Consider the following 119,936-nt stretch of genomic DNA (forward strand, 5'->3'; position numbering starts at 1 on the left):
TTCTTATAAACCTCTAGTTTAGGACAATCCCAAAAATAAAATGTGGTAAAAGTCTCTGATTAAGCCACATCTTCCTCATCTTCAACAGGGATGATAACATTTACTGTCACAGTCGATTACTATTTGTATTTTAAAAAATATACCAAAGCTTTGAGCCAAAACATCAAAAACTTATAACTACATTGCATTTGTTTCAGATAAAAACAAAATATAAAGCATGATGTAGATCGTTGCATTAAAGCCTGTATCCTCAAAAAGCATCAAGCTGAGAGAATCAATGCAAAGTAAAATTTATCAGTAAACTGATGTTGATGGAAACAGGAGTCAAAGAGGAGATGAACCACAGGAGACAATTAACCACGACACTGACACTGATGGGCATTTCGTGATGGTGATATGACGAAGGCAGTGATCAATGGTGTGTGACCTCCGACTCATTAGTGCTCCAACACATTATGGGCATTAAAAATAGAACGCAGACAGATTTCTGACGTCTCCTCATTATGAATGGTGAGAAGAGACGTACAGATTTTACGGTCTCCTCCAGTCATGAGGATAAAAACTGTTTAAAGAAAGATCACAATTGCGTTTTTGTTATTTCAGTCTCAGCTAAGTGTTATAGAAATGTGACTTCTGCCACTTCCTCAGTGCAGCAGTGATAGCATTACATTGTTTTCTGCCAGGAAGAGAGCGTGAAGCAGCCACAGCTCTCTTCGCTGAGAGGTGAAGGGTGAATTATGGTAATTAAGTGTTAGCAACGGGGATGATTAGGGTGGAAGGATGATGCTCCTTTCTTGGAAAAAGGCATCAAGTGAGCTCGTGGAGTCTCTTTCTTGTAGATGATCCTTTGGGCCAGTAGTTTTTCCTCTAATTGAAGGACTGTGACTGAACCCAACAGTTACGTTATTTTAATTTCTTTGCTGAAAGATTCAGATGATCGATCACTCAAGATCTGATCAGTGTTATCAAACCAACAAAAGGGTTGAATTAACATCACTAGCCTATAGAAATTCGGGTCTGAAAAGTGAAGCCAATGTGGAAGTCCCTTAAACCTGCATTCTTTATAATGGCCAGCAGGGGGCGACTCTACTTGCTGCAAAAAAAGAAGTCAGATCCCTTTTGAAAGCCTTAAATATTCTACTGTATAGAGAGGAAACAAAAGTATGTATTCTTGTAGGCCAAACCAGAAGTTAGCATCTCCATTGAGTCTACAGAGAATTCACCAATGGGTTTTTTTGCATTGGATTTTGGATCATGGCAGAAAATGAGCTCTGTGGCAAACACACATTTCTGAATCTTTGGAGTTTTGTTCAGCAGGATAATCTTCACAAATAAACACCACTTAATGATGTTTGAAGCGTTAATGCAGCCGACAGAAGTAAAAAGCTGTGGAAAAAAGCTGTTATGCTAGCAAAATACTCCACGGTCACATTACTTAAATGTCACAGCAGTTATGCTTCAGGTACTCTCCGACAAGCTAACCAGCTGTTTGGCAAGCTGGAGAACCCGTAGCCTAATAAATTGTTTATGAACCTAATCTACAATCTACAAGAGTTTGCAAGAGCACTGAAAAACATGACTAGAGGCTGTGAGGTGGACAAGTGAGAGAGTTCCCGTCCGTTTCCCGCGAGATGACGTTTAATATCTCCGATAACCACTGTAGTCTCATTTAGCCACTTTTTAGCAATTGCCTTTTTAGGGACACGTAAAAACTTAAAAATTCACAGAATTTGTGGTGGTATTTACTAACATATTTTATGTAGTACAACAAAACGCGAGCACCTCTTCAGCTTTTGTTAACCACAGACCTTATTTCAGACATCTAACCACCAACCCATTCAAAATCATTTACTTCCTGGATTAAGAACTCACTCATGTGGCGCCCTATATGTTCTGTCCATACTTCTATACTGTTGAAGGTAAATACTGGTGGAGACATTTAATTTGACATCGTAGACATATGTTGTCAATGTTGGAAAAAAATTATCCTAACTGAAAGAGATGTCAAGCTTGCACAAATCTAGCCGAAGAACACGGGGTTACCAAGGTTACTTGCTGTCATGACAGCAGGTTGACAGTTCCTGCTCCGGTAATGGGACTTAGTGACACAGGACTCAGGGGAGAACAAAGATCTCTATGCAAAAATAGAACGTGTGAACAGAGATACCTGGCAGCCTCGTATCTGAAACCCGGTCATTATCGTCCTCTTCGCTTAATAGTGTTGTGACTTAAATTACCTGCTTAACCTGAGAAAAGAGCAGTCATGGGAAAGCCCACATGGGAATTCACTGAACACATGTTTGGTTGTCATATGTCCTCATTTTCACACCTGAAATCACAAGGCTTTTCACATGGCTCATCCCACTTTGCTACAGTGTAGCGTTTCTGTCCACACAAAACCATAAATAAATGGAATCAACAGCAGATGGAACCATGATGGCCAATTTATTGTTTCCACATCAATGTTTGCCTGCTGGTGGTTTTACATTTGCAGAGTTTTGTTTGGGTAATTTGTATGATAAGTCTTGATTTCTGCAACTAGTCCAATATCGATTTGGAAGACGACACATTAATCAAGTATTGTGCAGCTCAGTTATGCATTAGGCTAAAAATATCAGATTCAGAAACATTATGACAACTTTAGTTCCCGACATGAGCAAGGACAACAGGACCACATTTACTGTGTAAGAGAAGAGTGTAGGACCTACAGCAGACTTTTTTTCTAAAAGAAAAAACCTGACGTAACAAAAACTAGAATAGCCACCTTGCAGCTGTATGCCTCCACCATCCAGTTATGTTACAATTGACATTCATGTCTCTCCCGACTCGCATTGTATATGAAGTCTATGAGAGAATTTAATAAAAGGTATAAATAGAATACTTCATCCAAAAACTGACCATTTGTTGTGTTGCCTTGAATTCTTGAATTCATATGCCTCTACTGTGAACAAAGAATCCGAAAACTGAAAACATTTTTGATGAATGTAAGTAAATGGGGGCCACAACTGCAAAGCTATGTCAAAACATCTGTTTACAACCACAAATCCTGTTCTTGTGTATGTAGTCGTATGAGCACTACTTTCCATTCTATGTTGTCATGTTCTACCAGACTTATGTACTGTAAGTCCAAACCATAACCATGTAGTTTTGTTGCCTAAACATAGTAGTTCTGTTTCACAATGTTTTTTTGTGGGGGGGTTTTTGTGTGTGTTTTGCACAGTTTCATCTGTGCAAGTCATGACGAGTAGCATGCCTACGCAATCTTGAAGCAGTTTATGCAGAACTTATAAAGTTAAGATATAAATATTATAAGAGTTATGGCCAAAAAGTTGTTCCAAAGAAATTGGCAGAAATACATTTGAAGAAATTCCCTCATGGTGTTCCTGAGATATTGCCTTCTACTGAATGGTATTGAAGCATGAAAAAGGCATCCAGTCTAGAATAAAGGAATGTCTGCTCTTATAAAATGATATTGATTTATCAGGCGACACAATAAAGCTTGCGCAGTCTGCATCTTGTACATATTCTCTGAATGGAACAAGAAAAAAATTACAGATTTGTATTCATACACACCTCCGACTGACTATGTAGATGTCTCTCATTTTTGTTCCTTTGTGAAGCTCTTTAGTTTGAAACCAAGTCAGGTAGGTGAACAGTAATAAGAAAAGAAAGGAAGGAAAAATTAATCATTACTAAATGACAAGTATCGTAATTGGAGGAGTGTAAGTGCTGGCAGCATGTGCAGTGAGCAGCACATACAGTAGAATAAAACTTATGTACACAGTGTTGTGAGACACAGGCAGAGACATCAGATAAGGAATCTGTGTCTGTCTGAGTAACACTTGTCAACACTTTTTCATCAGTGTGGAAAACACACTCGCTGACAGCCATGGGAGGGGCTTTACATGTGCAGGTATAAAAGAGCAGGTCAACACACAGCATGATCAAAACATCAACAACTTTATAGAGTTTAATAAATGTTTCGGAGTGCATCATTTTTATTGATCCAACTATACCTCTGTTTAACTATTTGTTTTTGTCTCTCATGTACCTCAGTCTACATTTAATTTAGTTTTGAAAACTATTCTTGTGAAATAACAATCCTTGCATCAAAAGATTGTGGGCATTGTAGTATTATTTATGTTCTTAATCCAGAAGCATTGAGACTGTGATTGGGCACAACAATTGCAAGTGCAATTAAGGTGTTAAAGCTGGATATATAGGTTTGTCTACTTGCTTACTCTTGTCAGGCTAACCTGAGATAAAATATATATTTTTTTTTTACCTATAACTGTCAGGTCAGTCTCTATAGCAGCATCCATGAAGGGATGATGATGTCCAGCTTTCACATAATGCTGAGCAAATCGGTCTTACCCAATTTTTCTGCCACAATATGCCTTAAACATTTAACCATCAATGTCTTGCCAGCCGACCTGTTCTCACTCTAAACTCATCACATAAAGATGCTTGATCAGGACTCGCTGGCGTCACTTTTGGGTACTCCTCCCTGTCAAACTATGAATTAAATTAAATCCAATTTTATTTATGTAGCCCAGAATCACAAATGACAGATTTGCCTCAAAGGGCTTTACATTCCACTATGGTCGCAGTTTTAAACACAGGGAACATCTGATTAACATTGTGTATCCAAACAAAACTACACACCGGCAGCCGTCTGCTTGGTGCTAAAGAAATGTCTGTATCTTGTCACAGGTACTTTACTCAGTTCAGAGACCTCTGCCTGATTTAAAACGGTTGGACACAAGCATGACCTTTCCTCTGACGAGTAGCTCCAATTGTTTGGGTTTACCAGACAATAACAGCTAGCCTCCAAGGTCGATCTGTTGCATTTTTCTCTTTCTATCTGTGTTCTGTGCAGACAGAAAAGCACTTCTTGGTTCATGCATATTCAATTAGTAATCCAAAGTACACTTAGGTTTAGGAGCCATATTCAGTAATATTTTGACGGGCTTGACCCCTAACATTAGCAATCTGTTAAAAATATATATACCAAGGCTGAGGGAAGGTCAAGGCTTTGATACTTTACTGTGATACACAGTTGATTGTTAATGCCACTTCACCTCGCTTCCAACTTAAAGCGTCCGGAGTCTACTTTCTCATTTGTCCAGCATCAGCAATTTCCACAACACTTGGTGAAAGTCATGTGTATTTGTTTGACTCATACATCCACATGTCCTCCCTACCAAGCCCCCAGAAAAAGCCCTAGCCATTTTGACATAGTGGCTAAACCAGACTTACAGCTTCAAGATCTGTCATGAGATGACATGGGAGCCAAAAATACCTTTTCTCATAGACTCTTTAAATCAGCACATGATTCTTTTTGAGGTACGTGTGTGCCTTGTGCTGATGGCTGTGACAAAACATTTGTATTTAACAGAACATTCAAGCACATATACAAAGTAAATTATGCAGTTTATTATACAGCATGAATTATCAATATTAATTTAATTAACTGAAGAGTTTGGCACTTATCTTTTTTAAACCCAATGTATGATCAACATTGTATTATTTAAGCTTTTAATGATGAAGACCTTCGTCAGAGCAGGTTTTAAACGTGGAAACAACATTCAGCAAACTGTCATTTGGACATTCTTAATTAACATCACAGGACAACCTTAACACAGAGGGTGTCTTATTTCAGACAACAGCCTGAAAGCTCAGTCTGAGTATTATTTAAGGTACGATCTGTGTCTAATGATTCATATGTTCCTCCCTCCTTTAAGTTTCATTAATTTAAGGAGGTGGATTACACAAATAACAGGACAGTGTAACTCTAGTCGACTGCACATCCTGTTCAATTTATTCGTGGCTTTTCACACAGTTTGCGAAGGACAGTTGCGGTTGTGAGAAGAAACTTCAACTAACAATCCATTGAAACTCCAATGACAGCAGAGTGGGTGCACCACAAAAAACATGGCAGGGAGTTGCACTGAAAAAGTTTGAAAAAGATTGTTGGAGAGAGAGGGTGGGTGACATTCACTGGCTGTTGAGGTTTTCAGTGCATTTGCTGTCACCACAGTGAGGCAGCAGCTCAGTGAACATCAATTTAACTTCAAGTTGAGGATTATTGACCACAGAGCCATAACTCCCTGTCTGCTCTTTGTTTGGTGTTTTAACACAGTCAGGTATTGTGTTCATTTATAATAACCTCCTGCTCTCCCCCCCTCCTCTCTCTCTCTCTCTCTCTCTCTTAGTACAGGTCTCTGAAGAATATTGTTTGATTAATTTTCGTTTCCCCACCACCAGCTTCCCTCATCCCTGTGTAAATGTGCAACTGCTCTTTACAGGCAGAGATTTTAACACACAAAGCAGAATGAGAAATTATCATCTGTTATATTTCCTCCTGTTATTTGCATGATAAAATCCATTTGCAGTAACCCCGCTAATTAGACGCAAGGCCCTTCTTAGATCAAATTGCACCATAAGGCGGTATATGTTGGTCCTTGCCCATAGTATGCACCAAAATGAGCTGCAAAATATGTCAAAAACATTGGCAAATACTGAGCCATTGTCTGTAATATAATTTATCTCTTGAGCTTGCAAAGACACCATTCGGTTTGGACTGAAATCAAGTTTGGTTTTGCGCATCATTTCATAGATAAAACTTAAAAGAAAATAATCATGGACTGCTGGATGGAAAATGTAGAAATGCATCAACACAAAAACAATCTGTACACAGCGTCTGTCTGCACAGCTGATATACGCTGCTGAATGTCTGACAAACTAATTAACGAGTGAAAAACACAAACATATTGGCAAATGTAAAAACTGCATTTTTCCAATGGAAATGTGCTTGGAGCACTGTTGGAGACATGGATGATAACATAGTTTGAGCTACTGCTACAACGACCGTCTTAAATTGATGATAGAAAATTATTATTTTACTTTTACTAAGTTATAGTTTTACTTTGACACATCTATTATTCAGGATATTATTCACCTACAACAACACCTATCTAACATAGTTTTGACACTGAATGGTTGAATGGATGTTATTAAATATGACTGTAATATTTAACTTTGTGAAAAATGTCATGCAACACAAGGTTGTGAAACAGAACTACCTGGTTAAGTTTAGGCAACAAATCTACATGGTTAATGTTAGTACAGGATGTGGAATATGACGTATGTATGAACAGAAGTTAATCAAAAACTTGAAGCAGCTACAAGATACTTTCATGTTGTGTTGAATTTGTCTGCACCTGTGGACAACAGTGAGCCTGAGTCCATGTGCACCAGACTGCCAAGAGAAAACCCCTCATTTTACTGCACCAGGGTCTGACAGTCTGCCAAGCTAAGTCCTGATTCTGTTTCTCCCATGCCTCCTTTTCTCCTTTGGAGCTCTGACTGCAGGTAAAAGACATCAGTAAAGTCTGATGTGGGTCTGTCCATGGCGGGCTGGTAGCTGCCAGAGTTCCCTCTGGTGGCTGAGCCAAAATTCGGAACCAGAATTAAAATTAACTTTATAGAAATAGCCAATATTTTTGGTCTTGTTTGCCTATGTAGGTCATATAGAGGCAGCATTGCTGAATTGATACTATTTCATAACCATTCAAAAGTTTCTTGTAGTTGCTTTGGGTTCCACAGGGGACACGCAGAGCGCTCTCCTGGCTCCTGTGGCTCAACACACATCAATATGGGGTGGAAAAACCTCCTGGCTCACAATTACATGCGTTAATCAATTATTTATAATTAATTGCTTTTCATAGGTATAACTACAAACAGTGAATGAGAACAGCCTGATTAGCTTGTATAGTATAATATGTATTTAGCTCAAAGCAAAAAAAAAGAAAAAGAAACGAATCAACAACCCATCATAAACTAACCAAGTTCCCCAAAATAACCGCTGTGCTGGGTCAGTATGCCATCGGCCAGACTTTAGATTTCATCATGACACAGAAAAGCTCAGGGCAAACACAGAAGGACAGGCAGACGACAAAGCTAGACCTATTGATGTGGCAAGATGAAGGGGCTGGGGGACCGACTATATTTAGCTTCATTGAGATGGTAATGGTTAGAACATGAGAGGACTTTTGTGCGTGTGTCTGGGTGTGTGTTAATGATGAGCTGTACAGAAACCACCATTTGAATTTCTGGGCTTTACATTGAGAAAGTGTTTTTGATCATAGAAACAGGAATAATTACAAGTGGGTTTTCGGCGGAATCAATAGTCATCTCTGTGTAATAACACAGCATGGAAATAGCAGCACTGTTGCTTTCTTTCCTGGCCTTGATCAGCGCCCAGAGGAAATGTGATGAAACACATTTACCCTGCAGCATGATTTCTCTGCCTGTCTCTCTCTCTCTCTCTGTCTGTCTCACCCTCCTCTATCTCTCCAGCTGTCTTGCCCTCTCTCTCTCCGTCGACCCAACCCAGATTTCTGCATTCGACTGTTGTCTTCCTCCTACTTGTTTCCTAGCAACTGAACTGACAAGCCCCCTATTCTCAGCCCCATGAATCTGTCGACATAACCCTAGATTTTATGGAATAAGCTATATAAATCATTGTTCCCCACGGGGGGCTGAATTATGATCGTTGTCTTCAGAAAAATGACTCAGTCTACAACCTTATTGTTAACCTGCTTTCATGCCATATTGCGAGTTTAGAGCGGTCGGAGCAACAGTTGGGCAGTGAATGTTGCGTTTGTTATCATCATAACAAAACAAACATTATCACTGACATTTATATGGCTGTCTGAGAAGCTCAATTAATTTCAGTGACTTTGATTTGGAAAGATACAGAGGAGTGTTTTAAGACTTTGTGAAATCAGCTGCAGACAGCTGTCTTTTTCCTCTTCATGTGCTGAATCTGCTGTGATTAACTTATTGACTTGGAGGAGAATTAGCTGTACACTGACCAGACGAAAAGTCTTCACTCAGCTTTTGAGGCCCAAGAAGTCGAACAGCAGCTAAAAACACTGCAGTGTAGCCCTAATAATGATAGATAGATAGATAGATAGATAGATAGATAGATAGATAGATAGATAGATAGATAGATAGATAGATAGATAGATAGATAGATAGATAGATAGATAGATAGATAGATAGATAGATAGATAGATAGATAGATAGATAGATAGATAGATAGATAGACTGACTTTATTCATCCCAAACTGGGAAATGACGGGGGGGTTTTTACAGGGGGGGGTTGCATTTACATTTTATAAAAACGTATAAAAGTCTACTATCGAATGTTTGTCCTACTAAAAAATAAGACAGCTTTTGAATATCTGGGTTTGTTTACATTAGGATCACAGGTCGTAAGCTTTATTGTGCTACATCACACCAGAGATCTCTGCAAAACATTTAGTCTTTAAATGGTGAATCAAGTTCTGAAAGACATAATTAAACAGTTAATGGAGGAATTAATTGTGCAAAGAGAATTGAATGTCATGGCAGGTTTAGCAGGGGGTTTTAATGTACCTTCACATTGTGCAGGTGGATGACATTTCTGGCTAATATTTAACATTTAATAAAAAGCCAATGACAACTTTGTATATCAGTCTGACACTTTTTTATATGTGCACTTACACTTCTGTCACATTATGCACCCCAACGTCTGTCTAATGCAGCACAATCTTTTCCATGAATAAAATCAAATATGTTGAGAAATATTATTGTTGAGCAATTGTCTCCATCTAGTGAGGAAAATAAGTACTGCATAATTTAAGGGACAGAAAATTAATTGATGTTATTGTTCTATTTGTATATTTGGAGTTCAAAGGTGTGCTTGTAATTTGACAAATAGAACGTACGGGGGATGTCTAACAATGTATGCTATCATCTGAGAACTGTGTGGTTATTTTTCTCTATATTGTTTAATAAACTATTAGCATTAGGAAGATATACATGGTTGTGAACCACGTGAAAGGCATTTACTGTCACAACAACTGCCTCATTTGTTTTTATTTCTCAGTCGCCTGCCTGTGTGTCCCTCTCCTGCCATTTTTCACTTCCTTCAGGCCCATAATGCATTTATCAGCTTTCCAGACCTGCTGTTTTTCATCCGTCCACCAGATGCCCTCTGGTCTCCTACATCCACCTGCAACTGGTTCCTCATCACCTCCATAGTATTTATCCCAGCCCATCTCGATATGCTCCTGACATTTGTCTAGAAGCACGTTTGAGTTTCTGAATTATTCTAAGTCGATTTGGTTCCATAAAAGCAATTCATTTAGTTTCCTGGCATTAGTTGACTTGAACTTGAACTATAGAGACACAGCGCCATGTGCCATACTCTGAAGGCCACGTCCAACAGACAGAAAAACTGACAGTGCTGCAATACACAACCGTTTCTTGCTCAAACTATTAGATCTAAGCAGATCATATAATTATTTGAGCACTCTATGTCTATGCACTGCATGCGTAAGTTATCGTTAAGTATACTGAGGTTCAGGATCACAGTTTTCTCCATTGTAACTGCTGATGTCTTATGTCTTTATACATCTGTATCCAGTGCAGTATTTCGGTTCGTCAGAATTTAAAAAACTATTGTTAGTGCATTTCACCACACAGCAGCTTTAAGGCATTTTTCTGTTGTTTGCTAATAGACAGTATTGTCAAAGAGGCTCCTTCATTCAATACAAAGTCAATGGAGAGCGATGGATTGTTTTCCGCTCCAGTGGGGGCGGGGCTTAAGTGCCCTCTGTCTCAATGTTAAATTTGCTTTATGGAATTGAATCCTGGCTTATTTATTTATAAAGCCTGGCTTATTTGATAAACTTGCTTTGTGGTACAGGTTCCTGCCGTTTGGGTTTAATTTACTGTCCAGTCTGCCATCCTGCAGCCAATTTATAAGCCTGTTCTCAGTGGTAGTTGATTAGGAGGATGAAGTTGACATACCTATATATTGCAACAACTTCTTGTCTGATAGTTAGGTATACTGTAAATTGACATAAAAAGAAGTGAGCATACCCTGAATATCTGTGTATAATACACCACTGCCTGTTCCTGGCCATTGTCTTAAGTAAATTCTCCTTCACTCTACCTGCTTGCCCTGTGTTTGTTTCTCTCTCTTCTCCATTTCCTATATTCACTAATCATAATATTTACTTTTTCAGCCACCTTAGGCAATGTAAGCATTTTCTCTGAGGGTGCAATTGTCAAGCTTAAGAAGAGCTGAAGCTGAAAGTAGCACCTTATAATTCGGCTTTCTTGTTCAGCGAAAAAAACACATCTATGTGACTTGGGGACTGTTTGTATTACACAGGATATATGAGCAGTGGGTTGGAGACCTTTCTTGGTCCCAACATTTCAGGAAACCTGGTGCAAAAACAAAAAAACAAAACATTAAATCCTGATGATGGAAATCCATCATAATATACAGTGAAAAGGCATGAATAAAGATTTCTCAGTGACTGATTGGTACTGCAGCTATTAACTTTTTAAATTAAACCATCCATTAGTCCATATATCTATCTGGCTCAAAATCAGAGTGAATGAAAAGGGTGTTAATATTCAAACTGGCAGCACGACAGATCGATACTGTCAACAGGAAGCTGTAAATTTATCACAGAGGTGTGCAAGGGCCTGCTAGTCATAAACAGGAGTCTGGTAGGCTGGGTGGATACTATACTCTGATTACTAAACTGTCTCAACAGCTGCAGATTGGGTATGCTTGATTTTTTCACTCCACACGACAATGTTTCTCCACATCATTACCTAATGGCTTCTTAAGTGGCAGCTGCTCGAGTCTGGAGAGCATACTGTGCAGACAAGCTAGACTGAAGCTGCAGTGAATCACAAAGACCGTGGATTATGAATGGCCTCCGGTGGGCAAAACAACGCTAATCTAACACACACAGGATCAAATTTAAACTTTGGCTTGAGATGAATAAAATGGAGGAATGATTCATCAGTTTTCTGTGTCTGCAGCCTCAGCCACTGCCTCTCTTTATGCTTCAGCATGCAGGACGAGTTCCAATCCACCTAATTAAACCCAAACAGAGCTTTAAATACATGAGGTGTAATTTTCTTGTCCATTGCACCTCTGCATGAATAACTCAAGACAATCAGTTTCATTTATTCCGTTTCTTCTGTGAATCCCTCCGGATGTATTTTGACGTCCTTGTCTACACATTTACCACTGAGTCTTCAAATAACATTATGACATAAACAAAGTTTACTTTACTAAAGATTAAAACACCATCCACTTGTATCATGAATGCATGCATGAGCGTGTCTGAGCAGTGGGCAGTTTCTCAGCAGCTCCACTAGGGGTCAGAGACACAACGCTGAAGTCGCAGCTTGATATTGATGTTGACTCAGTTTGCTTACCCAGCATCCTTCTCCCCATTTGTCAGAACTACTCCCGTTCTGGAGCAACATAAGTCACAGAGCTGCAACATTTGGGCTCCCTGTGGTTTTGAACGGGGGGTGAGTGTGATGAATTTCTCACACACACAGGCGTGGCTCTGGCTTGTTTCTCTGCATACGAGTCTCCAACGAGGACTAATATGTGGATTTTGATGCTGGCCACGTACTTCACAACCCATCAACGAATTGTTATCCCAAAATGGTTTCTCTACAGCAAAGACCCCCCGCTAAATCCATTTGGCTTGAAAGCATTGCTGTCTGAAAGAAATCCTGTTGCACAACAAAGGTATTATTTGCTCCAACAAGACAACAGCATTGAACTCTCAGAGCACAGCCCAATCACCTTTGATATTTCAATCTGAAGCTTTGGATCAACAGATGGGACTGAATTCAAGGTCTGTGAAGGGAGCACATTCATCCTCCTCCTCCTCTGCGTGTCAGGACTTCAGGGTCCAAAGGAGAAGGTGACAGCTTGGCTAGTTTCAGTATGTATGCACACAAAACATTAACACACAATCTCTCCATAAATACACAGCTATGAAAGTAAGGAAAGCATTTTAAGTCAGTAATAAATAAATAGCTAGATAGATAAATCATTTATTATAACAATGTCAAAAATAAATATGTTTATGAAATAAATCTGAAAATAATTACAATAACTAAATCAATTTTCAACATTTTCAAAATACTATTTTTATTTATTTCAGGAGATGTAGATTCTTTTTTTGTACATTTTATTTCCATTTCTTATGGTTATTCAAATGAATGAGCTCCCGGTCTCACTAATCCAGACAAAAGCAACTAGTAAACCTCGTCCTGCGTTTAAACTCGCAGCAGCAGCAGTCTGGGATCAGACCCTCGTGGTGGGTCTTGCGCTGGCTGAATTCCAGTTGCTACCTACGCTACACAATGTGGCGTGTGGTGTCCCCTCTGTGGAGCAGTCTCAGTGGCAGGACTGAAGACATGGGCAAGCTAGTTGCTCTAGTCTGAATCTGTGAAATAACCACGAACCAGGAAATGGAAATAAAAAAATAAATGGAATGTGTTTTTAAAGGAAATAAATATGGCATCATAAAATAAAAAGGTCCCCCTAGTTTAAAAAAATGTGGCGTGATAAAAAAAAGCCCAATCAAATAAAAAAATGTGTGAAATTATGAAATAAAAATGAATAAAAGTAGTCTTTTGAAAAGTGTATATTTATGTATATATTTATTGATGTATTTATAATTTATTTCATATCCATATTTATAGATTTAATAGGAATATTTATTTATTAATTAATATTTTTATGTATGTATGTATTCATATATTCCACTTTCAAGTGAAGTTAGCTTTAAGGGTTTTTTCTTTGGCATAATAAAAAGAACAATGGAGGACTGTTGCCACATTTCAGAAGATACTACAAACTAAATCCTGACATGATTACGGTTTTAAATTAAATAACTTTACCAAATACATTTTTAAGAATTCTGTGTTTTTTGGTTTCTTGTTGAAAAATGCATGTTTTAACAGGAATATATGTTTCTGCAAGAGATGATTTGGTTGGATTAGGGTTTATACTATGCAATTCTGGCCACTACTAAAGACAATCTCCAACAAAAATTAAGGCCCAATTTACAGCACAAAGCAGGAAGAGGATAGTGACTGACTTAGTTCTATACTTATGAAGGTAATAAAATATACAACACAACTCATCAGCAGCACATTACAGCTGAACTCCTTCAAACCTTTCATAATAAAAGCCCTAGACATATACACAGCATCACTGCTAACCAGAGAGCATTTTGCTAAAAGACGTAAGGCACAGATATTTCTGTAATAGATGATTTGGTTGGATTTCTTATTTATAACTTGACATTTTGCAACCTGGCAATCAAGACCCAAATATCCGTCATCATGTCCGCTGAAATCCTGTTCCTATTTTACATGGAGGTTAAAGGTGTCACTTCTCTAGCCAAACACATGACGGTGCTTCATTTGTCTGTGTGTATGTGTGCACTTTAGGCAGGTCACTTTGCTTCCTGTGCCAAATGGTTTCATATCAGTGCAGAGTGGGAGGTCAACACAAAGTGCTGCTTTTCCTAGAAGAAGAAGCTGTAAAGTGAACCTGCAGCTCAGAAAAATGCATCTCTCCAGCAAATATATCTTTCTTCAAGTAAATCAAGTTAAAGCTATTATCTAACACAAAGACATTTCTATTATGACAGGGACTGATAGAAGATGCTTCTAGGTCAATAAACAATAGATTTCTTAATGAATTGTTCAGATAACTCGGAGTAACTCGGATCTAGCATTGTGTTCCTCAGGCAGCTTTCTGTTTTATCTTCCAGAAATATAGTCAAGACAGCTGTGCTTCATAGAGCTCGTTCACTTACTTAAAAATAAATTTAAAATGACACATAAAATTCCATCCAGCACAGAGCCTGAAACATTATTTCAAGATATTGCTTGCAGCAAGTGAGTTATCAGCACATCTATGGTCTTATTAATTATTAAACAGTTAATAAATGCTCTGCATTTGCAAGTGCACAAGCCTGGAAACCATACGCATTTTGACTGAGAGAGAGAGCTGTACAACATGTTTATGTTTTTGGTGTGTGCCCGTCTAAATATGAATGTGCAATAGTAAATAAGGAAGCAGCCGGCCGTCATGTGGTGTTGAATGGGAGGACCGGAGGCAATATTTCATAGAGAGGTCCCTCGGGAGATGTTGCTGGTGTCAGCAAAGCGGGGCACAAGCCCAGAGATGTATGGTAGTAGCATTTAGGGCTGTAATACTGAAAGAATGGGGAGCAGGGAATGAGGGCACGCAGATGCTCCTCTGGGTTGAATCAAATATAGGCCATGTGAAGGTGTTGAGCTCTGAACTAACATCTCTATAGAATCTCTAAAGTGATCTTGGTACTTTGGCTTTTGGCCACAGTGAAATAGTTCAACATCGACAAGAAGAATCATTTTGTGCACATACTAATGATTCCCAGATTACTGACTTTGGTCATACCCTGACTCTGGCACCACCATAGAGTTTATACTTTTAAGACACATTTTTCAAAACTCATGTCATGTCCCTCTAAGGATGAAATGTCACCATTTTTGTCAAGTTCATTGCTGTAAAAAGTAGACATTGATTGTATTCTGGCCACTACTGAAGACAATCTCTCACAAAAATGAAGGTCCAATTTACAGCACAAAGCAGGAAGAGGACAGTGACTGACTTAGTTCTATACTTATGAAGGTAATAAAATAATAACAACACAACTCATCAGCAGCACATTACAGCTGAACTCCTTCAAACCTTTCACAAAAAAAGCCCTAGACATATACACAGCATTGCTGCTAACCAGAGAGCATTCTGCTAAGAGGCAACTCAATAAAATAGCTTATAGCTTTACGCATGTGGCAGAAATGGTAGATGATGAAACAACCAGACTTACTGGTGCAAAGGAGGCAAAGTAGACGAAAAGTTAGAGTAATTAAATACTTAATAATATTGCTGTTGTTTAAGTTGGCCTTTATCTAAGCAATGAGATCAGGTTTCCAGTTCAATTTGGAGTTCATATGGTTGTTTCTTGCTTTAATAGCCAAGCTTATAGGGGTAACCATGTAACTAACCCCTGGATTCCAGCGGGCGCAGCAATATGAGCAATATGGTAGCCAGAGCTGATTGCAGCCACAGCAATATACTGCTAACTAATGCTAGCAGCCAGAAAACAAACGCAACAAAAACAAGGAAGCCAGGAGTAATATGTATGCAATGTCTTTCCAATTTAATTTAGGATTCATATTAGATCGGGTTGCCCTCTGTGTTAGATGGTAAATGGACTGCATTTATATAGTGCTTTTCTAGTCTTTGCAAACACTCAAAGTTCTTTACACTACAGACAGCACTTAACTTTTTATCTGGTATCATTTTTATCTTTTTATCTAGTATCATTATCAGAAGTTTTAATTTGTCAAATATTTTGGTTTCTGTTCAAATACCTGCAAAACTAATCACATTCCCATTAGCATCAAGTGTACTTTGTGTTTAGTGCTAATTAACAGATGCTGGCATGCTGACACACTAAACTAAGAAGGTGATCATGATCATTATACCTGCTATTTATTGTCAGTGTTGGCTTACTGATATGATCATTTTGGGTTCAAAGCACAACTGGTGATTTGCCTTTATTGAAAGTGACAAAAGAGATTGACAGGTTCATGGGGACAGAGAGGGGGAGGGGTGGCACGCTACAAATGTCCCCTGCCAGAATGGAATCAGGGAAACTGTGATAATATAATAATAAAAATATATGGTCCCTAAAACCATTTTAAACACTAATTAATTGCATCAATCTTTGCAGCAGATTTAATCATATAAACCAGATAAAAAAATGTAATAATAATAAGAGCAGTAAAATTAATAAATGTTAATAATTGGGGGCTTGGAAAACACTCACAAATGAGAAAGCAACATGAAGTCTAACACACACACACACACACACACACACACACACACACACACACACACACACACACAAATTCAGTCATAAAAGTTTCATACCACTTCCCTCTGTATCTGCCTCTGCTGCGCTCCTAAACTCTTTCCCATCCTTTCACTGTCTTCATTTCAAACCCCAGAGCAACATTTAGTCAAACTCCCAAACCATCATCTACTGACAGATTACACATCTTGGTAACTCGTGATCTCTCTCCATCTCTGTGATGGTCATCGACAGTGTCAGTCTGCAGTTTTCCCGTCCAAACACAGGAAGACAGACAGAGAGAGAAAGAGAAGAAAGGAACAGCGATGGGCGGGGGGTGAGAGTGAGACTGAACACAGCAGTGTATCATTTTATCACTTAATGAAAAGCTCTCCACCCTTAAAGCAGCACAAACAAATACATCCTTGTCACAAAACAAATATGCCAGCCCGAATTAAATGAAAATATTATTCTAGAGTGTGTGAGTGAACAAACATCAAGTTTCTTTTCCCCTGACACATATTATCTCTCAATAGCACCGCCTTCTCCATTCTGCATATTGTTTGACAGACACATGGTTTTGTGGCTTGGAAAATGGCTTTTCAGCATGTTGTCATTAATAATTCACTTATGACAAACAGCTTTGACATTTACACTGCACTGGGTGTCTGTCTGACACTGACAGGGAGACAATAATGAAGGAGAAGGAGACAGATACAAGGAGAGACAGATTCTCTCTCAGTTGTACTGATGAAATTAGAAAGGGTCAGACCTAATAAAGTGTCAAACCTTTGGCCTCACGCAGGAAGAGATATATGAACAAACCTTTCCTTATTTTTGTCTGTTACCACAATTTATTTTTATTTTGTCTGTACCCATTGATTTCTGGAAGTGGACTTTTACAAAGAGTAGAGAAAACATCGTTTGTCTAACACAAGGAAAAATTTGTGGAACATAAAGAAATGCATCATTTTCTAAAAAACAAATTTAGATTATTGCATATAAAAGATCTGAATACATGTGCTTGTAACTTCAGTATTGATGCTCTGTAAAATAAAGTTTACTTTGTTTTAGTTTATTTACCAGAACATTGATTTCACTACAGCTGAAGTTCTTCTTGTTACAGCCTTTGTTTTGGAAGCATCTCTCCAATTCCTGGGTATGCACCAGAGTATTTGAAACAGAACATTTAGACAAATAGAAGAGAAATTTAAGAGAATATTGCTGCATGAGGCTCACTCAGCAGTAAAACTGATGGAAGAAGCTAAGCTTAAGCTGAAGATGACCTTTTTAAAAATCATTCTTTGAACTCTGTCCGTTCTCAAGTGAGAAACTGCAGCTGGAACCCAAAGGTGTAGTCAAGTTACTTTCGCAAATCTTGTGAATGAAAAAACAGGTGTTCATAACATTTAGATTGCATGCCTTACTGCCCATTTATACCTGTTTGAACCATCAATCACACACTCCCTCAGTTTTCGTGAGAAAACGTGTGAATGAGCCGGTGGCAGACTTGCCGACTGACTAGGTGACAGACTTAGTTAATCCCTGAATATTCCCTCCTGAATATCTGCCTGACTCACAGCTCTACAGGTCGACAACTAACCGATGTGTGAGGCTCTGCGAGGGCAGCAGAGTGCAGCTCTATCAGAGCTAATGCTCTGTAGGCAGACAAACACTGAGAGAAGCAGACAGATTCTGACACTGTTTTCCTCACTAGATTATTGGCTCTTTACTCTGAAGAACAGGCTACAAAACGCTGACTTTTATCAACAATAGACTGATATGAAAGCAACAAATTGCATGGATCAAACTGTGCAGATATTTGTCTGAAGTAAGGTGCTGTAAACTGCTGCATGTATTATTATAATTAACATTATTAACTGGACACATGGAAAATGTTATGCATTTGTAGAGTTTATGCTCTCTTCACACACACATTCATACAGTGATGGCAGAGGCCACCATGCAGGGTGCTAACCTGCTCATCTGAATCGGTTTGGGGTTCAGTGTCTTGCTCAAGGAAGCCCGGGCATTAAATCCATTAAAACCATCCCTTTAAGAGAATGCCGCTCTACCTCCACTCTACCTCCTGAGCCATGCCACCCCTCATGCAACATTAATGCATATTCTGCACTGTTCACACATTTAGTCAGATCACTACTCAGGCTGAACATCAGCTATCATCTAACCAAATTGATAACAAAATTACGTTGACACCAGTGCTTTCATAAAATGCTGAGTCTTTCTAACAAGAGTCTGCAGCAAGGTAATAGCTTTGTGAGACTTCACTTTAACACTGTGGTGCTTTGAGATAAAAGGTAACTAATCCAGCTTAGCATGCAAAATGTGCATTGAACACAAAATACAACTAAAGCCGATAGGAAGGTCATTAGCTCTGCAAATTACTGTGCATAAACTGAATAAAATTAAAGGCAACTATTGTGCTCACTTTCAGGTTCTTACTTGTATTTGGGGTTTCTATTAGAACATGTTTACATGCTTTGATGTTCAAAAGACCAGATAGTTCTCATACTGCCTGTCTGAATATACCTGACTTTATCCTCTGCTTAAAACGCTCTCCATTTTAGTGTCTGTCTCTTTAAGCCTTTCCTGAAAAAGCCCAGTCTGCTCTGATTGGTTGAAGTTTACGGGTCTACTGCATCTGCAATCTAAGCTTGTCTGCACCATTATTGCAGCCAAGGAATGACTATAACTGTTTGGCATAGTTTCTGAATAATGGATCTGTGAATTTATTTATTGATTGAGCTTTTTTAAACATTCACAGTATTTAATACAGAACCTAGACCTGCCTTTTAATGAGAAAGGAAAAAGGAAATCTCACTCTTTACAATATGAGACCTTTAAAATACCTAATGATGGCACTATATGAAAAATGTAGGGATCACCAGAGTGGCTGCATTTCATCCTGAAGACATCACATCAGTCCATCAATAACCAAGCATTGCGGTGTTTCAGTAGCCTGGCTAATGCCAGACTATATCACAAATGAGATCTAGTCTGGAAATCAGCTATTCATTTTTCCATAGAGGAGGCATGGTTTACGATCCTCCAGAGCTGTTTATTGGGTGCTACGAATGTCTATCATAAGCGTCTGTAGGTAGCTCTTAGTCAATCGTATCAGTTATACCAGATGACGTATGTAGAGCAACTGAAATTGATGTTTACATAGCCAGACTAGCCCATCTCTACTTTGAGACTAAAATGCTCAATTCTGCTTCTGCAACTTTTCTCTGCAGCATGTTCTGGTTATGGCTGCTCTGTAGTCTACCGGCAGTGTTGGTGTGTGTGTGTCTGTGAGAGAGTGTTGCTTGCTGCTTTGATTCTCCAGTTCTCGCTTTTCTGCAAGATTTTTTATTTTTACTTTTATGTCAGAAGCAAGGCTAAAATATCCTTTTTCGTGGTGAAACAGGAGTGTAAAGTCAAACATTGTTCTTCTTTTAAAATAAACTTTGGCTCTAAAACTATCTAGAACTGTCTACAGCTAGACCAAAAGAGAGTTTCGTGTCTCCTGCAGCCATGTTGGATCCGTAAGAAAACTACAAAACTACAAGCTTCCGTCTGTTGAGTAGTACGCATCATCGTCTTGCAGTCCCTCCCCGTTTTGTGATTGGATCCCTAAAACAGGGCTAAGAAACGGCCTTAGATACCAGACTGTCAGCAGGTTCGAAATGAAATCGAGCGCGCAAGGCAGTATGGGTATACCCAGGCTAGTGTTTCAGTATAAAGTAGTCAGACATTGCTATTCCTGGAGCCATGCCACTCACAAAAAGCAAAGTAATTTGCTTATGGCTCTGCAACACTCACAATCCTTCATGTAGACTTAAACTAAAAGGGAACCCGAACCCCGTTGTTTGTAAGGGTGAAAAATAATGAGGCCTATGCTTGGTGTCTAAAGAATGAAAAACACTGACACTGCTGCAAACAGGCAATTTTCCAACTGCAGCTGTGAGCAATGAAGCCGGGCAGACGCTTTATGGATGGCCTGTGGCATAGCCAGTATGCTCCAATCAGGTTGTGATCAGAAGAAATGAGGATCACACACTGTTTCCAAGTCCGCAAACACCCCTGCCGGGAATATAGCCAACCACGGACGGGACGCACAGCCCTGCACAGATAACAACTGATAACACAATGCACACACAAACACACAGTGGCTACAGCAATGATTATGTGCTGGTGTCTTCATCTTTCATCTGTAAACACCAAGGCCTGCAACATTTTCAGAATACATCACCTGTGAAGTATTACATGAATTGTCGATTTGACATCCCGCTATATGTCTTCAGCGTGCACATTTTTATCTATGTACGTTTGTGTGTTGTGTCAGCATGGCAGCCATACAACAACACGCAGACACAATTCCTGTGTTAGTGCAAAGTAATCCCTTTGGGGACCAATGTGAACATATGACTGATTCAACTCATAAAGCTGGTGTCACGTTCCCTTTAAAATGCAAAATGTTAAACTGATGTGAGGCGAACATATCTGAGCGGGGATGGTTTAAGTCATAGGAATCCGATTTCTTTGCCCTGCCAAGTCAAATCCATTTTATTTTTATAACCCAATGTCACAAATCACAACATTGCCTCAAGGGGCTTTAAATGGATGCAATGGATCAATCAAATGCAATGATAATGACTTCTTTGGAAAAGGTCCCTATGTTTTAATGACAGTCCTCTAGCTGAATGTCTTATGAAAAAGAATGCTTTTTTTTTCTTTGGTCTCATTTTTTACATCGCCATGGTACATTGGAATATAAAATCTGTTTACTGACCCTAATAAATTATTTTAGAAGTAAAACAATTAAAAAGATTTTGAACAGATGAGATGTTGACTCTGTATTGACCTTTGTCTTTGTAAAGAGAAAAAAAAGTGCCTTTTACTTTTTTTTTAAATCTCATTTCATAACTTGATGAAAACAATTTAGTTATTACAAGAGGTGTCATGATTTTGATCCTAAATCTAAAATCAATTGACTTCGACTTTCAAAATCAAAATTAGGATCAGCAACTTCCCTTTTTTTCTCTTTTTCTTCCAAAAAACCCCCCAAAACCAAACAAAATGCCAAGCGTTGTGTTTAAAAGAAGAATTTGAAAATGTAAATGATAGTTAGCAGGGCATGACATTAATGGTAACTGTGCTTATATAGGGATTTCCTAATCTTTGCGACCACTCAAAGTGCTTTACACTACAGACAGTAGTCATACACTGTGCCACCTGCCACCATCCAAAATCATTCACACACCAACAAAAGCAGCTTCGGGACCAATTTGGGGTTCAGTATCTTGCCCAAGGATACTCCGACACGTAGGCTGCCATGGTCAGAGATTGAACCACTGACCTTCCGATCAATGTGTGACCGATCTACCACAAATGATCTGGTGATTGTTGCAAATCATGACTCAAGACTTGTCTAACAACGCCGAAGCCTTCAGTGCTGAAAGCAAAATGTTGAAATCGCAAATAAATGATCATGACCTTAAAGGACCCCTCCACTGAAAAATATGTTTTTCTCATACTTGTGTCCCCTAAAATGCCTGTCCTTGACCATACTGACTTGTATCTGTGAAAGGTTTTTCACCAGAGAGATCTTTAGAGTTCTTCCACTGGCCAAACTGTTGGCATTTGAAGATGTCAAACATGTAGTTTGTTTGCTCTGGTCCAAATCAGTCAATGAGTTTGTAAATTAGGAGCAACTCCACTCCATTTATTAGTCAAATGTGTCTGGGACAAGAACAAGAATTAAATACAGGAATAAGTTCACTTGTTTTGGACTAGTGCATATTTCTTTGTTGTGTTGGCTTAGGAGCCACGTTGCTCCTAAGCCAACAAACTGTACAGTTTGGGCACTCTGCTCCATCCCAGATCCCATACAAAGCACACCTGGCAACAGCAGCGATTTAGCTTAAACTTGCAGAGTACACCTAAAAGTGGGTCGGAACACGTCCCCACCAAAAACAAACTACTCCATAGTAGAATCATGTATTAGGAGAATCGTGACAGCCCTACTAATCACTGTCCAAATGAATGGCCCAGAGACCGCTATTGTATCATCACAGCACTCAGCCTCTTCAGTCTCATTCATCCTGCATGAGTTTACTGTAAATTTGTACCGGCAGAGCTGAGTGTGTAACAGCCCTCAAACAGACATTGTGACAATGCTGCCAGAAAATTGGAAATTAAAGCAAACCCAGAAACTTATTTTCTCCCAGTAAAAACTACACACCATCTACATACCAAGAAATCAATAAAAAAAATACATACTTAATGCTAAAACGCATACTTACTTATTTCTATTTTTATATCTATTTCTTTTACAGAAGCAAGTGTAACAAAAGCAATTTCCCCCGGGCATCAATAAAGTATTTCTGATTCTGATTCTGAAAATGACTACTAGTTGTTCTCAGAATTAAAAATCCATACTCCATTAAAAATCATCCTGGGTACAGTCTCATCTGAAACTGGTGCTCTGGGGAGATAGTCTTGCTGCTCTCTCGGAAATCTGCTCTGGCTCAGTTTCTTAGCTTAATGAGTCATGGATTCAGCATATGCTGCCATTAGTTTAACAACTCTAACTGCCTTGAACTCCCACACAGCCAGCAGCTCTTCTTTCACTGCTTCTCTCTTTACTTCAGTGACATAATTTTTTGGAAAACAGAGCTTCTGTCCTGCAAATCGCCGTGTTGTGTCTCCATGCAAGCTGTAGACACTACTGATATTAAGGGTCTGTGTTGGGGTCTGAATAATTTTGCTACAACTCCAGGAATTCTAACCAGGCTGACCAGTTTCGTATTGTGCAGAAAAAAATGTGTAGTGGTTAGCACTCTTGCCTCACAGCAAGAGGGTCGCAGGTTGGGGCGGCTCTCTGTTGGTAGAGCGTCTGTCTTCTTATTGGAAGGTTGGTGGTTCGATCCCCGACCATGGCAGCCTACATGTCGAAGTATTCTTGAGCAAGATACTGAACCCCAAATTGCTCCCGATGCTGCGTTCATTGGTGTGTGTGAATGAATTGAATGAAGTGGCAGGTGGCACCAGTGTACCCTTGTAGCCTCGGCCACCAGTATGAATGTGTGTGTGAATGGATGAATGAGCGTAGTGTGTAGTGTAAAGCGATTTGGATAAAAGCGCTATATAAATGCACTCCATTTACCATTCAACTCCGTGCTGCAGGTCTTCTGTGTGGAGTTTGCATCTTGTCAGCATGAGTTCTCACCAGGTACTCCAGCTTCCTCCCACAGTCCAAAAACATGCACTTAGGTTTAATTGGTGACTCTTAATTGTCCGTAGGTGTGAATGAGAGCGTGAATGGTTGTCTATCTCTATGTGTCAGCCCTGTGATAGTCTGGTGTTCTGTCCACGGTGTACCCCACCCCTCGCACAATGTCAGCTGGGATCGGCTCCAGCCCCCCGTGACCCGAGTGCGGATATACGATTAAGGATAATAAATGAATTAATGAAATTTGTAAAGCTCTATTTTAAATTCTAGTCCTGCTACCAATGTTTCCAACAGTAATTTTTAAAATAGTGTGCAAAACATCAAAAACATTTTTGGTATATACCCTCATAAATGAACACAAAAACAAACACAGCACACAGCAGAGACCCAAACATTTCAGTGCTCTCCTCTAGTTGTGACCAAGGTCAGCTCATGATGCCGTTAAAATGCCAGATAGATTTAGTCTGATTAGTGTCATTAAGGCCACGATAGCGCCAACTCTAATTACGGTTATTTCATCAAGCACTTCCGAAAGGATGTTTTTAACCAGACCGCCATGTGTCAAATGCTACAAACACACACACACACACACACACACAACACAAACACACAAACACCCACACACACACACACACACACACACACACACACACACACACGCATCAACAAGTACAAACACACTTCGCCACAAGCATATCAGGATACCAGAACTGGAGCTTAATTGCTTCATTTACAAAGCAGTGTTTGCTGTTTCAACATGTCTTTCAAGTTGAGCTCTGGATGTGACATGCAATCTTTCAGAAGCTCCTCATCAGAAACACATAAAAACAAGACTAAAGATAGTCAGTGGCTCACACAGGCTGGATTGCTTATTAACAGCCATAACACAAGGGTTCAGACAACCTGATGGTTTTGTTTCTTCAGACAAACCAAACAGGGGGGCTAAAACGTGGAGTCTTCCTGAAACAAGTGCCATGTGAAACGCTGATAATTTGGCCCCGGGGTGTGCAAAAGAGAAAGTCATGTCATGACCAATTTGGACTGACAATCTCTTGGGAGTGTGAAAGCATTTTCTGATAGCATTGTGGGTAATTTGGCATAAAGATGACACTACAGGGGCGTCCCAGTGGCTCACACTGGTAGAGCGCTTACCATTAAGGCTGAGTCCTTGCTGCGGCGGAGCCGGGTTCAAATCCGGCCTGAGCTCCCTTTGCCGCATGTCCTCCTCTCTGTCACCCCCTTTCTATCTATCTATCACTTCCAATAAAACATGAAAGTGCCAAAAAAATAATCTTTAAAAAAAAAAAAATGACACTACAAAAACAACATAAAGGATTCAAGGGTTCTTTAACACCTTACTCGTTTGGTCCTAACATTCGGACCAATGAGTTTGATCCGAACCACAACTGTAGGTGTTACAAACGGTTTTGAGAACAGCAAATAGAGGTGGTCTCAGTGCAGATTAGGAATGTACCCGAATCTGAATACATTCTTTTGAAAAGTACAAATAATGTGACAGGAACCACTATTTCTTCTATCTGAAGTTGCTTGTTATTATTCAGAGGGCAAAAAAAGACAACAATTACATCGCCTACGAATGTTAGGTAATACAATATTTGCCCAATTTAAAGTGATTGGTATAAATTATGCCTATAGGTCTTCTATCTGAATACAATGGTAGATTATTTTGTTGGTTGAACAAATACAGTTACAGATAATTAATTCTCTGTACACCTCTACTCCACATCAAATTAAAACAATGCAACAAAATGAACCGTGCTAACACAAGGGAAGAGAAGGAGACAAAATGTTTAACTGACATTTATAAATTACTTAGTTGAGTTTATTAAAAAAAATCAGAAAGAATTTAACACCTTTATTAGTATTTAGATCTTTAGTGCGCTTGCATGACAACAATATGAAAACAGACAGTTTTCTGGACACCTCGTCATGAATAAAAGTGTGGATCGAGGGCAAATTTTAACACAATGGTGGTGCTATATGACAGGTCATAGGGTCACTATATTTTTAGAAGTAGTTCACTGGGAACAACAAACATCCATCCAAAACTTTGTGGCAGTGCTTTCTGACCAGCAGTTGAGATAACTTGCTACAGGCCAAATGACACGAGGGACAAACAGTGATGGTGATGGCCTGATTCATGTTAGCATGCTTGAGCTTTGCTGACAGTTGCGCAAAAGCTCACATGAGCTTTCTTTTGCATGACACAATACTCTGGCTTGGTCCGAAAACAGACTAATTTCCTCTGAAAAACAGAAGCAGGTGCACATTTTGGCTCAGGTGCAACATCTATTTTTCCATCCTCTTGTCAGGTGGCTGTGGGTTTGTCGCTAAGTGGCCGTGAGAGGTGGATGTTCATGGTTTTAACGTAACCTGACTCACTCTGGTCATTGTTCAGATGAATTGTAGGTCTGTCATGTAGTATCATAATAATTATATCAGGCAGGGGAGAGAATAGTTATCTGGTCCGTGACCGAGCATCTCTACAGGCCTGGTGATCCGGTAATCAACCACATCAATACCACTGTCACATGAGCTTAAATATCAAATGCAAATTAAAGCAGGAAGGGTTCTTACTCCACAAAATAATGACTCCTCTTATTGCAACTTCACATTTGTCTCTGCCCCCCTCATCTCTTCTTCTGCATTCATTGTACACCATCCATCTCCTCTCCTCCCCGCATCTATCCTCCCACTTTCCCTCTGCCGTGACGCCAGCCAAGCCTCTGTCTCTTCAGCTATAGACATAACTCAGTACGGGATGTGGCATCCGTTACCTGTGGTGAGGCAGGAGGGAGGGCACAGAGGGTGCCAACACCACTAGAGGTGAAGCCCCAGCTTCAGCAGGGAAACAGAGGGTGGTGTCAGCGCTATAATCAGCTAGAAATTCCACAGCGCCGCAGGGCAGGAAACCAGCAAACACACACACAAACACACACAGGCACTTCAGCATTCACACACATGCATGGATGTTGTTTGAGCATGTGAATGAGCATAAAGTACACAGTATGAGTAGTATGATGATAATGAGTGTTATAATAAACATTTTGATGCACAGCTAAGGCAAAAGTTTGGGTCACATTAAAATGAATAGGACATTTTGGGAATTGCTTTCTGGCAGAGAGAAGATCGTTACCACTTTTTTTTTTGTTCTTTTTAAGATTATTTTTTGCCATTTTATATTAGATAGCCCAGCTGATAATAGACAAGAAAGGGTAGAGACAGAAGGGACATCAGGCAGCGAATGGCTGCAGGCTGCAATTGAACCCAGGCTGTTCCCAGTGACTCAGTGCATGGGAACCGCTCCACCAGGTGAGCTGCCAGCCCCACACCGCTCATGACTGTACAGTAATTATGAAGCCATTAGCCTGCCATAGTTTAGCGAAAAAAGACTGAAAGCAGGTAATAATAAATACCTGCCAGCACATCCAAAGCTCAGTAATCAACAGGTTACATCTTGTTTGTTTAATTCATACAAAAACATAGGTGTAAAAATTGCAATTTGCTGTTTTACAGAGGGGTTATGAACCTGACTGTTTCTTGGCTGGAAACACTTTCTGGAATCAATGGCTCGCAACTGAAATAAACCCCAGTTGTGTCTAAACTTAAATTTTATTTTTCATGCATTAAAGAAACTAGATGCGTAAAATAAGTAACTGAAAACTATCCTTTTCCAAGGTGAAGGTTTTCAAAAACTCACTTACTGTGATTTATAAATAAATAAGTCATTCCACTGTGCAGTGGAATTCATCCTTTATCTTCACCAAATTTGTTCCTGCGACCTACCAGCACCTGATCACCAATACTGGCTGTGCACGGGGAGATTTTTTCTATTATATACTCTGTTTTCCCTATCTACACATCTGTACTGAAAACTGAGTATCTGAATTGTGACGTCAGACTGTGCACCGCTACTTGTTTACACAGTAATGTACAGTACCTTTTCCACTATATTGCGGAGCAGAGGCTTCGGAATGTCACTACAGACATCACTATCACATAATCCAACACCCTTGCTGCCAACGTCACCAGTTTTAGACAAACCTGGTTTGACCTCTAGTTGGTAGGACAACTTCAAGAACAAAGTGGATTTTCAGGCTTCTGATTGGCCGACATCTTTTTTCCTGCATTTTCATCTGATTCATCAAGATTTTTGTAGTACCTACAAAGCCCTAAATAGCCTCGCCCTACCATACTATACAGACCTCCCCCAACATCACTCCCCTACTCGCCACCTCAGATCATCCGACACCAACCTTCTGAACCCCGTCACCAGGATCAAGACTCACTCAATTAATTTAAAAATCAACTCATAACCCATCTTTTCAAGATATAACAATACCAACAATATCTGACTCCCACTGCTTTACCTATCCTGCCATAAACTCTATTTTCTGTTTTTTGTTTTCTGTTTCTGTATATTTGATCATGAATTCCATGTAAATCGACTTTGAGTATCTTTAAAAGCGCGATTTAAGTCTGGACTAGGTCTGTATGTGGTAAAAGCTCAGGATAATTTAGCAGCTAAGAGAAGCGAGAGAATCAGGGTTCTGTATTCACATTGTACTCACTCCCACTCCTTTCGTCGTGCCTGTGGTGTGCTTTGGATCTTATGAGCTTGGTGGGCTTTGACGATGTCCTTCTGCTCGATCAGGCCGCCTCGTCGTCTCTTCATCACATTGGGACTGACCGCCAAATCTCCATCCACCCCGAGCATTCCCCCTCCAACATCATAGGTCGAGGCCACATCAAGAGAGAGGCCGAGGCGGTTCGGATGTAAAGGGGGAGCATGGCCTGACATGGTTGGGAGGTAGAGGGTGTCGTAGCTGGTTGAGACACTTTGGGGCTCCAGGAGGGAGCGGGACTGAGACAGCAGGCTCGACCCTTCAGCCAACCCTGACCGATGCTTCTGCCAGCTCTCACAGTCCGTTGGGGACGAGTGAGAGACGCGGTGCCTCGGGGTGCTGCTACCACACATGGTCCCAATGTCCAGACCACCGCCCGGACACACCGGCCCTGATGGGGCTCTAGGTAGCCCCAAATCATTGTGGTCCCCTGTCAGAGACTGAGAGCTGACCGAACAGGAGCCCAGTTCCAGCATGGTGGGAAAGCTGCCTGGGATCTCAGCATAGTGCTGCAGGAAGAAGAGGGAGTGGAGAGGAAAAACAGGGAAAGACAAAGTGAGAAACACAGAATATTAATGTACAAACTGTAAATGGCAGTGTGGTAGGAACAGTTTTCTGAATATTTTATTCAGTGCAATTAACAAAGGCAGTACAGGTGAATAGATAATGTGCTAATATGACTTGACAGGAGAAGAAAGAGTATGAAAACGAAGGTATGAGCTGAAGTTAGGGACCATCTGAAAAGTGCATGTAAAAGGCCAAAAGAGATTGTTGTAGTTTTTTGAATCATTAACCAACCTCACATTCATGCAGGCTTCCTCTTATTAGATGCACAACCTCTCTCTCCGTTGCAGGACGGAGAGATACAAAAGATCCTTCGCTCCTACAGCCATCAGGCTTTCTCATTCTTCCAGAGATTCTACCAGACTAACTGAAGTTAAAATAAATTATCCAAAATGACCCATTGCAACAACTCGAATTTCATCCTGATCTATTTCCACCCAAAACATAAATTTGCACAGCATTTAGTTGAACTTTAATATATTTTGAAGATGCAGTACAAATACAAATGTGGCTCTACAAGCAGGGTTTTTTCTAATGACACACAAAAAACACACCTTATCCTTTAAATTAAAACATCCAGTAGTAGCTCTGCATTACACCCCTTGTGCAGATGTGAAGGAGCAACATCATTCCTTCTTGCAGGGGCAGCCAGCTTGTGCCTGGGTGTTGGATTATAACTCCATCAGTGAAAAGCCTGAAGAGATCCAGCGTCTGGATGAATAGGAATTTGTTCAAGCTAACCCTCCGAGGCAATTTGCCAAAAGCCCAACACCTCTCACCGTCTTTAGTCAGATTAAAATATTACCAGTCCTCTGAGCATCAGAACCAATTAGAAAAGCTCTAACACAAACCCTCATAACAAATAACCACATAATGCAACGGTGCTCTGCTTAATGGTGCAATTACAAAAAAGAGGGATAGTAATTTTATCAGCCTTTATCTTCTAGGAACAATCAGGACTTGATTTTGAGTACATGCTAAGAAAGACATGCACACAGTTCATCTTATTGCCTGACATGCTGCAAAAACCTCAGTGTTACTGCAGCTCCTCTTCTAGCTTTATCGACCCCTCACCATTTTAGTTAGCCGAATGATAGATTTCTGGTTTTACAGCCCCGCAGAGAGAAATGGGTCTAAATAACTTGTGCGGTGACGATATTGAGCAGTAAAAGAAAAGAGGATGTCGTCTAGTTGTATAGAGCAGATAAGATGAACAGATGAAAGGTATTCAACTGTCTTGTGCATCTGCTTTAAAATACATCAGACTGCTTAAGCACCCTGAGAGCCATTAATTAAGCTGCTGTCAATAAGTGGACACACTGCGTTGAATAAGGCACTAATGAGCAGAGGCTCTCTAATGTTGATGATGGTATTCCTTGTGAAAAAAACCTTCAGGAGGTCTCCACTAACACCTCCACGTCATGTCAATGTCAACATTTTTGCACAAACTAAAATTAAAATTCTGCTTGATTTGCTAATATCTCGCGTATACTGATGATGATAAAGCCCCAGGAATAGAGGCTGATATGAGAGATTTTAATTCTTTGGACTTGAGAACACAAATACAACCAGCATCAATTTGATTTATTAAACTGATGAAGCAGAAAGTGACATAAATTTTAGGGGGAAAAGCAAATGACATGAATGAAAAAATGTGGCAGAATTTCTGCAAATTAATCTTCAAACATGAATCTTTTCCTGAGGCGAGGGAGCCTGGCTCAGCTCATTAGAGCTAATAGAAATGGGCCGACTATACTGGAATAAATGTTGTTCAGCTGAACTATGATTTACAAAGTCCAACATTAAAATTACAGTCTCGCTTTTACCATTTTTAATTTATTATTTTGGTTTTACGGCAAACAACTTTACACTTTTTTAACCACTCTTATCATCTTCAAAGCTAAATACACCAATAGTGGAAAAGGTATTCAGATCCCTTGTAAAAGTAGTAATACTACACTGCAGAATTAATCCACTACAAATAAAAGTCCTATATTCAAAATTTATTTCAGTAAAATTACAAAACGACCAGCATCAAAATACACTATAAGTATCAAAAGTATTTTTTGAAAAGTATCATCATTGCAGAATTGTTATTCCAGAAATATGATTGGATTGTTATTATTGATGCATATATGTATATAAGTATAGTTTTCATTTTCTCTAGGTAGGGCTGATTTTAACTACTTAATATACTGTTATAAGGTAGAATTAAGAAAAAAGGTCTAATCAAGTTTAATGTTATGATTAGATTTAACAATTAGAATATAAAAATGTAAATTATCATGTTTTCATGTTCAATCTTGACCTTGACAAAAGCTGTCTGCAAACTGTAGTGGGGTAAAAAGCAAATTATTTGCCTCAAAATTTAGTGGAGTAGAAGTATAAAGTTACATTAAATGGAAATACTAAAGTTAAATGAAGGTAGCTCAAAATTACAACGTTAGATTTCACCACTGAAACAAACCAGGAAAGCGCCAGAGCACAACGTTCATGACGTCACAATGTAAAAACGAAGCCGCATGAGCCCTGCTGTCAGCTTTTCAGTTTTGGCTTTTCCAGAAGTTTGTCCAATTCAATGCATCAACCCTTTTTCAGCAAAGGTTAAAAAAACACCTTGACCAAGTGTAGTAACATGATTTTACTTTTTTTGCAGAGATGTTTCTAATTTTGCAGTGTGCATTCAGCATTTATATGCAATCTTTTGTGTTTACTGTTTTTTGTCATTTCTGTGTTTTTATCTGTGTTCTTTGTAATTTCTTTGTATGTTTTATATGTTCTTTGTTTGTGATTTATGTGTGTTGTGTGTGTTTTTAGGTGTTTTTTGTGTGGGTGTTTTGTGTTTTTGTAAAAAAATAAATAAATAAAATGAATGTTTTTGGTGTGTTTTTTGTAATTTTGTGTTTTTTGTTGTCGTTGTGTTTTTATGTGTTTTTTGTGTTCAAAATGTTGATCCAGTAAGTCAAAATGAAAAAATAATCAGGTCATATTGGTGAGGTTGTGCTGAAAACAATGATACCAACAGGTCACGGTAAAGATTTTTAAGTGGTTTGTACAGGCAGGATGAAAAGGATCCAAAACCGACAAAACAGCCCCAAACTCCAACAGTTAAGTTAAGCTAGCAGCTCTGTACTAATAGCACACAAATAAAGTTAGCTAGCTAGCGGCTAAAGAGCCAGATACTTCCCTCAGGAGTTTGTAGAGACAAAAAACGGAGCATAAACGAGATTATCAGACTTACATTTGTCAGGTAACATAAAACCTCCATATGAAGTATAATGTTGGTCAGAGTCGAAGCAGTTAGCGACAAGGCAATAAATGTAACGTTAGCTCACGTTAGCTGTTGTGTTTATTAAGGCCGTGCTGCCCCCTGGTGGTCAAAACGATAATGCAGTCATGTAAGTGTAACAGCAGGATTCAAAAGGAAAAAAACTAGTCACCTTTGCCAGAAACGTTAAGTATTTTCTTTTCCAGTTGTATGATTCTACATTATAATTATTGTAAACAATTTAATAAGCATCTCCAGATATGCAATCAAGCCTTGTAGTGCCCTCACTTAGGCCACCTGTGTTTTTTTTCTAACAATTTTATACACATTTTTGGCTATGAAATGTTTTTAATTTTGGAAGTTCCACCTCAGTATAAGTATAATATACTGCGTAGCCAAAATACAAACCCATAAGGACAAAAATGTCCACCTCGAAACCCATCAAAACCACTAATTTAATTTTCTACTTTTTTTTATTATTATTTTATTTTTTATTGAACAATTGAAAACACAAACTCTCAACAAGGATAGTCATAGTAATAATACAAATGAAAATTGTGTACAGTACAAGTGCAAAAAAGAGATTAGGGGATTCAAGAAACAAAGACGCATATTATCAGGCATTTAGAATAAATTTAAAAAAGCTAAAATTCAGAACATCAGGAGACGGGCAAAGTCCAGACTTAATTTAATGGCATATTTGCTTTTTACCTTTTTAAGGGATAAGAAAAATAATTTAAATTCATTAATAAAACCAGAGAAGGAAGACTTAGAATTTCTCCACTTTGCACAATGAATATGATATTCACCCAAAAGTATTATTATGTTTATGGGCTCTGGAACAGATAAGTCTAAATGATCCATATAAAAAAATATGATCTAATTCAAATGGTGGCACATTATTAATTTTTAAAGAAATCCAATTTTTTATGTCACACCAAAAACATTTTGTGATAGGGCATAAGAAAAATAGATGTTCCAGAGTTTCATTTTCACTATTACAAAATGAACATTGATCCACCTCAAAACTAAATCTTTCTTTGAGAAGTTCTGCCACAGTATACATTTTATTTATAATTTAATTTTCATATGTTTGTCCTGTGGGGGAAGATATAAGATTATTTTCTTGATTTATACTAGGGTTACTGCTGTTGTATTATGTGTTTGATGCTATGCATTAAGATATTTTTTCATTCCTTAATTTATTTTATAGAAAATAATTCATTTCTGTGTGCCTTTTCATTAAAAACAAAATAATGGCATTAAAACATACTTACATTCAAATGACTAAGATTCTGGGGGGAAAAAATGATATTTGGTGATCAGGACTGAAGTTGGGGGGAAAGTTTAACTTTGTGAAAATTGAAAATAACATTAATACATCATATTTCTATAGCAGTGTTTGGGGAGAGGACATTTCAGATTTGAAAAGAGCTTTCCCCAACTATTTCTTGGGCAAATTTAATATATTATAGTGAAAGTAATTAGGGAGGAAATGGAAACACTCAGACAATGGTGGTTACTTGTACAACAGGCAACATGCCAAGATGACGAAGTAGAGTCGTTTTTGTACAACAGTGCTGCAGGAGTCCAATAGTCTTTCTCACAACTCCATCAAAATACATATATTATTTTTACACTGGGCAAATAATCAAATTAATTAAAACGGTGCAACTGGACATGTAATTTTGACATGTCCAGTTGCATGTTGATGAAAAAGGTCATGTTGATGAAAAAGGGACTAAAATCTAATTTCTTAGTGATTGGAATGCCCCACCCTGCCAGAAATCAATCAATCATAAATAATTTCTTTACAGGTTTCCTTTCTTCTTCAAATAATAATATGATGTTTCTAGCTTCTCATGATTGACAATATCCATTACCTTTGACACCTTGAATTCCCCACTCTCTGCGGAGTTAATGGTATATAATGGCAACGCTGCTGCTCTGGAGACCAGAGAGCATTAAGACTTTAGGTAAAGTGGCTTTAATTGTAGCTGCTTAATGATTACGAGCTGACAGAAAACACCTGGTGCTGCAAAGTCCTGCCCCCTTTCTTCACTTCACAGAGTTCTGCTAAATGACATTCATAGAGTGAGACTATAAAGATATGAATATGTACTGTATATTCCACTGTCCATACAGTTGTCCATTGTGTGCTTCCTGGCAAGGGGAGCTCTGTCTGAGAAATGGCCTGGGAACGTCCATTGATCCGGTGCTTACTGAATCCATTTTGCAAATTATGTTTTCAAACTGGCTGAGAAAGAATGCCAACACAATTTAGCTGATATATATAGGGGTGTTGGAGTACAGACAACTGTAACTCGGTATAATACTCGGAGAAAAGTTGCAGGAAAATACAACATAGACAAAACAGATTGACTCAGAAAGGTGCCATATTCATGATAAATAGTAATAAAATAGGCTGGTACAGACATATAAACGCCAAAACCCTTTTATGCTTTTAGACAAATATGGTTAGTAAAGGCTTGGATGACAAATAGGTCTCTTCCAGTAGATGAAAGCTACTAAAATGGACACAGACATTTGATGTTGGCAAGAATGTATATATGACAACACACACTGATTGACTATTGCCACAAGCACAAAGCTGCTCTTTCAGTCACTTCAGATCTTATCAGCAAATACAAAGTGCACTTGGCTCATCTACAGTGATATTTACGTAAAGGCCATTTAGAGTGTACATACCATATGTGGCAGGCAGAATATTCAATACTGACGCACTTAAGTGATGCGTTTATGGCCATCTACCATCTGCGAGAGAGATTGCTACAGTGAGATAAAAAAAAAGGGGGAATCGACAGATGGAAGTATTTTAAACAATGTGTAGTCTTTTACCCACCACAGTCTATATTTAATTCAACATCTTGGAAAAATGCACACAGATAATCAGTTTTTAGAGAAAGCTGCTGGAGCAAAATTACCTTGTAATCCTAAATGATGTATTCTGAATATTTACGTTGATGATTTTGTGCCCTCAAGCTCTGTAGTCCCGCTCAATGTTTGCTTTTTGGAGGCCAAGTGATTTATTGCCTGTTTGTGGAGGAAACAATCAGTCTGTGGAATTTTCCAGTGGCTGAAATGTTTTTTTACTGACTTTATAGACTTTGCTACTTTCCCCAAAAACCAAAGAATAAAATGTCTGTTACTAAGGACCACTCTATCTCTCTGTGTGTAAATGTGTGTGTCCCTCCTCGCTGTATGTCTGTGTGTGTGTGTGGCGTGTGCTGTCGGCACAGCATCCAATCACATTCAATCCACGTTATTTTGATCTGAGAGCAACCATCCAATCAAAGTGCAGGACAACCAATGAAGAAGAACTGTCAAAAAATGGCGCCAGTTGGCAAATATGATACCAGAGATAGTAGTATAAAAACTACGAAGTGGTCAACAAAAAAACAAAAAACGACTTGCAGTATGAGACACAACAACTTCCAACTTCGTCCGACATTTGAAGTTGCGCAAAGAACGGTAAGCTTTGAATGAACGCTAACGCTAGCTTCTTGGCTAAGTAACTTTGCTAGCAGCAATGCTAAATTAGTGAGAGAGAAAAAAACACAGACAATATGAGATGAGACAATACAGGACAGAAACTGCTGTGGAGCTAGTTATAGTGCAATATGCTCTTATGCACTTAGTTGTTTTTTTACAAAAGGGTGTGAAGAATGTTCTTGTAAAAAAAAAAAGTTTTGATGAATAAATACAGATTTTAAAGCATACATGATCCAAGTAAATATTATTACTTTGCTGTTAAAAGAACTTGAAACTCAAACTGTAGGACTTGGGACTTGACTTGAGACTTGTCGGTCTTGACTTGGGACTTGGCTCAGGACTTGAGGGCAAAGACTTGAGACTTACTTGTGACTTGCAAAACAATGACTTGGTCTCTGTTACCTACTATGATACTGCGTATAAACTCAACACTGACTTCTGGTTTCATAATGGAAACAAATAGTGATCTCTTGGGTCAAAGTCCACATAGTCCTCCCTCTGTGGACTTGTTGCTCCTTATACAACATCACTTGACTTTTGCCTTTGCTCCCATCATAATTACTACAGCCAATAGAGGTAACTGCCAACAATAAATTAGATAAATAAACATGGGTTGTAATAAGCTGCCTGCATACAGTTGGAAGAAGTTAGCAGAAAGATTTCTGCCAGAAAAGGCCTTTCTGTCACAACAGTGTCTCCTGTGTGCTGCTATCACAGACGACATGTACGGATATTTTTTGGGTGAGGAAGGTATTTTCAAATACGGTTTCTTTAATATTTACAGGAGAAAAGCTATAGAAAATGCCTTGTGACCAGGAATAAGAATAAAGAAAAGGAGGTAATTTGTATTATTAGATAAAGATGAAGGCAGATTTTTAAGAATACCACTCCACTCCCTCATGCAGCCATTGGCAGAACCATTAGTACAGCCAGACCCTTACCACCAGTCAAACACAGACCTTCACCACAGAGCTCTGAAAAACACCCACACAGCAAACCAATGACTAAAACATCAACACTCAGCTGCTTCCTCTGCACTCTATTGTGGTTTTTCCACACAATTATCAAAAGCTACAATACTGCCAAGAAAGTTGACTGTGGTTAGATTTAATTTTCCCCATTAGCTTTTAAGAGGTTGGTTGTTGATTAGCCTTAGTCACTGAGCTCTCAGACTGCAATTATCAGACATTATTCACACAGCTGTGTGGTGGCTTTCCAGTTACTTAGTTCAGATACAAGCAGACAACAGACTGAATCTTTACGAAAAACTGAACCGAAATGTTAGAGGGACCAAATTGTCTTGATGCTCTTTGTTGCACAGCCAGGTGTCTGCACGGTGACTAATGAAGAGTGAAGAAAGGCTCAGGCAGGCGAGGAGCCTTGTCACACCTGCTGCCCCCAGCGGCCCACACAACGTCATATCTCTCCACATCCTCCCCTCAACCTGCTGATGAGTCAGGGAGTGTTCTGTCACCTGAATCTAGTCTGATGGGTGACGCGTTTGAAAGGAAACCTGACGTTAAATTTGAACCCGCTCATATTTGTAGCGAGGAAGAGGAAGTGATGTAACTGCAATGTAAAAAAATCTTGAGGACAGATTAAAAGATCCTAAAAGAGAATGAAGGAAATTAATTTCATGTTTTAAATATCTTAATTTCATCAAAGGCTAAAATAATCAAGTTGCTGACTTTTATTCTAGTGACATCTTCTATTTCCATTGAAGTATTTTCTTAATGTTATTATTTGTTAATAATAATTATTATTAATAATAATAATATTACTTTATATGTTAGTACCTTAAGTTACAAAGTGATTTACAATTGACAAGACTTTTTAAAATTAAAATCCAAAACAATACTTTCCGAATTAATAATGATTATCATATTGTTGTTGTTGTTGTTGTTGTTGTTGTTGTTGTTGTTGTTGTTATTAAAACATTCTAATAAATTAAAAAATAATAAAAGAAGAAGAAGAAGATTTTTTTTTAATTATTATTATTATTATTATTATTATTATTATTATTATTATTATGTGTTATTTTTATTACTTTATTTATTAAGTACATACCAAATGAAAAGTTACAAAGTTATTTATTTTAAATACAATAAATTAAGATCCAACAACATTAATTAATTCAATAGTTATAAATATGGGTTAATTTTTACAAGCTTTTGTGGTGCATCTACACTTTGAATTTAAACACACTGTAAGACCTTTAGGAGTTCTCCAAGACAATGCTGCAGGAACAGAGGGCGTAGAACAATAATCTGTACACACACACACACACACACACACACACACACACACACAACTAGTGTGTCAGAGTTAAAGTATTCAATCATCTTCGGTCACTGCGTGCTGCTGGTTGTCTGGCAGCTTTGTTTGCCGTGTAGAAACAGAAGAACAGAGACTAAATGAACTGAACAGACAGGTCAGTCAACAGTGAGCAACACTGACTACTACATACTGTAGTAGCTTAGACACAAAATGAATGTGCTCGTATCTGGAGCTCAATGAGAAGTCTAATTTTCTCGAGCTCGGCCAGCCTCTAATTTAGAGCAGTGACTCTCTCATAATACAGCCGCTGCACATTACTGCTCTGTATTATACAGAGTGCACGAGGCGGTGCCAACATCTACATATTAAATTTACAACTTTCTATTAAACACCATGGTGCATTTCAGATAGCAAAGCAAATATGCAAATGTATAGAGAGTGGTTGTATTTGAAACTTTTCTGAATGGAACATCAAGATTCAGGAAACAAAGAAATAAAAGCGAAGATATTTCTACAACACAGAACACGCAAATACTACCACTGTAATTAATCAATTATAATGATGGTATGATCAGTGTCATTCATTTTGTGGGTATTTTGTCATAAATTGGTCAATAATTTAAATAGAAGCGCCTTCTGCGCGTTACATTTGTGTAAACTTGTTTTTGTTGGCTCTAGAGGGAGCTTTGTGGAGTCTCACATGATGTCACTTGAGTCAGTGTTGGCTGGAGCTGAACAAACTGTCACTGAAAAAAACTGCATTGTGGGCAATAGGGGCCGTAGGTTTTGGTAAGGAATAAGAATGTGGAGAATATTAAAAAAAATCTGGTTCTGCTACATCAAAAACTCTTGAATCGGCAATATAACAGGTACAAAGTTAAATTGGTTGAGTGCTCTTTCAGGGATCAGCAGAGTTTTGCAATTTATCCTGAGGGATGAGAGATTGATTGGAAGGAGCGAAAATCCCAGCTTGTTTGATCAGGGAGTCATGGCTGGAGGATTATCTGGACTTGCTTAACATGGAGGAAGCTGCCAGTCTGCAAAAAGACTGCATGAGGGCTATTGTCAGGAGAACCTGGAGCTGAGGCTTGCATGCATCTGGCTATGTGCATATATATGCTTATGTACATTATGCCATTAACTGGAGACTGGTGTTTGTTTCCTGTTGTCTGCAAATAGTGTTTTAAACCTAATCGCATTACAGCATTAATGTGTTTAAAACAGCGATCATGATGTTTAACATAGCAATCAGTGCACAGGAAATGTATGAAAAATAAATAGATCAAACAAGATAAATAAGGCAATTAAAATGTATGTAAAAAGACAGGTGAAATAGTAACATATATTTATTTTTAAAAGGGTAAGGAAGGGCAAAGTCCTGGTTAAGTGCAGTTTAGAAGATAATCAAAGTAACAGTTCACAGTAGTTTTACTGTTTGAAGGAATTAGAATTTTTCATAATTTATAAATATCATTTTTATTATCCTCTTTTTTTATTTAATTATATATTGAAATGATTGTGGTGTGGCAGGATCTGTACCAGGAAGTATCTGTAGAATCAGAATTGTGGGCCCAAACATCTCAACAACACGGCAACTCTTAATTCAGAATGTTTTTGACGCATATTTATCTATCTATAAAAGCTAGAAGCATCTGTGTGTGTCTAGAGCATATCTCTCTGACCATTAGTCAGACTGACCTAAGATTTCATATGTGGCTTGTGCATGGCACGAAGGTGTGAATCCTTGATTTTGAAGATTTTCTAATTAATTTTTCAAAATATCATTATTTACGTAGGACGTGTTGCGGCATTGCACTGTTTCCGATCGAACGCCTTTTAGGGGAGCTCCTCCCCATTGTGTGATAGGCCTACAACTGGTCAGTAACACAATTGACTCTGGATTTCCACCCTGACTCATCTCATCTGTAAGTCTATTTAGCCTACCTATCTTTAGGAGTTTTAAAGTGCGCTACAAGGTTCGATTTTCCAATAATATTCAAATAGTTTCCAATGAATATCAATGTTCAATGTGTATGTGGTGGATGGTGTGCGTACCTTATGAAAAGTAAGTGTTTTATGGAGTTGCAGAAATTGTAGTGGTCTGCATGTAATGTGCAAATTCTGTTATTCGCGATTAGCATGCTAAGCAGAGATTTTGCTTTATTCACTTCTTATGTTGCATCTCCCACTAGAATACATACTTCCTACGGGTGCCGCTAGAGGGAAAATCAGGGCATCACCAAAGTCATGATACATTGTTTGGGAACCTTAGGTAGTATATAATTATTGGACGGTTGTTAAGATACTACAGTCTGGACCAAAGTGGTGGATTGATTGATAGCCTGACACTGCTATTGCTAGGTAGCAAGGAAATAACATAATGTTGTACGGTACTTATTTGAATCATCCTCTCTGACTATCAAACAAACTGAAACTGATGGATACATTTTTTCCAGTTGAGTAAATGCATCCCCCACCGAGATAATAATAACTGGTGAAGGATATGAGGATAATAACTCAACCAGCAAAACTTTTACACTGCACCTCACCAGCTCCGTCTATTCCACCCACAGCTACATCTATTCATGCCTCTATATCATTACTTTCTCTCCTCAAATGTATTTAATGACATGGTTACTTTTTTCTAACACAACCGACACATTACCCATGCAGCTGTAACACCTTCTGCAGACTTGTTAATACAAATACTATGCACATTTTTGCTCATGTATGCTGTGAATTCCCTCTTATTTCACTTTTTGACATTTTATATCATCTGCAAGGTGCATGCTCTTTATGTATTTATATCACATGCACTTTTTTCCATTTCATCTGTTACACTTATTTTTCATATTGTGCAATCTCTGTTTGCTTTTATTTTGCATATCCTGCATATGTGCTTTGAGTTTTCATTCAATACTCCCATTGTGCAATGTGACGCTGTACTTGACATTAATCATGCATCCATTTACTTTAATTCTATTTTAATCCATGATTCTTTGCTGTATCCTTCAACTGTGACACTCTGCAGCCACAACAACCCAATTTCCCTGCCGGGTTTATTAAAGTTTCATATTATCATTATGTAAGTGTTGTGCCAATGAACACTGAATGACCGCAGTATGAATAGATCAATTAGTCAGAAGCCTTAGTAACAGACACTCGACAGTGATTATACTGAGTAACTCAACCTGTGGATTCGTGTTTTTTTTTTAATGCTCAGTCAGACCTTAAAAGGAACATTATCAAACAAGAAAGTATCACTTTGAATTTTTAAGTTTGAATTTGTCAGATACAGTCTCACAAACACACACACACTTGGTGCTCGTGTCCTTCAATAGTTTATAAGGCAGTCGGGCTTTCAGTCTTTAACTGCAGCCAGGTTAACCATGACAGACGCTTCTCAAAGGGACCCTACTGCTGCGATGACCTTCCAAGAGAGACTATTACATAAGACCAGAGACACCACACATCAGTAATGATCAACACCACTAATAGGACCACTACACTGTTACGGTGGGTGCAATCATTGGAAGGTAAGGTATCCTCATGAGGAAAACCTGGAAAGTAAGAAACTATCATTCGGTGGAATATGATGCAGTTCCTCAGCCCTGTGCAGTTATTTTATTTTCACCATAAAGTTTTAATGATTTTTAGATGTTTGACAGGTTTCTGACTTGGTACTAATGTCCAATTCAACAGCTGCCATACAAAAAAGAAATATGTTTCACTACACAGCATGATTTTTCTTATATTTGTGTTTTTTTAGTTCAACAGACAGTCTCATTTCTGTGCAGGGCAAATTGAATAATATATTGACATAAATAACAAACATTAAATCTAATGGGATCCTAACACAGAAGTAATTGAATTCTGTGGGAAGGAACTGTCAGAGCATAAAATTGTAAACAAAAAAAAGGCTTTTAGGGCAAAATGTCTAAACAATGACATTACAGCATTGCATCCAAATATATATGATATTAGGAAGAATGTCTTGTATGTGCACATTATTGCTGTGCAGTATTGTTTTCCACAGGGAACACAAAGCAATAAGGCCACTGACATTTCAATCTTTGCAAAATGTCTCCACAAGGGGAACAACATTGTATTTGAAACATGGTCCCATTCTACACAAAACATATAAATGAATGATCTCTGATTTAACCTGCTCTAAGATACAGGAAATGGTTTAGTATATACTGTAAATATATGTTTGTCTTGTTATTGCACACCTGGAAACAGTTGTAAGTAAGTATCTGTTGCATTCATAACTCAGATCCAGTGGCCCTTGTGGGAAGCCACTGTATAACAGTACTGAAATATTTAACTGTAAACTGCCACAACGTGCACTGACAGCAGAGGTGGCACCAAGTCATTATGGTGCAAGTCACAAGTAGGTCTCAAGTGTCTGTAGTCATGTCCCAAGTCAAGTCCAGGGTTCCAAACTTTGAGTTTTGAGTCCTGGAATAGTCCTAATGCATTCTTCACCAAACAGAACACCATTCTAACAACAGAGTTATAATATATTGAATGTATAAAAATTATGAATGCTCTCTAAAATTTGAATTAATTTGATCTTCTCTTGCAGCATGATTTGATTAAAATAAAGTGGATCAGAGGAATACAGTGTTGACTTACTGGACATGAATAGTGTTAACGTTTGTTGATTAAGGAAATTAAGGTATATGAATTGATTGAATGTAAAATAGTCTAAAATCATCACGTGTGACTCAAGTCTATCATGTGACTTTTGTAACTTCTGACAGTATTCAGGACACATTTTGTTTGACAGATCCTACATTTCTGGAAAGAAAAAAACACATTGCTGTTGCAGATAGTTAAGATGAAGTTAAGATGAAGCAAACTATGGGGCAAGGTCTGCTCAATTCTAGATGGCAGCAGCGACTGAATCCCAGAAAATGCATGAAATAAATGCATTTTCTAATACGATTGGCCTGGACATGATATTATCAATATTAAAAAAGATGCCTTTGTGAACAAACAGATGGCACACCTAAAGGCTTAACACATAAAAACAAACGTGTTGAAATCTGAACAAACCAGTTCTCAGTCACTGCCGGTCTGCAGACACATTGTAAATAGAAACCAATGATTACACATATAGGCATTTTAGCTATGTTGTTATTAATTCACTGACTAATTTGTTTGTTTTCAGTGCATCATGTCGAGGATATTCTTTACCTGCATGTACTTAACAGGAGTTTAACAGAAAGACTGGCAGCATGTGGCAGCTAACCATGAATCTGGTGTGCATCTTGAAGCTATAAAAGATATGAGTAATCGTCTCGGTAAACGATGATTCACAATTATTCAGCATTGTGAATATGCATTGTGGGTGGTACAAGAAACGTACAGCTTGTTTCAGTTCAAGAGGTACAGTCAGTCAGGTTCTGCTTAATGCTGAATAGAGGCACTAATTTATACACCATGAAAAGCAATTTGCACCCCTTTCAAGGAGAGTGATGTTATTCAACCAGGACAATCAGAGTACTTGACAGGAAAAGATTAACAAAAGACAATAACAGGAAAATAAAGGCAAACTAGATTGGGGGTGTTAAGTGATAAATGTTAATGTGATGGAATAATTAACAAGACACTCTGGTGATGATGCAGGACTGATCCAAACAACGGTCTTTTCAGCCTCATTCAGAAGCACATCGTTTGATCAATGCTTGATCACCTGCCTATTGAACCACTGAGAGGCAACTGGCTGTTGAAGGAGACAGCATGAGTGCAATTTAAAGGTTTAAAAAGAGAGAGATGTGAAGTGATAAAGTCAACTGGCAATGGAGTGTTTGCCTCCAGCAGCCTGTCATCTATAACACAAACACTGATTATTCAAACTGCCTCTTCCTTTATTGTCAAAGCCCCATGACTTCAGAAAACAGGCTGTTGTTGTTGTTCTACTGCTGATGGGTTAGTTTATCCAAATACATCACCACGGGCTTTTCTCAAGAAGATAATAAAATGCTGGATTAAGTCCAAGAAAGTCACAGGAATACGAGGGTAAAGACAAACAGCAAAAATTACATATGTAAGATCGTTTTATAATCTAAAACCTCATCAGCAATTTGTTAGATATACGCTTCCTTTTCTATTATTTGTGGCAAATGCAGTCTCGATTTTCTCATCTTTAATTATTTCCTCCCTCCTTGAGGTAATGATCGCTACTTTCCCCGACATCTGAGACTAACTAGGGAGAGATTTCTTCTGCTGCACTTGAAATTTGTATCATTATCTGGTCTAGAGCCACTTAGTAATTTGCAGAAACTAATTCAAGTCTGTCTCCATGTGGCCCTTACACTGAAACCTGCTCTGAGCAACACACTGAATATGAAGATTTGAATCTTTTTGTTTAATTATGAGTCCAACTACTCAGGTTCCTGTCTCATCCTGTTGCACTGGAAAAAGTGAAGATAAATAAGTGGTCTGTTCCTTATTGCACATTGCTTATTTCATCATGTTTTGAAGGCTACGTATAAGGTGAAAAACAGCTTTCTGTCAGGAATGAAGATTTAGTGAGAAACATGCATCTGCCCTCCACAGTCTCTGAGGAGTCTGATTTTAAAGGCAAAAAGTATCTCTGAAGACTTGCAGCATCGAAAAAACATGTTTTTATATCAGCAAAACTGCAGACTGTTGTGTTTAAGCTAAAGCTTACAATCATTAATCTATTTCATTGATCAGTGTTATCAATGAGGACTTCTCATTGTAGATTTCAGATACTATAAGCTCATCACATTGTTTACAACTAACACCTGTTTGAAAATATGAAGGAGGCAGGATTTCTTACCTAAAAAGAGAGAACTCCTTTCCATGTCGTTCACCTTTCCACAGAAAATGAAAATGTGGCAGCAGATAAGAAAACGTCCACCGTACTACCCCCCTGCCAGTGCTGAGAGGGAGAGAGAGAGAAAGAGAGGGAGAGAGAGAGAAGAGAGAGAGAGAGAAAGAGAGAGAGACAGAGAGAGAGAGAGAGAGAGACGTGCCAAGTTATTTACCAGGGGGATCTGATGGATTTGAGCAGTTGCCAGTGGCCCCTTTTATTGAAAGAAACCCACTGTTTTATCACATATTCTACATCTAAATGTGATTTTATGTAACCATAATTTATGAGAATATCATTGTTCTCATAAACAGCACAGGTAACCTACTTGTTGCCTGCATGGTCAAACAAGCAGCCATAACCTGGAAACCTGGATGTTATGGCTTTGTGCTTATGACAGGCTGCACTGCAGGTTTATATGTTTATGACTCACCTGTTAAACAGTGAGCACACATCCTATCACCCAACTATTTCTCCCCTGTTTTTTTATTTATTTTTTTACAATGTGCGCTCCATTTGTTGCCATAGGGATCTGTAAACCCGAGCCCCAATAAAAACCAGTCGAATAAGAAAAATGAAGTAATAATCTTGTGATGAAAAATGACTCAAATGAACAAGACTCGGGGTTAGTGGGCTATGGTGATTTTTTTAATGAATGGAGCGTTCAAGGCGACGCGCGCGCATGTGTGTGCGCGCGCGTGCACGGGAATGCGTGTGATACATACTCTGGCCGCTGGGTGGCAGTAAGCGCATATAAATTGCAATGTAATCTCTGGGACCATTAATTATTTTGTTAGAAAATAGAGATAATCTCTCTCTTGTTTTGTTCATGTATATATATTTTCTTATGTATCAATTCATTGTGTACTTGTGCCTAATTCTTTGATTTATTACCCCCTGGCGTATATATTTATTTCCTGAACATAAGAATTTGCTGAATAAAAAAATATGAATAAAGTTATGATGAGGGTCTATTTGAGAGAACATGGTCCATCTTCTTATTATATCTACCACCATCCTTTCAGCCCATTTAGAAAGAGCAGATATGTTTTAGACTATAATCCCAGTAGCCTTCCAATAAATTGGAATTCCCTTTTTCTTTCTTTTTTATTCGAAGACAGGAGGAAGATCATGGTGGTCATGTAGATTTAATTGAAAGATGAAGTTACAGTCATGGGACTTGCAAGTTTTTTGTTTTGTTTTAGTGTTAGTTTTAATTGTATCCCTCTATTGTATTGTATTTGTTATTGCTGTAAATTGTTAAAATAAATTTGCAATGGCAAAAAAGCAAAACAATAAAAATCCATGCATTAATAAAGTTATACATCTTTCTTCATATCTGCTTTGAGGGGGGAAAAATGTAGTCCTAAAACAAATCCTAAAATAAATGTACCAATAAGTTATGTTATGTGGGGTGGCTGTCATGTAAGTATTTTGTGTATATTATATATATGTATCTATGTATGTATGTATAATTGTATTGTGTTTTTAGGGTTTATCAGTGTAAACTGTATCCTGTAACTCCTGTGACCACTGGATTTATAAAGTCTTATCTTATAGGCAGATTGCCAATATGCACTTTATTTATTTTTAATACTAAAATGTATAATGAAACCCATATAACTAGCCTACAAAACTAACGAAATTAACTTTTTAATAGTCTATTATGATATTTGTGTGAGCTGGGTGGGGCTTTTCGAACGTTTGACGTGGACCAAGTCTCGCGATATTTCGGCCTCCCAGTTACCTCCCCGTCTTGGATACTCCAGTTTCACTGTTAGGAAACATCAACATAGTAACCCGGGAAAGGCGACCTCATAGGCGGGTAGACACCTTTCTTTCTAGGGATCTCACAGCTGACCTGGGTATCTGGTTTCCTGGACTAACACTAAGGCGACAACAACAATGGGTGCATGTCGCTAGAAAAAGTTGCTAGCTTAGTTGGCACAACTGCTAGCTAACATTGGTTTGCTAACGTTAGCCGGCTAACGCTAACGTTAGCAAACAGACAGCTGAACGAAACTGAAAAAGAAGTCCGGAAAAAGTTGAGATTGTTTTATCATGAGGACATCGGAATGAATGTGGACATCTAGAAACGTCGCATCCTTTGCCTAAAGGTATGTGTCATGTATCTAAAGAGGTGTTCAGCTAAGTTAACTCATGACTTTCCTGTCAGCTAGCGTTAACGTCAACTCTCCCGAGTTAGCGGCTCCGACTATTCCCTGGACCGAAGACATCTCCAAATAAGTCATCTTGAAGTTGTGATGTTATAGTAATTTGCAGAGTTGTTTTTTGGACGTACAGCGAGTGTACTAGAAACCTAAACATGGTTGTTGAAAAGTTGACGTTGTTTTAATAACATTAAGGCTTTTAGAAAATAGTAAAACCTGTGAGCTGTGAGTTCACACCTCAAAGTAGATTAATGATGGATTGTGTTGTCCGATTGGACGGGGGCGACTAATTCCCGGACAGTGTTTCAGTCGCAGCCTTGACACCGGTCAGTTTTGTACTGTGGCGAGGGGAGAGAAATGGTAATTTACTTGCTGTTTCATTTAGTATTTTTATTATATTAAACAATACTGGGGCTACAGTTAAGACCCATTTGGCTAACAGCCTATGGAAATGTCCCGATGTACTATCAGCTTTACCCAGTTCAGTCTCTCAACTCAACAATGTTGGAAATGTGAAGCCGCTGAATAGAAGCTACACTTCTCTGTGACCTATCCGCGAAGTCAAAAGGGCGATGTCAGGTGGATGGATAGTAATACAAACATGATTTACTTCGAAGTGAGGGGGATTAAGTTAAAGGCAATACAAACCATGTAAAGTCAAAGATGGCACGTTGTTTCTTACTCGTCCAATGGGCGAGCTCTGCTAAGCAGTCTTTAGCACATTTATGACAGTAGTGGTCGGAAGCTATACTGCATCAGTCCACGTCCCATACACGGCTGTTTTGAATCCACCCATAGGTGGCCCACTGTCAATACTAAGGGAGCAACGCTTCGGTTGGCAAGCGAAGAAGAAAATATGCGCCATCTTGGATTTTACATTGGTAAAATTGGTTGTATATTCCAAGTGGAAAACGCGTACCCTCAGAAAAAAATATGTTTTTGTCCCTTTAAACTCACCCAACATGGTTAATTCTTGCCCTGATAGGGTGCTGGTGGGTTCACCTCCCACCCGACGACTTCCAAATTTAACAATATTTTTGTTACCGATCTAATATAACTCAAAAATCCTGAAATGACTGGTTTCACCCCGACAGCAATACAGGACCATATATATAGCGCCATAGATATACAGCGCTGAAGTCCTTCAGCAAGCTTGCCGTTTGTATCCATTTTTGGTTGTAAACTCGAGTGAATGAATTGGCAAACGTCTGTAGTTAGTTTCTATCACAAACGTTACTTACTGACGTTAATGTAGCTTCAGATAGAGACATGTTTTATTTAGTTTGCTTCTTTAATGCTGGCGTGTGCACTTTTCAGCTCAAGTCACATCCTTTGCCAAACTAGCTCACGTCAGCTTATTTCGACAGTCAGTCAAACTTTTGTTTTGCGAATGAATTTACCAACGTTACATACAGTTTATACTTTTTTTTTAGCCTCTCAGCTCTCCAAGCATAAGTTTGAGATTCAGTCCCACCTGGTTTCCTAAAAGAGGAAAGAAACACAGTACTATGTTAGTCTGATTTAGTAAATTTAATTTAAATCAGACTGAGTTTAAATGTATGGCAACATATTAAATTGGATAGAGAGTTGTTAGTTAGAAAGATGGATGAATTTGGTTTTCTTCCTGGTTGCTCTCTCGCCTTGTGTTTGCCTCAGGGCTGAGTCACGTGATTGTTATGAGTAAAGTGCATGACTTCTGAAGAACTCCTTATGACTCAAAGGGTGTTAAATATGAGTGCAAAACACCATCATGACCTAACTAACTATGCTAGACCTTCTTATGAATCCATGGTACAGTGGATTCATGTGTATTAATCAGTTGATTAATGTGCCAAAGTTGTAAAGAGATTAATGCACTGTTGTCGCAGGAAGAGGGTTCACTAATCAGAAAAAAACATGTTACAAATAATTTTGTCATTAACTTTATGGAAGTAGTACCTCGCTAGCACCAGACACCTGTACTCTTCTAGCTTAACAGGTGTTTAAAGTAAACATCACATGGCTGACATGTGACAAACCCTACCACATGGAAATCTTTTAAGGAATGTGCTATTGTAGAACCGGTTTTAAATGGCAGGGTGACATTAATCCTCTGTCAGCAAGCTGTCATAATAGTTACATGATTAACGATAACAAGGCTATCCACATACTATTTATAATGTATTATACTTTGTTCACATTCTAGGCATGGATAATAGCTTGCTCTATTGGCTGTTGCCTTGAATACTTATTTCTGTCAGACTCATTTCCTTATTTGAATGCTTGATGCATTTTGTTTCTGTATGTTATTACTTCCTTTGTCTCCAGACTGTATATGATATGTTGTAAAAGAGAAAAAGGATTTATATACTGTAATTAATATTACTTTTCCGTTCACTCAGTATTGGTTTTCATTTCCTCTGTCTAATCTTGGCTTCAGGTGAGTGAGAGAGATGAGGAGCAGCAGGAGGACTGAAGTGTCTCTTAAAAGCTCTGCTCAGCAGCTTACTGATCACAATATTGGCACAGGTGTGTAAATACAAAAAATGCACTTTAGTTGTATTGGTGTTCTTTATTTGAAATTATTAGTGAATTTAGTTATTATTTAGATGTGTCATATGAGATTTCTACATGGCCAGAAGTTCTCTATCACCTGTCATGAATTTTATTCTCTTCCTCTTCGTCAGAACTGACAACTGCATGGAAAAGTTTATCTCAGTCCAAAGCTGCTGTAAGTACACATGGCATAGTTTCCTGCTGAATGACTTTGTTTGTTTTTTAGCCTCTCAGAAAAAAAAATCCCTTTCATAAAAGATACAGTCTGCAACATCTCATAATGATTAAGATGATTCTCTTTTAGCCCAAGGTGACTGAAATGTGTATTCTCTCTCTGTAGTTGCGGCACATAGAAAACCGTCTAGAGGCAGCTCCAGGGACAGGAGTTCTCCTGGAGTCTGTCATGGACCCCCCCAAGAAGAAATCCTCAAGGACGGTGCGCTGCAGGGGTAAGTTATTTCATAATGCTGTTAGTATAACTTAAATTCTACATTTAAGCTATAAATGTTTGAACATTGGCGTCTCCATTGCAGATGGACAACAAGCTGATGACAATGGCGGGTCTTCAAAGCGCAGGGGACGAAGTCAGCAAAGTCCAGAAAAGAGTAGCTCGCGCAGCCCGCTGAGAAATGCCACACAGGACAGCAATGTCCGCAGGAACAACAGCGTGGAGTTCAGGGAACCGCTGGCCTCCTACAGGTACAAATATGGCATTAGAATACATTCATATAAAACCCTTAGCCACGTCTCGAGGGAAGTTGCTATATTTGGACTAAGCTAAAACTATACATAAAATCATAAAGTCGTTATTGATCATTCATACCAGAACAATTTTAATGTTAACAATTTAAGTGTGTGTGTGTGTGTGTGTGTGTGTGTGTGTGTGTGTGTGTGTGTGTGCGCGTGTGTGTGTCCATCCTCTGTAGAGTAACAACAGAAAAAAGATTGTTTTTCCTCCACCTGTGCTGCGATATTTTCATTGTATTTATCCGTCAGCTCAGTGTTTTAACTTGATACATCAGAAGAGCTCTTTCACCTACATAACAGTCAATCCCAAACACTCTCTACTCTTCAAGACTTCAGTTCAGAGACCATATGTTCTTGACATCTCCTCTGTGTAGATCGTTGCTGAATGGCTCAGGTACTTCAGCAGCTCCAGGCTCTGTTGTCTGCAGCGATACTGCAAAACCTTAAGTTTTGTCTCTATTGACATCCAGAATTACAGTATTTCAAGTGAAAATGTGTTCTTGGTGTCAGTCAGTGAGGGCAGTGTAAGTGTACTAGAGTTTAAAAATTCCACATTCTCTTTTCATTGCGTTGATAGATTAATAATAAATAGTTTTCATCAGAGTACTAATGTTGAGGGAATTTTTCAATCCATCTTTCTATACCCTTTGACCAGCCATACATGTGATCTTCTGTACACTCAGTGAGTGGTAAATTAAGAGTAAATCTTGATCCCCTTCCTGATCCCATGTAATCTGGTTTGTTTCCAGAGAGGCCACCCCTCCACCACATCCCTCCTCTCAGCTGGAGGCCTACAGTTTGCAGTCAGTGCCAGGGTCTTCGCACCCATCCTCTCCGCCTCCCTCAGATCCTTTGCTCAGCCAGTTGGTCTACCAGAGGGACACCAGGGAAAAACAGACAGACAGGGACCTGGACAGCACACACTCCTCAGCTCTGGAGAGCACAGAGGTCCGCTACCTCAATGACCAGCCAGCCCTGGACACCCTGAGGACTACTGGAAACCAATCACATCTCACAGGTGTAAGAGTCCCTGCATGGGAGGGTGAGGAAAGCACTCCAAAAGCACAACCTGGCATGGATAGCCAAGAGCCAAGCTTGTGTCTCACTCAAACTCCAGGCTCCATACGCCAAGGGGAGAGCACTCCCTCCACCAGCCCTGGCTCAGCGTCCCAGCGGTTGGAGAATCTCAGGCGACATCAGCCTGATGATAAGCTGGAGAAGCTCAAAGAGCGTATTCGAAGGCAGAGACAACATCTGGAGGAGGCTGCAGAGAGAGAGAAGCTGCTTGGTTATTTGGAACAGCCTGTTGTGGCAGCTGTGGGGAGTAGCAATGCTGGTACTAGCAACATGCCCACAGCCAAAATACGGAAAGTAGCAGCTGCACCGCCTGCACCTATATACAAAGGTACCTCCAGTGTAGGATATATCCCTTGTTCTTGTGTCTCATTGACCGTTTTCTTTTTTTTATAAAGAGCTAATGATAAGTGCATAGCTTGATGTTTTTGATGCAACTTTCATCTTCAATCCTGTTACTCTCAGGTTTCAACAGTACTGAGACAAAGATCCGGACTCCCGATGGGAAAGTTTGGAAGGAGGAGGAGTTTCATAACCTCAGCAGAGAAATCTACAGAGACCTGTCACGACAGCTTGCTGGTAGGCTGACACAAATGTTTAGGGGTTAAGTTGAAGGGCAGAAATTTTTTATTTTTGTTTGTGCTGGTTTGTTGTTATTTCTCTTCCTGAATGTTTTAGCAAATTTCCTTAAGATGGTACTAAATTATCTAGATCATTATTCAATCATTGCAAAACTCATGTCTCATACCTTTGTTGAACAACCTGTGTAAAATAGTATAGAAATGATTGCACATAAATGCATCGCATTGACTTGTATTGGTCTGTCAGAAGCACTAGAAATATTGTCATCTCAGCTGTCTAGTGGAATGCTAAATAAACAAACCTGACTTATGCTCATAGTCTTGATTTATACCATAAATAGGTTTATGCCATGGACACAGGGCTTGTTTTGAAGCCATCTTTAAGTTTAATTGAGAAATATTTGTTACTTATTCTCTGCTTGTGTCTACTTTGTACAGAGAGCACACAATCCAGACATCAGCAGCAGAGGGAACAGAGAGCAGACAGGTCCAAAGAGAGGAGGCCTCCCAAACCAGTCAGGAAGGTCCACAGAGCTGCATCTTCCTCCGATCTAAATGCAAAACCAGGTATAAGAATCCTCTTTTATGTGAAAGTGCGAACCCACCATCTGATCTATTTTTAATTATTGACAGTTTGAAAGCTTAGTATGTGGAGTAATCTTTCAGGATCTCATCATTGGTCAATGCTTTATAGTCCAAAACCAAGAGCCCAAGTGCTAACGTTCTTCACATACGACCTAAATGCCCAATAATCATGAATCCTTTCACTTAAATCTAAAAGGGATATTGTAATAAATGCCTCAAACAGACCAGTGTTTAGACTACAGTATTCAGTCTATTTGTTTCATGTACTTAGTTGTCCCCCACCAGGCCTGTGTGGTCCTGTACACGAACCAGAGACATTGCTGGCTTCTCAAGCTGTGTTAAGACTCTAATCCTTGAAGAAATGTTCAGTATGTGTGACATGCAGTTTGTGTAGCATACAGACACCTACATAGAAGAATCATAGCCACATACTGCTGCAACCTGTGCACAGTAGACCTTTGACAGCTGGGAAAACTCCCCCTACCCAGTCACAAAGATACAAAGACACACATTTAAACAATATTGCAAGCTATCTTCGTCTCTGTGTCTGTTTGGAACTGAACACAAGGAAATATATTGTTGTGTTTATATAATGATGTCAGTTTTGCATTATCCTCCCAATGAATGATTCTGTTATTGCAAAAAAACAGCTGGATTATACAGTACAGTACTAAAACATTTAATCTGAAAATCATGAAAGCTGATGATAAAGTATCCCTCTTATGAGCTCTAGCTCCCATTCACTCTGTGCCTGGTTTCTATTTGTCTTTATTCCAACTTTTGTGTTGTCTCAAAAGTCTGGCTGGTCTCTGTTTCGTGCTGGCACAGCACTATAAATAGCCCTCTGAAATCTGTGTCCAGTTCCAGTTCGCTCATTGACCCAGTACAAACAGCTGCTTGGTTAGTGGATGTACCGCTTCATTACCAGGAACTGCAGCAGTCAAAGTGAAAAGAGCTCGAGAGAAGATTAGTCCACTTAAAGAGACATTGCTGTTTTTGCAAAAACTCACTGAGCCCCACAAATGCAATTCTAGGCACACTCGTTGTACTGGGCTGGTGGCAGAAATCTGAGAAGCAGAAATTGGCAGTGATAGCTGTGTGAAATATAAACAAACTAGGTATCTGCCAGATAGTTATCAGGGGCAAGAAGGAAAATGTACATGGGGGGATTTGGGCAAAATGCAAAAAGTAGTTCCTTTGTTTCATCAAGCCATTTCAAAAACTTTTTTTTTCATATCACTATATTTATGTTAAGTGGCCATTCATAAAGGTAATTCTAAAACAATGCATCTTGTCTATCGAATGCTTTTTTCATGTGTCTCTTCTGTTCTTTATGTCCAAGTTAGTCTGCTTTAGTGGTGTCTTGTCTGCATTTACAGTATGTGCTAACACATGCAGTCATGTTCCACAAGGTCAACATCAACTATATTGAATTTCATTGTTCTTCACTAGCAGCAACTTATGTGATTTTGTTCTGTTTCACTGCAGTGATTAGCCCTGCATCATGGCGGGAGGGCCAAAAGCTTGTAAAGATGGTACTTGGTCCAGTTCCCAAGCTGCCCAGGGAAGAGGACAGACCCCAGCCAGCTGACAGACTGAGCAGAACAGGTGGGACCTATTACCCTTCTATACATGCCACTACACCCCTATCGTATTGTACTATGTTAGCTCATTTCATGATACCAACAGCCAACCCTTCTTGCCTATAACACAGTCCCCTCTACTCTAACCAGGGCTGTCTCCAGTGGTCTTGCTCAGCTTGTCAAACATCATTAACTAGTGTGCCCAAGAGGTAGAAAGAAAGTGGAAGGGACAAAGATAGAAAAGTTGATTAGCTTTCTAGTCAGGTTTGAAGAGCCACTCAAAATGTGTTAGCTTGATGTCAAACATGTCCTCTCTGCATTAATTATGTCCAGTGGCATGCAGGACAAGACTTTATCACCACAGTGTGAATGAGGTTTTACTTTCGACTGTCTAGCTTCCACCTCCCCCTTTTCCAGGCATATCGTGTCCTCATTTTACTTCCATCTGTTTCCTCATGCTGCTGTTGAACTTTGACCTCAAATTGAACTTGCATTTCTGCACTGGGTGCTATCAGCTGCAATGGAATAGATTGGTGTAATTGGTAGATGTTATAAAAATAAATATCTTTAGTTTGCTGTAAAGATAAAGGTTTTGCATGTCTGGGGCCCACAGTTTAACTGACAACAGAGCCTGTTATCAATAAATAAAGAGTTTTTGGCTGCTGGATTTGAATCCATTGCTGTCTGTATCTGTACTGGTTACCGCTGACCGGAAGGAATAGAGATTGACTGGCTGTTCTGGTTGGGTGCACAATTAGACATGGCCTGATTTCCAGAGGTTGCTCCCTGTGCGTGTAGGCAGAATGTACTGTGGGGAATGGCAGAGTGGGGCAGGGTGAAGCTCGCTGCAGCCATGCTCTGGGGAATGAACTGTCTGGATTAGATACTGTAAAGTCGAGATGGGAATTTTCAATTTGGCCCAGATTAGAGTTGCTATGGCAAGCCTGCCCCCAAACCTCATTTTGTATTCTGTCTGGGTCTAGTGCTTTAGCTTTGGAGTGTTTTAAATCTGCTGCAGTCAGTCGTTGAAGCATCCAGTGTTTTGTGGTTGCTTAATCATAAACAAAAAATATGGCTGGCACGGCCATATGTTTTGGTCTGAGATTCTTGTACTAGTACAACATCTAGTAGTTCTGAATGTCATATAACATTTTTCATAATAAATGGTAAATGGACCTGCACTTATATAGCGCTTTTCTAGTCACTTTGCGACCACTCATTCGCTTAACACTACAGACTGTGCTCATTCACCCTTTCACACACACATTAATACTGGTGGCAGAGGCTACCCTAAACGGTGCCACCTGCCACCATTGGGAATTTATTCACACACCGATGAACGCAACATCGTGAGCAATTTGGGGTTCAGCATCTTGCTCAAGGATAATTCAACATGTAGGCTGCGACAGTCAGGGATCGAACCACCAACCCACTCTACCAACTGTGCCACAGACAAAATATATTTCCAAAGACTAGTCTGACTTCACAATGACAGTTCACCGTCTTTGACAGGAGTGTTGTTGAGAAACTTCCTGTTTCCACAGAACAATTTCACTTCAGTATGATACTAAACCACTGCAGAGTGTTTTACAGAATAAATCTGCTGCAATCACTTGTTGAATCATCCAGTGTTTTGTGATTGCTTAATCATAAACAGAAAATATGGCTGACACACCCATATGTTTTGGTCTGAGAACCTTGAACTAGTACAACATCTAGTGGTTCTGAATGCCATATAACATTTTAATAATAAAGAATATATTTCCAAAAGCCAGTCTGACTTCACAATGACAGTTCACTGGCTTTGAAAAAGAGTGTTGTTGAGAAACTTCCTGTTTCCACAGAACAATTTCACTTCAGTATGATACTATACTTTATAGAACATGTCAACGAGACATGTATAACATAACATAGAGCGACAAAGCCTTAAAATATTATAGGCCCAGCCATAGTAAAGTTTGAAACTATTTGTTGGGTCACTATACATGTGTATGTTAGTAAGTTGATTATGAGTTCCCAATTGTAACATTTACCTTTCTGTAAATGTCCACCAGCTTCCCATCACCGTTCCAGTTCAAACCCACGCTCGGAATCAAACCCACGACCTCGCCCAAACAGCACAGAGAGGCCCCGCAGTGGATTTAAATCCAAAAGCCACTCCACAACCACATCTACCCCCTCATCTGCAGATCGGGACAAGACCCCAGTGGGTGTAACCACGGACCTGTTGTCAGCAGACATCCAGGGGATACTTGATGACCTTCAGCTGGAGTGCAAAGCAGCTGAGAGAGAGGAGAGGGCCCGGCAACGGTCCCGGGGTGGGAGCAGTGGTAGGAGAGGAAGAGGGGGATCAGGGTCACGAACAAGGACTCCAGTCTCTGCTTGGGGAACTACTGCGGCAACAGGTAGCTCCTCAAGAGGCTGCCGCAGCGCCAGCCCCACCGCACACCGACCAGAGACTGCTGACACGAGGCACAAAAAGAGACACTATGATGCCGACACTGTTCGCCAGTACATTTCCAGGCAACAAGAGGAGAGAAAGAGGCGTCAAGCAGAAGAGAAGAGGGCACTAAGAGAGGAGGCAGACCGGAGAAACCAGAGGTTGCAGGAGCTCTACAGGAAGCAAAGAGAAGCAGCTAAAACTGTGGCCCTTTCCAGCGAGGTGCCTGTGGCCCCTGTACAAAAGCGACTACAGGAAACGTACAACAAACTGCTCCTGGAGGAAGCCCAGCTGGGCGAGGAGGCCATACAGACACAACCTGCTGCTCCTTCTAGTCAAATGGTATTGTACATACATATGAAACATGGTTACCTTATTTAAATATAGAAGCAATGTTGTGTTGAATGAGTTACTGAAATAAGTTGTTGTAATCACATGTAGAAGAACAAATTAATTATATTGATGTGTGTTCTGCCACAGAGACCGATGTACCAGCCCTCAGGGGAGTCGGACAAAGAGAACAAAAGACTAGAGGCACCACAGAGCCCCTCGAGCAGTGACAGGTCTTTGAATGATCAGCCACCTCCTCCGCTATCCAGGTACACACATGCGCACACAAACCTGTCTGCTCACCTCCATCATGTTCCAGAATAACAAATACTCCGGGTTATTGACAGAGATAAACAACAAACAACTCTTTGCACAGTACACATATTGTGTTATCTACTGGAAATAATGTTTGGGCAATAAATGTTAGGCAATCACCTGACTGAACCAAACAGAGAAAGTGTTTGTTTTCAGATAGTTGTTTTTTATGAACACCCCTCCCAAGTGCCCCAGAAGCCTTATTGCAATGTTTTTAAGTATGAGATTAAACAAGAGCACATTTACATTTCATGAATCACTGCCTTTTTTTTCAAAGCTTGAAAGAACATTTCAGATAATTGACTGATGAGGGTGTGTAATGATTTTACTTGTGAAACGGGTATAATCATCTTTCTCTGCGTGTATTTAATGATTATACTAATTCTGATGACTAGTTTTCCATCCAGTTACAGTGTTATGCTCTATCATTTTCATTAAGTTCTGTGCATACCAAGCTGTTAAATAAATTTATTCAATGGATTAAACTAAAGCTGCAAAACTATTAGTGTAAAGTGTTTTTGCAGGTGAGAGCAGACCTGTAAGTCAAGAAAAAAAAGTAACCAGAATACCCAGAATGGCTGTAAATGTCTTGTCTGCGGACATTCTGGTTATTCACAATTAAATGTGCAGCATGTTATTTTCTGCTGCTATGGGTCTCTCAACCAAAACAATAACAAAAGACAGAGAAATACAGTCATTACAGTAGCTCCTGGTCAGGATTCCTCGAGTGTTCATTGTTCAGAAGGTTTTTACTGGGAGCCGAATTATTTGAAGCCTCTCCGAAACAAACAGATCAGATGATTAAAACTGGTAAAACACTGAGTAAAGCAGTTTCACTTAATAAATGGTTTCTTCTTTGCTGTTTTGCTTGTCAACAAAGGGGCTGCTAGCCATTGTTTGCTCAGCCTGTTTACTTAAGATCCAGACATACAGGATGGTTACACCAAGAGATGAATTATACGCAGAGGTCTCCTCCCCTTTAAAGAATTGGACACAATGATTAAACCTGACAAAAACACTGAATAAAGTTAAAAATGTCTATTTCTCCAATGCTGTTCAACACCTTAATTGAGAACCTTGAGGCAAGCTGCTGTTAAGTTTGCTCAGCTAGATCCTCTGATAATTTAAGATCAAGACATCCGATTACTAAAATCCTTCATCCGGTTAAAATACATTGTTAAAAAAGTAAAGTACTCAACTCAACAAATAGTATAACATAGGTCTAGTGGGTTTTTGACATTTAATGCTGAAATTTTGCATATTATACTTTTAAACAAAAGTTCTTTCATTTACTTTCCTCAGTAGCAAGCATGAAGAATACTCTTGCAGATAATAAATTTGATCATCACAGTTTTAAAGCAAGCTGTTTGCACCTCTTTCCTTCTCTCCTTTTTAACTTTTCTGTTTTTTGTTGCTTTCCCTATTGCAGGAATGATCTGGACATTGGAGTTGCCTCCTTACTGCAGCCTGACCGCCTGAGACCAGCTGTTCGACCTGCGACGGGTCCCAGCAGCAGTTCGTTAGCCCCTTTTGGTGACCATCTCCTCTCTCAGCTTCTCAGGCTGGAGACTGCAGTGGTAACTAGTGAAGCCAGGCACACCCAGCGGCCAGCCACATCACCTTCCAACAGGCCGCGGTCAAAGATGTCCCGAATTGAGGCCCTCAAGGCCACAGCTGCGTCCCTCTCCAACCGTATAGAGAGTGAGGCACGGAAGCTTGCTGGGGAGGGGATCAACTACGGTACAGAAACTTCAATGGATGTGGATACTATTAGGCCTTCTCAAACTAATCGCGAGGATGGATGCTGGGGAGAAACAGCTGCCACAGAAAATGATGATGTAGCATTGAGGATCCAGAGGATTTTGACGAGCACAGGTCACAGTTCATACAATGGCACATCTCTTCCAGGAGCAGGCAATCTACATGCCCTCAGGGGACAGAAAGAAAAGAAGGCTACACACACCAATTTGACTAATCCTGATGTATCAGGGCCCTTTCTCAACAGTTATACACATGAAAGGAGGAGGCTGGTAAATGGCTTGGAAAAGGTAGAGCGACTGGAAAAAATGGAAACAAATCGGACAGATCTCCATGACTCAAGTGCTGGGTCCATAAGTGAGGGTCCTCTTTCTGAGGATGAGGCAAGTCCTCCTCACCCCTCCTACAATCGTGTCCCTCGACCGGCAGATCGCCTGGAGGCAGTGGACTTCTGTGCGGGTCAAAGAAAGGATTACCATCGGTTGTCAGAGTTCCAGAGGGAGGCAGCGAGGTGCTCAGCCCTCAGCTCACCCTTTGCACAGCATGATGGCAGCAAAGCAGCCTGGGAAGAGCTGAACAAAGGAAGCCCTCTCAGCGTGATCAACATTTTTACAAAAAACCTTCATGACCATGTGAAAGGTTAGTTCACAAATGAGTAAATCTGTAATCATGAAGATGGTCCAACAAAAATGATTGCCAGATGACCCAAGGCCATTAAAAAGTTATATAAGGCCAGTAAATACAATCCGCCTGTTGCCCAGTTGGGCCAGTGCTTTGAAAAAGTAAAAAAGAAAATCATTAAGTTTTTTCCAGACACTGTTTGATTAGCGACCTTGATACGTCTGCTCTTCTCGCCGAGACTTTGCTCTGCTTTGCCTGTGTCTGTCTCCAAATCTAGCAGTGGCTGGTTTGTACCATGAAGATGTGAGTGATGACAAAGTAGATTGCAGGATGTTTCTTGGTCAGCCAAGCTTAGACAAATGCTATCGTCCTGTGCGTCTCAGGTGGTCCAGATTCAGCGTCTGATGTTCCTGCATCAAACCAGCTCACACTCACATCTCCTTGGTTGAACTAAAGACTAACTAAAGTTGGGCATTCCCATTGATTCTGACTTTCATGGTGGAAGCATTGAAACAAAATTAAACATTTTTATTTATCAATTTCAGAAAGTTGTTAAAAACGTCCCAATTTGGTGCAACTTAAAATGACTATTCAGTCTGATAAGAGCTACATAGAACGTTTGTTATAGTAAAATGTAGTGTTCATAGTAACAATGTGCACAGCATACAGCTAAAGGCAACATCCTAATTTTTTTTCTCTGTTCTGTCTTTACCTTGTTGTGTAGGGAGTGAGAGGAACTCCCCCTCTGCCCATTCTTTGCACTCTGGAAATGGCCATGTAGATGCAGCTGTCTATGAAGACGACTTTGTGTCATCCCATAGTAGTGGAGCCAGTGGCCAGTTAAAGAGAGGATCTAATTCACGCAGGTAAGGACAAAAACAGTGTGTGGAATGTTGTTTTTAAAGTGACCACTGGAGGGCAGTCATGTCACACAAATGGAAAGCCTTTGCAGCTGTTTCAGACAAGAACCCCTTTTTATTCATACATTTATTTTTCCTTTCAGGTTTTTTTTAGAATGAGGAATAAGCAGTACAGCTCAACAATGTTGTTACCCCATATTCACTCTACATAATGTTTTTGTCTTGTGTCACAGATCTTGAATTTTATCTGAAAGTAACTAGTCCTATGTCCTTTTCCCCTCTGTCAGCGTGAACAATCATTTTGAAGAGTTGATGAGGAGATCTCCTTATGACAAAAGTACAGGAGGCATCAGTCCCCACCATTCATCCTTTCACTCATCTATTCACTCACCGCATCTTTCCTCTGGTTCAACATCTGGCTCCTCACCCTTCTCTAAGCACTCTGCCAGAAAAAGAGGTGAGAATGAATACTTTTGTTTGGTTTCATGGATGATTATATAATGTTGACAAATGCTGGGTTAACTGCGTTAACAAATCTGCTGCACAATATAACAACTCCATTCCTCTGCAGGCACAGCATCAGACCAGAGTGATGCCACTCTGGTAGAAGAGCAGAGGAGCTCCATCTCACCTCCCTCAGAAGCATTATCCTCTGACTCCAGGAAGAAGGGCTCAGACAAAAGCTCTGCCCACAGCCAGGCCAGGAGTGTCCACTCTAATGACACTGTAGGGGAAACTTCAGGGCTTTCTCATCAAAGGTAACAACTTTTCAGACTAGAATAAAGGGAAGGTTAGTTCCTTTTGGTTTAGTTGAATGCTATAAAACTTTCCACCTGCAAGGTTCCACTGTTCACTCTATTTTTTATAGCACCTCCAAGATATCAAATTGAAGAGAGGTGAATGAATGGTAAACTGTGTTCCCACAGATTTGAATTACCAACATATCCAGTTGTCTCTGGTATTTCCTTCCTTCCTGGTTTTGTGTAACCTTCGGTATAACACTGTTTTCTGGGAAGAGTGATTGCGCTATTGGCCTACAGTGGGATATGTTTATGCTGCTCTGGATAATGTAGGTTGCAGATATTTCTATTGGGCTCACAGCATGATTGTATTTCTTTATATTTCCTGGTTCTTTTGTTTTCACAGGATACAGATTAATATTTTAATTATCCAGCGAAGCCCCTTTGTATTTTCAAGCTAAACTAAAATGTAATTAAATAATCTAAGTGCACTCGGGGCTGAATGGGATCTTTCAGCATTTGGTCATCTTAGTTGTTGCTGTCCCAACCACTCAAAAACTTCCACTTGGTTTATACTTTAAGCAGCCAGAGGTTAATTTATCTGGGCATGACTAATTCCTGAACATTACTTGCAGAGCCCCAGTTAAGGCTGCCAGTCCAAACAGTCTTGTGGCTTGCTGTAGTGTTGAAGACCTGAGGGTTTAAGCAGCCGTATAGTGCCCAGCAACAGGACCAGGCCGCAGTTCCACCCAAGACAGAAAACAGTGGCTATTTTGTTTTGGGGGCCTGCAGGGTGGTTGGTCGGGTCAGCCAGCTTCACCACAGCTTGGGCCTGCAGCCAAAGGAAAGGAGAGACGTTTTTTTTTTTTTTCTTTTAATCTCAGTGCCCAGTAGTGACATCTGAGCCCTCTAATGGTACTCTAAAGCCCAGGTGGCAGATTCCTGCCACTCGGTGGAGCCTGTGTGTGTCTTACAAGATAAAAGCAAGACATTCAGGCAGGATTGTGTCCTTCTTAACACCTTTTACAAAGCAGCTACTTGTTTATATTTGGTGGTGACTTAGTGTTCATTGCTGTGTTATATTTTCTAATTACTGCACATGTGTCATTATAGGTCTCAATAAGTTATGTGAGCTTTTGGCAGAAGGCATTCACTTTTGTTTCTGTTATGGCATCCTCATTGCTCATCATAATGTTGTATGAGGTTATTTGAATTGAGTCTGATTGTTATCCTTAGAGACAAAATGTACCTTAGTCTGCAACCATTGATGTGAAAGCAGAGTGTATCATGATCTCTGTAGACATCGTCTTTGGCCTCTGATCATCTCTGAGCAGCACAATATAGCCATTCATAGTGTGGGCCTCTCACAGCAGGGTTCTGCTGCCTCAGTCAGTTCTAGGGTTTGCTGCATGAGGGGCCCCCTCTGTCTTTATCATTTGGTTTTACCCTCTTTGCAAAGCTTATAACATTGTGTGTGATTTAAAACCCTATTTTAGAAAGTTTTTTAGGAAGCAATAAAATGTGTTGTACTGAATCTATATGTTTTTAAAACCATCCTGAAATGTGATACATTTAAGTCTGGTACCCATCAATGTGAATGCTAAAAACATATCCACTTTAGATATGTTGTCTGGTTTCGCAAAAGTAAGCGATCTTTGATGAACTTTCTTGAAATTTCTTTCTTTCTTTTTCTAATTGAATTTCTAGTTTGGGACTTGACAGTAGGAGGTCTACAGCAGCCAGACCCAAACAAGCATCTCCATCTGGCTCTCCACACCCTGGTTCTCCTATAGGAGCAGGCTCTCCCAGTGAGCCTGTGAGAAGTGGCTCTCTGGGGGCAAATACCCCAAACACGGCCACCACAGCTCGCAGTGGCAGGGCAGAGACCAAGACCACAGGTAAATAACACGAACAATATAATATCAAAACAAACACACCAATGTTTTGTGAAGCAGGACCTACATGATTGGTTTAATGGTTTAAGAAATTTGCTTTTAGCTTGGCCCTGCATAAAAAAGTGTACCAAGTCTTACCTTTAGCTGACATCACAAATGTTAAGATGAAGAAGAAAAGATCTGACGGTTGCAAAGATGTTCTCCTTAAACCTATTTGTGAATCATGTTATTCTCAAGTGCCACATTCCACCATCATCCCCTTTTATTAATGTCTCTCTCACCCCATCCTCCCCCTCTTTCTCCCAGGTGAACTACAATATTCGCCTGCTGTCTTGCAGCAACGTATGGCAGCAGAGCTCCAGTACCTGGAATCCATTGAGGAGTCGGTCCGACAGCTGGGGGATGTGGAGAGGGTGATGGGTGTGTCCATGGCTCAGCAGGAGAGTGTGTCATTGGCGCAGATGCTCAAGGTGAGGAAGGGGTTTTTGTCAATGAGAGTAACAAAACGGTGTAGAGTCGAGGTTTTCACAGCTTTGAAAGACAATTTAAACTCACACTTCTCTTTTTAGTTGACACAGTAATGATTTTATCTTTTTTTGTATAGCTTAATCACTCACTGATTCTTAGACAGCACATACTCTAAGCTGCACCTTTATGTATAAGTTGCAATATCTGTACTTTATCGTTTACAATACAAATGTTAATTACAAATGGTTAAGAATTCTCAATGATTTTATTTATCGGGGACTTAATTTAATTTCTCCTGCATAACATTTACATGATAAATACTTTTAAGAGCTTTTTTGGCCTCCATACATTTCAGTGAGTTACTGCCTCACTAATGTCTTTATTGATGCGCTGTATTGACCTGCTCTCTGAACTTTGACCCTGCAGGCCAGGCAGCAAAGCCACGCACGTGACCTCTACGAGCTGAAGATCAAGGCTGAGAGGGAAGCCTTGGAGACACAGCTACAGCTGGAGGAAAACAGGCAGAGAGTGGCCAGGGTATAACTACACACACACACACACACACACAGATCATCCGTCATCAGTTTAGTCTCACTAACAATATATATCTCCATTTGTAGATGATGGCTTTCTTACCTTTTGAATTCTAATTTATGAGGGCTTTTATTTTTCTGTGTATGATGTTCATTCTGTTCATCTTCTTTTTCTAGGCTCATATAGAACTGAAGGAAAACTTGGCTGCAAATCAAAAGGAGACCTTGGAGGGCCTCCAGGAGGCGACTACTAAGATGATGAGTCAACAAGCTGAGACAGCACGGTACACAGCCGAAACTGCCCGAAACATCAAAGAGGTTAGCAATCTCTGTCTGGAAAACAGCCTTGTCTACATTTTATAACAAAAGCTGATTGATTGTTGAGTTTCAGTAAAGAAATAACGACACAGGCATAGAAGAAAAAGTATAATGTCCAATATTAGACTCATTAAATCACATTTGGTCTGTTTGTTGTGTTCTTGTCTGTCAGATGACAGAATTGGCACGGTCGCAGATAGCAGGAGCTCTGGTTGTCCCTCCTGATGCTTCTGATTCCTCCACTGTGGACGAGAAAGAACAGCAGAGCTCCTTTTCAAAGCAACGACAGGACAAAACTGACTCTGACAGGTAAACTCAAAACATCTTTAGTGAAAGAACTGGGTTTCTGATTTTCTCTGCATTCTCTTTTTCCTTGTAAATTTGACTGTTTCCAGAATGGACTATATCATATCACTAATTGAGGATGATCTAGAAAATGCCTCCTGTCATCAGTTGAAACATTAAGTATTTACCACTGATGCCTTAACTGAGCACCTGTTCTAAATATTTAAGTCTCTTCTGCATGCTTTCTTACAGCTTCCCTAGCGAGGTGTCAAGCAGAAGAGCCCGGCCGGAGGAACCGCTGTCTTCGCTGAACAGCCTCAGTCACTCTGATTCACTGTCCTTCAAAAGACCCAACCTCAGGTACCAGCCAGGCCTCTCGTGCAGTAGTTTTACTGCTTTCGTTTCAATTTGTGGAGAAATCTAAAGAGACGCCATGTCTGAACTTTGTCTCTTTTTTCAGTGGAGCTGATTCTAGCAGCCACCATAGCCCCTCGCATGCATCGTCAGACCACAGAGATAAAAAAGAAGGAGCAGAGAAGAAATGGAGGAAGGGCGGAGCCGAAGAGAGGGGAGCAGGCAGCAGCTCCATAGAGGAGGAAGTTCTGACCGCAGCAAATGATTCCCTCTGCAGTGACAGCATCCCTTCAGTAGTGGATGACAAAGGTATTGGGTGGCAAGCCAGGCTCTTAGTTATCATGTTTTTCCATGTGTACACAAACCATTATTTCCCTTGCATTCATTCAACTGTCAGGGGCTGCTGTGTCACCATTACTGAAATACTTATTACCATAATTTAATCTGTATTCAAGCTAAAACTGTGTGTACAGCCAGTGCCACCTAAAAGTTACACTCACACTGAGCTCTTATTTTTTTGGCCGTTCCAGGAGACAGTACGTCAGTGGCAACAGAGTACTCGCTCAAGTTTGATGAGTCCATGACGGAGGATGAGATAGAAGAGCGCTCCTTCCGCTCTCTGCTGCCATCTGAGGCGCACCGCCGTGGAACTATGGAGAAGAAGTCCCGCCATCATGACGAATCAGAGGACGATGGAGCAAATCACAACACAACATTGGTTTCAGGGTCACACAACATCTTAAAGGTGAGAGGGCAGCGCAGTCTTAACCACTATTAAAATGTGTGAGAAATGTTTTTGACAATGAAAGGTGGATGTGACTACTCTTTGACTTTTTTTTTGCCTGAATGTACCTTGGTGAGCATGTGCTTTGTGTCTTTCTTTTGTCCTCTCATACATAATTACTTCTCCTGTTTTTTCACCTTTGCACTCCTGCAGTCTCAGGATGCAAACATGGCCTTTTCTGGTGGACAGGACAGCTTTTCCCAGTTCACCATGGACATGGTGCGTCAGTACATGAAGGACGAGGAGGTAAGACTGCAGCACCAGAGTTCTCTGCTGCATCTTCGTCAGAAAGCTCTCAAAGAGAAGACCAGAACTGAGCTGGCCTGGCTCGAACACCAGAAAAAGAGGCTGAGGGACAAGGGGGAAGATGACAAGATGCCACCCATCAGGAAAAAGCAGAGGGGCCTTCTGATAAAACTACAGCAGGAACAGGTACATAATATTCTTTTAAATCTCTTTTAAAAACTCACTTTTATCAATTGGCCTTCTCTTAATTTCCTTTTATTACTGTTGTATGATTACCTTGTTGTGATTGGTGATTTTGAATTTTACATTTTACATTTTACATTTTTTGTTGTGGTTACATTTTACATTTTTTAATGTAATTTCTTCTTGTTGTTTTATTTTGTTGTTGTCAGTAAATTGTATTTGATATGTTTTATTTCTGTTGTACAGCACCTTGTAACTTGCTTTTGAAAGGTGCTATATAAATAAAGTTATTATTATTATTATAAAATGACATTAAGTAACAATTGAGCTTTGGAGTATACTGTGATCTTAACCATTACTAACTTACAAACTTACTCACATTCCCAGGCTGAGATCAAGCGACTTCAGGAGGCCAACAAAGCAGCCAGGAAGGAGAGGCAGCTGTTGCTGAAGCAGCAGGAGGAGATTGAGCGGATGAGAAACTCTACACTCCGACTGAAGGAGCGTCTCAAGTGTGCCGGGGGCGAAGCACCACCTGTAAGTAGTGCAACAGACACAAATCAGTAGTATATAGAACCCAGAAGTGCATAACAAGTTCTTTGCTTGATATATAATTTTATTATTGTAGGAGTGGGGTCACATTTATGTTTCACACATCACATATTTCCTATCTTCTTATTTCATATTTTACCCTGAGGTTATAAGGCAACCATTGGGAGCTTAGTTTAAATGTTTAAAGAAAGGGAAAAAAAGAAAATTAGGGGAATAACAAAATTAAAAACAAACAAAAAAATGATAAAAAAAATATAAGCGAAAATATCTAAGATAAATAAAATGATTTTTATCATTATACAGACACAGACAGTAATAAACAATATCCAGATCATAGCAGCATAATTATGTTAACTGAAGGAAGTGCATCTTATAATAACATTTTAGATAAAATGTCTAAAGTACTTGGGCAGTTTTATAGATGTCCTACCATTTATTACATGATTGCTTTTTGGAAATTTTCGGACTTCTTTGGCAAACTTTGGCTCCCAAGCCTGTAGTATTCAATTTAAAAGTAGTATTTTCTGCACATTATTTGTATCCAAAATGTGAAACTTTTCTGCAGTTTTCTTTTTGAAGTTTACAATTTCAAAACTAGAAGATGATAACAACTGTACATTTGTTTTATAAATTGAACCCTTTTAATATGCTTAAATATGTTAATTTAATGTTATGCTAGATTAATCATTTCTTAAAAAGAGAGTCTACATTTTTTTTCCCCTTATCATTAGTACAAAATGGCATAATTATTTACTTGACACCTCCTGGGGAATTACAGTAAAATATTTATAAAATTGCTGCCCTTTAAAACAAAGCTATATGCCCTATATTCTAATTGCTATAGAATTCTCATCAAGAAAAAACTAAAAAGTGCCAAAGATGTAAAAGTTTTACTTGAGTTTTCCGAGATTTTTTTGTAGCTATTTCACCACCACAAACAGTTTATTTTAGTTTGTCCATCTTCATTTTTTTGTGCATTGACTTACAATAGTAAATGCATTGTATACTATAAAAATCAACCTTATTTTGCAAACATACTGTCTGTATTCAAGGTAATTCCAGAGGTTTCTGTGGTATATCATCACAATGCAACCAAGCAAATACATCCATGGTTAGATGGAAGTAATTTCCTTAAAACTCTTTGCTCACAACTAAAAGGGAGATTAATAGTAATATAAGTTATATTTACTTTGATTTTTATATATCACAGATTTTATTTTTCTTCTTTTTGTTCTACCAGCTCCTCTGTAATGTCAGTTCCTTAAAAAATAAAACTGCCACTAGCTTGAAATTACAGTCTGCTCCTGTGCTAACCCTACATATAAGATATCAGCAGAATCATGACAAAACACACAAGTTTTAGGACCAAACTGCTATATTGGCTAAAAACGCACAGTCACGCATAATTACATGTGTGTGTGCGCTCGCGCATTTTCACATGAACATATAAGGTGGCTTCTACATACTACTAGAGGAACAGATTGATTTGAAAGTTTTCATTTCAGTATTGTTTTCTTCTACAGAAGTCGAATCTTAATGGAATCAAGAAATGAAAAAACCTACTTATAACTGTTGAACATGCTGCCATGTTCCTCTTACACTATTTGGTGTCACTAATACTTGGCCTGTCTGCATGTCCATTTATCCATCCTCCAGGAGACTCCTGTGTCAGAGACCCCCCTGTCCGAGACCGCCTCCCCCAACATGAGACATGCAGAAGATATCCGCAGCCCCTCCCCTTCGCTCTCCATCTCTGGAAGTGAGACCAGCAGCATCATGCAGAAGCTCAAGAAGATGCGCTCTCACATGGATGAGAAGTAAAGACTTTAATTTTTATATAATGGTTGCACTCTTGCTGCTTACTGAAAATGTTACATGTTTATTATCACTTACCAGCGTTTTTTAACAGTGCTTACTCTAGAATTTCCCCGCTGCCTTTTCACTTGAGGTTTGCTTCTTTTGTGATCATCAATCTACCGTTTTTTGTTATTTTTTGTTGTTTTGTTTTAGCCCACGTTTTCCTTTAACACACAGTGTGTGATACAGGCTATAACAATTCACTTCCATAACACAACCACATAGTTTACACTTGATCAGAGGTTGAGTTTTTATAAAAATTGGTGAAGCTAGTCAGAAATCTTCTTATTCCATACACACGATCTTTACTTTTACTAGCAACTAAAGCAATGAAAACTACTCAGTGCATGCCATCTTTTCCCTGCTGTCTAAAAAAACTGTGTGTCTGTGTGAATGCTGTGGATGTGAAGATAAGCATGCTCCATGTTGTTCTCCCACTATAGTATTAGAGAGTAGAGCGTATCCACACTCTCAATTTCAACTCCCCCCTTCCCTTCAGATTTGCACAACCTATAAAAGTAATTTGTAGGAGGATTTACACTAAGAGTTATCCGTTTCAGTCTCACAAGTTTTAAACTAATAACGGCAGACATTAAATAATTGTAACACTGGAATCTTGATAAAGCAATTTCAGTTGCAGAGGCACAGGTTTTTTTTTCCAGAAATTTCAAACCTCTGTTGTGCATTCCATCATTTTTATTACTCCCACCTCCTCTTGTGTTGACAAGTAACTACATGTACTTGGAGTTACTCTACATCCTCCAAGGTTTTAGACTTGGCCGACAGCTTTGGTCAGGTGATTGTAGAGCGGCTCATGACCGGGCAGCTTCAACAAGTGGGTTAATTGTTCTGGGATTTAGGATTAATAACTTGGCTATAAATCACAGGCCTTCCTTGATAACACAATTTTAGGTCTGGATTTGTTTAAATGTATACTAGCAGCACCATTTTGATACAATTTGAAATTAAGAAACACCTCAATTAGGTTAAATCATTATAAAATGTTACTTTTAAGAAGATATCTGATCATTAGTTTACTGGCTTGCTTGCTATTTTAATAAACTATCAAATGTTTTTTCACTCTGTCACTCTCTATAACCACTGTCCTGCTGTTGATCAAAGCCAAAGCAAATGTATGCTACACATTAATCTTGACATAACACACTAACAAAGTTGTAATCACTTCATCTAAGGTTTGGCAGTGATCTTATCCCCAACAAACCCTCCGCACTCGATGCCCATAATTTAGCTAAAATGTTTATGGTCTCCCAAACATTTATAAGTAGCCATATTCCAACATGAACCTGACAGACTGACAACTTGCAATAAAACCACATTTGCTCATATCACTCTTCTCTCTCCCTTCCTCTCTACTTGTCTGTTCCCTCTACATCTCCTGTGTTTTAATGTTTTTCCTCCTCCCACATTGTGTGTTGTTTGTTTTTTCCATACCCACGTTTGTGTGACTCTTTTGACTCTTTGTCTGTTGCGTGCTTGTGTGTTGTAGACACTGTTCTCCTGTCCACTACTTCTTCTCTGTGTTCACGGCCCACCACTGGGCCTCCCTCAGTGTCTGTCTTCCCAACCTCCACCCTAAATTCCAGCTCTTTATCTACAACCAGTTGGTCAGGTACTGTACAGTGCTCTCTACCTCTTCCCCAGCACTTCCCCACGTAGCCCTGCCCTGCCTCACCTCTCCCCACCCCATGGAACATGCTTGTGTTCATCCACTGGCACTGGGACCTTGTAGGGGTGGGACGGTGAATGAATACTGACTGAATGTGCTGGTTTGTTTTTTAGGTTGGAGTTTGTCTGGCAAAGAGTTTGAGTGAAAGCTTGAAAAGTGCCCAGGGAAGGCTGCCTGATAAAACAATCTAACCTTTTGACACTTCACTTTAAATATAATATCATTTTTATGCCAAATTTGCCATTACTCTGTGCATTAAATATTCTGGTTGCAGAGTGATTTTAAACAAAGTGGCTTCACTGGGAATATTAAGTTGATATAGATTTTTAGATATAGATTTTTATATAGATATAGGTTTTGTGAATGTTAAAGGTTATGTTTATTTTAATGGGAGCCTTCCTTGTTGTATGGGAATCTCAGACTAAATTCTGGGATTTCACTGATTTCTGTGGTGTTAAATATGTGACTCTCCCCCTCTTTCTTTCTTGCCTCTTTGGAATGAATGTTGCAGTGCATCTCTCTTCAAAGTCCTTAATGTTGTGGCTGCTGGCTGGTCAGCTCCAGCCTAGCCGTTGATACAAACTGTTCCGAGATTAAACCCCACTATGACATGGAAGCAAAGTACTTTTGCAGAGACCAGACCAGAGATAGAGTGGTCTATCTCTTTAATGATCCCTGTAAATCTTAACTAGCCCTCTTTATTAGGTAACTGTTGCATAGTATTGGATAATAAGTACAGATGGTCATTGGCTGTAATAGAGTTTGGGAAGGCACTAAAAGAACCCCCCAGTCTGGATCGTCAGTATCTGGCCTGTCATCAGTATACATTAGGTCAAGAGAAAGGCCTCTAAATTAGATTAAGGCTAAATAATACTGCACTGTAATGGCACCCTAAGCTGTGGGGGACCACATTACACAACAGCTTTACCTGACTGCACTTTATTCTGATCTACAGATATATCTGTGTATAAGAGACTCTGTGCAAGTTGGATTTAGAATTACACATTCTGTTGTCTTTGCTAGAACAAAGAGACACTGTGTCTTGTTATCATCATTGGTGTACTAAAGAGTAGGGATGTTCCTAATGATTAATTCCTCTGATCTTTAATCAGAAGTTTATACTTAGACAAGTTTAATAGTCAAAAAGTAAGAAAACAATAAATAAAAACATCAAAATTGAGCACAATTTAATGTAAAAGTTTAAAAATGGTCAGAAAGAAAATCCTGTTTGTATATAAAGAGCCATTTAAAATTGTCGATGATGCTTTTAAATAACCAAATCATATTTAAAATGCTGCTGAAATGTGCTGCCCTTTGCATCATGCATTATGAACATTACACATTATTCTACAAAACATGACCACAACGTACTGATTGAAAGTTATTGAAAACATAATTTAGGAAAATAAATCTTTTGGCATTATACCTGATTATTAACATTAGTAGCTTGTTTTTTTTATAAAGCAACATTGACAAGGAAGACATTACATTTCAATATGTAATTTAAAAAGCTTAATGAATAATAATCATTTCAATAATACGTTTAACCGACTTGTATTTCTGGTTTGCATTTAGGGGTGGTAGCAAAGTTTTGTCAACTAGGTTACCACTGGCTTGAATCCCTACTGAATTAAACTTTTTTTGAAGATTCTTTTCTATTTTGTGAAACTGCTACATATGTTTGAGGTATGTGTGACTGCACCCAATCAGCATTCAACCCCTGGGTCTCAGTCTGATGCATGAATCTGACATCTTCACTGTTATTTTCCTCCTGCTCTCCTTTTCTCCTGAGTGTCATCACTTTATGCCTGTGTATTTGATGGGTGCTTGTACACTTCTTTATTTGGATGATTACTCCAGGGAAAGTAATAAATAAAGCATGTATTGGGTGTGTGTGTGAGTGTGTTCGCTTCTCTGAGGTTTGAGGTGAGTTTTCAATGATAAGTGAATGTCCAGGTGATTTGGGTCTGCTTGCTTTGGTCATGTTTAACATTCCTTATGCTAAATGTCTTTGTCAAATTTCTCTTCTCTCCTTCTTAAATGCCACCTTACCTTATCCCTCATCTTCCTTTCTCTTCCCTCTATATTCCATTTCCTCACATTTCTTCTCACCATCATCTCTTTCCCTACTCCTTCCTCATTTTCCCATTCTTCTTTCTCTTCGTTCTTACCATACCCTTCCCCAGGTTTCTGACAAAGCGGGAGCAGCAGCTGATGCAGAGGCGTCACCATGCCGAGGAGCTGCTGCAGTGGAAACAGCGTCTGGACCAGGAGGAGGCGGAGGTCCGTAGGATGGAAAAGGAGGCGCTGGCTGTATGGGACAGACAAACACCTCGGGACAAGGCAGAGATTCAGGGAAAGGAGGTCTCTGACTTTAGTCCCAGCCCCAGTCACCATCGAAGCTCAGAGCCTAGGACTGATAGTGAGAAAGGTGAAGCAACAGGAATGACTAAGAAGTGAAATAATCAATATACTGGATGTTTTGTATGTACTGTATACAAATATATATTTTACCACAGCTGTAAGGTGCTGAAGAAGCTCGAAACATATACCTTTTTTGTCAAAAGAAAATGCGAAATGACTTCATGTTTATTTGTTTTACATGTTTTCAGAGTATGTGAGTGAGGGTGAATGTTCCTCAGCGACACCTGAGTCCAGTATACACACAGAGGGACCGGGGTCCCAGCAACCGGGAAGCCCTACTTCAGTACGACCTGCATCAGTCCCAAACACACCTCTGGCCTCCGTGCAGAGCAGTCCTGCAAATTACAGCCAGGACTTCACGTCAGCTTCCCGCTCGCTGAGCAGACAAGTACGTTGTGTTCTTGTCTTTTCTTGTTGTATTTCATTTATTAGTTCCATCTCTTTAGTGGTTTAAATGTAGTTGCTCGCCTCACTTTTAGAGGCTGTTAGAGTTATTTGTAGTCTTTCACTGATCTAAAATACACAAAGCTTTATTTTGTGTGAGTAACCACACATCTGTTAGTTTATCGTGCATTTAAAATATTAATCCGGGCATGCTTCTATTAGTGCATCTGACTGTGTTGTTATATCCTGAAGTAATATTCTCTTCCGCTCCTCCTCCTCCCATTTAGTCTCTCCAGTCTCCGCTGAAAAGCAGCCACAGCCCTGCTGCCTCTCCTTCAGATGGCAGCAGCAAAACCAAGATGCAGCTTCGCTCCTCCTCCCGGACCGCCAACCAGGCCCCCACTCAGCCCGCTGAATCCCCCATGCCCACACAGACTGGTGAGTTCCACAAAAACTCACATATACTGGATGTGTAATATTTTTTGGGGTGTATTATAGTTCCTGGTAGTTCTCAGAGAAGACGGAAGGGGTACAGTCCAGAGAGTGGATGTAATGCAGCTATATTGCTGGCGCTGTATAGTCAGGCATAATGTGATGCTGCCAGGAATACATTATGCAAGCACTTCCCTGATACCTAACCTGCTTAGCTGTGTGATAGGAGGAAAGAACACTTTGCATTGGACTTAGTTACTGCACCAGCAAAGATAGTTCTGAAAGGCCAGTTTTGTTGCTGAATGTGTTGTGTTCATTTTTAGGCCACTGTTTAAACCTTTAATCTTTGTAATACTGTTTGTCCATTGTGTACAAGCCAAAGCAACATGCACAAAAATGAACCTTTCTAAGTAAAGAAAATGTACACTAATCTCCAAAGAATTGGGTTTGAGTTCGAGTGGCCACAATGTTGGATTACCTTTGCTAATCAGAGATCTGGCACTTGTTTCACATTCTAACTGTGATTTATCATCAAAATTTGCCTTCAGAACCCATTTCAGACCAGAGTGACATAGAGAGCCGTATCAAGGCCCTGAAGGAAGAACTCAGAAAGCGAAAGTTTATGGCCTACCAGCTGAAAAAAGAGCAGAAGAAGAGGAACAAGGAGCGCCTGAAGGCACAGGAGGCCAGCCTACTGAAGCAGCTGGAGGTAAATATGTATGATTGTGTGTTTGGTTGTGTGATTGAATGTTCAAAAAACCTTGGATGAAGGCATGAGATTATGTGAAAATATCCAGATAATCAAGCTCAAACATGCTAGAAATGGCACTCAAACATACCGGAATTACTTTAATTTACATTTTGTTAAGACAGCAATATTTTTATTAAATGGTGGTCACAGAGATGAGACTTCAAATCGAAGGGAGTCTGCAGGGCAGACACCTTTCTCCAGCAGGTTCTGCAGGTCTCACTTTTCTCATCGTTCTTTAGTTTGGAATCCACGGTATTTCCACACATCGATATAACTTCATTTGGGGGGATACAATCAGCAAGCTGGGCTTTCAGCATTGGTGACAGGCTTAAGATTTTGGAATGACTGGAAAGTTTCAGAAATACCCCTTGTGGCAATACAACATACATTTAGAAAATCAATGAAGTACTGTATGTTAGCGTGTGAGGTTAATTGCATTGGAAATTTACGACAATCAAATTTAAAAAAATATTTTTTTATTTTTTATCACGAACCACAAAAAAATATTCTATCATCCCATCTCCCTTGGATGATCATGTTTTTGTTAATGTGTTTGAATCCATGAAGTGTATAAGCAGATTTTGTCATATCTTAACTGTTATCTCCGTTTTCCTTTTCAGAGCTATAACAACTACATCGAGAAAACTAAGGCTGAGCTGAACAAGGAGCCAGACTCAACACCTGATACAAAGTCCCAAATCAACAATTCCATCTCAATTGCAGTTACTCACAGGTACCAGCTGTAAAAATGACAACATAGTATCCTATACTTTATTATGTGTAAGATAAGATTGATGTTCAGTTAAATGCAAATTCTTCTTTCTCAGGTCTGAAACCAGCCAAATCTCTGACGCTGAAAAGACGCAAATTGATGCTTCATTAGATCAAAGTAAGTGAGATACTTATAACTAATACACTCTGTTTTTTTAAATGTGTTTTGACATAGATAACCAATAATAATGTGACACTTTCCTTTAATGACAGATGCTGTTCATCAAACTGATCTTAGTAGATCCACCTCAGTGCCTGAAGAATTGTCTGATGAAGACCCACCAACAGTCACTCCGACCCCTGTATATGGCAGTCCAGAGGGTCTTAGACCTCCCTCTAAGGAAGCCAAGGCACCAATGATTGAGTCTAGAGATGAGATCAGTCAAAGATCCGACATTCATGATGAGCTGGAGGTGGAAGTAAGATCCACATCTGAGGATTCTGAACATCTTCTCAAACTGGAAAAGGAAGACAGACTTGACTCCAACGATAAGCTGTCTACTTCTAAGCAGCTTTCCTCTCCGTCTGTTTGCCTAGAGCAAGACAAACAAATAAAGGAAACATCTGAAGCTGAAAAATCTAATATTATTTCCTCTAGTAAATCACATTCAGCCGCAATGGACATCAAAACATCACCTCATCCAAGCTATAGTTCTGCATCCAGCAACCATTCCTGCTCTCCTGACTCGGTTGCCTTTTCTTCAAAGAAAGAGGCGTCCATGAAGGATGTTGAGGCGTCTTCTCCCATAGCAGATGGTCATCACGATTACTTTGATTCTTCAGCAGATTCTTCTCCCCGGGAGGAGCGTCACAGTTCGAAACCTGCCTCTCAAAACTCAGTTTCCACTACTGACATCAAGGGCTTGAGAAAGGACAGAGCTACACCGTATGACAGCCAGGACGAGGAGGTAGAGGAGGAAATAGCTGAAGACTTGAGTCACCATTCAGGCATTAGTGAAGCTAGCCACCTATCTGGGAGACTGCTGGATCTTCATAACCGCACAGAAGACTCCAAACATGACAACAAGGATATTGTTAATTCCAGCCACTCACCACCCATCTCTCCCTTGCAGACCGCCCTCTCTCCTGTTGGAGATGAAATGCCAAGTTTTACCATCGGAGATCGGGTCCTTGTCGGTGGTGTTCAGCCTGGCACTCTGAGATTCAAAGGTCCAACCAGCTTTGCTAACGGCTACTGGGCCGGCGTGGAGTTAGATAAGTCTGAGGGCAGCAACAACGGCACTTATGACGGTGTGGTGTACTTCGAGTGTGATGAGAGCCACGGTATCTTTGCTCCTCCAGACAAGATCACACACCTGCCAGACAAGTATGAGATCTACACAGACACCACAGAGGATGAGGATTCGTTCTTTGATGGTCTGTCAGATAAAGGTGGAGATAAACATAAAACAGATGAGCACAAATCCCAAAAACAAGGAAATCTGAATAGTGAAAATGAACAAACATCTAATAAGGTCTTCAAGTCTGAAGATAAAAAGGTAACGGATGAGTCTGTTCAAAAGACTGGATCCAACCTCAATTCACAGCATCACAAAGAATCCAAGCATCCTGTTTCTAATGGCAACAGTAGAGAGATAATATTGGATTTTGAAGATTCATCAACAACCCTCCTCATCTCTGACTTGGACCAGATTGTCCCGGGGAAGCAGGGTCAGAAGGAGAGGGAAGAGAAGGAAGAGGTAAACTCACAACAACAGTTAAGTCCTGCTGAACTCTCCACAGACATCAGGGATGAAGAGGGGAAACAGAATGACTTACTGGACACATTTGCAGACAATCTCCTCAACAACTTTATGAAAGACACTTTGATGCAGTTTGCTGAAATTAAAAAGGCCAAAGAGCAGAAGATAGAAGCTGCCAACCAGATAAATGGAGACCTGTTTGGTACAAATGTAGAAGAAGAAGAAGAATGGTTCCCTTCAGTGCAACAAAAAGACGGTCTACCCTTCTTCCTACCTACAGAAAAAGGAGGAGAGGAGCTGTCTTCTCCAGAGCTCTGCAACCGACCGGTGAGTGTATATTTCAGATTCTTTAAAAACTAGTTTAGAAAACTTGAACATAAAAATCAGCAATATGTGTCTCTACATATGCTGTAGTATCAAAAACACAATCAAAATGTTACTGTTAAAGTAAAAAAAACTTTAAAAATGTGCTGTACATGATTGAACTGTTGAATTGTCATTGTGTGGAAACACCAGCAATGACCTTATCAAGTTTCTGACAAACAGAACTTGTTGATTTGACCTGCAGAACCCTTGTTTCCAGTATGTGCTCATCCAAAGTCCAACTTTATGTTGACAGACTTTATTGAATTTGGTGTTCTTTGCTGAAAACCCTTTGTGTCTGAAACATCAGTATGAAAGAAAAAGACTACATCAAAAGTGTAAGACTATAATTTATGATGGGATGTTCTGTCATAGTGTGGTTAGATATTCATATTTATGGAAGGTTTTAGTCTAATATTGGAAGTGAGCCATTAAATATACATTTACTGTATTTCTTTCACAACAGGAGAGTCCAGTGTTGGGGGCCAGCGGTCAGGAGGAGCTCGCCAAGCGACTCGCAGAGCTGGAACTGAGCCGTGAACTGCTGGATGAGCTGGGTGACGATCAGGACTGGTTTGATGAGGACTTTGGCCTCAGTTCCCGTCGAGAACAGCAGAGACTCAAACAGAAACAGATAGAGGAAGAGGAGGAGGCGAGGCTGGGGAAGTCCAGCTCATCAGCCCTGGGGGGCCTGGTGTCATCAGGTGGGGAACAGCAGGTTAAGACTCCACCTAGACCTGAGCTGCCTCTCCCCCTGCCCCCCAAACTACCTGAGCAACCTGCCATGGTGGTGCCCCACTCAGCCACAGTGGTGGAGAAGATGGTCCATGCTGCCACTCAGGAGATCTGGGAGAGCTGCGGCCTGGGGAGGGAGGGAGCGCTGACCCTCACACAACTGCCAAACCCTGAACCATCAAAAGAGTACCTGGGTAAAGAGGCCAGCAGCCAGGACCAGGAGGCCCTCTGTATCCGCAGCTACAGAAAGGTGAAAAGCAAAATTTGCAAAACTTCAAAAAAATAAGTATAAAACAAATCAACCATAATAAGATGCATGTGTATTATAACACAATACATAAACTTGAGAAGAAGTAAGCATCCTTTACTTTTTAAATCCCTCTATCATACTGGTGAAAATCAGCACACAACTCTCCTGCTTCAGTAGCGCTAAGCTGCTGCAGTGTAGGCTTGAAGATAGCACTTAGTCTGAGTGAGTTCACGGAGGTTAAACACCAGATGAGTTTCCATTATTCATCAGAATCCTCTCTGATCAGCATCTTGATATTTTCAAGACTACACAGCTATATCAGTTGCCTTTGTCTCACATCTGTGAGATATCTTTCTGCTACTGACAGACTTCACACTCCAGATATTGCCTCAGCTGGTCAGATGATTTGCTTAGAATGCAAATTCCAGAGCTGTTGAGCAGTAAATGTTTATGACAGTCACAATGCTATGTCACTCGTTTATCTTCACCTCAACCCGAGAAACTACTGCAGCATAAAAATTCAGTTTTATATTCAATATGACATATTTAAGCACAAATCTTCATATCTTACCGCTCTCTGACCCTCCCCAGGCTGTGTATGACCTAACGTGGGAGATGCTTCAAGAGATCTATGCTGAGGACCCCAATGCTAATCAGCCTCAGTGGGTCAAACCCAGACGAGTTAAGTCCTCCTCCTTCCACAGAGTAAAGACACCAGGAGACCTCACCAAAATCCAGGTACAGTACTACAGGACAGTTGGAGACACTAACAGAAAGAGACACTACATTTAAGGCCTTTATACACCGGGGGTGTTTTATTTTCTCTCATGGGAATTTTAATTTGCACATCAACAATATTGCATATACACACATTATTATACAGACATTAGGTTCCCAGTAGTTGGTCCTCTGCCTGTGCAAATCTATTAAAACTTTTTTTTGGTAAGTAATGCAACTTTCACAGACTTGAATTGCAGCTGATTTGAATAGTTTTTGCTAAATATTTGCATGAGTACTCTGAATGTTCATGTCCTTTATTCTTCACATCCCCAGTGTGTAAAGGCCTTTATGTGTCTGGACATGTGCCTTCTTTACACACCCCCACTACTAATTTTGTCTTTACATACTTTATACATTTTATTTTCTTACCTTAAAGGTCACTAGTTTAGTTACAGTATAGTTGGTTTGTTTCTTATGTTCCAAAGTGACTTTCTGCATTTTTAAAGATTAATAAGCAGTAATAAAGTCCTTTACAGTCTTATAAATTCAAATGCCTTTTACACACCTGATGACATAGTGGTGTTGTTTTTCCTTGTGTTTCAGGAATTCATCTCAGCAGAAGTGCTGAAAATGTACGGTCTGACAAAAGATAACAACCAGAAGACTGACTGGCAGAAGATGCTCAAATTTGGCAAAAAGAAGCGAGACAGAGTTGATCACATTCTGGTAGGTTACAAATTAAATGTTTCGGGGGGCTTTGTGTGTTAATTGAAAGGGGCATCAGTTTCATATCTGGGATTTTTTTATCAATTTTTTCTGTCACCAGGACAGAAGAATGAATATACATTAATTTGTAACCCACTTGTTCAAGATCACTGTCATGTATATTGCATGTATCAACTTTGAGTGAAATTGTCCCTGTTGTCTTTCCCGTGCAACTTTATTTTTATTTGGATGATATAATTATCCAAAAGAGATTTGACTTGTCCCCATATAGTTCCACACATGTACAGGGCTTGCTGTGGCTCAGTTGGTAGAGTGGTCGCATACGGACAGGATGATTGGCGGTTCGATCCCTGACCATGGCGGCCTACATGTCGAAGTATCCTTGAGCAAGATACTGAACCCCAAATTGCTCCCGATGCTGCGTTCATCGGTGTGAGAATGAATTCCCAATGGTGGCAGGTGGCACCGTTTAGGGTAGCCTCTGCCACCAGTATGAATGTGTGTGTGAATGGGTGAATGAGTGCAGTCTATGGTTTAAAGCACTTTGAGTGGTCACAAAGCGACTAGAAAAGTGCTATATAAGTGCAGGTCCATTTACCATTTACAACAGTGAGTGCATTTAAACATGAGTTTATTACATCTTATATTTACCCAGCCCTGTAACTGTGAATGATCGTGTGATCTTTGCATAAAACTGAAAGCGGACATTAAAACATTAAGTTGTGAAGTACAAACAACAGATGTTATTCACTGTGCTGCAGTACCTGACCCTTTTTGTCTCTCAGGTTCAGGAACTCCATGAGGAGGAAGCCCAGTGGGTCAACTATGATGAGGACGAGCTGTTTGTCAAAATGCAGCTGGCAGACAGCATCTTTGACGCTTTGCTGAAAGACACTGCAAACGTGCTGACGCTAATCTACGACAAGAGGGCCAAAAGAGAAAACACCCTCTCCTGACAGCTTTCCTGCTTAAATTTTTAACTACAAACCTCTAGCTCAACCCCAGTCTTTCCTCACCCCAGTGAACTCCAGCCAACTTCCCGCCGCTCGGTCTTCCACCAGCTGATGTGCCAACAGCAACCCTCAGATGCCTTCAGTCCTTCAGCATTACCTCTCAGCTAAACAACTCCTACTTATTCCTGTGACGCTTATTTGCTGAATTTTGCTTCAGCTAACTGTAGTAGCGGTTTTATCATTTCTTCTACACACAAAACGCCTCTTGAGCAATCCAGCCTTCTTAAACCTTAACACCACCTAGTCTCAGTTCTCACCTCCTGGACTGGCCCTTTTGTAAATGCCAGTTGGAGAAAGAGTAAATGTTTTGATAGGATGGACTGTGCCATTTATTTGCATTGAAAGTCCATAATGCTGCTAAATTGATCGTTCCACAGGGGGACTGTAATATAAAACCCACCTGGAACAAAAGTAGGTTGTTATATTTTCTATTGAATCTTAAAGTAAATATATATATATGGATTCAAAAATGGTAATAGAGTAGCAAAAACTATACAGTGTAGTCCATGAGTGATTTGACAGTGACACATTATTGTGTTGGCTTCGTAATCCAGTTCATTGAAATTAACAATGACTATGAGGATAGACTTTTAACTGAGGGTTTTTACATCCATATTGGGTGCTCAGCTATCAGCCCCCCATTTGAGGCGTCTGTAAGCCTGCCTTAAATTTAAAAAAAAATGAAATGGCTGAAGTCTATGACTGACAGACATTGCAGCCATCTTCACTTCTTGTTTCTGTGACTTTTTGCCTGAAGTTTGGTCTTCAGCAACTTCGACACATACTCCATTGAACTGATGTCAGTAACTGGTTCAGTTATTTACTGTTTGGACCCTAAAAACTCATCATTGTCCTGCTTTGGCTTTAAATTGGGGGAGTATGTATATGTGTTTAAAAAAGCTGAGAGTCAGCACTTTAACTTTATAATCATTGTTGAATTTTAAATCCAATGTGCTGGAGGAGAGCTGAAACAGTAGAAACTTTTCACAGATCAAATATTGTCAGACTGCGTTGTATCGGAGCGTCACTGATATCAGATATTGTATAAAACATTTTGCCTCCATAATTATATTATTTATTGCGTGAAAATGATTAGTGGAGTAAGGAGTATTTTGAATTGTAAATGATCTTGTCAACATATAGAGACAGAACAGATTTTAACATCTAATGAAATTGTAAAAAGCACAAACAGAAATGTGAATGTGAACATGGCAATATATTATGTAGGAGGTTTAAAGAATGCTAAAAAAAAAAGAACATGGGGAGTTTCAATATTTAAACATTGTGTTAATGATTAATTCATGTTCTGTATGAATTTTATTGTGGCCACAACTGTCCAGTTGGTCAACACAACCACTGTGTCCCACCTTCGTAGTACATATAAACCGTGTGCTTGTGTAAACAGCTTGAAAACATCTCACTCAACCAGCAGAGAAATGGTTTGTCCAATGATTTGCAGTTTCTTGCTTTTTTCTGTGTTCTAACTGAAGCTTTTGCACTCCATTCAACATTGTCATTTTAGTATGCATTCAGGCTTTTTTAGCACACAACATACTCAAAACACAAAATGTAGTATGAAAGTTGGACACAACAGCCTGGCAGTAGGCCACACTTGATGTGTTTCAGAATTGCATTATAGGACAGAAGTGAAATGCTGGATTTGAGTCTTACTTTTCCTAAAGTCCATTACTAGCAAAGGATGTTGTCTTGTTTCTTCATCAGTAAAGGTGGCCAGCTGAACATCTGCCCAAAAAACTGAGTCGTGTAGCAGCATGGGCGTAGGCTACGCTTGCTGTGAAACATTTGGCTTTTCATTTATCAGCAAGTTCAAACCAGCCGTCAGAATGTAGCTTGGCAATGTAGGCAGAAAACAGACAGTCTTTTCTCAACATTCGGTTTAAGTGCCTCTTTAAGTTGTAGATTTATAACAAACTTTGTTGATGTCTCAACACCCTTTGGACCTATTTTCTTTGAATGTCTCTTTTAACTGCTGTATACTAGCGTTTTGTAAATGATCCTTAAATGACCGCTCTCTCTTCTAACCGGTTTGCCAATACTTCAGTTTCTGCCTTATCAATCTTTCTGCACTGTAGTACAGTTGGGGAAGTGTTTTTTTTATTAACCTTCTCATTTTTCTGTGTTTCAGTCTGAGGAAGTGTTTATGCTGAACAGAATTGCTGACTCACTCTTAATGTTACCTGCTTCTTCCTCTTCCATGTCACATCTGCATCTGTGCATATAGACACAGTGGAGTCATTTTATCAATAAGCTGTATCAGGAACTAGATTGTTGACATGCCACACACACACAAAGTGAGTCATGGAGCTGATGGGACTGAGCACGTAGGACTGTATCCAAGGGCTTGTTTTCGTCCTCACTGTCAGCGCTGCTTTTGGTCCAACAAACTGTGTATAAACTTATCGTGGCATGTCTGTCGTTAATCTTCACTGACTGTTTGGAGCTAAAGTGACCTTAAAACTGAGTCTGTTTTTCTACCATCAGTGTTTTAAAAGATGTGTATGTTCAAACTGTAAATTATATAATGTAGAAAAAGACCAAAAACATTTGTCACCAACCTCTCCATGCTGTATGACTTGTATGTCTTGTCTGTAGGCATATGTAACTGTTATGGTGACTTGGTTAGTACTTTAGAAACACTTTCTGCAAGGCTTTGTTGCGAACCCTCTAGGATTGTCCTCTTCAATTGATTGTATGTGGGAGGAAGTTAAGTTCCCCTCTGTAACTATGCAGTACTTGGTCTTTTGCATTGTTTTATATGTATGGACCAAACAGCTTTGACTTCTGCTGTAGTCTGTAGATTAACTAAATTGTCAAGAAGCATGAAGCTGTTTGGTGTAGGGCGGAGGTGCTTCTATCTACTGGTGTGAGGTCTGTTTTACTCACGGGGAGATGCAGCAACTTCACCTTTCAATAAAGTTTGATCCGAATAACTGAATTTAAAAAAAGTAGGCACAAAAGATTTGATTGTCAGATTAACCCAGTCAGACTAGATTTCCCATTTTTGAAATGTTTATGAATATTTATAATAATGTGTTATGAGAGTGCGCCAAGTGCACTTGGAGACTTGTACAATTCTTTTATGGGTGTAAATATACTGTCTATCCTATCTGACCCACTGTTACTGTAACCTGAACTGATTGTTGTAAGATAAAACACTGTTTACTTTGCAAATATGTGCAAAATATATATTTGTTAACTAAATCGAAATTGTAAATAAAGCTTTCATTGTTTCTAAAGCAATGTCGACTTGAGGTGTGTTCTGGTTTACAGTTTGCAGTAGTTACCAGTGTTGCTGCACTGCATTCAAATACCTGAAGGAAAAGTACTAGTACTACTCTGAAATTACTCCACTACAAGTAAAAGTCCTGCATTTAAAACTAATTAAGTAAAAGTATCAGTATTTAAATGTACTTAAAGTATCAAAAGTAAAAGCAATGATTATGCAGAATGGCCCCACTCAGATTGTGATGCATATTCCAAATATATTATTTAATTAAGGTAGGGCTCATTTTATCTACTTAAACTGCTATGAGGTTTAATTAAAATGTATTATTAGTGTCTAATCACTTTATATGATCCTGTTTTTTATGTTAAATCTTGACCTGAAAAGTAACTAAAGTTGGCAGTTTAATGTAGTGGAGTAAAAAGTACAATATTTGCCTGAAAATGTAGTGGAGTAGAAGTATAACGTTACTGAAAATGGAAATACTCAAGTCAAGTACAAGTACCTCAAAATTATACTTAAATACAGTACTTGAGTTAATGAACTTAGTTACATTCTACTCCTGATTAAATTAAAATATCCAAGTAAAGTACAAGCAGCTAGAATTTGTAATTTGGAGATAATTTCATTCGTTAAAGAAGGCTGTGCGGTGCGTTTGAAAACCCCAGAAAAAGACAGTAAGTTTTAATTGAATTAACCGTTTTAATTAATTTTTAAGTGTATTTATTGATTGAAGTGGAATGTAATTCCAAAAATTAAGTTTAAGCTGTTTTTATGTAGTACAATGTAAGTGAAACGAATAATAAAAGTCATTAAATGTTATTTCCTATATAAAAAGCCGTGACGGGGCAAATTACAGAGTTTGTTTCGCGTCACTTTAACTCGCCAACGTTTCAACGTTGATATTAGGCGAAGTTAATAAGGAACTGTGGAGGGTGTGTTTGTCTCCGTTAGGTGTTTAGTTCAAGGACCAGGAGCTCCCTTCGGCAGGGGGAGGACCCATGAAGCCTGCTGACCGGGAAAAGAGAGGGATAAAAAGTTTGTGTCAAGTTTTGTGACTCGGGGGTGAAAACTTGCCTTCACACCGACGGTTAGCAGCAGCTCGGACGGGGAAGATGGCGCGGCGCTTCGGCCGTGCCACGTCTCGGTTTACCGGAGAAATATGTCCCAGAAAGATAGCAGCGACCGCAGTTTGGATAAGTTTTTGTCTTATTTTCTACCCTCCTGCTGCGGAGGCTCAACTGTACAGCGCTACCGACCAAGTCATCACGTTAAATCGGGAGAATGTGCAGTCGGTTCTGATCAACACCTCAGCGGCGATACTGACGGAGTTTTATGCTTCGTGGTGCGGACACTGTATCGCATTTTCTCCGGTGTACAAAAGTCTGGCGAGAGACATTAAAGGTTGGTACGGACCTGCTGCAAGTCACGTAGCTGCAGCTGTTTGCAATGGCAATTAATATTAATCATTCATAATCATTCATAATTTACTGTATTGTTTGTATCAGAGTTTGGTTTGTTCACAAAGTACGCCAGCAAAAAGTCTCACAGTTAAACAATTTAGGACTGTTTTTTATTATTAACTAATTAGTTCTAATATTGCCTTGGCTACATGCCCCTGTATTTTTTTCTCTGAGAACACCAAGCTGTTGTTTCTGTCTGTTAATTAGAGCATGTAATCTAATGAATGTCTTTTTGTTCTGGTTCTCCATCACATCCTCTAACTGAGTTTTATCTCTGCAGCTCATAAGCCAAAAGAAATGTCACATTGCCCTGAGAATAAATATAATTAGGATGATAGCTGAGGGCAACGTCTATGATGCTGGCAGCAGGCCTGACACAGTCAAGGGGTATTTCAGTCCTGTGTTTCACTCTCACACACTGTCAACAAGTGCAACTGATGTCTTGGCATGCTATCAAATGCTTTGCTTCAGAGTTAGGAGGGTCAGCCATCTGATGTTTTTAGGAGAATACTAGAGAAATTAGAATTACATGCAGATAATATCACTGGCATCATGACAACCCTCAGCCTCTATCAGCTGCAATGGGCTTGTTGATAACATGTAAAATGTTGAGTTCAGGAACATGCATGTGATGAGGTTGTTGATGTCTTTTACAGCTAAATATCGATGTGGACTTCTTGTTTATTGATATACTGTATCGATATTGGCACACATGGATGGATGGGTTACTGAATGGGCTTAACGGGCACAGGCCCAGGGACCAAAGGGGTACGGGGTTATGACTTGCAAAATGTCATAAAAAAAGGAAAGACGTACTAAATAGCCACAAATATACACAAAATGACTACAGAAATGCAAGATAACCACAAAGTGACACTAAATGACCAAAAACATGTACATAATGACTACAAATTACCCAAATTGACAGAAAATGACTTATTATGAATATAAAACAACTAAAAAGACATGCTAAATGACTTGAAATTGATGCAAAACAATCATAAATATGCGTGAAATGACAAAAAAATAGATCCAAAACCACCACAAAATTAGATGGAAAAACCACTAACGATAGGTGCAAAACAATGCAAAATGACTACAAAGAGAAGCAAAACTACCACAAAGAGATGTAAAATTACAAAAAAAAAATATATATATATATATGCAAACGACTATGAAAGGATACAAAATAACAAAAATGAACTCCTCTTGGAGACTCTTTGAGTTTGGATGTCTTGTTACATGACAGGGTGGTGAGCTTTGTCTGTGCCCAGGGGCCCATTGTCTCATGACACGAGGACAACACAGGACCCCATCCAGTGTCAGCAGACTGCAGGGTGCAGTAGACAGTACACTAAATATTTACTGTGGCTCTATTTGATGTCTGTTCTTCAGAGTGGAAGCCAGCTGTGGACCTGGCAGCCATTGACTGTGCTGCAGAGCAGAACAGGAAGGTGTGCACTGATTTCGGCATCAGAGCATACCCTACTCTAAAGGTATTTGACAGTTTATAAACTGTTTACACAGCCCCACATACCACGTTCTCCTTTATTTAATGACAGCTGCTGAAAGAGAATTCACTTTATCCAGTAAAGCTGATGATCAGGGAAAGAGGTGATGACGCTGTCTGCTGTTGCAGGCTTTCGAGACTTCATAGGTTTTGGAGCAAGTCTTAAGCCTTCATTTTATTTTACTGTTAATTACTCAAATAATTCTAGTAATAATATAAGTCCTTGTAGTCTAAAATATATTACTATGGCTCTGTGAAGACAGCTGATTTAAGAATGTCATTAAAAAAGACCAGACAGAGCACCTTTGTTTTATTTTTCTGTATGTATTTTTAAAGCTAAAATGATTGATTAGTTAGACTAATCTAATGATTGAAGACTAGACTAATCAGCAACAATATCAGTTCATTTAAAAAAAACACATTTCTTGTTAAAAAATACCAAAAGTTCAGTTTCTGCTTCTCAAATGTGAATATTTGCAGATTATCTTGGTCTTCTATTATACTAACCTCAGTACATTTATTGTCTTGTCAACCTGAATAACCCACACATTCATGAAAAATAAGACTGACACTAACAAATACTAATTTTCATTATCGATTAATCTGCTGATTATTTTCTCAGTAAACAATTTGGTGTGTAAAATGTCACAAAATAGTGGAAGATGTCCATCCAAATTTTTTAAGGTCCAGGATGATGTCTACAAATGTCAAAACCCCAAAGATATTATATTTAATATGATATAAAATTTACAAAATACTGAAAACAGCATTGTATGCATTTTGTTTATGTGAATAATTATTTTATAATTAATAATTACCTATCAAAATAGTTGGTCATTATTTACCTGTTGATTGACTAATCGATTATCCGCTAATCACTGCAGCTCTATTTGTTAAATAATTCAATCTAATTGCAGCTAATTTGACAAAACCTGAGAGAAGCAGGTGCTGTTCAAACAAAACTTTGAAACGCCCCTTTTCTTAAACTCACTTTGTCCCTTACTCCATGACTTGAGTTATTATGAAATACATATATGAAATACAGATATGGTCCTTATCTTGTAGTAACCAGACTACACTAAGAAGCTTAACATTTCTTGTCCTTTCCCTTCAGTGCTGCTTCAATACATTTTCCAAAGTGACCATAAAATCAGGAATTTTCACAGTTTTCCTTGAACATGTTTGAGAGTTCCCTTTTTCCAACACTAATACGTTATGTTTGATTTTGATTAGCATAAAGTCTATAATGTGTTTAAGTGTGTGTGGACACAAAATACAGGCACTTTACAAAGGTATTTAGTAAACCAGAGTCCATCTTTTCTTCCTAAGTGATCTGACTCTTTCTATCTATATTTTAGTGTGTTTTAGTTGTTAACTAGTGATCACTTAGATCTTGTCCTTCTAACACCCGCCCTTTTTGGGGTGAATTTCTGCCTGTTTGGCATGATCCACATGGAAAAGCTCAAAGAAGAATTGTAAGGCCAAAATACATGTGTGAAGCTTAATTTGAAAAGTAACAAGTTCTAGTGTCTAGAAAAAGTGTTATATGGCTAACACACAACCAAAACTACATCAGTTCAAATAGTTGTTTTTGGTCCTTTTTGGTACTTGTATTAGAATGGCAATAACTTGGATAGAGTGCTAGAACTTTGCAAATCACCACATACCTTCCACATCTTGTCAAACACACCTGTATAAAATTCCAGGCCTCTAGCTGGAACCTTATGGGGGCTATTAAGTTCGCCGTGTCCCTGAAACTTTCCAAAACTATAGAATGTGTATAAAAAAACGAGGTGTGGAGTAACTTTATACAGTACACAGCTTTGGCTTGTTGTAGACAGGCGGTGGGTTTTAAGAGGTTAAACTAAACAATTTTACCATTTAAAAAAAAATATATATTTCTGAAGCCATTACAAATAAACATTGAAATTGTATTCAGCAGTTGAATCGTTGAATCGTTTTCTGTGTTTTTTGCCAACTGTAGAAAGAAACATAACCTTTTTATTTAATTTAGTAACTTCAATATCTAAAGAATCCACTTAATAATTATTGTTATTTTTCAGTCAACGGGATATTTGTCTTTGTAAAAGTGTATTTCTGTGCTATGACTGTGTATAACAGCTTATGTTAAAAGGGTTTATATATACTTTCCGAAGCTCTGAAGGTTTTGACACCGTAAAGGCAGCAGTCTATTTCCTGTAGATGTAACTTTTGCATGATCAGCAGCCACACTGCACAAACACTACAGCTTCAAACATCTGTATTTGTATTTGTAGCGTAACTGTCAGCAGTAGTGTGTGTGTCAGACTCTCTCCTCTCTGTCATCCAGCGAGAGCCAATGAAACAAAGAGCTCCTTCTGTTTGAACACACAATGGAGCTTTAACATCTGCGACTCATTTTAACCAGGAAGGATTTAGGGGTCAAGGCGGGCAGTGAGGAAAGCTGCCCCCCCACCGAACATTACACAACATCGCTTTGCTTCTCTCACGGCTGTGTGAGGCCCGTCTCATCCGATCTCACTTCTCTCTTTCTCCCCACTTCCTACGTAACACAAACCTTCTCTCTCTTTCTCTTTGCAGTTCTTCAATGCGTATTCCAGGGCTAGTTCCACAGGACAGTCTTTTAAAGGTACTACTGCACACACAGAATCAACTGAAAATAAACAAGTCCTCAGCTTGAATTGTCTTTTATAGAGAATGTGCAGTTTGCAGCTGTTTGCATATGATACATGCTCAGCTAGTCATTTAGTGAGTTATAATAAACAGCAGGGTAAAATGTTCTGTGATGCCCTTTGACCTCCAGCTTCCACTCATGATGTCCGGGTGCTCCGACACAGGATCATAGACAAACTAGAAAATCATTCAGAGCCCTGGCCCCCTGCCTGCCCCCCACTGGAGCCTGCTAGGTAAACACACACACACACACACACACACACACACACACACACACACACACACAGTAGGAATTTAGTCAGTCAATCAGTCTGTTTATCTTTGTCTGCTCTAATAAGAACAGACTACTAAGTGGGTTCTGCACATCTGAGACGGCAACATTTTCACAATGACTGCGGGTCGTAAAAGTATTAATGCCATGCTGCAGAATCATCCTGCATTAAAAAAACGTATTTTAGTAAAAGTACAAAAAGTATCAGCATCAAGATGTGCTTAACGTATCAAAAGTAAAAGTACCCATTATGCAAAATGGCCCCTCTCAGATTGTTACATAATATTCCTAATATAGTATGATTATTATTATTTTGTTTATGCATTTGTATAAGCAGCTGTTGTCCAGGTAGGGCTCATTTTAACTTCTTAATATGCTTTTATATGTGGTTTAATTTATAAACATGCAGAATCACGGTTTCATAATCATCACTGGTAACTAACGCTGTCAGCTAAATGTTGCCCCTAAAATGTAGTTGATTAGAAGAATAAAGTTATTTAGGTATATGTGGGAAATTAAGTAAAAATACCCCTAAATTGTATTTAAGTACAGTACTTGAGTAAATGTACTTGGTTACATTCCAGCACTGGTAGCTATGTATTTGCAGTTGTGTAGTCTTGTGGAAAGTTGACAACAACAACAACAACTTTAAACCTGTAGTAACATATACAGTACTCCTTTTTTCATGTAGTTATATAATTATGTGCATTGTAGTTCCATGTCTTGTTGAAGTCTGGTGCTTTTCTTCTCTTTCTAAACAAAAATTTCATCATATTCATCTGATGTCATTATTGGCTGCTGCACGGTTTTTTATTAGTGACAGAATGAGAGATCAAAATGTTTCCACTGAGAAGAAGAGTTTTCATTAAGTCTTCACTGCTAGGCCACCCTGCTGTACTGCATACTGTCATGCATGTATTCAGACACACAGACACTGCACACACTGTTTATTAATGTGGCTGCACAGGAACAGGAAGCAGGAAGTCAAGTTTGTTTTTCTTTTTAGATTTAAAATGAAAGTAATGTTGTAATGTAGTAATGTAGTAATGTAAGATTGTGAGTGCTCTTTAGATAAAAAAAACCCTCTTGTGGAGGGTTAATGGAGAACTAAAAAATCACTGAAAAGTCTTTTAATGTAATCTCAGAAGTCAAGTTAAAAATTTCCAGAAAATCCTGCACTTATTTCATTTGTCTTTTTGATCTCTGCTGCGTCACTATCTGATCCTTCGAGATGTATTGGTGGTGTTTGGTGTTTCTTGCAGCTTACTGTTTTGTCTGCTCATCTCTCTCTCCAGCCAAGCAGAGGTCGACAGCTTCTTTGAGACCAACAACGTTCAGCACCTGGCTCTGATATTCGAGGATGCTAAATCCTACATCGGCCGAGAGGTAACGACTAATGTTTCCATCAAGCTGAGCCGTCTGTTTCTTTCTCCTCTAGAGTATAATTTCTTTCTTGGGCAGCAGAAAAGATAAGCTTTCAGAAAATCTCAATATATTATATATCTCTTTAGTCATGCATGTCTTCGCACAATTTATGGTTAAAATAAGCTGTTTTAATGTTTAATTGGTCATCACAGACATACATGACAAGTTAATATGTGAAAAATATAACATGAATAAAATATGTTAAACTGTGTGTGTACCGTGTTCTTCAGGTAACCCTGGACCTGTTACAGTTTGAGAACGTTGCTGTGCGGAGAGTCCTGAATACTGAGGAAGGTCTGGTAACTAAAGTGGGAGTAACTGAGTTTCCATCCTGCTACCTTCACTCTCCTGGAGGAAACTTCACCAGACTCAGAGTGTGAGTATCTATACAGTCTTTAACGTTGAGCTCTGCAATTTATAAACACACTGTTATAAACCTGACTCTGTTTGGCAGCTCACTTCTTAGGGGTAGATTTAAAAACTGTCAAAGGGGAAATATGAAAATGTATGCAAATTTTAGATTTGATATTTTTCTCATATAGACAGAATGTATTGTGTTGTGTAAACTCCTGCTTGCTTTTAGAACATGCAGTAGAGGTGCACTTTGGTTGCTTAAAATGAGGCTTACAGCAACAAACACAGAAATTATCCTGACAAAACTCTTTTTTTCTCACAAGGTCATAAATCAAAAACACAGAAGAGTAAACCATTTAGATCAGACTTGGGTCACCAGAATTTTGGTTTTGTCACTTGCATCTCACGGCTTCCCTAGATATATGGCGATAATAAAAATGTAAACGTTTTTATATTCTTTTATTGTACATATATGCCTAATGGTAGTATAGCAAAATGGGTATTTGATTCACCAATTCATGAAGTCTTTAGATTTGCTTTTACAAACAGTAAGTTTCACGCAGGTATTTCCCTGCTAAAGGATGAGCACACAGGATGTGTGTGTTTACATAATGCATCTGTTGATTAAAGTAGCAGTTTCGTACTGGATGACTGGTTCTCAAACAGATCACTCCTTAAAGTCAAGAAGACATTGCACGAGACGACATTACCCACACTCGCTACCTCAGTCGATCCAATAACATTACATGGACCTGTCACACCTGAGTCAGCTGTTTGACCTGTTTGACCTGTTGCCCTCTGGTAGATGCTGCAGGTTGTGCAGAGCAAAGACAAAATACAGGTGCATCTCAAAAAAATAGAATATCATGAAAAAGTTCAATATTTTTTGTCAATAATTTCAGAAAGTGAAACTTGTATATTATTCATTACACATTGAGTGAAATATTTCAGGCCTGTTTTTCTTGTAATTTTGATGATTCTGGGTTAGAGATAATGAAAACCCAAAACTCAGTGTCTCAGAAAATTAGAATATTGTAAAGAAGTTCAATATGTGAGTCCTCAGTCAGTGGTGGTTTGGGGCCCTGTCCTCTGCTGGTGTTGGTCCACAGTCAACATAGCAGCCATCTAGCAGGACATTTTAGAGTCTTCATGCTTCCACAAGCTCTTTGGAGATGCTGGTTTCATTTTCCAGCAGGACTTGGCACCTGCCCACACTGGCAAAGGTACCAAAAGCTGGTCCAGTGACCATGGTGTTACTGGGCTGCACTGGCCAGCAAACTCTGCTGACCTGAACCCCATAGGAGTCTATGGGCTGTTGTCAAGAGGAGGGTGAGACACCAGACGCAGATGACCTGAAGGACGCTATAAAAGCAACATGGGCTTCTATAACACCTCAGCAGCCACAGGCTGATCTCCTCCATGCCACGCTGTATTAATGCAGTAATTCATGCAAAAGGAAGCCCAACCAAGTATTGAGTGTATATAATAGAAATTAACATACTTTTCAGATGCATGACATTCATGTTTAAAATATCTTATGTAATATAAAACAAAAATTATTGAAGTTTTTCACAATATTAACATTTTTTTAGATGTACCTGTAGACTTGAGGACAATTTCTTTCCAAGGGCCATCAGCACATGAAAGATAAACAAACACTGCCTACCTGTTCCCTAAGTTTGATACATACATGCTGCTGTCTACTTTTAAATTTTGAATTATTGCCTTTTTAGTGTGCTTTTGCCTTTTAGTATATTTTTCTTGTGTGAAGCAGCGCTCCTTATACTGTATACAATAACAATAAAGGCTTTCTATTCTGTTCTACTCAATAACCCCTCAGTGTGAAGTCACACAGGAGTGGAGGGCAGTCTACATGATTGAACAGTTAAACTATGGGACATGTTTGCATCTCTCCACCAAAATCTAAACATCTGTCACCATGGATATAGCGAATTGGTTAGCACTTTATTTATATTGCTGACTTTAAAACAGATGGTGTGTTCGCCTTTTATTAGGTCACTGTACACCCACCCTATCACAAATACAGTTGGCCAGCCAGATGTTGGTTTGACTGCGCAGAGATGGTGGAAGAGGTTACATCCTGATTGTTTCTGATTCATTAGTTCTGCTGACCTCGTAATTGCAGCAGAGCTCTGTCCAACTTCCACCTGAGCAGAGGTCTAATTAGCCAGAATAAGTGAAAACACCTGTGTGGTTGTGTAGGACAGAACTTGGATTTGTTCAGTGTTTTCCCTCTTCTTCTGCATTGCACTAACAATGAGGGGCACAGGAGAATGAAGTCAGCTGCGGTGCAGACTCCCTGTCTCAAGATTTTATTGTTCACTGCCTTTCCACACTAGCTTGTTTGGAACAGCCCTAAAAATGACAAACCCACAATGTAAACACGCAAATGAAGCACGTAGGATTGTGGTTGATCCAAGCTGTCATAGTAACTATGACTAAACAGTAGCAAGTGCCACCTCCTACATGATGTAACAACACATCCAGCTTGAGTGGCAGGGGAACACCACACAAACTAAGAATACCAATATGTTTTTTCCATGGCCTGAGAAAATTAATTCAATATTTGTGGATATGAGCTACTGTCTCTTAAAGCCAGAAACCAGAGAAGTCTCGAGCTTATTTTATAAATTGCTCCATGGACAATGAAAAGGAGAACAATGGATTTTTTAATTCTATTTTAGTCATCTGTACTGTACACATACAGTCAGAACTTTCCCCTGGGTGCTCTCTGTGTCATGTATAACTCATGTATTTGGGTGAGAGTTGTTCATGTTTATTGATATTTTTGGACTGTCTTTGACCACAGAAAGAACATATGAATTTTTTAAAAAGTACATAGTTTCCCTTTAAGAAAGTCTTGTTGTTCATTGCCCATTGTTTACTGTGAATTACAGGACAGTACCCTGATACAAACTGGAAAAACAATGTTGCTTCTGTTCTGAATGTTTTTGTCTATCCACCAGTCAGATTTGGAAGTGCAACAGGCTGTATCTATATTCCACACAAACTCCTATTTAACTACTAGATTTTCAACATTACTATTAAACTATAGAAAGGACAACCTGCACAATACCTGTTGTATGTCCTGTACCTGGGACACATTGATCTTTTTATATATATCTCAATAAGATCTGATTTTTTTTTACTGTAATTTCCATTTAGTGATTTGAAATATACAAACATAAAGTTTATTTCCCCTCGGTTCCTATTGTTCCACACGCGCCAACTTAGCTTTTGCTGTAAACCTTTATCATGTGCTCATTATCTGAACCCTATTCATGAGAATACTTTTAAACATCTGGCCTCTTAATGGGATCAGAGCATCAAAATCGCTCCCATTATTCACTATCATAAAGCGGCGCTGATCATTCCTCACCCTGCAAATTCATCTGCTGTTTCTGCCTCTTTGTTTGGCTGTTTCAATAACTTGGCATGCAAAGAGGACTCCTTTTCGTTGACAAATGCAAAAAGGAAATGATTTATTGCTGATTTATTTATTCACCCTCCATCTCTCCCCTTCCAACCCCCCTCATCTCCATCACTGTACAGAGGGGAGGTTTTTTAATTTCTTGCATGAAAACAATGCCATTGCTTTTCTGGCTTCACCTGCCAAACAAGCCCCAGCCGCACACGGCGACAGATGGCCTCCCATCATCACTGAATGTCTGATTGATCCTGGGAGAGCAGAGTGTGTGTGTATGTGTGTGTGTGCGCGCACGAGGGCGTCTCACATCCGTCATGCATGTAATGTGTGCTGGTCCCAGGTGAATGCATTCCCTCCCAGCCCACCCTGATGCCTGCCTGCCTGCCGGCCCTGGGGATCGCTGGATGAATGGCTCTCCCTCCACATCTGTACACTCCCACCAGACACGCAGGTGTAATTGAGTCCTGGGCTGGTGTGAGTGAGCGTGGGCCCAGAGTATCCATCCTCCTTATTACCATCCTGTTCCAGTTTTACGATGCTCTCTTTTTCTGGCCCACTCTCTCTCTCTGTCCCTGACAAGGGGAGAAAGCAAATGAGAGGAGGATGTGAGGGGTGGAGGGAGAGAGAGGGAGAGAGCACATTAATGGCTGTGGCTCTAGTTGCAGGGTTATCACATGGCTAAATGATCAGCGATCTCTCTCTCTCTCAGTTGCACGCTACTCTGGCACCATCTGCTCAGTATTTAAAATGCATTCCCGTAAGTGTGTAAAATATATGGCCACAAAAAATACAGGTCATAAAACAATTTTTATGGCAGGGGACTGCTGAGACAAAAGGCTGAAATAAAAAAAACTGCATTTGATTCAGGTTCCTTGCAGGATTAGAGGCATGCTCCTAGCTCATGTCTGTGCAAACTGGGTTACATGTACTCTATATTGCCAAAAGTGTGTGGACAGCAAAACAATTAATCCATATCTATGCCTTTTCTGCATTATCTTACGAATGTCCAGTAACACAAGCGCTCATCTGACTTGAGGCAGCCCTGCATGTCCTGGCTCATTGCTCATGGTTATTTGGATTATATATATATGAATCATTAGCATTAGTTGAAGTAGGTTTAAGAACAAACACTGAATGAGAAACACAGCTACACCCACGTGTGATTGCTGAACATCTCATTCCACAACAATAGGCAATAGCATAATGCTATAACAGCCTACATTTTTCTATGATGGATTTATATATTTTTTTGGAACCTGGTTGAAGAGATTTGCTCCAATTTAGCCATAAGTGCATTAGTGTGATCTGTCACTGAATTTGGGTGATAAACTCTGGCATTTCAGATGATGACAAAGGTGTTGGATGGGTTGGATTCTTTCACCTAAACTGGATATTTTTTGATTCCTCTCTTTGTTCAAGAGATCACTGTCATGTTGGAACAGGAAAGCAAGATTGGCAGGTCCACTTACTTTTGTGCATGCAGTTTATGTTAAGTGACCTAAGGGTCAGTCTCACCTGCCCTTTGCTCCCACAGCAACATCGAGGCTCGTACTTTCTACTCTTACGCCCTCCAGAGGCTGCCGGGGGTGGTGCGCTCAGGGAATCCTCGACCGGTCGCAGAACACGTCCTCACCAACAACACAAAGGAGCCCTGGAGAACCTTCGATAAGTATGAACAGTACATGCTGCTCAGCCGTTGTGTCTGCTCCTCCTTATTATTTGTACATGACAAGTGTGTGAATGTGTGTCCAGGTCCAGGGTGTACATGGCGGACCTGGAGTCAACACTGCACTACTCTCTGCGTGTGGAGCTGGCTGCTCATACTGCCATCAAAGGAGAGGCCCTGACTTCTCTCAAGAAGTACATCTCTGTCCTGGCTAAGGTAAAGTAAAGGACTTTCTGCATATTTTTGTTCCCAAAGTCAAAACTATGCCGAATCTATAGTCCAGGATGTCTGTGTGCAGAAGTTTTATTTGATTCAAATTTAATGTTACTGGAATCTATTGGCTTATGTGTTAGCTGCTGAAACTTTGTATTGTGGCTGTTCTCAGGCAGGTCACCCTTAAAAAAGATAGACCAGGTTACATATAAGCTAAATAAGACATTTAAATAAAGTATAAAGAAAACGACTAAAGATGCAGAAAATGTGTGAATGAAATTATATACATTGATTAGAGGGATTATTTTATAATACTTTGAAATTCTTTAAATTTTTAATTATAAGAATATTAGAAATATTGAAAATGTAAAGTTGCACAACACATTCTGTAAGACAAAATCCAGGTAATTAAAAAAAAATAACAACTTGCAAACAATGTATTTGATGAATGGTTTGATTCAGGAGGACTTGGGTAAATAGTAAGAAGCTTATTCACTTTTCCCCTAATTTTGCTCTTTACTTTCTATTATTGTTTATTCTATTCACTTTGTACTTGTCATCAAACAATTGTTTACTGTAAACCATGGTGACCAGGAAAGACAGCACTTTTTGGATTCATAAGACATAAAATCTGTTTAAGCTGATTTGTTTCTATGAAAAAAAAAAAGAAAAATCAGAAAATTGTGTGGAATTTGTCTGAAAGCAAAAACGATGAGCCTTATTTTCCAAGCTCCAAGACTGTAATGAACAGCCTGTCAGCAGAAATGTGTAGTTAGAGCAGGTCACCACTAGATGGTGAGTGAGACAGCAGAATGTCTGCTCACATTGTCGATCTGGAGGTCTTCTCTTCACAACATGTTTTTTAGTCCTTTAGAATCCATTAGATTATTTAGCAAATTTACCTAATTAATTGTTTAGTTGAATGCACTTTTGTTTTTCACCACACACAATTACATGCAGAATTGAAAGCAGAAGTGGATGCCATTGACTCGAGCAGGAGCACAAACACTCTCTTGGGTATTGTTGACCCTCTTCATGTTGACTCCCAGGGGGATTGAAGCGTGGCTGCCACCCACTCGCTGCCCATAGGCTTTACACACACACAGCCACTACTCCTCCTCCTCTTACTCCTCGTGCAGTTTTCCTACTTTTGGCTTCACACAGGCGTCTCTGTAAATACTTGTGAAGGTGCCAGTCGTCTGTGGTTCACCAAAATCCCCTCCTCCTCGTCCTTTCCATCTTTTCCATTTTCCTCTTCTGCTCTCTTCCACCTTTCGACTTTTCCTCTCCTTTTTCACTTTTCCTCCAGGGACTCATATTTGTTTGATTTATTAGCTTTTGTTGATGTACTTTTTCCCATTGTCTGCTGCCATCTTTAGCTGCTACTGATCACATGCTCCCTTGTTCCCTCTCAGAGTGTGCCAGCCATGCAAACATGTTGTGATGATGAGGCCTGACCTGCTAGCCCTGTACCTATTGGCTACACACCAGGCTGTCTCACTGCCCCAACCTGCCACCAATCTCTCTGATTATGTCTCCCTCTCTAGGGAGGCGTTGTAGCAGGCTAGTGTGCATCAGTGTACGTGTGTGTATGAGGGACATGTGCACGTGTGTGGGCAGAGCACTGAGGCCTCCCATTAGCTCCAGTTTGTTTAGTCAATAGCAGCAGGTCCCAGTGGTATTTTTAGCCTGTCCTCCTACCATGATGGACCAGCCGCTCAGCAGGGCTTTGTGTCGCTCTGAGGAAGCCCTCATTGTTGCGGCTGACCGTGACTTGTGACAGTCTTTATTGTTGTTTGACTGAGCGATCTCGCTACAAAGAGGCCAAATCCTTTCAGTCAGTCAGCTTGTTAGGAACAGTTAATGTAAGACGTAGGAGATTTTGGATGAGAGTGAGTGATGCTCGTAGTAGCAGCTAAGGGTGTTGTAATATATTGGTATAACCATGCTTTTTTTTTTTTTTTATGAAATATTGATATCATTTTAATAATACACATATGACAATATTGTGTAAATAATCCAGCAACTCTTAAATCATTTTATCTGGTTGCTGTTCTCCGTCACCAAACATTCAGATTTTGAGTGCAAATTTTAATTTTCGAAACAAGAGATAAAACGCACAGCAAACAAAGCCAAAAATGAATTTAAAGGATAACATTATTGTTATTTTTTTCCCATGAATATGAATTATTTCGGCCACAATAATCGTGATGTGATAATCTGATATTGTGACGCTTTAGTGGCAGGAAATGCTTATGAGTTGATTGGTGCACTTTGAATAGCAAATACATATTTAATGAGTACACTTTTCTATAACGTTTCATAGAATGTGCTTCAAGAAAACTAATTGTATTCCTAGGTTAGAAAAACTCTGAACTAAATTTTCCCTGTTGTTTCTGTTTTTTTACATCAAATGACTGTTGATTGATGAAGAAATGATCTCACTGTTAAACTGTTCTCCTTCTTAATTACTGACGCAATATGCAAATATCTGACACCTGCGTGAGTCATGTGATTAGATTAGAGTGAAAGTGACTCACGAGTGTGAGTGTCATCACTTCACCCTGGTGGCACATTTCCTCAATCCTGACGCACTTTTTAATTTATACCAAACTGAATAATCAGTAGAGAGTGTATTTGCATACATAAAGGCGTGTTTTTGCATGCGTGATATTGCGTTGGCTTGCCATTTTACATGTGTGTAGGGGCTTCAACTAATTATTATTTTCATTGTTGATTAATCTACCATTTACTTTCTTGATTAACTGATTCGGCATTTTTCTTTCTAATTTGTCAGAAATTGAAAAAAATCTGACTTGGATATCTTCTGATTTACTTCTTTAGCTTTAACAGTCCAAAACCTAAACATTCACTGATTGTTTACTGTTACTGTACTGTTTTATGTCAATAGACTTATCATTACATATACCTTGGGGACGTACAAAGTCTATATTTACATAAATCTGTCTTCATCCCCCTCATGTTGTTTTTTTACCCTGACCTAAAAAAAATTACTCTCTGTTCTGTCCAAGAATTGTTATTCCGTTTTTTTCTTTTCAATCCACAGTCATCCCATCATCGCATCTCAACCCAAACATGTAAACATGTGGTTGTTTTTTTTCTTTCTCTCTCTTTCTCTCTTTTTTTTTTTTTCTTTTTGCACCGGGTCATAATATTACTAGATTTACTGTCTTGTCAGGCTGAAGCCGGATTTATGAAGCCTCTACATGTATATGAGGATTAAAACAGTGGATCTTGGGAAGCATGAGAGCATTACAGCGAGGTTTTTAAGGATTACACCTCTATCCCGCTTTTCTTGAAAGAAGCCTTTCAGCCCAGAGGGGACAGAGGGGCAGGGGAATAAAACAAAGAATTAAGAGGGGGGTTTGGGTCTAAAGGGACACAGGCTTCGCCCTTCTCACGCCACAGCTCAGGACAAAATGTTCACATACAGTTATATTACCAAAAATGGTCTTTGCTTTAAAAAAACAAAACAGCTGTCCATGTAATTATGGATCAGATTATTGTTTAAATATGCAATTCTCAAATAAAAGTGGATTAATTCGACTGTTTTGACTTTGTGACAGTAGAAACCAAATAAATGTGTGTAAAGATCAGGCTGCTGTTTGCCTGGTTTGCGCTCCGCGGCACGTGTCTGCAGTGCCCCCCCATGCTTCCCCGGGAGGATTGACGTTAGATTATTACCAAGGGGCTTCACCCCTGTCTTCTGCCCCGCGCCTGGCCCGGCCCGGCCTGCCCTGCTGCAGCCAACAGATGCCTCCCTCTCGGGACCCTCACCACAAGGAGCTTGCAGTTTCTCAAGTGCTGCTGATACTAATCGGATCAGGGATGACATATTGCCGGGGTGAAGGGGATTGTCATGGTCCAACTGGGATGGGGGCAGGAGGGATGTACGGTTAGAGGAGGGGATGAGTGTGTGTGTGTGTGTGTGTGGATGTGTTTTTGTAAAGATGTAGGAAACAAATGACAAGGAGATATCTGGTAGAGATGTTAAAATGTAGCTCACCTACAGCTTAACCCATGTATTCTCAATACTGCGTTTTATCTTTGATTAAATGGCTATAGCAGCTGACATTTTAATGTTCTTGGATATTACAAAGTGTCTGGTTTCCAGTGGAGTTGACAGTATATACTGTCCAGCAGTACAAATGGTAGAGATTTATCAATACCGCTTCTACTGCAGGAGCTATTCAGGGCAGGCTGTGTTGCATATCAGTGAATTCACTGGATCCTCCTGGGATCTTGTAATTTCACAATCTCGCTTTTTACAGTTTTGAATCTTGAGTTTTGTCTCATGTGAGACAGTTGTTTTTGTTTATGTTGAAATCAAAGAAGAAAATAATACGTAGTGATATAAGTAGGATACGGTTATTATAAACTATTTCTTCATTGAATTTCCAGAACAAACACTAACGGTTACTGTAATAGAAAATAACATACTGTGATAGAAGATTTAGGTCATATTCTCCGTCCCTAGTTTCCAGTTTAGTTTCCTTTGCTGTTGTGTAATTGCGACGCTCGTTATCGATGCATCATCTAAACGTTATAATGTGAGTACTTAAATGTAGAAAATGGGCAAAAATTGTTGAAAGTACATTTTTCAACTTTATTGCTGTCGCCTGAATGTGTTGGCTGTCACTACATCGGACATTCCCAATCCACTGTCACTTTTTTTGGCAAATAATTTGTCATCAGTGAAATATATTTGGCATATTGATTGAGATTGTGCACCATCAATGATGAAGGTTGGAGGTTAAGAAAAACGGAGATCAATAAGTTAAATCTGATGTGTAATGATTAATCAAGATGACCAGTGACTAATATCTGACAACATAAACATTGTTCGTACAAATAAGAAGTTGAACATGTTGAACATTCAGCAGACTCAGAGAGCTCATGATTACTGTTGCTTTGGTGATGCGCAGTTAAACCCATTAGTGGGAAACACCTGCGCTTTCTCCTCTTGTTAAATTCATACGGCTCTTTAATGAGCTTTTCTGACCGGTTGCCATCCGGACCACAGATCCAGACCTAAACCTATTATACCACTTTCCCAGCAGTGCACAGCACACATCAGAGGCCTTTGTCTGCTCTTTACATCCCACCTTCAATGTGTGCATCTTTCTGCGTGCATGCATGTGCATATTTTTTTTAATCAATAAAAAGAAGAAAAAATGACCAATTTCAATGGCCTGGTACAAACCAATATGTTGAAATTTAGCTGCACAGCAGTTTTCTATAGTTCTTGAAAGGTGAAAGTTGCTGCATGGAGCCAGAGTGCTCTGGTGCAGCACGAAGGACGCAGGACAGAGCAAGACTTTGTTAGCCTTGGACAAGGAGGTTTAAGCAAATCACTGGGGGTCCGGTTAAGTGGTCAGGGTGTAACATACAGATCCTGTTAGAGGGTGATGAATAGACGGCTGAGCCGTGGACTGAAAGGCATGTCTGTGTGTGTGCAGGTGTATTTCGTTGAACAAATGGTTAAAGCCAATTTAAAAAGACTCAGTGATGTAAATCAAAAAAGCTCCATATGTCGGCGGCTTTCTATGTTTTTCTTGCATTTGTTCTCGCTCAGATTCACCACAACATGTAGAAAACTATAGTCCCCAATGCACTTTGACAAGAACTATAATGCAAAAAATAGTTGAGTGATGCCTTTACCTTGTTCTGTCATTCAAAAGGAGGAAAGAAAAATACAAGAAAAACTTAAGTCAAGCTGCAACAATTAGTCGATCAACAGAAAATTACTTGCAATCATTGCTGTCATTCTTTTAAGCAAAAATGCCAAACTTTTGCTGGATCCAGCTTCTCAAATGTGAAGAGTTGATGTGCTACAGTGTCATGCATGATAGTACCCCGAGTATCTTTGTTTTGGACTGTTTGTCTGACAAAGAAAAAGACATCACCTTGGCCTCTGGGGAATTACTATTTTCTGAAAATAATCTCTGAAGGTGAAGACCGAAATGAAAGTTACCATGGAGGTTGTCTATTTGCCTGGTGTTTGGCTCTAGGAAAAAGCTTGATCCCTTTGCTGCGTGTACTTCTGAGAAATAGGACCATTAGCATAAAATGTTCCACAGAGAGGCTTACAGTAAGAATAGGAAGCACATTTAGCTTCTCTGGAGACATCAGCTGTTTCTATTGTCCGTATCCTATGTGTGAAGACACGTTCGTCTGCGTCTGTCTTCACTCTGTCATCACTGGTCTCAGACAGCCATCAGCTGGATTTCCTCCTTCTCTTCACATGGCTCCCTCTGATAGTTACAGTGTCATGTTTCCTCCCAGTGGTGGTTGTTACCATGGCAGTGCTGGTTTGAATGGATGTAAACACACATCAGGAGGAAGGACTCCGTAGACGGTGGCTAAGTGGTTGTTAGAGGCTTAGGAAATGGATCTTAATGAAGGAAGAGGCTTAAGTTCGGCTGCTGACACAATTAGTGAAACTACAACTTCTGTGCAGCACCTAAACCTTGTCCATAACATTGTTAAGGTTGAGTTGGTAACTGGTAATCTAGGCATTACATTTCTTCTTGGTACATTGTGTGTAATAATAGTCAAAAATCCTGTTAATTGAAGGTAAGGATTTTGATTTGAACAGTTCATTTCAGGCCAACGACCGGAATGTTAAAGGGTATGAGCTCCACATGGAAAACAACACAGTCTTAAAGCTTTTATAAATAGAAGATTTATACATGAAATGTCAACACACATGTATATTGTAAAGCTGCTATTTGGTGGAAACTGTTCATTTATGTTGAAATATGCTGACTAAAACATACAACTTTTAGATTTTATAAACTTAACTTTATCAGTGAATATTCACTAGTGGCTGTATTCATCTAATTGAAAAATTGTGTTTAATTTAAAAGTGTGAAACATGTTTTCTTCTTCTTCTGCTTGGAAAACAGCTGATCTAGGCCAAAAACTGCTTGTTGAATCTAACATTAACCACTGAGGGGGAAGCTAAAGGAAACACAGTTCGGACAGGAGGGAATTTCAATGTGGGAAGAACTTGGACACAACATCCCTGTCAAAATGTGTTTTCCTCCTGTTAGAATTGGGAACTGGACTAGCTATTAATCACGCCCACCACCTAACAGTATCTTATTTAAACCACATATTTAGAAAGATACTTTATTGCCATTGTACCAAAGTATAGCTTGGTAAATGTATGTGTTCTTATTATGGGTGATGAGCTATTCTTTATCAAAATGTCTGTATACATTTGAAAATCTTATTTTTTCAGATTATTTACACACATTTGTGACCATTTGAAGCATTCCTTCTTGCCTCTCATCTGTGCCAAAATCAACAGTTTTCCATTTTGCCTGTTGTTTTGTGTCTGCAGTATTTTCCAGGCCGTCCAGTGGTGATGAACCTTTTGAGGTCTGTGAACTCTTGGCTACAGAACCAGACTGGCGATGAGATTTCCTATAAGGCATTCCAAGAGATACTGGACAACACAGCTCAGGTGAGTCAAGACAAACATCCAGTAATTTTTTCACCTTTTGCATCAATATCAGTCTTGTTCGCTCTTGTCGATCAAGAGCTACATTTGTTGTCCGTCCTCCGTCTTTGGTATTCATTGGATTCAGAAGTGGTCTGTCCATTACATGCTGCATCGAGGTACATTAATGCAAATTGGGGGGAAGAATGTACTTTTGTAGGCAGGCATCTTAAAGGGAGAGTCAGGGAACAGTGGATCAGACAGGTAAAACTGCTGCAGGGAGAACAGAGGGCAGATGTGAGGACGTCTGTCTGGGAGTTGCCTCTTCGTTCTACTAAGATGTCAAGGTCACCTGTTAGTCTGGCCACATCATCAGCTCAAAACACCTCAGAGGCATCAAAGTATCCGATCACAAACATGTTCCAATGTGATTCTGCACAAATTTCTACAAAAAAAAACAGTATGAGTAGATAAAAATATATTTTATAAACATGCGGATATTTCAATATGTACTTTGTCCTTGTGTCGGTGCCAGCACATACAGCTGAGGATCTATGTGCTGTTGTCTTTGGAATGAAGCCTGCATGCCTCCTGTACCGCCCCTCGCAAATTGAAAGAGTCACTTACTTACATCATTAGCTTTTAGCAGGCAAATCAATTGATCAATGAATCAATGGGAAGGTATGAATAGACTTCTCCTCAGAGGAAATGGACTCCATACACACACGCATACACACGCACCAAATCTTTACTATTGACATGTGAGTAACCCTGTCAATCACACCAGCGATGGCAACGCAGTGCAGCGAGAGAAACGACTTTATGTCAGAGAAAATATGTTATTGGATTCAACTGTGGCTCGTGGTTAGAGATCCTGGTAGCTTCTGTTCATTAGTGGAGGGCCGAGCCATTAACCTGAGATTGACTTCTTATTGATCAAGAAAAACTGAGTGGAACAGCTTTCATTCAGTTGAACAGGTTGGGAGATGCTGGAAAGGCTCTACTTTTTAGAAAATCTTTGAAAGGCTGTTCTACATTTTTCCTATCTACAAAAAAATTCAATGTAAAGGCTTTCTTTTTCTTTCTCTCTTTCTTTCTTTCTTTCTGTAGTTCTTTCTTTCTTTCTGTAGTTCTTTCTTTCTGTAGTTCTTTCTTTCTTTCTGTAGTTCTTTCTGTAGTTCTTTCTTTCTTTCTGTAGTTCTTTCTTTCTGTAGTTCTTTCTGTAGTTCTTTCTGTAGTTCTTTCTTTCTGTAGTTCTTTCTTTCTTTCTGTAGTTCTTTCTTTCTTTCTGTAGTTCTTTCTTTCTTTCTGTAGTTCTTTCTGTAGTTCTTTCTTTCTGTAGTTCTTTCTGTAGTTCTTTTTCTTTTTGTAGTTCTTTCTTTCTTTCTTTTTCTTTCTGTAGTTCTTTTTTCTGTAGTTCTTCCTGTCTTTTTGTTGTTTGTTCTGTCTGTTAGTTTGGTATTTTTTCAGCAAATCCCAAACATTTCTACTTGTACCTGTAGTATTGTTAGGATAACACCAGACTGATCTTTTAAGCTTTTTCTTTGTTTTCTGCTTCCCATTTGTCAGTAATTTGTGTTTGTTTGTCTTTCTTCCTTTCTCTCTCTCTCAGTCTCCAAACACTGCTTTGCCTGAAGGAGTGAGGTGGGTGGGCTGTCAGGGTTCACAACCCTACCTTAGACGTTACCCTTGTGGGATGTGGACTCTCTTCCACGTTCTCACTGTCCAAGCCAAGAATGCAAACGGCACAGGTACACACACACACACACACACACACACACACATACACACACACTGACACACTGACACACACTGAGATGGTATTGCTGTGAATGAACAGGGCCATTGAAAGTTCACACAGACGGGTGGACTGAGGATGAGGGCTTTGTGAGGCTCTGTAAACAAATTAGCTCAGGAATGTTTGGCTGACTGATTTTTTTTTCACACTGACCTGATTTAACATCACGTTCAGTATTGACTGAACGCAAACACAAACAAATATCATGAATTCTTTAAGTTTTTTTCCCCATGTTTTGTCATTTGGTTATCGCTAAAATTGAGCCTAATTGTGACTGTGTGAAAAGGGATTATGTTAGATTAGTGGAATGTGAGTGGTTAATAAAACAGGCAGATGACCGGAGGCTCCACTCCTGGCAGAGATGTTAATCTCCCTTCAACTCACACACACACACACAACCAACCCACACACACACACAGAGGTTAATCTGTGGTTTACGGACCATCATGTGACCTGCAGATGGACTGGCCAAAAGGGGCGTCCATCTGGCCCCCCACAGACCACCAGCTTAATTTGTGGACATACTGTACAGTGTTGACCATAACATTAAACTCTTTATACACACGCACACTGCATAGATTATATAAGGTGTAAAAACATTAGTAAAGTTTTAAACATACACCCATCCATATATTCAAAAGAGCACGCACACACACTCCCACTGTCATTACGGTTCATCTGAAGGTCTTGCTAAGCCGAGAACAAAAGCAAACGGCTCCAGGAAAATATGTTTGTGGACTGTTGAAGTCCTGAGACAACAGCATGGCCACCATTCACACAGAGGGTTAACTGTATTTAATCTCCAGATTGGGTTATCCCATTCGCATAGATAATTCATCTCAATATGGGGTTAACCCAGCTCTCTCCTGACTCCTGGCCCACATAAGCGTGGGAATCCAGGAAGCTGTGGACCCACACTGCCATCAGGCCACAGTGCAGGTTCACAGTACGTTTTAATGTATAGAGACGGCTCAGATTTACAAGAGCAGGTGACTGTGCTTTATATAGGAGATAATGAATGATTTCTACTTGCTGGGAGGAGGTAATCCATGAGATTTTGCATTCGTTCTTCTAACATGGTGTTTTTTTATTAACGCGTTAACATCCATTTTCATTGCATATTACAAGATCCTAGATGTTACTGCAAAAAACATCAAGTAACAAAATCAGGATTTAGAACGAAGTTGGTGTTAGGACGGAGTTTGAGATATGTTTTTTATTGTAACATACACGGTACATTAACTGTTATTTTGCCATTCTCCTCCAGATCCTCAGGAGGTGCTGAGTGCGATGAGATACTACATCCACAGCTTCTTTGGCTGCAGGGCGTGTGCCGAGCACTTTGAGGCCATGGCGAGTGAGAGTATGGTGGAGGTGAACACATTGTCGTCAGCGGTCCTGTGGCTCTGGTCCAGACACAATCGTGTCAACAACAGACTGGCAGGTAGGAGTCAGGAGTCTTATACAGTCATTAAAGGCACGGTCAATAGGATTTTCTTAAAAAAAATAACAATCCCTTCCAGTGATTACTTATGACCAGAAGTGTATCGTGGTATCTGTATCTGCTGAGACCCTGCCCTTTTCCTGCAATTTCTTATTTTCTTCTTATTTTGACACTAGTTATTGTCGTCCAAGTCCAAGGCTCAGGAAGCTCTGAAGCTCTTCAGTCTAGCCAGCTAGACTGAAGATCACTAAACCTGCTGGTTAATTAGAACAACTTTTCCAATTATTAGTGTAGCTGTTCACTCATATACACAAACAATGCCATCATCACACGATAAATAATATTTTATAATGGTCCGTTTTTAAGGTTCAAGCCACCTTGGTGATGTTCTTGTTTGTTTGGGGGAATTTTCAGTATGTTTTTTACCTTAATGTGATAATGTTTTAATACAGGTTAAAAGTAGGGCTGAAAATATTCGTCAATAATTTCAATCATTCTTCAAGCAAAAATACCAAAGGTTTCCTGGCTACTTAAAATATAAGGACTTGCTTGTTTTTTGTATTTTTGGTGAAACGAAATAAGCAATTTGAAGAGGTTACCTTGGTTTCTGGAAAATTATAATAACATTTTTTTTTACTTTTCTTTGACATTTAATAGATAAGAATACAAAATGTGCCCTCATGTAGAGTAAAAGAAGATGAATTCTTTGTCAATTAGACACTTTACAGGAGAAACAGTTTATGATGAAGATCAAAGTTGTGATGCTGATTGAAGTCCACACCGTAGTGCTAAGCTAAGCCCTCCCTGTCCCTCCCACCTTTTCCATCACACCCTTTCTTCCGTCCACACTCCTTTTCTGTGCCCGTCCACACTTTGATCTTACGCATTACCTTACTTAATTTTGGGGGAAGATTTTAAGTTCCTGTTTCCTCTCGTGGTCAGTTAGTCTTTTGTAATAGGACTAAGAAGGGTAAGGGGAGGAGGAAGGATGGATCCTCAGATCAGACACCAGCTGTCACCCGGTCTTAGTCCTCCAAGTATCATCTGCTTCTGCCTCACCCTTTTTCTTCTGACCCCCCCTCTGCCACCCTCCATCCTTCCCCACACCCTGACTTTGATTCTCCCCCACACCCAAATTGTCCCCACACTATCACCTCATCAGTCCTCAACCATTTCTTATTCATATCTCCTCTAGACGTATTCCTGCACTTTCACCTTGGCCTCATAGTTCTCTACCCCAAACCCCCCCCTTCATTGTTGTGTCTTTAAGGGATCTATGAATAGGAATTTCTATCCTTGTCAACTATTTAAACGTGTCATAATTACCCACTAATTATAGGAAGCTGTAAACAGAAATGAGAATCTTCATATTATCCCTGTTTTCAACAAAATTCAGTACAACTTGTTTATGTCTGATACCAATATTGCAACCTTTAGTATTTGTGCTATTACCAATCCAATTTCCCTCTCTTAAAACAACTGAGCTGTTAATAATTAATTTGTATGAATGCACATAGCACATACTAGTCTGCTCCCCTAAAGGAAGAAGTACATAGTCCACAACATGACTCAGTTATGTAATACTCCTGTTGTTTTAATTTAAACTTTTCCACATTACTGCTGATCTTTGTTATTGATGACACATCTCTCTTCACAGCATGGTACTCAAAGTTTAGTTTGGTACTCATGTGATAGTTTAGGATAATAGATTGATAATAGATTGTATCAGTGTCTCCTTTTTTCTCCAATATTAGAGTGATTTTGTCCAGAATCAGACCTGCACCACTGCTTATAGGATCAGCCCTATTCTCTCCTAACCCTCAGTCCAGACTTGTCTGTCTTTCCCTGCTCTGCATATAAATACACAAAGTTTTCTTTGTATTCTGACGGTGCTGCATCATCATGTTGTACCTCTGCACATCAGTCTCAAGAGTATTAAACAGTTCCTAAGCGTCCCTCCTCCCTTGTCTGTGTTCATATGATTTTATTAGGCACGGGGCTGTCATTAACAGCCCACTTTGTTAAATCACTATCATTGTTTGTGTTCACTGCCCCCTCTTCTATCTCAGGGACAGCTTGTGTCCTGAACAGCAGGGGCCAGAAGGACAGCCGTCCCTGTGAGTGTCTGCTCCCCAGGCACTTTAACACTATTCAACCCGCCACCTTCATCCATCCGTCTTCCCTCTCTTCCTCTATCTCTGTTGCAGTCTTTTTCTCTTTCCACTCACCATCCCCTGGGACTCATATCCCGCGCTTGACAAGTAATGGCACAGCATCCTCGCAGGATGGGTCCCCCAGGAACCAGTCCTCTTTTTGCCCACACACAAACACACGCACAATTCCCAAGGTATTGTGTGACAGCAGGTGGCAAACACCATGACACAAGCCACACACGCTCCCCCTTCTTTCCTCCCCCTCCCACACACACACACACACACACACACAAAGGCTTCCCAAGCATGGGTCAAGTTGTGGCGTGTGGCAGGGGGAGTTAGTCATGGTGGAGGCTGAGTCGGGGGTCCACAGGGGATAAGTCGGGTGAATCGGAAGGAGAGAGAGGGAGGAGACGGGGGTTTGGCTGTGTTTGTAGCAATGAGTAGCGGCGTCTCCCTGAGGAGAGCGCACTCCATCCACCCAACCCCTCCTCTCCCCTTTGCCTAAAGTGGAGCTCTTTAGCAAGCCTCCCCGCCCCTCCTTTCAGGAGCAGCCATGCATGAAAGAGCAGCTATTTGTAAAGCGGCCGAACAATTAATTTAGCTGGCAACAAAGAGGCCCCAGGGCCCTCGGCCTCCTCGCAGCAGCAGAATTAAGACCGGTGGCAGCTCAGTCCTGTTGCTGCTTGTCAACAGGCTGAGACTGATTCACATTTCTACGGACAAAACAGCAGCAGCAGGCCTGGCTGCCTCCAGGACTGTGTTCACAAGCAGCACAGGGGTTGTGCATTTCTTCATGCAGGGTAGAAACAACATACTGGTATTTATTAGACTGAGTTTCCTTTGAAACTTTTCCATATTAATGCCAAAACAGCACTTTAGGTACTGATACTAATAATGGGGTGCATGACATTGGCCTGAATTATTTTCATATTATCAGAGTTTTTTTTTATAGTAATTATATTCCTAAAGCTAAAAGACAATATACATGGCTTATTAAACTTTATTATGAAAAAAACTGCCCAATTACTAATTAACATGATTATGATGATCTTGTCCTGCATTGGCTAGTTTGTTGTGTTGTCATTTTTTTTTTATTACTGTGTTCTTGCACTGCTTAGATCTGACGTTTTTTATAACCACACCCTCTCTATACCAAAGTCAGTCCAATTTTGGGAACCAACCATCAGCAGTGTTCCTTTGCTGTCAGACATGTATGTTGCTTTCTGTACTTAGCCATGACAGACAAACATCAAAATGTTACAGTCCAGTTAATATGACATGTTTGTATTATAATAAAACTCATACCAGCTGTAGAATGTCACAAAAATTGTCCATCCCAGTTTCTTAGAGTCAAAGGTCATGTCTTTAAATGTCCTGTTTCCCAAAGATATGTTTTTAGCCTCTCAAATATGGAGATTTCCTGTTTTTCTCTGCTTTACATCAGACTAAACTGAATATTTTTTGCTATTTCTGCATGAAAAATTTGTTTTATTAATCGATTATCAAAAGTCTATTATCTTTCTGTTTGACTAATCGATAAGTCAACTTCAAACTAAACTGTACATTTAATGCCAGTTTTAGATTGTGTTTATAAATAAATGTGCACTACCTAGACATTCTAGTCAGTATCAATAAAAGTATCACCCTTATCCTGAGTGTTTGAAACAGAAATCCAGATTTAGGTTTTTATTAGTAAAATGGGCATAAAATGTCTGACATCATGCCCAGCAGCTGTGAAGGCTCGGTATGCGGCGCGGTGATCCTCACTTACAGAATTAGTGCTGAGGAAGCTAGTTTGACGTGCTGAACAATACATATTTATACCTGATGAATATGTATGCGTGGCGGTGATGACATCTCCGTGACAGGCCATTGTGGCAATCTCAATATGGCTGGTATGGCTAAAGTCACCCTGGCCGCAAACGTGGCAAGCTGATTAGAATAAGGAAAGAGATCTGAGGCATCTGTGGCGTGTGTGTGTGTGTGTGTGTGTGTGTGTGTGTGTGTGTGCACGTGTGTGTGTGCTCTCACCTGCTGAAATGTATAAAAGCCCACACACACACACACACACACAGGCTGCAGCCCATCCAGGACACAGTAAAATTGATGTATCCTTTATGTAAAGTACTGTATGCAGAGTACATACACACATGCATATGACTGAGATTAATCTTGAGCGGTGGAGAGGAGGAGGAGGAGGAGGGATGGAGGTGGTGGAGGATGTAAATTGACAGTGCTGTAAAGTGACAGACCTGCTGCTGCTGCTCTCCTTTTTTCTTCTTTTCACACACACAATGGCCTGTTGGTGACAATAAGCAATTTATTACTAGATGCTGCCCTGTGTGTGTGTCCTTGTGGGCATTTGAGTCTGTTGTGTATGAATTGTATTTTTTGTGTGTGCATGCCTTTTTCCCTACCAGTCTGTTTGCATTGATGCAGTGTGTGTGTGTGTGTGTGTGTGTGTGTGTGTGTGTGTGTGTGTGTGTGTGTGTGTGTGTGTGTGTGTGTGTGTGTGTGTGTGTGTGTGTGTGTGTGTGTGTGTGTGTGTGTGTGTGTGTGTGTGTGTGTGTGTGTGTGTGTGTGTGTGTGTGTGTGTGTGTGTGTGTGTGTGTGTGTGTGTGTGTGTGTGTGTGTGTGTGTGCGCGTGTGCGCGTGTGCGAGTGACTGAGGGGCGTTAGTGGGCAGCGGCTACATTAAAGAAAACATGTTAAAGGAGAAAGTTTCTAATTCATTAGAAGGGCAGCTCCCCTCTGAGGTTTCTGTCGCTCTCATGTTCAATTTGGAGATTGGACTTTGCTTTCAAAAGGGTGTGAAGGGACGAGACAGGTGGTCCAGAGCACCGAGGTCTGCTGCCTGAAATCAGGGATTGTGTATGTGTGTGTGTGTGTGTGTGTGTGTGTGTGTGTGTGTGTGTGTGTATGTGTATGTATGTGTGGGGAAGCTGTCCACTTTGGCCACATCTATTATCTCACCACCCCTCCCACTGGGACATCCCAGGAGCCCATTGATCATTGTTAGACCCTGTCATACACTCTCACACACACACACAAAAATATCAATCCCTAGATTACATGCACACAACCACAGACAGATGATTTACATATACACACTTAAACACATACATACACATATGCATATAGGCACTTAGTTTTTACGAGCACTGTGACAAGATCAAATGGGTTCAACACAGATTGCATCCAGTCCTCAAAGCACTTACATCCTTGAGTCGATGCACCAACAAGGAGAATAAAAGAAACAACAATGGAAGAAGCAGCTGACTGGACACTTTGTGTTCTGATTCTTGTCATAGGGCAATGAATCTGGACCCATGCATCTTCTGACCTGGTATATCATCAGCTATAAACTAGTTAGTTTGTTAGTGTGAGGAAGCTGTGTTAGGTGAAGAATCAGGCCTCTGAAGTTGAATTCTTGCATTCAAATTTGTTGTTAACAAAAGTATTGGCAGCTAATGTACTTAAGTATCACAAGTTTGTATAGCAATATACATCATAATATCCGTGTTAATCACATATGTATATCATTCTCCGATATATATATATGTGATTATGGTTTGGGATTCACCAGAGGCCCCACGGTGAAAGAGTATTGCAAGAACATATATTGGGATATATTGCTTTTCAACAAACATCTGTTTTCTCTAATAAATTTTCAATCTCTTCATCTCACATTAGCCCTTTTTATTCCAGTAAAGTGGGATTGTCAAACTGTCCTGAACTCCTGAAAAACTGAACTTTACGATTACAGTCTATGGAAATCAATACAGAAACTGCTTGTGTTTTAGTACTTTGGTAGTTCAGTTGGTAGTTTTGTAGAAGATAATACATGTCAGTAGGTTTAATTCTGTGGCTCTCATATTTCAGGATTTTTAATTTCCCCCTTCCCTTTATGGTTACAATTCAACCTTTCCCCCCTTATATTGCGGTGTGCTTAATCCTCTCCCAGTACTAAAAGGATCTGTTGTAAAATACTGTAACTTTACTTCTGTGTTTATCTCTGCAGGTGCTTTGAGTGAAGACCCCAACTTCCCAAAGATCCAGTGGCCTTCACCAGAGATGTGTCCGGCCTGCCACACGGTGAAGGACAACGGGGAGCACAGGTGGAGCCAGGAGCAGGTTTTCCCCTTCCTCCTGTCCTACTTCTCATCCAGCAGCATCCTCTCAGGTACAAATCAACACCATAGCCATGACTTCAGGGATTTTACAAAAGTACAAGAATGTAGTTCTTCCTTCTACCTGCCTGTTTTATCAGTGTAGAGCTCAATACATGAAATCCAAGTGTCTTTCTTCTTAAGGAAAAATAGCTTTTTAATTCTTAATTAAATGCTTAGTTTTAAAAGAAATTGCCTTGTGTCAATATATCGTTTATATCATTTATAACATATTTCATTTGGTTTGACAAAGTCTCTCAAATTGAGAAAGTTTATTCTCTATAGGATGTCAAATCTTTTCTAAATGTAAGGTATTCATTACAAACAGTAGCTGAGAGAATTCCTCTTTTTCTGTAATGAGTGAGTAGCAAAGTTAACCATTGATCCAGATAAACCGAGGATGATTAGATAAGCACCTTATTCTCGATCAGAGCAGATGACGTTAGAAATGATGTTCCTGTGTTTCTCTTTCTCGCCCTGTCAGACTACCTCGAAGATGAAAGTCAGATCCTGACAAAACAGAGAGAAAAACATGCAAGTCAGCAGCAAGCTTTTGAAGCTCACAAACGTATGGAGAGGAAAGCCAGAGAGGCGTTGGACTCCATGACACATCCGCTGACATCACAGCCCACTGTGCAAGAAGAGGAGGAGGAGGAAGAGGAGGAAGAGGGGCCTGATGAAGAGGAGGAAGGAGCAGTAGCAGCAGATGAGATGGAGGGAAAGACATCTGAGACGACCCCCTGGGCCAAAGCTGAGGCTGGGGTGGGTCGAGTCCGGCGGCTGAGCAACAGGAAGCCGAGCATTGTGGGCATGAGGATGCGGGAGCTGCAGGAGGACATCGTGGATCTCGACTCTTTCGTCAACCAGCACTACAAGGCCAAGGCGCTGGCGGCCTCCAGCAGAGTCAAACGACGCACCCTGCAGAGGAAGGAGGAGCAGGAGCCCGGGCCCGTGTTCGGGCTCGGCATGGAGCTGGACGCCGGGCTCGGGATGGTGGGCCTGCAGCCTATGGAAGCAGACTTTGAGCTGGACGTGGGGCGGCAGAAGAAGCGGCTGCAGAAGCGAGAACTGGCAGGCCAGTACTTTGTGGAGGAGGCCGAGCTGAGACACACGGGACGCTGGATGTCTGTGCTGAGCATCGGATTCTCCAAAGTGGACATCAGCCTGTGTGTCATCCTTTATTTCCTGTCCTCCATGTGTCTTCTGGCCATGTACCTTTTCTTCAAAAACCGCCTCAGGCTACGGCGGGCTAAAGTAGCTCTGCCCTGAAAAAAAGAGTATCCAAATATGAGCTGAGTCAGCAATGATTAACAATCATTAGGTTCATGCAGGCTGAGGTTGGTTGGAGTAAGGGGATGTGTCAAGATTAGGCCGATCTTAGGCGGTCCACTTAACTGTTGCCTACAAACAAAGTAGGCGGCAGCGTGTTTTACCCTCAGTGTCGTCAATGATGTCTAACTGGAGAGGAGGAGAAGGGAAAATTACCTTAAAATGTTTGAAAATCACCTGAGATATGAAATACTTAATCTGGCCTCCAGGCAGCAACTCAGCTGTGGAAAAACATGTGCATATAGATTAATATTTCCAAAAATGGCTTTCTGTTTGGGGTTTGTAAGTTAAAGATTTCCTTTTTCTTGATTCTCTTTGTCCACTTATGAAGGTGAAAATTAAATCCAATATGAGATTAATTGATTTTTTTTATAATTTGTATGAAGTGAATGCAACTAATGCTATTTTTGTTGTTTTTTTTGTACTAGGTGATTTTTGTTGCTTTACCAAAGTTATGGTCATTTGTAGCAGTAATTTTTATTTTATTTTTATTTTAAATATGTCACAGTAGGGCGAAGACCTCGTACACTTCTTCCTTTGTACTAAGACCAAAAATTGTTTTATTTCAGTCACAAATTGTATACACTTGTATGTAAAAATAATATTTGAATCATTTGAACCTAGTATCGAAATAAGCTATTCTTTGATTTTTTTAAAAACCCTGTTAACTTCCAATAATTCACTGAGACTTTTATGTTTATCAAGTATTGAATTAAATGTTTCTTTATTTTATTGAATAATCTCATGGTAAAAAATAGGCCCTAAATAGTTGGTGGGTTTTTACAGTTTGTTGTCGGCCTGACAGCTGCATCATATTGTTGAATAATACTGTGACTGGACCAGCAGGTCCGCACTAACTTTCACCAGAGAAGAGCGGATCAGCCTTTTGTTGTTCAGCTCCTTTTGAGGTGGCTTACTGTACGTTACACTGAGCGTTATGTCACATCTTTGAATATTACATCACACTGCTGAGTCCACATTACAGCTACTCTGGTTGTTTGTGAAGTGTTGTGGAGCGACGCATATGTTCACACTGGACAAGGTTTAAGAATAATCAGGATTTGTTTTTGGCTTGTGTCCACGATGTAAAGCCTCAAAAACACTGTGTTTTTCTGTTTGTTTGCTTCCTTGCTTCTGTCTGAATCAATAAAATTATTTTTGATAAGGACTCATTGTTTTTGATCTGCCACTGAAACTTTAAGGGATAGTTCAGATTTTTTGAAGTGGGATTGTATGACATACTTATCCATATTAGTCAGTGTACTACAGGTGGTGGTCGGCACGCCTGCAGTTTGGAGAAGTAACAGCACTGGAGTTAAGTAATGTACTGCTTTGGATGGGGGAAGCAAAACATTTTTTAGCATCATAAAAAAAATCAATAGCAGTATAAGTGTGTGCTATATTTAGAATATTCCACTGCTTTACTTTGCCATCAGACAGCACTGTTTATGTTGAAAAAAGGAAAACTGAATCGATTATTTGCTCTGGTCAGAGACACCAGACTCCATTGACAAAAACAATAATTTAAAACACGAGTTGCTGGTCTACTGTTGGCTCGATTGGTTAATTTCTTTAAGTTATTGTGTGACTGTGGTGTTTTATGGGGAAGTTTGGATTCACCAAAGTTACACAAGAATATTAATGTATCATGGCAGCAGTATACCAGCAACTCATGGTCTGCAAGGTAAAAGTACTGTTTTTGTCAATGGAGTCTAGCTTTGATGAGAGCATAGAACTGAGCTATCCTTTTGAATATCTATCAGTCTAACTTTCTTTTTACCATATAACATGAATTAACAGTTCAGGGGTAAACCATTATCTTGTCTCTGATGTCAAAATATGTTTGGGGAACCTCCCAGATGTTTTCTGCCTAAATTTTGGCACAAACAAGTTTCTGTTTGTTTTTCTGTTTTGACCAAGACTACCAGGACATGAAGCAAGAAGGACCGGGGTGTTGCATGTAAAAATAGGGGGTTAGAGCATCCAAGGTTGAAGGAAAAAGCCTGTTGCCATCTGCTGTGCAGCGCAAGCTAAATCCTAACAATTTCATTGGGATTATAGCAAGTGAGTAATCCAGCTTTCCTTTAGGACTGGAGGGGAGAGATTACCCCGGAGGATTAGCTCCCTGCAGATAATAAACTTTATTAAAACGCAATCGGCTTTCGTGGGGCTTCTTCCCTCACACACTTGGAGGTGAGCTCCACAGGGGGTGGGCAAAATCTGCAGACCCTCGGGGAGGGTAACATGGGTGAGATGGTCGGGTGAGGTGGATGAAAGGGGGAGCACTGTGCGTGTGTATGTGTGTGAGGGATAAATGGACAGAGGGACAGAAGAGGACGTTTTGATGTCCAGATTACAACAAGCCCATCTGAAGGACGACCAATGCTTGATCTTGAGCTTTGTGTTTCCTGGAACACAGGCTTGAATTCCCTTGACTCTTGACCCATACCTCCACCCCCCACCTGTCTCACACACACACACACACACACAATACATACACACTGATCCCATCCGAAACCCCGCGGCATCTCTTTATCCAAACCACGTTTTCGGCATCAGCAGTATGTTTTGATGGTGAATTAGTTGAGTTAAGGCAGTCGATTCCTCTAACCATACACACACACATACACACACACACACACACACACACACACACACACACACATACACACACACACACACACACACACACATACATATACACACACACACACACACACACACACACACACACACAATAGGTTGATTAATAGCCCTACATTAAAGCAGAGGAGCATCAAGGCTGAGCAGCTGTGGTTCTGTGACTTAATCAAACTCTCAGATACTTTGAATTAGACCCTCAATGACACATTATGATTGCCAGAATGGATTGAGAAAAGCACAGTTTGTCACGGGGAAGCTTCTGTATGTTATTTATCCCTTTTTCAAACATTATCCAATATATCACCTGACAAATTTTAATATCAGGGTGGACAGTGATTTTTTTTTTTACTTTGGTAAATTGTCAAACTAAAGTTATGTGTCCTTCTCAAACTTTTGTGTGTGTTAAGTAACTATTTGTTTTGTTATATCTGACCGTAAAAAATAACATAATTCATATATTTTTTTCTATTTGAATCATATTGTGTCTTTTGGTTTAAGCACCTTTCTTGCACATCGGATCTGCTAATCGGTTTAAATGTTTACTTTTGTTTGTTGTGGGATGCTTTGTTCTGCTTACTCTACAGAAGCCTGTTATCAGGTGCCCTGAGCCTCACTGAGCTGAAAGTGTTGTGCTGGTTCAGACTAATGATGGTTAATGAGGGAGTTGGCAGCAATGTAATATCTGTCTGCAGCTTTGCCAATTAAGGCTGAGGTGAGCGGTTCACACTGAGGACAGAGGCTGCACATTTAAATCAAGGAACACTCAGAGCTTGATTTTGTGTCTGAAATCAGTAGAAGAATCTGTTTTTATAAAGTTTATATGCATGAATTCAATTTAAAGGGGCATTCCTGCAACAAAATGAAACACAACAGTAGAAAAGTAGTTCAGAAGTTATTTGTGAAACCACAATAATAATCAACAGAAAGTGTCTTAGTACAGTGTACCGTATTCTACTTTCCTAACCTTAAACAAGTGGTTTGTCACCTAACCTTTAGTAGTTCTGTCTCACAATATTTCCAACATGTTTAAAATGAGCACTGGTATTTTGTAAGGACATCATACAAACCATGTTCCATAAGTTTTATAAATAAATCATACAAAACTGCCCACGAGAATACATTTAAAAAAAAAATTAGACACCTCTGTTGGTCTAAGGGAATGCCCAAAGACTGAAAACTTCTGGAAGGATGTTATAAAATGTTAGTCAGAGTTTCAATTTGAGCAGTTCAGATGACTTTCTTCCAAACTTTGTTGTGTGTTTAGTCACCACAAAACAAATGTTGCACGCTAAGACATTGTTGTGTTATGAAAGCACAGACTGAAGGGTAAAAACCTCACCTTGCTGCCCTGTTGTTGTCTTCCATAAATTAGACAATGTGGGGTTTTATAGTCGCTCCTCTCCTGTATGCTCTCTGCCTCGATGTTTATTACCCCTCTGGTATTGATATTAAAATGCAGGAGGGGCCTGATGCATTTTTCTGTCATCTCTCTTTCTGACTTTAATAATACTATAAAGCTTCCTGCTGTGGACAGAAGGAAGGAGGGGGGTGGGGGGTGGGGGTGAATAAATTATGAAAAAGAGGTTAATATATGGTATTGGTATATATCACATCCAAACTAAGCCAGATCCCCTTTCAGTTTTAAACATTCAGCCTTTTAAAGGCAGGAGTCAAGTAGGGTCAGATCCATCTCATTTTACTGCTGAGTTCCCTCCCCCTTTCATCTGCTCAGCTCCCA

At 39.7% G+C, this 119,936-nt stretch overlaps 2 protein-coding genes across 2 annotated transcripts; both read left to right on the plus strand.

Moving 5' to 3' along the window:
- Nucleotides 1-46,933: 46,933 nt before the first annotated feature.
- cep350 (centrosomal protein 350) lies at nucleotides 46,934-84,182 on the plus strand. The gene is made up of 38 exons (XM_059340804.1): nucleotides 46,934-47,268; nucleotides 49,742-49,830; nucleotides 49,989-50,032; nucleotides 50,198-50,306; nucleotides 50,391-50,556; nucleotides 51,354-52,009; nucleotides 52,144-52,257; nucleotides 52,698-52,826; nucleotides 54,333-54,452; nucleotides 56,482-57,209; nucleotides 57,348-57,466; nucleotides 58,942-59,909; nucleotides 60,616-60,757; nucleotides 61,039-61,208; nucleotides 61,323-61,509; nucleotides 63,199-63,389; nucleotides 63,693-63,856; nucleotides 64,281-64,391; nucleotides 64,565-64,705; nucleotides 64,878-65,014; nucleotides 65,243-65,350; nucleotides 65,451-65,653; nucleotides 65,875-66,089; nucleotides 66,282-66,560; nucleotides 66,945-67,094; nucleotides 68,766-68,926; nucleotides 70,474-70,596; nucleotides 72,840-73,084; nucleotides 73,266-73,465; nucleotides 73,749-73,899; nucleotides 74,442-74,602; nucleotides 75,265-75,377; nucleotides 75,472-75,533; nucleotides 75,629-77,445; nucleotides 77,948-78,466; nucleotides 79,058-79,204; nucleotides 79,790-79,912; nucleotides 80,698-84,182. Exons 2-38 carry the CDS (start codon nucleotides 49,755-49,757, stop codon nucleotides 80,866-80,868), a joined length of 9,420 nt encoding a protein of 3,139 aa, XP_059196787.1. The 5' UTR covers nucleotides 46,934-47,268; nucleotides 49,742-49,754; the 3' UTR covers nucleotides 80,869-84,182.
- A 951-nt stretch (nucleotides 84,183-85,133) lies between these two features.
- On the plus strand, nucleotides 85,134-115,704 carry qsox1 (quiescin Q6 sulfhydryl oxidase 1). The gene is made up of 13 exons (XM_059340906.1): nucleotides 85,134-85,573; nucleotides 87,028-87,128; nucleotides 89,723-89,771; nucleotides 89,946-90,048; nucleotides 91,382-91,472; nucleotides 91,742-91,887; nucleotides 96,848-96,982; nucleotides 97,066-97,195; nucleotides 104,562-104,684; nucleotides 106,273-106,411; nucleotides 107,726-107,902; nucleotides 114,079-114,240; nucleotides 114,711-115,704. Exons 1-13 carry the CDS (start codon nucleotides 85,285-85,287, stop codon nucleotides 115,493-115,495), a joined length of 2,430 nt encoding a protein of 809 aa, XP_059196889.1. The 5' UTR covers nucleotides 85,134-85,284; the 3' UTR covers nucleotides 115,496-115,704.
- Nucleotides 115,705-119,936: the final 4,232 nt, after the last annotated feature.

The sequence above is a fragment of the Centropristis striata genome, chromosome 9, assembly GCF_030273125.1.
Source record: "Centropristis striata isolate RG_2023a ecotype Rhode Island chromosome 9, C.striata_1.0, whole genome shotgun sequence".
Lineage (NCBI taxonomy): Eukaryota > Metazoa > Chordata > Actinopteri > Perciformes > Serranidae > Centropristis > Centropristis striata.

Coding starts and splice junctions, on each gene's coding strand:
- cep350 (XM_059340804.1), top strand. CDS start 49,755: ATGAGGAGCAGCAGGAGGACTGAAGTGTCTCTTAAAAGCTCTGCTCAG. Junction 66,090..66,281: donor GGTCACACAACATCTTAAAG/GTGAGAGGGCAG, acceptor GCACTCCTGCAG/TCTCAGGATGCAAACATGGC. Junction 75,534..75,628: donor TGATGCTTCATTAGATCAAA/GTAAGTGAGATA, acceptor CTTTAATGACAG/ATGCTGTTCATCAAACTGAT.
- qsox1 (XM_059340906.1), top strand. CDS start 85,285: ATGGCGCGGCGCTTCGGCCGTGCCACGTCTCGGTTTACCGGAGAAATA. Junction 96,983..97,065: donor CCCTGGAGAACCTTCGATAA/GTATGAACAGTA, acceptor ATGTGTGTCCAG/GTCCAGGGTGTACATGGCGG. Junction 106,412..107,725: donor CAAGAATGCAAACGGCACAG/GTACACACACAC, acceptor ATTCTCCTCCAG/ATCCTCAGGAGGTGCTGAGT.